Raw genomic sequence first — 144179 nt, 5'->3', positions numbered from 1 at the left:
GCACCGTGGAGGAGACCATCCAGCTGGTGGAGGGCCGAACAGCAGTGCGTCTGGTAACCTGAATTTTTTTTTCTTCTCCTCTCTCGTCTCTGTCACTCCTCATCCTTCCATCTCCTTTTCTCTCACCTCATCTGTCCTACCCCCAGGTTCCCGCAGGTCCCCTTGAGCGGTCCCCCGACGAGTGGGGCGGGTAGGATGGTAGGGAAATAGCATTAATAATAAGTGGCGCTAAACTGGATCCAGCAACTCATCACTAAACATGCCATTGGTGATCACAAAATATTGTGCATTGCCTGGTTGTGGAAGAACACAGTTGCTTCATAACCTTCCTTCAGATTCAAAGTGTTTGTTTTATTATTCATACCACAGTAAATAAGGCTCTTATAGAAATGTTTATAATATATGTTATCTTGAACAACCCAAATAAAACAAATTAATCTCTTAATTTTAAATGGATAGCAATGTATTTAAACATGTCTGGCAACATGGAAATATTTTTTATGAAGAGTCTATAAAAATGAAATATTTAATTATCTACATTTCACAGTTTTCAGTGTACACTATTTATATAAAACCAGACTGTTAGTACACCATATTTATACAAATGGACTAAATCTATGCATGTATGTGCATTTAAAGAGAAGGCAGCTAATACATTGGGTTTACAAGATTGCTTATCATGTGCCCCTCTAGTAAGATTCTGACTCCCTCTGGTGGACAACATTGTATCACTGACAATCATGTATCTTCACGTTTCAGTTGAAATGGCTGCTAGTTTAGAATTTGCATTATACATTTATTATAGAGTAAATTTACCTTTGGACCTTTGACTCGTAATAAAATATATCCAGGGCACCAAGACACTGTCTATTAAACACATAACACATTGTAATGTCTCTTGTTAGAGTTGGTCTACCATATAAACGTTTGGCTTCATAAAGCTGCCTACATTTATTAATGTACTGTAGGCGGCTACTTGGAGGATATATGAACCACAGGTTTAGTGCATCAAGTTCTTAACAGAACAGAACGCCAGAACACACCAGCAAACATATAGCAAACGCCTTAGCATTAAGAAAAGACCCTCATAGCCAACATGAAGTTGTTCTTTTAAGAAATCTAGTTCATCCAGTTCATCTAGTTCAAAAAATTTGTTTTTGTGAAAAGTGGGGTCATCCCATAGGTGTAATGGTTTTTATACTGTAGAAACTGTATATTCTATGGCCCTACACCAACCCTACCCCTAACCCTAACCCTCACAGGAAACTTTGTGCATTTTTACTTTCACAAAAAAAAAACTCATTCTGTGTGATTTATAAGCGTTTTGAGCAAGAGCACTCACACACGCACACACACACACACACACACACACACACACACACACACACACACGCACACACACACACACACACACACACACACACACACACACACAGGTGTTAGTTATCATTCACTTGACCTCCTTATCACAGCCTGTTGCAGACTTCACATTCCCATTTCCCCTCTCCACACTCGCTTAATAATCTGAGATCATTTGACAGAAGCGAGATCTTTTAATCCTGATAATTTATCTCTGGCTAATTTGGATCTTCAAAATATCTGGATCAAGCTGTCTGAGATTACTCTGTGTTGTATGTTTATAGGGCAGATATATCGATACTCAAAACCATGATCACTAATGGCTGGCGATGAGAAAGCATAAAATAAAATCATATAATTAAGATCCAATTACATTATCCAGCTGTTACAAATACACAATTGAAAGAGAAGACAGCACACTGTTATAATTTCAGACTTTATTGTAGATGTTTTGATAGAACATCACAATTAAACACTTTACAGTTTTACATTTTGATATTTATCTGTTATTTTTCTATTTGGTACCATGTCCTGAAAGATATTGATAACCTCATATGTTATGATTGGGATGTTGATGTTGTTGTTTTGTTGTTGTTTTGTCTTCAAAGTGCAACAGCAAATTTGGTGTTAGAGGTGCTGTTTGCAATTACGGATCTGCATTGACAAATGTGAATAAAAGCCTTCTTTTATTTACATAAAAGACATCTTCATCTGTGTTCTCAAGATGAACAAAAGTCTCGTGGGTTTGGAACAACATGAGGGTGAGTCAATTATGAATTTTCATTTTTAGCAGAACTAGCCCAAGTGAAGTGTGCTCAGCTAGTAGGTGTTTGGTTAGCATTATGGACTGCAGAACATACAGTAGATTTTTGGTTCAAAGTTTACTTTGTAAATGCTATTGAATGCTATTCATAATAATAATTCTTTACATTTATATAGTGCTTTTCTAGACACTCAAAGTGCTTACATCCACCACCAGTGTGCAGCATCCACCTATGCATATTTATTTGCTGATTTAATGCTTTTACAGTAAATTAATTTGATGTTTAAACATTTTTCAAAACACAACATAGACTTCAAGTACTCATCTAATGTGTTGCTGATAGTGGAAAATCACTCTGTATTTTGCATTTACATTTTCAATAAATGTTTTGTTTTGAGGCATTTGTTTACGGTTTCATTACACTATTGCATGTAAAAGTGAAAGTGAAAGTGACGTGACATTCAGCCAAGTATGGTGACCCATACTCAGAATTCGTTCTCTGCATTTAACCCATCTGAAGTGCACACACACAGAGCAGTGAACACACACACACTGTGAACACACACCCAGAGAAGTGGGAAGCCATTTATGCTACAGTTTTCTAGAAAACTGTAGAAATATTGAAATATAAATTGAATGCAACTTAAAAATAAGGATAAAATGGGTAAATGTTACTTTAAAAAATTGTTTGTAAATTAATAATAATAAAAACAGCTGCCGTAACTTAAGTGTGCTAGTTGAAATAATGTAAAGTCTAATAGAACAAACATAAATAAAATGAGCTCAAAATACTAAAAAAGTATACTGACACAAATAGCTGTATATATATATATATATATATATATATATATATATATATATATATATATATATATATATATACACAGTATATATACAGGTGAATCTCAATAAATTAGAATGTCATGGAAAAGTTCATTTATTTCAGTAATTCAACTCAAATTGTGAAACTTGTGTATTAAATAACTTCAATGTATACAGACTGATGTAATCTCTTTCTAGTATATTTGGTTCTTTTAATTGTGATGATTTTGGCTCACATTTAACAAAACCCCACCAATTCACTATCTCAACAAATTACAAACCCGATTCCAAAAAAGTTGGGACATTGTACAAATTGTGAGTAAAAAAGGAATTGAACAATTTACAAATCTCATAAACATATATTTTATTCACAATAGAATATAGATAACATATCAAAAGTTGAAAGTGAGACATTTTGAAATAGCATGCCAAATATTGGCTCATTTTGGATTTCATGAGAGCTACACATTCCAAAAAGTTGAAACAGGTAGCAATAAGAGGCTGGAAAAGTTAAATGTACATATAAGGAACAGCTGGAGGACCAATTTGCAACTTTTTAGGTCAATTGGGAACATGATTGGGTATAAAAAGAGCCTCTCAGAGTGGCAGTGTCTTTCAGAAGTCAAGATGGGCAGAGGATCACCAACTCCCCCAAGGCTGTGCCGAAAAATAGTGGAGCAATATCAGAAAGGAGTTTCTCAGAGAAAAATTGGAAATAGTTTGAACTTATCATCATCTACAGTGCATAATATCATCCAAAGATTCAGAGAACCTGGAACAATCTCTTTGTGAAGGGTCAAGGCCAGAAAACCATACTGGATGCCCGTGATCTTCGGCCCTTAGACAGCACTCTATAAACTCTATAGGTCAAAAAAGAAGCCATATCTAAACACGATCCAGAAGCGCAGGTGTTTTCTCTGGGCCAAGGCTCATTTAAAATTGACTGTGACAAAGTGGAAAACTGTTCTGTGGTCAGACGAATCAAAATTTGAAGTTTTTTTTTTTTTTGAAAACTGGGACCCCATGTCATCCGGACTAAAGAGGACAAGGACAACCCAAATTGTTATCAGCGCTCAGTTCAGAAGCCTGCATCTCTGATGGTATGGGGTTGCATGAGTGTGTGTGGCATGGGCAGCTTACACATCTGGAAAGATGAGCTCCATCAATGCTGAAAGGTATATCCAAGTCCTAGAACAACATATGCTCCCATCCAGACATCGTCTCTTTCAGGGAAGATCTTGCATTTTACAACATGACAATGCCAGACCACATACTGCATCAATTACAACATCATAGCTGTGTAGAAGAAGGATCCGGGTACTGAAATGGCCAGCCTGCAGTCCAGATCTTTCACCCATAGAAAACATTTGGAGCATCATAAAGAAGAAGATGAGACAAAGAAGACCTAAGACAGTTGAGCAACTAGAAGCCTGTATTAGACAAGAATGGGACAACATTCCTATTCCTAAACTTGAGACACTTGTTTCCTCAGTCCCCAGACGTTTGCAGACTGTTAAAAAAAGAAGAGGGGATGTTCCAACTTTTTGGAGATGTGTTGATGCCATGAAATTAAAAATTAACTTATTTTCCCTTAAAATGATCAATTTTCTCGGTTTAAACATTTGATATGTCATCTATGTTGTATTCTGAATAAAATATTGAAATTGAAAACTTCCACATCATTACATTCTGTTTTTATCAACAATTTGTACAGTGTCCCAACTTTTTTGGAATTGGGTTTGTAGAACAAGGAAAAAAACCTTTTTATTGAATTGCTGGCCTTCTGGAATGTATGATAATTTACTGTACATGTACTCTCATGTACAGTAATGGGCTCCTTTTGCTTTAATTACTGCCACAATTTGGCATGGCATGGAGGTGATCAGTTTGTGGCACTGCTGAGGTGGTCTGGAAGCTATGGTTTCTTTGACAGTGCCCTTCAGCTCATCTGCATTGTTTTTTCTCTTGGGGCGGCAGTGGCTCAGTGGTTCATGTAGGTTGTCTACAAACCAGAAGGTTGGTGGTTCGATCCCCGGCTCCACCTGACCAAGTGTCGAGGTGTCCTTGAGCAAGACACCTAACTCCAGCTGCTCCCGACGAGCTGGATGGCGCCTTGAATGGCAGACACCGCAGTCGGTGTATGAATGTTTGTATGAATGAGTGTGTGAATGGGTGAATGTTAGGCAAATTGTGAAGCGCTTTGGATGGCCATGTGGTCTGTTGAAAGCGCTATATAAATGCAGTCCATTTCTCATTTTCCTCTTGACAGTACTCCATAGATTCTCTCTGGGGTTCAGATCTGGTGAGTTTGCTGGCCAGTCAAGCACACTGACATAATGGTCATTTAACCAACTTTGGTGCTTTTGGCAGTGTGGGCAGGTGCCAAATCCTGCTGGACAATAAAGTCAGCATCTTCAAAAAGCTGGTCGGCAGAAGGAAGAATGAAGTGCTCCAAAATATCTTGGTAAACGGGGGCAGTGACCTTGGTTTTCAAAAATCACAATGGACCAACACCAGCAGATGACATTGCACCCCAAATCATCACAGACTGTGGAAACTTAACACATGACTTCAAGCAACTTGGGCTATGAGCTTCTCCACCCTTCCTCCAGACTCTAGAACATTGGTTTACAAATGAAATACAAAACTTACTTTCATCTGAAAAGAGGACTTTGGACCACTGGGCAACAGTCCAGCTCTTCTTCTCCTTAACCCAGGTAAGATGCCTTTGACTTTATCTGTGGTTCAGGAGTGGCTTAAAAAGAGGAATACAACAACTGTAGCTAAATTCCTCGACACGTCTGTGTGTGGTGGCTCTTGATGTCTTGACCCCAGCCTCAGTCCATTCCTTGTGAAGTTCACTCAAGTTCTTGAATCGATTTTCGTGACAATTATAATAAGGCTGTGGATCTCTCAGTTGGTTGAGCATCTTTTTCTTCCACACTTTTTCCTTCCACTCAACTTTCTGTTAACATGCTTGGATCATGCCTGATGTTCAGTGTACCATGGGTCACATCTCCCAATATTTTTGCTTTCACGAAACACATACGCAGAGTAGACAGGGATCTTCCAGGTCGTGCTGTACAAAGTTGCATAAAGATAAATTTATATATATATATATATATATATATACATACACACACACACACACACACCCTACACTAACCCTAACCCTCACAGGAAACTTTTGTGCATTTTTAGTTTCTCAAAAAAACTCATTCTGGATGATTTATAAGCATTTTGAAAAATGGGGACATTGGTTATGTCCTCATAAGTTACCCTCTCCTTGTAATACCTGTGTCATACCCATGTCATTATACAGAGTTGTGTCCTGATATGTCACAAAAACATGTCCCCCCCCCCCCCCCCCGCACACACACACACACACACACACACAAAGACCTTCACAATGTTAATTTAACGTATAGAAATATATAAGATTATCATGCAGTATGAATGATTTCAGATAATATTTCAATTATTTCAGCCAGCAATATACTGTATAGGCTTAAAAACTAAATGTTTTATGAAAAGCGCTATATATTTTAATTTTCATTTCAAATATTGTAAAACATTACATATTGAATGCATTTATATTTGGAATTAAGTTGGCTTGAGAAATCTTTAAACTTCTGCTGTCTACTGCCAGAGCAAAGCTTAAAAACTTCCAGATAAAACCAGCCTAAGCTGATTGGTTGCTTTGGCTGGTCTCCCAAGCTGGTTTAAAAGTGTGTTTGGCCACTGTTTTAACAGGTCAAACTGGTCTTAGCGGTTTTTGTTTTTTACTGAATCAACTGGATTCATATAGAAACGTTAACAACCTGCTAGTAACTTGTTAATCAGGCTAGCAACATGCTAATTACATGCTAGTCACTTGTAAGTCATTCTAGGAACATGCTAGTATCTTACTAATCATGTTAACAACATGCTAGATATATGTAAATAACATTCCAGTCACTTTGATAATCACGATGGCAACATGCTACCACTTGCTAATAATGCTAAAAATCACATGCTAACCATGCTAACAACATGCTAGTCACTTACGAATAATGTTAACAACATGCTAGTCACTTGCTAATATTAACAACATGTCAGTTACTTTATAATCATGCAAACAACATGCTTGTAACTTACTAATCATGTTAGCAACATGCTAGAAACAAACAACATGCTAGACATTTGCTAATCATGCTAGCAACATGCTAGTCACTTGTTAATAATGTTAAAAACATAGTCACTCGCTAATAATACTGTCACGTGGAGGTTAGGATGAACTCAGGCGCAGACAGGGTGCACTACACACAGGGTATATTTATTGAAAAACCCACGAGGGGGAAAACAACGAATAGGGCAAAGACTAACAACTTAACAAGACTAAGCAAACAATAAACAAAAGACTCTTCACACAGGAACTCTTACTACAGACAAACAATCACAGGTTAAACAACGTCTCTTAAAAGTGTAACAATGAACCGCACAGGACAAGTGAACACAAGGGGACAGAAATAGGGAGACTAATCATAACATAACAGGTGACACAGGTAAAGCAATAATGACAAAACTAGGATAACAAGGGGGGCGGGGCAAGGAAACGAGACAACACAAGCACATGGCTCAAAGACAAGGCCATGTGCTTGTACACAAAACACGGGCCTGTCATGATCCTGCCTCAAGACTAGAGGAAAACCAAGGACACGAGTGCAGAATCATGACAAATACTAACAACATATAGTGAGATGCTAGTCACTTGTTAGCAACATGCTAGAAATGTGTTATTTACATGCTAGTGAATAAAAAATACTAACGAAATTTATGGAATTAAAAGTCAAGTTCAAGTATTCTCCAGCATCTCCTGGTCTCCCCTCGTGTGACGCTGTTTCAGATCAGGATAACTTACCATCGCCCCGCAGAGCTCCCAGACACCACCAACCTCGGCTGGAACCCCTCTGTTGAAGAGGTAAGTGAGGACCCAAATGCGGTTCAACAGAAAATAGAGTCTTTAATGTAAATTAAAATGTTCTTCTGAGAGAATAAGGCAAATAAGCAACCCGCAGAGATGGCAATAAAAAACAAAACCGAAAAATCAGCAGAACTTGAAAAAGGTCTCTTTGGCAGTGACTGGGGCTGTTGATATAGCGGCAACTGGCCGTGGGTCTCTCAGAGGGGACGCGGGTAACGGGCAGACCGTGTGGGATGGTACTCTCTCGGCATCAGGCAAACTGGACAGGATACAAAGGTGGGGGTAATAAACAGAGTTACCAGGCAGGTCTCAACAGGACAAAACAGGACTTAAACGGACTCTGACAGGGTAGTAGTCTGCTTATTGCGAGAAAAGCTCGAATGAGAATCTGAAAAAGGATGCAGCAAAAGCAGAGAAAGACATAGTCACAGAAGATGAGAAACAGCTGGGAAACGAGAAAGGCAAAGTGAAAGTAGCCTATAAGACCAGAAGAGGGAGACAGAGTAAAAGGAAACAGGAACATGACAAGACAAGACATAACACCCTCAGCAGGCAGTTCCCGGGCCCAGTCAGCCAGACATTAATATGGCAAGCCACTCAAACATAAACTATTCAGCAAATTCATATGAGATTGTACAAGCAAACTTGTTTAAAATTCAGTCACATTCACTCCTATTGCAGTCTTTGGCCCCTGCCTCATCTCTCGTGCAGATTGTGCCCACTGTAAGTATTCAGAGTGTTTATATAATATGGGTTACATTAAGTCCATTGCTTTCTTTTATTAGTCTTTACAAATTGTCGCCGTCTCTTCCCGTTCTAACAGTACATGATATCTGTCCACATCTCACAGTCTGCCTTTCTTTGTATGTAGATTTTTTATTGAACACACTTGTCTAAGCAGCAAGAGTCTGGAAATGCTAGTTTAATATGTCATGTGACACATCAGACATCAGTTAATTTGGCCAAACCAGTTTGGTTAAGATCAGTTAAGTCTGTTCACACCAAGAACAATAACTATAGTAACTATTTTAGCATCCACACCTTAAACAATGAAGTATGTTAATTAATAATGTACTGCTGTGGTTATGTTGTCTACTATTTGTTGTCAATGTTTTAATAGTTCATCATAGTTAAGTAGATGGAAGGGCAGTAAAACATACACAGATCTATTCTCATCATTTACAGCAAACTGTGCTGAGTCACATATTTGTTTAGATTGTCTTTTCAAAAACTTGCCATCATATTAGTTGCAAATCATTGTTATCTTAGAATAAAGACCCTCAAAAATCAGTGTCCATTTGGAATGAGCTGAATTTATTTAATTAGATCAAGAGAAAGAACTCTTCATTGTACACAAGGCCAATGTGTCATTCTGTAAGACAAGGTAGAGACAGTGTGCAGTTTATGGTGCAAAAGCCATATAATTCATGCAGACCTTAATACAAAAGACCTCATTTGTGAATCTCTGTGTCAACAAATGTCTCATCTTTGTGCTAAACCCTAACATAAACATTGCTTATAATACAGTATATGATTCACGTTGATCTTTCCTTGCTTCATCAGACTCAGTTGTGCATGAAGTCCATGCAGTCTCTTCTAATGCAGCTTTCAGCCCACCCTTTGTCTGAGTCATTAATATTACTTAATGTTCAAGGATTAATTAGTTATATGTATTGTTTACAAAATGTGCCTCTGGTTTCACAGAAAAGACTTAAACCTAGTTCCAGACTAAAATGTAAGTCTGAGCAGATTCAAATTAAATAAACTTGCACTGAGTGATCTTAAAATATAACAGTGCTTTTGTTTTGTTTCAAAATGTTTTTCTAAGGCACATTTATAAATGACCAAAATGAGCAAAATGACATAAGTTTTAATAAATGAATAACATGTTACATTTTGTTTTAGAAATTGATTTTTTTTTTTCATAATTTGTAGTATTTGTTAATTTTCCAATGTCAAGAGTTTGTAATTAGCAACTAATTTAAGCATGTGAGTAATATGGATTAATTGCTCCAACATGCTGCATAAGGATTTTGAAGGGGAGTGGCCCAAATATATCCATCTGTTACAAATGTACAATTAAGAGAAGACAGCACACTCTGTTATAATTTCAGACTTTATTGTTGATGTTTTGATAGAACATCACAATTAAACATTTTACAGTTTTACATTTTTATATTTACCTGTTCCTATTTGTTACCAAATATCCTGTAAAATATTGATAACCTCACCTCTTATGATTGGGATGTCATTTTCTTTCAATGTCATTTGTCTACAAAGTGCAACAACAAATTTGGTGTTAGAGCTTCTTATTTGCAATAACGTATCTGCATTGACAAATGTTTATATGTAAATAAAACCATAAGTTAGATCTGTTCATCAATCATCATTTAAAGTGATCCTCTCTTGAGAAAATGTAAGTTTAAACCTCTCAATTCATATGGACTCGTTTTATGATCTATTTAGGAATTTTCTGAAATGTCAAAGAGGTAGTTGCATAAACTGTCATAGGACAGAACAAAATATTTCTTCACTTTACAATGTAAATGTGCAACAATGCTAAATACAGAGTGCATGGCCACCATCAGCAACACTTTAGATGAGTACTTGAAGTCTATGTTGTGTTTTGAAAAGTTGTTTAAATATCAAATTCAGTTAAATTAAAAACATTAAATCAGCAAATATTCAAATGTATATGCAAAGAAAGAAGGCGTAACTTTCTTGAGATTGGAACCACGATTGTTACTCAGCTTTTAATCAAAAGTGGGGGAGTTCCAACCTAACATTTACATTTACATAGTCTGGTGCTTCTGACTCACAGCCTGTAAGTAACGTTTCATTTTATTATTTAAAGAACCTGCTACTTACTATTAAAACGCAAGTGTAGAGTACTTTGTGTTTCTCCGATCACAAATGCAGACATGGTCTTATGTTTAAGCGGAATAATGCAACACAACACAAAAGACAGTATAAGTCATTATAATCAGTAATTATTTCCCCACTGGATGCAACAAATGCATCGTTTGAAATGGATTCTAATGTTTTGTGTCTTCGTGGGGACGCGATATCATATTATGGTAAGGGGCGTAAAATTTTCATCACACGCTTGAGGTATTTGGCCAATCACAAAGCATTGGAATGCTGGCACACCTTGCTTTTTCAGACCAATGAGCTTTGGAAAAATTTACCTATTTAAGAAAGGCGTGGCTTAGAGGACATAAAATAATGTAAAATATGTGGAAAATAATGTTGTTGTTGTTGTTGTTGTTTTATATATACTTTAAACCATGTAAACACATTGCAATACACCAAATACACATACAGATGTTCTTTTTAGTACCATCATATGATCCCTTTAAGATAGTATTGTATTGACTGCAGGACAAACTGTACAATTTAGTTTCAAAGATTATTTTGTTTACTTTGTAATTGCTATTGAATGCTATTCATGATTATTTGCTGATTTAATGTTTTTAACGTGACTGATTTTGATATTTAAACACTTTTCAAAAAACAATATAGACTTCAAGTACTCATCTCAAAGTGTAGCTGATGGTGGTCATGCGCTCTGTATTTTGCATTGTTGCACATTTGCATTGTAAAGTGAAGAAATATTTAGTTTTGAGGCACTTGTTTATGGTTTCATAACCCTATTGCATGTAGAAAAAAAAATAGAAATATTGAATTCAATTTTAAAATGAATAGAAGTAACTTATGTGGCTTATAAGGAGAAACTGGTAAATATTACTGTAAGAAAGCTTAAAAATATAGTTTGTAAAGTGAAAAAAACAAACAGCTGTTATTAGTTAAGTGTGCAAGTTGAAAAATTTTTTATTCTAATAGAATAAACTAAAATAAAATGAGTTCAAAATAGTCAAGAAGCTGATACAAAAAGTTGCCTCAATTTTATTGAGTAAAATGAACATAACATGTTTACAGTGCTTTTTTGTTTATTGACTAGTAACAAGCATTAGAATCACCTGACATTTCAAATAATATCCTTTTTTTAAGCCTGTCTAAAAATAAGCCTTTTTTTTTCAGAAGTCAGAAGGAATAGGATAGTAGATAAACATGAACATTAGACCAAGATCATTGGTGTCTGATATATTAGCTGCAATGAAACTGGATTAGGTGCCGTTTTTTAGTTACACGGAGAGTCGATTTTGGCTTGTTTAGGTGGCTTTGGTACGCTTGGAAAAACTTCAAAATTTTGTATTTGGTAAAAACCATTGAGCTTGTCCTGAAGCTCTTTTATTTTTAATTCCTGCACTTTTCCGTTGTTGTCCGGTCCATAATAGCCCTTCCCTATGTACTGATTGTTCTTCAGACAGCAGGTGGCTCTCCAGTAATACTTTGACACATAGACTCTATTATTCAGTTTAGGTGCATTCATGTCAGGAACTACACCAGTCACCACATAGGCCTTAACACAGGATTTCAGGTCTTCAGTTACAGATCTCTCATGTCCCAGCCATGCGTTCTTATTGAAAGTTGAATCCTGTGGAGCCGCGTTGGTCAGTGTGGATGTGGCCAGCATTGAATGACGATTGTTGGTGTGGAGCACAGGATAGAGGTGACCTTTGTTATATTTTTTGTTGTTCTTATAATCATCATTAACAGCCTGATTAGGGCCAATATTGTCATCACTGCCTTGAGGACCCATACATGGCTCAGAATCTCCATCCAGCTAAAGGTAATGAGAAGCAAAAACAACTAAATACATCAGACTAAAAAAAAAAGTTATTTAAAATATCTTTTAAGATGAATTATGTAACTTCTGTGTCTTTAGCAGCTTCGGTCATAATTGCAAAAGTATCTACTCAAGTAATGACTTTTCAAACTTGTTTCTCAAACATTACCCCCATTTGACAACAGCCACATAAACAGATTGTCCAAAAAACGATTTTAGGAATCAACCTATGAATGGATTAATTACAATTTATCCACATTAATCACTGCAATATGAGTGTTTTAATGGATCCACCTTTAACGTTCTTCCTGTGATATGAACTAATACAGTATTTACCTGAGGTTCAATGTACCATAGGTCTTGTCTCATAACATTTGGGCTGGCAAACACATATGCAGAGTAGACAGGGATCTTCCAGGTTGTGCTGTACAAAGTTGCATACATATATTTTTTCTGAGGTTTCTTATTTTCCTCAACCCAAACACACTGACAGATGGGCTTGACTGAGACGCTCGCTGGTGGTGTGAAGTCAGGAGGTGCGTTGTTCAAAAAGAACTCATTGCATTTACTAAAATTATTATCTACAACTTCACTCAAAGTGAAGAAGCACACAGAAAAAAGTAAGAGAAGAAAAACAAGATGTCTCATGGTGAATCTCTGAAATTTGCTGTTTGCCTGAGGACAGAAGAGAGTTTGCAGACAGGAGGTTAAAGCTGTGTGCATGTGACTGACTGCAGGTACTGAACGTTAGCTGTTTAAGTAGCCAAAGATTATCTATCAACAATACTGTACACTTTAAAACCTAACAAGTTAGAGTAACTCAAACCATTTGAGTAAACCAATTCCCTTGGCTTTAAACCATGAACACCTGCTGTTAACAAACAGAATCACTGAAGAAAAGAAAAAATACTGTTGTGTTTGATATACCAAACAGGACCAAGAAATCCTAAAAATCACATCCCACCTAGAATTTTTTTGTATGTTCTAGGAATGTTTTCAGTGGTTTTATTTAACTTCCCAGAATGTTCTACTAAAAGTTAGGATAACATTCTCTAAAAATGTCTATTGATAACATTGTTAGAGCATTATCCTCTAACATTCTAATAAAGATTCCCATCACACTAGATGTGGACTGACATTGCTCAGAAGTCAGATGTTGGTTGAAAAATAAAAACCCAAACTCTGATTGGTGTCAAACTCTAGCAAAAATAACTCCAAAAACAGTATTACCAACTTCACTTATTATTGAGATTGATAAACAAGACTGACTTTATTTCTGTCATTAATGTAAAAAAAATATATATATATATATTTTTGAGATTAACAGAGGTGTTGAAGGTTTATTGAAAATAATAGTTTAGTTTGACATCACCATTATGGTGATCAGTACTTAGGCAGTATGAGTCTTTTCAGTGTAACTGTTCACTTAACTGCTGTAACTAAAAAAACAGTTAGAGAAAAAAAGTCATCTGGTAATGTTGGTTACTTGCTGATGTTGACAATGTTCTCATGTAATCTCATGCTGTTGACCAATTGAGTCACATTAATAAATAATATGTAGCTAACAGCATACATTAGATTGAGTGAAAACAGTTAACCAGACTACATATGTGATGATGTATTAATCATCAGCAAGCAACCAGCATCATCATCAAACCACGTTCTCTTGCTGTTTTTGCCATAATAAACATTACAGCAGTCAAAGAACAACACTGAGTGTCAAGTGTCAAATTGCACATCTAAAGCCAACACTTACCACCATTATGGTGACATCAAATCAAACTATTCTTTTTAAACAGACATCAACATCTAAACCTCTGCTTAAATCTTAATTAGAATGTTAGGGGATAATGTTCTAATAATGTTATTAATAAACATTTAAAAAATGTTTTTAGGGAACATTATACTATATTTTGGGAGAACGTTCTGGGAACAAAAATAAAACTACCCGCTAAAAACATTTTTAGAGCAATCATGGTTCTAGCTGGGATGTTTCTCACAAGCAGTTGATATGTCCTTACCTCTTGAATTAAGAAGATATAGTGAGATGTTTCCAGATTCCTTCCCCGGTGTCCGTACTCACTCAGCTAGACCTGGGTTACTTTGGGGCATCGACAGAAGTTTTTAGTGATATTACAATATGAAAAATGATCATATTTAATGATTTGTCTAAAATAAGTTTATCCCATCACTATAGGAAATGGTTTAACTTTATCAAAAACAATAACTCATAAGTAATAAAATAAAAAAGATACCAACAGTGGGGTCTTCACCTTGAATTGTGGCGTGAATGTGTTCCAAACATAGCATTTTATAGTCAAGCATAAAATGTGCATTAAGGGAGTAAGTCTCCACCTTTCCTACTTCCATATTTTTAATGTACAGTGAACACACACACACACACACACATGCATTTCTGTGTTGCTATGGTTACCTAAGTCAAAGTGCGTCACCTTTGTCACAGTTTAACAAGCTCCTGGTATCATAATTTTAAATAGAATAATTGCAGCATCTTTTCAAAAAAGCAAGCTAATCTATCTCTGCTTTAATCTAAACAATTACAACATCTTAAGGGCGTAGGCCAAGCTATTTAACAGTTTTTCAACTACATAGTAACACTTCTTGAGATAAGGTTAACAAATAATATGATGGTTAAAAAGAAGTTCCATCCCGCGACAGTATTTGTTGCAAAATGCTTCTCCTTGCAGAACCGTCCCTGCAAACAAGCCTTTACAGGCCCACTTAGGGCCGCCAGCGCAGGGCCCCGGGAAATTGCTCAATGGCAAAATGTTGGCCCTTTAGCACTGGCCCAGCACATTTGTTACAGCAACATTTTGCAGATATCATTAAGAGAGGATTGTTGTTGAGTTTCATAAACTGAATCATGCTATTTGTGTGAGTCTACATGATCCCATCCAAATAATTTCTTCACAACGACTTGAAAATGTTCCAAATATTAAAGCAGGACAAAAAACGTCATGCAGTGGTATTCTAGGACTACTATAATTTGAAATATTTAAATCTAAGTAATGTTTTCAGAGATCAAACTCCAGGTGAGATCAAGAAATCAGTGCTTTATGTGATAACTGACAGCTTGTTTTTTGTGTGTTTTTTTTTTTTTTCTTGCAAACTTTTGCTATAACAAATGTGCTATTAAAACACACAGTTAAAACAGCCAGGAAAAAGAAAAAAAAACCTAGGCTAAAACATAAAGGGTCAGGAACCCAATTAAAGCATGCACTTACTGCCATACTGGTGACTTAAAACTTTATTGTTTTCAGTAAAACACTGCTAAGGCTTCCTGGAGGCTAAGTGAGCGCTGCCCGTGCAGGGCTATTGCTAAGGGGCCAATATTTTGCCAATGAGCAAATTCTCAGGGGCCCTGCCCTGGCACCCCTAAATGGGCCCATAAAGAGCCAGTGAAGGCTTGTTTGCTTGGCGTTGTACATCATACATACACATACGTGACCGTTTTAACTTGAGCAACACCTGTTTGCAACCCTAACAGGATGTAAATATTGAAATGGCTTCTAAAACTGTTCAGATGTTAGCTCAGAGGTCTGTAATCTCATAGCTTTAAAATAATTTGCTAAAGACTATAACACCAAATTAAAATTAGTCAAATAAATCATTTCCTTTAGCATTCTCATTATTTTCTTATTCAGAACTTCCTGTTTCCCAAGGAACTGAATTATTTTCCTTGTTCTAAAAATTATCCCCTGAAGATCCGGCCAATGTTCTGTCATGCTTCTCTAGGTGTCATTCTTTCCTCTTTTGTTTTTGTTTTACTTTGCAGCTACAGTCCTTCTGAATACCTTGGACAAGAATATCATCAAAATAATTTTATAGTAATAATTTTATAATTTTCCCAATTGAGAATTGATCAGGGGAGGGAATTTTCATATTTATTGGATCATCTGATCCTACAGCACAAGACCCTTCAGCAACAGCCTTATATGAAATCAACTGAAATGAAATAGGTGAAATCTCTCAAGATCTGCTTAAAAATATCCCACAAACAGCATCACCAGCTCCAAGTATTAATAACCAGACTGACTTTATTTCTCACACATGTATATAGAAGGCCTTATTGAGAATTAATTAAGGTTTAGATGTTGATTTATTGTTTCATTTGAAGTAACCAAGTTAGAGATCAGTGTTTGCTTTAGTTGGGATCTTGACCTTTGACTTTCATTTATTTACCCTTTTTTTTTTATACAGATGCTAGGACACATTTCTCAATACTTAGGTCACTTTTGCAAAACTCTTCTCACAGTTCTCCTAACCAACTTTCAGCTTGACAAAGCAGTTCATTTCACATTCAAAATGCACTACAACTACCGAAACACTTTCTTCAGGTCTCAAATACACAAAAACAAACACTAGCAAAGGTTGACAGCCGACAAACACACTTTGTCACCCACAAAACAATGACCTAAAACACACTAACAACATGTAGCATTATACAATGTTTTCTTGTGTAAAACAAGGACACATCTCTGTTCACTGCAATATATGTTACTGGAATGAATCAGACATGATGCAGAATTCATCAATATTTTATGTAGCTTATTTATTTTAATTTTTATGCACTGAGTAATTCCAAAATACAATAATTTGTATACACCCCATCCACTGATAGTGATACAATAGTAATGCTAATCTACTAATTGTCCAATCGCTTTTATAGCATTTAATTTTAAGATTTAAAATATATTTCATTCAAATATTACTGTAGAAATTTAGCAAATTGCTGTCTTATCCAGTTATTGTTTTGAACATAAGTTTAACAGTTTTGAAAACAGTATGTAAGCATGTGCAAATTGGCCTGTACGTACAAAGAGTTTTGTCAGTTGTTGTGTCTGAGTGAGAAAAGAATTCATGAAAGAATTCATGAGAGATGTAGTAATTGAATGCATTTTGTACCAAAGCAATGATAATTGATCCTCAGTTTAGCCCAAATAGACTTCTGTTGTGCTCACTGTGTGAAGAGTTTTGCAAAAGTGACCTAAGTATTGAGAAATGTGTCCTAGCATCTGTAAAACTGTAATCTCTGGCTGTTGTAATCATGTTTTCCTGAAACGTACGTGTGTTTCTGCTTGTCTCTCTGTCTGCGTGAGTGTCTGTGTGCCTGTCCTTAGCTTATTAGGAATTTAATCTCTGAGAAAATCTAATGTGTATATATAAGCTATTCATGCTGCAATGCATGCTGGGTACTAGCATAATACAAAACTCATTCATGGCTCCCAGCATACTGTATAGCTCCCATTGCTCTATGAATAAATTATTCAGATGAATTGTCTATTTTCTTTTATTCTTACTATTTGCTTTTATGTTTGCAGTTTTTTATGACTTTATTTGCTTGTTTTGTGATGTTCAGAGGTTTATCTGAATGTTTTGTTCATTTTTTTACTATTGTCGATGTTTATATCCTGATTATTGATGTCTGCATGAGTCTGATTGCTATTGCAGATTAATATGTATATGTAAAACCATTGGCTCCAATCACTTTTACTAAAGTCCATACACTCGAGAATACAACATTAATCTTATTTGGAGGTTAAACTATGAATGAGATCAGTTCACTAACTGATGATGGATATCATCAATACATAACAACCAACTCCTGATCACATGTTCTCTGTGCTTTTGTGTTTTATCTAGTGGTGGGCCGATATCAGCGTTAACGTGAGATCACTACTGCTCAATCCGCACTTAATCACATAATTACTTGACTGCAATGTATATCCTCTTTTAAATTAATTTCAGTGTACTCATAAATATTAGTTTTACAACATAAAATGTTGTAATCAGTTATTTCAAATGGTTTGCGTTGTCCTAACTCATTGGGTCTGAAAGACATAAAACCATAAAAGTAAAAGAAAAAGACCATAAAAGTATAAAGGAGGAGTGCTAAAGGTCTCTCTTTGTCTCTCTGAGATATACATATATATATTATATATAATTGTAATATACATGTCTCTCATTTATATTTACATATATAATGTCAACATATATTGGCATATGCACATAACATATATACAATATAAGCATATAATATATATGTTCATATGCACACACAAAAAAAAAAAATCTTATATGACACATATGTTAATTTATAGTCTCAAAATATATAAGATTAACATTCAGTATAAATTATAGGCCAACAATATATACTGTACAGGGTTAAAAACAAAAGAGAAGCACTATACTGTATGTTTTAATTAATTATAAATTAATTTAATTACAAATATTGTAAATATTACACTATTCAAAGTGTTAGAGGAATACGATTAATAATATTCAATAAGAATACAGATTTAAACAGAATAATCAGGTGTTTAGATAAGTTATCTTATAAATGTTCAATAATAATTGGTATTCTAACATAAATTTGAGTTCACAGGGCTCACATAATTTCTAAATCCCTGGTAGCCCTTCTTGCAGGCATTCTTCAGATTTTGGTAGCCCCGAAAATGAATTTAACTAGCCCGCATAAAATATAGATTTTTCGAGAGTCGAGAGAGTAGGGGTGCAACAGATGACAAATATCATGGTTCAGATTATATTACATTATCATATTACATTTTGAGTCACAGATCGGATAATTTTTCAGATGAGGAAAAAAAAAAATGTTCTTTATTATTTAAGTAACAATTTATGACTCATATTTTCATTTTTATCAAAACTAGATTTAAGACAGGTCTAGCGATTTTGCGAGCCCTGGGTCATAAGAAAATGGAGTCAGATTAGAGTTTAATTTAAATGAAGTTACACGTAGGAAGCCTTCATGCACCATTGGATACCTTCCTCAGGCCAAGAAAGACCAAACGAAAGCCTGTCAAACTCTTGTCAAACCCGTATTGTTTGTGGAGAGGGATGAATTTGGTGATCTTAGGCATTTACAGAGAAGATCAAAAGCTGCAAAGGCAAACACCTCCACCGTACATCAGTGCTGGTCTGAACACCTGGACTCAACTTTACATCAGTTACATTTTGCAAAGCATTTGATGTTTCGTAAACGTTGATTTCCACACTTCACGGCCCCATCAGGAAAACCCTCAACAAAGTGTGCAGTTATATGCACATAAACTGACAGTCACCACTTATAAGCTACTACTAAATATTGTAGAAACGTAATTTTCTGTAAAGTTGCTTTGTAATGATTTGTATCGTAAAATCGCTATACAAACAAACTTGAATTATTTCAAAGTAGTAATAATTCATAGAATTTACCAAGTCAGCAAATTCATATGATATTGTACAAGCAAACTCAGTCACTTTCAATGAACAAACAATGAAGTTATGTTTATTAATAATATGCTGCTGTGGTTATGTTGTCTACTATTTGTTGTCAATGTTTTAATATGTCTAAATGTTTGAAGGCAAGTTTCACAGTTTCAGGTTGCACATAGACTTAAACCTAGTCCCAGATGTAAATCTGAGCTGTTTCAACTGAACTAAACTTGCACTGATTGATCTTAAAATATAAGTTCCTTTGTTTTGTCTCGATGCACACCAGTAATGTTTTTGTGTGTTTGTTGGTTTGTTTTTATATTCAAGAGAAAAAATAAATGATATGTTAAAACCATATTATATTAGCTGATGAAGCAACCCAAATGCATGCATGATAAAATGTCTCGATCACCACAGAATCACATCCAGTTTCCTGCTCATCATCATCATCATCATCATCAGAGCTCTCCTGGTTTTCTTCCTCTTGCATGCTCGTCCATGTCCCTCTCATAATCGTCATCTTCCATGTCATAAACAATTTGCAATCATTATCCAGCACCTTACAGTACAACTGATGAACAAAAGACATGTGACCAATTCAGATCATTTCCCTTTATTGTCACAAATACCATGAACGCACGTGTACAGGTGTGGACTTATTTTGAGAAAATCTCTGCATGCCAGTATAGATGACAAGTACTGAATTTATATGCAACTCTTATACAGTATTATTAACCACATACACATTGTATTGAGGGACTCAATACAGGTAGATAATAATATATGGTGCACAATTACACTACAGAGAGCATGAAATGAAAACAATAAGCACTATAATCATCACATGCATGCACCTTTGCAGTGCAGTACGGTGTGAAGTAGTGTAACTAAGGTCAAGGCACAGAGTGACAGTTACACGAATGTCTCTTACCTCACTAAAGGCTGAAATCTGGTTGGTTAGCTTAACCTCTGTCTCCCTCTGATGGATATACATATGATGATGAAACATAGAAAGAATTCATAACTGATCCAAAACCTGGTTCAATGTACAGTACCAGGCGTCATATCTCCCAATATTTTTGCTTTTGTGAAACATATACACGGAGTAGACAGGGATCTTCCAGGTTGTGCTGTACAAAGATGCATACATACTGTATATTGTTTCAGTTTTCTTATTTTCCTCAACCCAAAGACACTGACAGATGGACTTGACTGAGACGCTTGCTGGTGGTGTGAAGACAGGGGGTGCATTGTTCATAAAGAACTCCTTGCATTTATTAAAATTATTATCTACAACTTCACTGAAGAAAGTAACAGAAGAAAACTTAATTACTTTTTTATTTGCTTTTTCAGAATTGTTAGACATTGCAATAGTGGTGTAACAGATTAAATACTGACACTGAAAGGAGAAATTTTACATTGAGTTGAATGGCCATTTGAAATCATTTTCATTAGTGATGCACCTAAACTACAGTAATTTCTAGGTTTAGTTTTATTTAGACAAAAAACAATAGTGAAATCAAGAATTCCGTTTGTAATTTGTAAATTTGTTGAACCGATTAAAAAGCTCTGCAGAGTCTCAATGTTCACTGAGTACAGTAGAAACGATTTGATTCAAGATTACGAGACATAATTATTTCTGATGGATTATTTGGCTAAACACACAGAAACCACTGATATCAATGTATGCATCTCAAATGAAGGTAGTTACTGCATGTTTAAACGGGGTTTGGGAATAGGTTTTAATATAATTACTAATAATTTTCTCATGTTTGTTTCCTCTAGGAAAATGGAATACAAACAGCAGCTTGTCTCAAATAAACTATGATATTATACTATGATGTATCACACACGAACTTCCTATGGATATCTGAAGATGAACTTTTACAACATTCATAAAATGACCATACGATACATTGAGTCTATAATAAACCAAAACATAAAAACTGATGTTTTGGGAATTTCAGTTATTGCCTATTAATAACTGTCCAGTTAATTATTCAGTTGTTTAAATTATGATGTATTTAAGTTATTATTGCATTTAATAAACATATTCATTTTACATTTGAAAACATATAAGATTAACATGTAAGTTTTTATAGAGTTACATATAGGCCCGTTGTCACGATCATCAGCTGGAGTGCCCATGAACTCCAATAGAGGGCACTCCACTCAGGACTCTGGCTTTCTCGTATTTCCATTTCCAATTCCATTTCCCATAATCCTGTGATTAGGGCTAATAACCATCAGGTGTTCCCGATTACCACTCCCCTATATAAACTGTGTTTGGACTCTCAATAATTGCGATGTCCTGTTTATTTCTGTCTGGCATTTCCGAGTGTTTGTTCCTTCCGTGTTTGATCTTGGATTGTTTATACTGACTGTGATTCTCTGCTGCCTGCCCCGACCTCTGCATGTTTCTGTTTTCCATTTTGGATATCCCTTGACATACCAGACCCTGTCCTTTGATCATTGCCTATTTGACCATTCTGATAATTAACCACTGCATATGGATCCGAACGGCTATGACTCCATGTTACAGAAGACTTTGCCAAACCAGGATCCAGCAGACTTAAGGAATACATGAAGGTCAGTCATGAATCCAGCAGCACAACTTATGTGTCTACATCAAGGAGATCGGCCCATCGAGGACAATGTGATGGACTTTGTTGAACTGGCTCATTTAACATCTATGGACGAGATGTGCCACATGATATTTTTCGGAGGAGGCCTAGCTGAACCGCTGCATTCGATTATGCCACTTCACGATCCAAACTGGACAGTGGAGATTTACATAGATCTGCCACTTCAGCTAAGTGGCTCTGCTTTTACTGTTGGTGTTGTGGATAAGCGCCACTGCACAAGATGGCCGCCAGCACCACTGCACAAGAAGACAGACAATCCGACAGTCCAGAATGAAATAGCAGCCACAGGTTCAAGTCAAGTCAGTTCCCCGTTGATCTTCCCGAGTCAAGTCAAGTCCCCGCTGATCTTTCAGAGTCAGGTCAGGTCCCCATTGATATTCGCGAGTAAGGTCAGGTCCCCGTTGATCTTCCAGTGTCAAGTCAAGTAACCGTTGATCTTCGTGAAAAAAGTCAAGTCAACATTTATCTTCATGAACAAAATCAAGTCACCGTGAATCTTCATGAACAAAGTCAAGTCACAGTTGATCTTCATAAGCCCAGTCAAATCACTACCGATCTTCCAGATCCTCATCACGTCTCAGCTGAGCTTCCACAGCCTCGTCACATCCTGTCTGTTGCACCCAGCAATGTTCTCTCAGTCTGTTGTGTTGCTGTCAAGGAGACTGTTACTGCTGTGGAACCTCCAGAGGTGGCAGCAACTGCTGCAGATCCTTCAGAGGTGTCAGTAGTATCCATCCATGAACTCTCTTCCTACCCTGTCATGGCCAGGGAGGCTATCCACCAACTCACTGTCTGTCCTGTCACAGCCACAGAGGCCATCCATGAGCTCCCCGCCTATCACGTCATGGCCATGGAGGCTGCCTATGAACTCTCGTTCTGTCCTGTCATGGCAATCCCCTTTATAAACAGTGTTTGGACTCTCAATAAGTGCAAAGTCTTGTTTAGTTCTGTCTGGCATTTCCGAGGGTTTTCCCTGTGTTTGTTCCTTCCGTGTTTGATCTTGGATTGTTTATACTGACTGTTATTATCTGCTGCCTGCCCGACCTCTGCTTGTTTCGGTTTTCTATTTTGGATATCCCTTGACATACCTGACGCTGTCCTTTGATCATTGCCTATTTGACCATTCTGATAATAAACCACTGCATATAGATCCGAACATCTCTGACTCCATGCTACACCAGTAATAAGCACTTATTGTTCTTGGAAAACAACATGTATGAGTTATTATTTCAAATATTATGCTATTATTTGTTCTGTGTTAGATTGAGTTATTTGAATTGTGGAACTCAGCAATTATAAATTATGCAAGTTTCAATATTTGCTTTCTGTGGTGAGAAACTGGTGATTGCCGTCTACAAGGAAGTGAAACTTTGCATGCATTCTTGATTACACACACACACACATACACAAATGTAATATAAAGATGAAGATTCTTAATAGTTGACAATTGTCCCCTCGCTTCTTGTTGCATTTGTGTTGGAACAAAAATACAAGGAAAACATTGTTTATTTATTTTTTAATTTTACTGTTATTTGAGAACTTTCGTTGAGCATCATTTATTCTGCTCTAAAAGTCAATAAAAATATCAAAATAGCTGTTACAAGGCTTTGCTATTGCTTAACAAACACCGCACACATTCTCATTATATGTGTGTCACTGGCAGAGAAACATCTGCAGTGATCCTCAAAATGTTTCTCACATCCTCCAGACGCAATGACAGAACAGCTCAGTTTGTGATGATGTGAACGTGGACAGACTGATGAGCTCTTAATGTCACACACATGAGTGTATGACGGTGAAGTGATGTCTGAGATGGAGGTAAGAATTTACTCATCATCATCATCATCATCATCATGGTTGTAGTCAGTTTCTCCATCAGTGTTGATTCTTCCAGACATCACGTGTTCGATCCATGTGTCAAGCTCGTCAGCGGTCGGCATGTCCTCTTCATCATCCATCTCCATCCACACACTGTCAGCCTGAGAATCACACACACAAGACCAAGCCCAGACAGTTAAGAAGACAGATTTTACACATTCATAGGAATTAGCTACCAAACTGCAAAAATAGTTACGAATTGCCATGAAATTATGTTGGACAAACACACTTAGAAAAATCAGAGACATCAACAATCTCCATCCAGCAGAAAATACATGCTGATGAAGTAGATGATGATGCTAGAGAGGCAGATTTTAAAATAAGGCAAAATTACTTCACTCAAGACTTGACTTGGACTTGAATTGAATTTGACTTGACAATTACTATATAACAACTGTAATTCTAAATTATCTCTTAAATCAATATTTTATTTTATTTTATTTTTCTGGCAAAAATGCACATATGCATGAATTCCAGAGGAAGCAAAAACATCATGAGTCTCCAAACAACACACAGCGGTGAATGAATCCAGAGTTTTGAACGAATAGGTTCAGAGATTCATTGTCCCATTCTTGATCACATTCAATTACTTCATTCCTGAATGAATCACCATTTTGAACAAATCAGCTGGATGAATGAATTAATGACTCACTCATTATGACATTGATTTGCCAACAAGTTTTTAACCATAATGGGAAAGTTATTTTGTTTTAACTGTTCACTAAAAGGGGACACAAACATAATAGCAAAAATGCCACTGGAACCTTTATTTCCAAAACTGTAGACTGTGAGTTGCACTTGTATGATCATTGGCATTAGAGACAAATGATATGCTCACATCCTCAACATCCACCACACCGATCTGAGGAGACGAGAGGTCGATGCCGAAGGTCTTCTCCCAGTACGGCACCATCTGAGGGGACACAGAGAGGTCAAAGGTCAAACCTCGCTTCACATAGTCTAAGTGTTGTCTGGTACAGTATGTCATTGTGAGATGTTGCATTTGTAAATGAGCATCCACTTATCATTCTTAACAATAAAGAGTTGACAAAAAAGTGGAAATAGTCCATATAAGCAAAAAGCTATTTGAAAGTTTATTACAGCAACATATTTTTTAATATGAATTATTTATTAATTTTTTAAAATTTATTTTAAGAAATGATGCTACTCAAAAAAATCAATTAAGATAAATATCTTTTCCGGTTGTCATAATCCAATTTTCTTGGATGTTTTCAGGGCTGATACTCCGTACATACTCATTCAACTCATTCAGTAGTCAGTTATCTCCTGTAGATGACAGCAGAGTCAAACAGACATGATCCTAATGTTGAAGCACTTGCTGAGCATACATTGTGTTGTGTATGTCATTCAATTAATTTGAGAAATTGTGAAAATATATATCCACTGTATAAATGGTAGCATAGATGAAAAATGGCATTCAAAATCTAGCTCTGTTCAGATTCTACAGGAAGAAAAGAAGGCATCTTATTTAAGGAAACACTGTTAGAGGTTCATCATTCAAAATCATGTTCTTGGAGTAATCAAAGCTGGGTTTCATGGATACAGTATTACCGTGGTTTGTCATACCAGTGGGAAGTCATCGGGATCGATCCAGATGATGCTTAAGTCTGGGTCTTCTGTGTTTTCTGCAGCCACTTCCTTCAGGATCTCCAGGAACTCATAACCGTCTGATAAAAGTCAACATTCAGTCACTTGGGAGTCACGGGAAAAATCGCTACATGAAACCCCTCAGAGACTCTCAAACTGAGATCAGTGTTTACCAGGGTCAGACTCCTCAGCGAAGGCCACGATGTGCTGTCTGTTAATATGATCTTCCTGAAACAGACACCAATCACAGAGCTAGTAACAGTCATCACAATTACACAGATGTTACTCAAATTGTGAAACTCATTATTAAATAAATTCATTGCACACAGACTGAAGTAATCTACGTCTTTGGTTCTTTTAATTGTGAAGATTGTTGCTCACATTGAACAAAAACCTCGCTATCTCAACAAATTAGAATACTTCATAAAACCAATAAAAATAATAATAATAATCATAATAATAATAATAAAAGAGTTAATTAAAGTGAATTGTTGGCCTTCTGGAATGTACTACTGTATGACTTTGGGCTGGAACTTGGTGTGTTGTGGTAATTTTTCATAGTTCCAGAACTTTCGGGGGCGGGATTTGGGTGTTAAACGTGCTGATTGGTTGAGTTCACGCAGCTTTGTGATTTCAACCATCATTTTTTCAGACTTTCAAAATATTACTGTTATTGTGACATGAAATGTCATTTTTTAAAGAATTTCCGGTGAGAACGTAGTTGTTTAAAACTCTTTGGTCTGTATTCAATTCATCTATATGTTAAAATTAAAATATAAAGAGGCAATTGATATAATATTTTGTTTCATTGTAATGACTGAATACATACACATTTCCCTGAACTAAGTACATTTCTAAAGCTATTAATAATTTTAAATAAAAATAAGGAGGCAGTGGTATTTGATATCCTATTTCGTTTTATTGTAAATATACAGAGAGGAGAATTGCAGTAGCCAACTGACTGAAGTTATCAGGAACGCTGCTTTTTGCATTATCACCGGATTTGCATTGTCGCGGACATCACACGCAAGGTCAGAACTACCGAGGATGCACGTCCAAAATGTGCAAACTTTGTATTGAGAAACACGCGCAGATCTACATCAACAGACTATTTGCCTAATCTTCCCTGTACTTTAAACTGCGGTGGAAACGCAGAAAGCAACAGGTCTGGGGGAAAAATTTTTCCTGTTACAGCTGTTCCGTGTAATTTCAGTGGAAACACAGAATTGTTTCTCATTTTCCTCTTGACAATAACCCATAGATTCTCTCAACACCATGGTCATTTAACCAACTTTTGGTGCTTTTGGCACTGTGGGTAGGTGCCAAATCCTGCTGGACAATGAAATGGTCCATGGAGAATGGGTGGCATTGGACCCCAAATCATCAAAGACTGTGGAAACTTAACACTGGACTTCAAGCAACTTTCTGTTGAGTGGAACAGTCAGCTTATTGGCAATAAATGTTTGTGATTTAAGCTCCTTGTGAAGGGTGTCAATAGCCCCTTTCACACTACAAGTCGGATATTTCCGGAACATTGACGGGTCGCCTTCTGTGTGAAAGCAACCACGTCCCGGAATTGATTATCAAATAGGGTCGCGCGACTCTTTTACCGGCTGTTTTGAAGGAAGATCAACGTTCGCAACGAGCACACACGTGCAAACTGTGATGAAGCAGAGATCAGTTAGTTCCTCAGTTTCTGCGCTGACGCTGAGATCGTTTGCTTGCTTCAGTGAAAGTATAATGTGCCTAGCGTTGTCGACTCGTACATTACACGTCACGCGCTGATGTCACGTGTCGTTACGGGATCTTCAAGGGTTGTGTGTGAAAGCACGCACATATACCGGGTCATCACTGGCAGTGTGAAAGTGCAAAATCTAGCGACCAGGGAACAATTGCAGGAACACTTTACCCCTGTATTTGCCGGAATGGCAGTGTGAAAGGGGCTAATGATTGTCAGACCATTTTGTTGTTGACACAACATTACCCTTTTGACAACACTACTTAATAATGGTGAGAAAATACACATCGTTTTGTAAAATACTACTACTACTACTACTAGTACTACTACTACTACTACTACTACTAATAATAATAATAATTTAATAAAAAATGCCCTTAATGTTATGTATATATGCCAGTATAAGTATAATGCCAGTATAAGGTCAAACCTTGCTGAGAATGATTCATGATGCACAAGAGATTGACTTTGGCTTACCCAGATCTCATACATGCTGTGAGGCTCCAGTTTTCTCAGAGTCGATCTGAAATAAGTGAAAACAAAGATGCAGATTTTACTCAAGCATCCTCCTGAGAGGACTTGTGAGGAAACGTTGTGATTCGATATGGTATTCTCTCTCTCTCTGTGTGTGCACATGTCCTGCGAGTCTGTGAGGAGCATTTGAGCGCGGAGCATGTGGAGTTACTGAGTGAGTTTCTAACTTTTCCTTTCATTGCAATTTTTTTTTTTTTATTCCTAATATTGTTGTAAGTTAGAAGAGAAGATTTTTGTCAGCTTAGCTGATAAAGATAGGCTTCAATTCTGATATTTTTTCTAATTTGTCGGCTCGGCACGCATGCTAGTGCATGCCGGCAGATGAGTCCATTTCCATTGAGAAAGTTTTGGTTGCTATTGGTCGAGAAATAGGTGCAGAAAACATACTGTCAGCTTCAAGAATGAATAAAGCAATTGTAGTATTTCTGAAGTGAATCGAAATGTTTAGTCAGTTGGTGCAGTGTGGTTAGACTTTTCAAGACACGTTTGTTCCAGTCTTACTTTTGTCTAATCTTTCAAAAAGAGATGATATCAAACGTACCTCCATTTATTTCTGATAAAGCACATGAGTCTATTTTAGCTAGTTATGGAAAATTGGCTGGGCCGATTAAAATGATTCTTCTGGGACTAAATACCCCAGAGTTGAAGCATGTCATGTCTTTCATCCATCAGGTTCTGATGATATTAAGTCCCAAATTTGAAACGTTTGACGTGTCTGTTAAATTGACAGTGTTTGGTAGGGACTATACAATCTTTATCAGTACTGAGACCATGAAATGCTTTGTTTGCGGAAAGCATGGCCACATTAAAGCAGGCTGTCCAGCGGTTAAAGAGACTCAACGCTCAAGAAATGGTTTAGAATCTAAACCAGTGCAAGATTTAAATGTTGTGGAGAATAATGATTTAGATAAACAGACTACAGAATGTGTTGCAGCTGATGTGAATGTGGAAATGTCCATGTCTACTGAAATTGGAGAACAGCTGCTTCAGGGTGATAGTATTGAGATTACAGATGTGACAGTTCCTGACGCTAGACAGAGTGGAACGAATGATCCTGAAAAGACTATTGAGGGGTTAGAACAAGACTGGCCTAAATTGAGTGATGTCTTGGATGAGGTGCAGGCATCAAGCAGTAATATGTTTCAAAATGATTGCTGATCTGTGGGTTGAAAAGCCAACATCTCAGGTTGTTGACAGTGATTTGGATACTGAGTGTTCAGATTTAATAACTGATGAATTGGATGAATTAAGTTTCCAGGAAGTATGATTATGAAGTTATGTGTCTGTTTTCTCCCGAGCGTCTTATCAGTATGTGTGCTGTCTGCGCTGATCGTCATGTACAAACACGTCATTAAAATGAAGTGTAACTCCGTGAATACTCACCGAAGAGACATGAGAGAGATATCTATAGAAAGCTTGACATGTCTACTTTAAAACTAAACAAGTGCAGCCGAAAACAGATATTCTGTGATAAAGTAATCCATATGAAAACAAGGCGATGTCTGTTTTTCATGTCTCCCTTCGTTATATCTAATGTGACCACGCCCCCCCGCTGAACGCACTATTCATATTCAAACTGAAGCGCACGGCTTGAATACACACACACAGAAGAAAAAGCAGCGAGACTGTTCAAGTTTTTTATTTTACTGTTTGCTTCACGATGAGAGGAATAAGACATAATTCACCCCAAACAGATGCTAACACATAGTTTACCGTGGAGGTGTGTGCGGAACAACCAATCAAAACTGACTATGTTAGTTGACCAATCAGAACACAGTATGCTACCGAAAGGTGGGGTTTAAGGAAACTGAATCTTTTGAACAGCTTCGCGCGAACCGTTTGGGGATCTCTGAGAAATGAGGTCATTTTAAAATGATATTTTGACAAAATGACAATGTTTTTTAACCTTGGATGTATTTAAACCTAATGTACAGGACTTATAAACAGTGATAGGAAGCTTAGAATTTTCATCTTACTGGCTCTTTAAATGATTACATGTACATCTTCCACAGTTGTCTAAAGAAGAAAAAATGGAATTGGAGTGATTCTTGACTTTTTCTGAGGCTTCAAGTGCTGTGCAAGGGTTGAACAGTGGCAAATCTTCGGGTGTGGATGGCCTCTCTGCTGCGTTTTTTAAAAGCTTTTGGGATGTGATTGGATATGATCTGTATGATGTTTTTTTTTGGAGTCCTTTAACTAAGGTGTTGACATTAATCCCCAAGAAAGGAGATCTTGGACTCTTGAAGAATTGGCGTCCTGTGTCATTGCTGTGTACTGTTTTTAAAATACTGTCACAAGCTATAACTAATAGGTTGAAGAAATGTATGGGAACCATATTTCATGAAGATCAGTAAGACTGTATCCCTAAATGGACAATTTTCGACAACTTATTTTGTTAAGAGACATTATTGCAGTTGCAAAAAAAACCCATCAAATTGATACTGGACTCTTATCTTTAGATCAAGAAAAAGCTTTTGACAGTGTGGATCACTCATGTTTACTAAAGACCCTGAAGGCCTTTGGCTTTGGACCGCATTAAACTGCTTTATAGCGAAACATCCAGTATGCTTAAGATTAATGGTTGTTTAACTTGAAATTTTGCAGTAACAAGAGGAATACGACAAGGATACCCCCTTTCTGGACTGTTATATTCAGTTTCCATTGAGCCTTTGTTGTCATATTTGACGAAACGACTGTATGGGTTTTGTATTCCTGTTTTACCAAAACTCCCACCTGTAAAACTCACAGCTTATGCCGATGATATCCCTGTCTTTATGAGGAACATATTGATGATATGGCTGCTTTGACTTCTAGTTTGAAAACTTTTCAAAAAGCCACATCTGTTAGAAGTAATTGGGATAAGTGTACAACCCTTTTGAATTTGGATCCTCCCCAACTTCCACAACAACGTGAGTCGATTAAAGATGGTTTTAAAGTTCTTGGGGTGTATTTAGGTTCTGATACTTATATGAAAATTAATCGGGAAGGGTTAGTTGACAAGACTGTAGGGAAACTACAGAAGTGGAGATGGATCCTCCCAAAATTATAATTTAGAGGGAGATGTTTAATCATTAATAAGTTGGCAGCCTCAATGTTGTGGCACAGATTTACAGTGTTAAATCCCCCTGAAGAGTTATTGATTGTTATTCAAAAATCCTTCGTTAATTTCTTTTGAGGTGGTTATCATTGGCTTCCTCTTGGAGTTTTATATTTCCCAGTTATAGAAGGAGGTCAAGGACTTATAAATCTGGAGGCAATGGTTAAGACAATGAGGTTTCAGACATTGCAAAGGCTATTGTATTGTTCAGATAAGATACCCTGGATTGTATTAGGTTTGTCTGTTTTACAAAGTATCGGGGGAATCAGATTAGCTAAGCAATTGTTCTCAATTGAAAAAATAATTTGTATCAAAAGTAAGGGGTGCTTCTTCTAAATTTTATGTATCTGTATTTTTCCAGATCTTAGAGTTAACATAATTTTAGATTTGGATGAAGATCTAAATAATATTTTACAGAAAGGATTTGAATATGTTTTTTTGCACAATACTGATAAAAAAATATATTGTATTACAGGTCCTTTTTAAAAAATTTGCATATTGTGAAAAAGTTAATTATTTTCCATAATGTAATGATAAAAATTAAACTTTAATATATTTTAGATTCATTGCACACCAACTGAAATATTTCAGGTCTTATTGTTTTAATACTGATGATTTTGGCATACAGCTCATGAAAACCCCAAATTCCTATCTCAAAAAATTAGCATATTTCATCTGACCAATAAAAGTTCACCTGTCGTGCTCCTCGATGAAGCTGACGATGTCATCCTCCGTGCAGGGTTTTCCAGGGATGGTGACGGGTTTGATCATGAAGGGCTCATAAAAATTCACTTCATTCATATTCAGGTTTAATTTATTAGCGATCTGGAAACATTCAGACATAAGCAAGACCAGACACAATGAATAAAGAGATCATTAAAGGCTTCTAGTCATTTCAAATCACACACTAAATCTATGTTTTTTATACCTAATCACATATTTTATGTGTAAAGAGTTAGTGTTGTGTGCACTCTGACACATAGCGTAAAACACTGATTCAAGACAAGAGCTTATATATATATTCAATATATAAAATTAAAAACATGCATGTGTGTGCATTTATACGTATATACATAATATGCAGTACACATACTTTTATTATTTAAACTAAAACTTATTTTAGATGCAGTTAATCACGATTAATCATTTGACGTTATTCCAAAAGTAATAAGTGGTAGTTAAATTAATTAGATTTTTGCTTGCTTTAAAAGGCTTTTATTTTTTTTTTTTTTTTATTTTTTTTATCATGATTCAAGTATTTCATGTTTCTTTGTGAATGAATGAATGAATGAATGAATCTACCTTTGGCTCAAATGTGGTAAAGAACTTGATGAAGGGATGAAACTCTTCAGCTGCATCATCGTACTCAATGAAGTCTGAGAAATCACATTATTGGCATGATGGAAGCTGCTTGAAGCAAGTATATGAGTGATCAGAATTAATTAAAGGAGTTTAGGTGTAACGGCATACTAACATGAAGATTTGTGGCTCTTGAAGTAGCCCATGAGTTTGATGTCCTCCTGGATGTGATGGAAGCCTTTGAGCTCTCTGTCATTACTGATGATCTCCACAGGCTCCTCGATCACCTGACAGAAGAAGAAGCGCTCAGTCAGTAATCAATGACCTTTAGATGATGATGATCACTCACGTCATAGAGGAACTCCAGCAGCGTGTCGGCCGCCAGCTCTCCATCGTACTCGATGATCTCGTCATCTGCAAAGATGTAGATGCTGTCCACCTCCAGCAGACCTGATAAAACCGAACATTTCAGAGCTGTTTGTATAGATCAGAAGATTAAAAACAGATATCAACACTTGCACAACATGATTAACCCAAGAAGGATTTCCCTGGAACAACAAATTTGAAATCCCAACTCTACTCTTAACATCAGAAGACAATGTTTTATTGATAAGAATGTTGTTTTATTAACACAAAATACTGATCAAAAACACTTTTGCATGAGTAAGGTACTCATGCAAATGACACCAAATCAATAATCACTCAACAATCATGTTGAACAAATGTTTATTTCCAGTATTTTACAAGGTTTCAGAAAACTTGTTTGAATTGCTTCTTGGTAACACTTTACAAAAAGGTCACATTAAGTAACACTAGTTAATGAATTATCTAACACTGAGTAAGATTTGTTGAAGCATTTATTCATCTTTGTGAACGTTAGTTAATACAAATACAGCTGTTCATAGCTCGTCTAGTTTATGTCAGCTAAGGTCCATTAAATACTATTAACAAATGCAACTATTGATTAAATAGTGTATTAGTAAATGTTGTAAGTAATTTTGGCCTTTTTAGAGCTGGCGTGCATGCTTGTATTACATGGAAAAGAGCGGCATGAACATTCTACTAAATATCTATTTTAATTTATTAATTTATTGTTGTTGTTTCATGGAAGAAAGAAAAGCATACAGGTTTGGAACAACTGAATAAATGATTGAATAAATGATGATGAATCAGTGAACTGTTGTAAGCATGAGGCTAATAGATTATAAGTGGACACACTGTTCATTATAATAATAACCAAAATATAATTGGTCTATATTTTACAAGAAAATACATGAACAATTTCAGTTGTTATGCTTTCACAGTTTCACATTTAATTAAACGTGCTACTTCTTGTTTGTTTATAAATATTTATGATTTACCAAATGTTAAAATTATTTCAGAGTAAATCCAACACCAAATGTTTTTCAGTTTATAGGCGATGAAGTAACACAAGACAGTGTAAGGAAATACAATGTGAGAAAAAAATGAGTTTTATCTTATACAAAGCATTCAATGTCATTTGCTCTTCGCCAGCAGTGTATACTTCAACAGACTGATGGCTATAGAAAATGAAGGCAAAAATTGTATTACATGCAGAAAACAGAAGATAATGGATCTCAGATGCATTCATATTACCCAGCTTCTTAGCAACAGCTCGGTCTTTCTTTGAGTCCACCAGGCCGAATCCAATGTCCTCGTCTTCAAGATCATCGAGCACCTGCGCAGCAAGCTGCAGGAATAAGAAAGAGTTTATTGTACTGTATGAAGCCTAAATCACAGTCTGTCAGAGCTAAACAAACAGCGCATCAATGCAGAGCCTTCAGTCCTTTATTAACTGTGTTGGACCATTCAGTAAAACAGCCATAATGCAGCCATAAAACACACGACCCAATGAGGCAAAGATGCTTCTCTCTCACACTATTTAGCCAAACGAGACATGAGGCAATCGAAGCAAACGGCAGAAGTGCCGCCTCTGCACTTTCTAAATCTGTGTGAAATAGGAGCTGAAGATAGACAAGAGATCTGACTAATGCAGGCTCTGATCGGGCTCGTCAAAGTCTGACCATATGGACACAGGTGCTAATGTATGATCACACTGCCGCTTGGGTCAACCGCATGCATAAACATACAGACACACCAATGCACAAGGACATCAACAACATATGCATGTGACCAATCTACACATGCCTTCGTATAGTTTCACACGTCATATACACACGTGTATGAAATGACAGCATACAGTATGCAAACATCATAGCAACATTCAACACATTAAATACACGAAGAAGACCATCATACATAGCTATTTACCTTAACGTTTCAATTGCATTAAAACGTCCTTCCTTTAGATACTTAGATTCCACTTTACCAAAACATGTCACCCCTTATAGACCTGCTTTATAACTTTGGGGAACCATCACATAGCACAGCTTCTCACGCCCTCACTTGTACATAAGTGAACAGTTCACCCCAAAATGAACACTGTTTGTTTGTTTAAAACCCGTATCACATTTGTGTGTAATACATGCTCTTTTCTATATAATTGTCACAAATCATGCTTCTGTGACTCTCTCTCCGATCACCACTGGAGGGATCCCTCTCCTTAGGACTAACATTCATTGACTTCATTTCCTATGATTCCTGTGCCTGGGGCTGATTACTGATCACTTAGCTCCCCTATTTAAACTGCTTACGGACTCTTAAACATGGCTAAATATTGTATTGTGTATGACCCTGGACTGTTTGATATGGTGTGATGCTCTCATGCCTGTCCTTGTGACCATACTGTTGCATTCTCCTCACTATTCCCTGTCTGCCGCCTGCCTCGACCCTCGCTCTGTAACAGTTTGCTCTTCTGGATTGTTTCTGTTGTTAGTGACGCCGGTGATTGATTATTGACTGTTTTAACTTTATCTGCACGCCTCTGACCCTTCATTACAATGATAGACTGACCCTTGTGAAAAAGAAGTGTGCTCAGTTGTATTTTATGTTTGCTTTTTAGTGCACGTCCAATTTTTTTATATATATTTTAAACAACTGTACTTGCAGATAAAATAAAATCGGTTAAAATAAAAGGTGATTTAAAAAGAGACTTTAATGACTGAACACTTAAAGGGTTAGTTCACCAAAAAATAAAAATTATGTAATTAATAACTCACCCTCATGTTTTTCCAACCCGTAAGACCTCCATTCATCTTCGGGACACAGTTTAAGATATTTTAGATTTAGTCCGAGAGCTCTCAGTCATTCGATGTAACCGGATCTTCTTGAACCAGTTCACCAAATCGAACTGAATCATTTTAAATGGTTCGCGTCCCCAATACGCATTAATCCACAAATGACTTAAGCTGTTAACTTTTTTAATGTGGCTGACACTCCCTCTGAGCTCAAACAAACCAATATCCCGGAGTAATGCATGCACTCAAACAGTACACTAACTGAACTGCTGTGAAGAGAGAACTGAAGATGAACACCGAGCTGAGCCAGATAACGAACAAAACATTGACTCGTTCATGAGTCAACAACCGATTGCATTGGTTTTCGGATCACCAGTAGTTCTTTTGAACAGTTTGACTCAATAAACCGGTTGAAGAAAACGGTTCACTGGTTCTTTTGCGCACAACGTAATGGCATCATTGGTGATGATTAACCTTGATTCAAGCCCTCGGTTTACCCGCGCTCATAACACTAGCACAGAATCAGTTCAGAATCAATCACCAAAAGAATCAGTTCAGTTCAGACGCTCTGTGTGTCGGTCTGCTTCACGCTGATTCACACGTGCGCAGTATCATCAGCTCCTCGTTTCACCAATCGGACGCGTCCGACAGAAACGGTTCTTGACTCAAGAACGATTTGGTGAACTGGTTCAAGAAGATCCGTTTACATCAAATGATTCGTTCGCGAACCGGATATCACAAACTGCTGTGTTGTTTTGAACTCTCTCACAACAGACACGGAAGAGAAGAAAATGTTGAATAAAGTTGTAGTTTTTGCTATTTTTTGACCAAAATGTATTTTCGATGATTCAAAATATTCTAACTGACCCTCTGATGTCACATGGACTACTTTGATGATGTTTTTCTTACCTTTCTGGACATGGACAGCAGACCGAACACACAGCTTCAATGGAGGGACTGAGAGCTCTCGGACTAAATCTAAAATATCTTAAACTGTGTTCTGAAGATGAACGGAGGTCTCACGGGTTTGGAACGACATGAGGGTGAGTTATTAATGACATAATTTAGATTTTTCTGTGAACTAACGCTTTAATACACTTAAGTACACTTATAAAAGTGAACTTTGAAGAAGTGCACTTTAATAGTCAAATAAAAAGTTTTATTTTAAAATACATTTTAAATCATTGTTTCACGTCTTTTGCCACGTTTTAAAGAAGAACACTTATGATATGTTGACTACACATTTGACTACATATATGTTGACACCATACTAGAGCATGTGTAAAGTACTTGATTATAATTATATATTTAATATTACATTAAAATATACAGTTAATATATTTTAAATGCACAAAATTATAACTTCATTACTAATATGTTTAAATACATGACATACATGTTTCAAGTGAAACTGCATTAAGGTCTACTCAACTGAAAGTACATTAAAGTCACATTTCACTGCTCATGAAGTAAAGCTCTGCTCCTCTTCAGGGTGAGCGTCACATTTAAGAACAGGCCACTAAGTGGACAGATGTGTTAATGGCAGCGGCTGGTCACTCATTGTCTCGGTCTCACAGGAATTACTATCCTGTGGAAACTCACTGTGACAGCTCTCACAGGCCACATCCAACACGTCTGAAGAAGCATCATTCATTCTCTCCATGGCTCTTACAGACTGCTCACATGTCATAAAATGGCTTTAGGTTGGACTTAGGTTGGACTGAATAGCATAAGGATGCTGTTCAGATGTTTTGGATGAAGATTTAGTCGTAAGCCAGACTTGAGAAACAGAAGAAGAGAGAGAGAACAGCACAAAACACAAGTCATTCAGAAGAGGCTCTGAACATACCTTGTACGTCAGGGAGGCGGGGCTTGTGAGCAACTGCAGAGAAACGTCAGGGGACGAGATTTTGTTGTTGTTGTTGTTTTAAGCATAAAGAATGAAATAGTATTTGGTACCACTTTAGAATAGGGAACACTTATTCACTATTAACTATGGCTTTTCCCTAAAAAAAAAAAAAAAAAAAAAAAAAAAAAACTCCTAATTTGCTGCTTGTTAATAGTTAGTAAGGTAGTTGTTCACTGTAGGTATTGAGTAAGATTACGGCTGTAATAAGGCATTAATATGTGCTTAATTACTATTAATTCTAGTAATATCCATGCTTAGAGCAACTAGTTAATGGGCACTCAAATAAATTTTTACCATATTTTCTTGTATAAATGCATTCAATTCACCTTTTATGTACATTTAACAGTGTAACTCGCCATCAACTTTTATTTATTTTTTTTATTTTTTTCACATTTCACATAAATCATGATCATACAGTTGCAAATTATCATTTAATAAATGATTATTTTGTGCAGATCCTTGCACAGCACTATGTAATGAGCTCAAAACACTCTTAGCATAGTGAATGATCTGTAAGCGAATACATATAGATTATATAAGCGGCTCGATATGTTTGGCTTTTCTGACATAATCTCGCTCAGAAGAACAGCATTGCATCTGTGAGTCCCGTCAAATATGAGACTTGTAAAAGCAAGATAACATGACATGGTGCTTCAGCACAGTCACGATGGAGTCACAGAAGACTACCAGTCATATTTAAGAATGGTGGGACATTATGTTTAATGTTTAACCTCTTAGCATCACTCAACGGAAGATTAATTTCCAAATCAAAATACGTGCAACAACCACCGTAACAAAACGCTGCCAGATTCACGTTCATCTGTTTGGATAAAACTGAAAAAGATATAATGATCCCAAATGGAGAAAAATCCAAATCTAAAGGTAAATTAATTGGTAAAACCACTCAACATTTTTGTTAGATCCTTATAACTAACTTGTTTTTTAGTAAATGAAGGTTGTTGTGTACTTGTATCAGCAGATTGTTCGTTGCTTGTGAGAAGGTGACAGCTGAAATGACTCAGCTATGATTCATATCTGACAGCATGTGTTCAGACAGAGACAGACGCTTAGAAACGGAGAGAAAAAGGCTATTTCTCGATTTACTGATTTAACACCAAAAATGTATTTTGACATAATCATGGATGTTTTCCGTGAAAGGACTGAAAAGTCCAGTTAAAATGACTGTGTTTTAGATGAGAAACTGAATTGCCCTGAAGGACTCATTTCCCATCCAACATGTTTTATTCCTCTTATTCGTAATGTTTTCATGATTTCCAGTGAAATCCTTCCATTCAGATTTGAACTGCACTTCTGCATCCTGTTTGTGTCCTCAATTGAAATTCAGTTCAATTTCAAGAACTAAAGTGGATCTAAAAAGCACTCACTTGAAACTGATACATTCAGTGTTGGTTCGCTTAGCATTCACACTCTCATTGTTCACACTGGATCTAAAGATATGAACAAAACACACAAGTATTGGACAGCTTTTACGGCAGAGCAAGCAAACCAGAGTTGAGTTTAATCAAACCGAAGAGAACGTGCTGAGTGTAAACCTGTCATTAATTGTCTGCCGAGAGCTAAAGTGAGCAGCTGCTGTCTGTCACTTCTTCTGTTGCGAGGCATGTCCAGTCCCTGAGGAGGAGTCTGATGAGCCAGTGCATGCTGTGTTGGATTGTGCTGGTGCTTCAGTGAGGGACATCACCTCACCTCTGACTCACTAAACGACAGCGTCTGTTTCTGTGCCCTCCACACACACAGTACACTCATCCAGAGAGAGGACAGTGTGTGCATCTTCTGAGGCTCTGAGCTCGCTGTTGAACGGCCGTAAGAATGAGTGATGATAGACGTCAAAGAGAGACACAAAAAAAGAGTAATGCTTTTAATCTGATGGACCCAACATTTAAGTGAGTGTTGGTTGTTTGAAGACGCTTGGGAAATATGAAACGGCTATGAGCAAGACACAGTACAATCATATAAAGGCACCAAGACAATATCTAATGAAACTCGAACCGTCAGAACTCAATCATCTTCATGTTCATATTCTCCTCTGCCAATCACCAATGCACATGTTAACATTATTACCACATTATCATGCCAGGTGGTCCTATTCCCCTTAATGAAATTTTACCATGAATTTACTGTAGTACAAGAATAATAACCATGGGTCCCTTCCAAAGCGGTCGCTGAGAGGAATCATGGTTACATGCAGAAACTGAGACATTTTCTGGCATATTAATTACCATAACCACAGTTTTACTACAGTGGTAAATCAGAGGACTTTACTAAATAACTAACTAACTAACTAGCTAAATAGAGAAATACATGAATAAATAAAATATTTCATAATGAATATAACAATAATAGAGACAAAAATGGGAACAAATAAATAAATAATATAAAATAATGTATTTGTTAAAATGAAATTAGATTATACATCCAAATGAACGTGAGAGACGTAAAAGATTAGTGCAGTGCAATTGGTCAAAAATAATAAAATATTTTTGACTATTTGCATCACAGGTATGGATATTTTTTGAACTTGTGATATTGAGTTTATATTTCTAAGTTTGGACTTTATTTTTTAATAATTCAGAGTTTACATCTTACAATTAATAGCTCACAATTGTTTGTTTCCTTTAGTTTGAGATATTTTTCAAATGAGAATCATGAGCATGTGATATATCTTTATTCCATTGAATCTGATTTTGCAATTGCCTAAATACACTGTGCATCAAGAAACTCTGTTACAGATCAAGCATTCACATTCACATGTGTGCGGTCAGCTGACATGTCAATTCTTCACCGTAAGCTGCACTGACATTTAAAGGGTTAGTTCACCCAAATTACTCACCCTTAACACATCCTAGATGTATATTACTATCTTATTTCAAAAGAATCCAGTTGGAGTTATATTATAAATTTTCTTTGTTCTTCCAAGCTGTTTGATGCCAGTCAGCGAGTGTCACAGTGCATTGGTCCGAAATAAGTTAAGCAAGAAGCGCCCATCCATGAAAAAAAGGTGATCAAAGTCCTCCTGTAGTGACTCAATGCATTTTGTAAGAAAAATATCTGTATTCAAAATGTAATAATCACTTTAATCTAGCTTGCACCAACAGTTGTAAACGTAAACAGCTGCGGATGTATGAGGTCAGCGTTGAGCTGGCGAGTCTTGAGAAAACCAACGTTTGTTTACAGGATCAAAAGAAGCAAAGTTTCCTTACTTTAATAAAGGAAAACCAGTCTCCTTTTGGCTCTTTATCAAAATCTGCCAACGTTCTCCTTTACAAATTCCTCATTGTGTACTTCTAATTAGTGATCGTTGTTTTGTTTTGATCTCTCCGCTGCGTTTCCACCTGTGTCTCTTCTGAGCGGCGCATGCACAAAGCTGCTTCCGTGTACAAGATTAAAGTGATTATTGCATTTTAAGTATGGTTATTTATTTTTTTACAAAAATGCATCGATTCGCTACAGCAGGACTTTGTTCACCCCCCAGAGCTGTGTGAGATAATATTTGTTTTTTAAAAAAAAAAATTTTTTAAACTTATTTTGGACTGATGCACTGTAACACCCCCTGAGTGGCAATAAACAGCTTGAAAGATTGAAGACATTTTTTTAAGAATATAACTCTGTCTGGATTCGTCTGAAAGAAGAAAGTCACATACACATAAGATGACTTGAGCGTGAGTAATTTATGTGTGAACTAACCCTTTGATAGCATCTGTGGATGGCAGTGGATGTCAGATTTTCATCAATGGTTGCGAGCTGCACGTGCTCTTATGAGTGTGATTCAGCTGTAATATGAACTCTCCACTGCAATGATGAGAAAGATAATGAAGCATGTGAAGCTGAATGCTCATTCAGAAAGCCTCGATGGAGTCGAGATACATCCAGTTTGTCTGGTTTATAGCTGTGTGACTGTGAACAGGAAATACACTAGCGGGAGAGAGCACGAGGTTAAGAGAAAATCTATGACATAACTGACACGGGAATTATGTAATTGTCCTGACTGCAGCTAATTTCTTTAAAAATATAGTCTTAAAGATACAGCATCGTATACTGTGCTCTTGTTTTATTAAACATATTTGTATTCTGCCAGTCATTTCAAAACTGGGATTCAATGGTTTTTCCATATATTCATTTACCTTTATTATTTAAATATATTTAATTTCTTGCATTAAACATTTTAAATTTAATTCATCATGACTGCATCTGATGAAAAATTCAAAAGTCATTTCAGAGTCCTTCATAAACACTGAGATGATGGTCTACTGTATATTGAATATCATTAAAATCTGCACAATGTTAAGACAATATTGCTTCTCTACCCATGAATGTGCCAAAACCACATCAGATGAGGAATGAAACAGCCATGAGTCTCTATGAGATATAACAGCAAAAAGCTTGGTTTGTGTCTGGGAAATAGCCTGTGGGGTGAGCCTGTGTTTCCGCATTAATAACTCATATGTGCCGTGAAGCACACAAAGATCATTATGTAAGACTCCACCGGGCGGCCATGAAAAATTCACACTGCTAGTCTATATATGTGAAGCACAAGAGAACAACACGACGGGTTCAGACCATGAATGATGGATGATTTTTGAAGTTCAGGGATAAAGTATGCAACCTAGGATTTACCCGGACTTCTGCATAAGTCTGTTCAGATCTAGACCAACTGCATCACTACAACAGATGAACACAGTCCGTTAAAACAAATAACAAGCAAGCCATGATGCTTCCTTATGTCTTTATTGGCCAGCAGTCTTGCTGATTGATGACCGTTTGTAATGTGAGTCCAGCTCTAGCGGTCACTGAAATAACTGTGGTTTGGCTGAACTTCTCTGCATTAACTCAGTGATACAAACCAGTCACTGATTACTCTGCTCTGCTAACGTTGTTTTCTTACACGAATAAGAGATACAGCATGAATACATCCCACCGTTATACACAGAGCAGGTTAATAATTAATAATCACACACTTTTGAACAGTCCTGAAGATTTCATAATGAAGTTTATGGGTTTTGTCTGTTTTGTGTTGTGTTGTTACTCCATGATATTCATCAGAGTGTTGTGTGCTGTGCTGAATATTTCAAACGCTCTCAATGTGCCGCACCATTTTGTTGATTATGTAACGAGCAACAAGTTTTGTTATTGGCAGACTCAAATAAAGTCTGACTAAGATGATAAATAATGCATTTGTGAAACAGAACACAGTGTTGTTCTGGGCTTCATATAAAAAGAAACCATAACACACACACACACACACAGTTTGACTTGAAATGAAATGAACACTGTATTTTGCAGTGAGTTTATTAGCAGCACTGTCAATGGCCAGATCCACTGGATGACACACGTTCAGCTTGAACTCAAACAAAGTGAGTGAGGACACGAAGAAAGATCTGAAACTTTCAAAGACAGAACGGGCAACAGAAGGACAGAGCGGATGAATATGAGAACATTGGTCATACACGCTAAAATTAGTTTTAATGAAGAATGAAAGGAAAAAAGATAATGAGTCATAATGAGTTAAAGGAATTAATAGAGTAAAATGTAGCCAATTAACAACCACCAGATAATGAATGTGATAATTAACACACCAGATGGGAACAATGAACTCAAGAAAACAGGCAAAAACTAGGTCACAACAGAAACTCAAAACACACAGACGAGTCGATCTATAATTACGGTACGTGTCATGTCCATAGACTCTATTATCAATTTTTCACTTCAAACTATGATCACTTTTATATCAGGGGACATTTCTAATTCATTTAATACAGAAATCTACCAGATATCCCACTTTTATCTTGCGATAAATGGCATGTTCTTTACTTGAATTAGCTGTTTTCACGATATCTGATTTGGTAAATGTGAGGTTTTGCTCTTCAGATTAGCGATAAAAATGTGTCTGTATATATTAGTATAAATGTTTATCCAAAATAATAAATTATGAGAAAATTTAAGAAATGGATTAAATCAACCATTTTGGGTATGTCCAAAATCAGTGTCAGCTGTGTTACTCCCTATAAACCCCCCTATAAATCAGTAATGGTTTGTTCCAAAAGTCACATGTCCAACATTGCCATGATGGAGGCAAATTTGAAGTTTTACTGTATTGGGGGGGGGGGGGTCCGATAACCAGTCAGTATCTGGTATGACTACCATTTGCCTCACGCGGTGCAACACATCTTCACACAGAGTTGATCAGGTTGTTACTTGTGGCCTGTGCGAGGTTGGTCACTCCTCTTCAATGGCTGTGTGAAGTTGTTGGATATTGGCAGGAACTGGAACACGCTGTAGTATATGCTGATCCAGAGCATCACAAACATGCTCAGTGGGTGACCAGTGTGTATGCTGGCCATGCAGGAACTGGGATGTTTTCAGCTTCAAGGAATTCTGTACAGATCCTTGCAACATGGGGCCATCTATTATCATGCTGCAACATGAGGTGATGGTCGTGGATGAATGACACAACAATGGGCCTCTGGATCTCGTCACGGTATCTCTGTATATTTAAAAAGCCATCAAAAAAATGCACCAATGTACGTTGTCCATAACATACACCTGCCCATAATATAACCCCACTTCCAAAGTGCCAGATGTCATCGAATGTGAGCATTTGCCCACTCAGGTTGGTTACGACGACGAACTGCCATCAGGTCGAGACCCTGATGAGGACGACGAGCATGCAATTTGCTATCAGATTGTTGCAGCATCTGTCCGGGTGGCTGTCTCAGACGATCTTGGAGGTGAAGATGCTGGATGTGGAGGTCCTGGGCTGCTGTGGTCACACGTGGTCTGTAGTTGGATGTACTGCCAAATTCTCTGAAATGCCTTTGGTGACAGCTTATGGTAGAGAAATGAACATTCAGTTCATGGACAACAGCTTTGGTGGACATTCCTGCAGTCAGGATGCCAACTACATGCTCCCTCAAAACTTGAGACATCTGTGGTATTGTGCTGTGTGATAAAACTGCACAATTTAGAGTGGCCTTTTATTGTAGCCAGCCTAAGGCACACATGTGCAATAATCATGCTGTCTAAACAGCATCTTGATATGCCACACCTGTGAGGTGGACGGATTATCTCGGCAAAGGAGAAGTGCTCACAAACACAGATTTAGACAGATTTGTGAACAATATTTGAGAGAAATAAGCCTTTTGTGTTCATAGAAAAAGTCTTATATCTTTGAGTTTAGCTCATGAAAAATGTGGGGAAAAACTAAAATGTTGCCTTTATAATTTTGTTCAGTGTAAATTCCTAATGATAGTTAAGTTCTGCTGTATATACTAACAAGCATTTATGACAAACTGAAATATACTTTAATGCAATTTCTTTTGAAACTGGCATTTAAATGAATTTTAAAAGTGCTTAAGTTTGTTAAGAAACACAATCAGTTGTGTTCTCTCTTGCTCTGCTCACTGCTTATTTCATGAGATAAAGAATGTGTAATGTAATGTAAGGCTGTAATGTCATGGAAATTAATGTGAATGATTGCATTTTGAATGCTTTACTGTGACTGATTTAGCTTACTAGTTTTCGCCATTCTGTCCGGGCAGAGTGAAGAGGAGAGACTTGTGTCCAAAAAAATCATTTCACTTTGCATTTCTGCAGAATAAAATATCCTGAGACCTCCTTCATCAGCACTGTCTTCATCGAGTGAGAACACAACCAGATTAAACCTGCTACACATACAGTAAATACTTTTAAGATTTGAAGTACACTGCAAGTGTTTTTTCAGTACATTTAAAGGGCACCTCATTTTCACAAGGGAAAACATGTTGAAAGATCGGTTCATAGGTTTCTGGAGCCACAACACTGTGAGGTAGGCATTTTAATAAAGTTGCATAACCACGGGACAGTTACTCAGGGTCAAAACCTTGTCGTTTTTCTTTTAAGTGCATCTGGAAAGTCAGATGAGGAAAGCTCTCGCCATCACTTTCACATCTTTTGGCATCTCTTAACGTGGCAGTCATAAGAAACATCCAGAAATCACGACACTGATGCCTCTTCAGTGATGGAGCATTGGCAGGGAGTTTCCGTGAGGACTCAGATGGCATTCTGGGAACCATGACAGAGCTGTGATCGCTTAAGAGAGTAAACACGCAGCGTTTTCAGATCAGGAATAACACACAATGAAGCTGTCTCACTGTAAGCTACAAGCAGGGCCGTAGCTGGGGTTTGCAGGGCCCGGTGCAGGTTGTACAGGGGGCCCTGTTTGAAATTATATGTTCATTATATTTGTTTATTTGTGCTATTTGCACAATGTTTAATTAATGTAAAATAGCACTGCATAGTCTTCAGTGTAGGAAGTCGTGGCCTAACGGTTAAAGTGTTGGACTTGCAATCCAAGGGTTGTGAGTTTGAGTCTTGGGCTGGCAGGAATTGTAGGTGGGGGGGAGCGAATGTACAGCACTCTCAAAAATTATATCTGGTGTCTGAATAATTGTTGGTTTGACTGTGTGTAACGGAGGCCAGCGAGTAGTGCTGTGAAGGTAAACCTCACTCCCCAATCTCAAGAGACGCACTATCGTCAGACACTAGTGGCTGTAGTCATTTAGCCTCCTTGTTAGTGCGTCCGCCTCCCATGCTGGAGACTCAGGTTTGAGACACGCTCGGAACAAGAACGAGGTGTGGCGGCGAGGACCTGGGAGAGAGGGGTTACATTGGTGCCATGACCCGGATGGGAGTGAGTTTTAGGGGGGTGAGTGTAACGGAGGCCAGCGAGTAGTGCTTTGTAGGTAAACCTAACTCCCCAATCTCAAGAGACGCACTATCGACAGACACAAAATTAGGCACTTTAAGAGACAATGAATGGATCCATTATAATGACATACATCCAATTTATTTCTCCACTGTTTACTTTACCTTTACTTAAGACATAACCAACAGTTTTTTTTTCGAACGTCCTTTCCAAGATGGGTATTTTGACATATTTTGTATGTATTTGTCGGTACAAGAGCAAAAAGAGGCAAATTCTGTGTTCAAGCGTTTTGAGCCACTTCTCTCTGCGTGTGCCCTGAACACCAGAACACCGTCGGTGCTGAATTGTATGGTGCCTGTAAGGTGACTTGTTCAATTTACTTAGTTTTGTCATGGCCACGGCATGACTCATGGGAACGTGATAATATGTCGTGGCCACTAGATGTCATGTTAAGGGAATGACACGTTTTTTTCTCGTGGCCATGAGTTTAATGCGTAAACAAACCTGCATGACCATAGCAACCTGGGATTATCAGAGATGGATTCATTCATATTTTATTTTGAATTATGAAATTATTTTGTTATTTATAATTACAAATTTTACATTTTATTATTAAATTATTATATTAACCATATGCTTTGGCTACCAGGCTATATTGCATGCGATCGTCAGCATTCAAATGAAGTTTATCATAATTTTTTTTTACATAAAGTAATAAAATATAAAAACTTTTTTAATCCATCCTACAGTCTTGTAAGTGCATTAACTGATAGTCTTTCCCCCATAATATGTGTACATTATTATTATTATTATTATTATTATTATTATTATTATTATTACTATTTTTATTACTATAATTATTATTATTATTATTAGCCTATTAAAATGATAGGTAAAAAGTCGCTTTGGATAAAAGTATCTGCTAAATGCATACATTTAATATTGGATATATTTTTAATTTGTTTATATATATATATATATCTAAAAAAAATAAAAAAAAAAAATAAAAAAGGAACAAGTCACCTTAAGGGGAACGTAGAATTAGGCTCTTTGTCGTTATGAAATATGGTATCAACTTAAACTAAAGTCTTTATTTAATGATGATTATTCTAAAGGAATCAGCATATTCAGGTCCATGTTGTTATGTTATATGATTTAGCATGTATTCACCACATCTCTGTGTACTTTTTATCCAGAAACAACAACAACAAAAACAACAAAAAATAACATAAGTTCGGCTTGATATTACCACTGAGGAAAACTAGCACAGCAGTTGCTAGCATTTAGAATTTCTGTCAAGAATGTCTGTTACAAAGTAGCAAATGCTGCATATTGATTTTACCTTCTTTAACTTTTGTAAGTTTTGTAACTTTAACTATTGCTAAATTGATTCATTTTATGTTCATGTAATGTTGAAACCTATGGGTTTGCTTTATTTTCTTGAGATATATTATATCAGTTAATCTAGATGTATCAACATATTTTATTATATTAACAGCCCTAGTTTCTGGTAATATCATTTTTGATAAAGTTTCATCTCAAAATTTCCAAAAATTCTAAATGTAATTTGTCAAAGCCAGTATGAGAGCTTCTCGGATACTGATGTGCAAGAGGGATGGGAGACCATGGAAATTACAATGGCTGAAAAATGCTGATGCACGTGAAATAAATGACAGAAAGTGAGTCAGAAAACCACTCAAGCCTTAATAGATTCTTTTTTTTTTTTCACTGTGTGCACAACAGTTCCTGTTTACTCACAGACAGACTAACAGCAGCTCAGCTGAGCATCAACCATCAACACAGAGACGATTCAAAATAATGTTTTTTACTGGACTCAATGGTTCCTTTAACATCCATAGACCCTTTCTATTGCACAAAAGACTGTTTATAATGGAAAAAGGATCAGTAGATTATTAAAATGTTCTTAACACTAAAAAATGAATCACTGAAAAGTTATTTGGGGAAACAAAAATTGTTCTTCTATGGAATCACAATAACCTTTACTGTATTTTCAAGAGTGCACACAATACTTGGGAAGAAACTAACCCATATGACAACTAACATGTTAGGATAATAATATTTCATAAAACCACAAATGGCAGAGCTTTGCCATCATTTCAAGACTGCTCCGAAACCCTACCTCAACCCCATTCCCGCAGACATCCGATGGTCCACTAAAGGTCATTTGGACCTTTCCTCTCATCATTTCCCACGCACCTCCAAAGCAAGTTCCTCCACTTCGAACTGCTCTCTGGACATGCTGTCCTCGCCAACAGGCTTGTGGTAGTAGATGACCATGGCATCATATCTCTTCATCACAGACTTGTAGTTATTGATGGTCAGTTGATGGATACGGTCCTTCCCATCATATTCGGGGAACTCCAGGCCCTTCTCGCTCCAGCACAGATAACCAAAAGTTAACAGAACCCCCAAAAGCACCCAACCCCACTTCATGTCACTGTTAAGCTTCACTTGAAAAGGTTTACAATTTGTTTTATTTTTAATTTGTTCCTAGCTAAAGCCAAAATTTTAGGAACAAGATACAATTTGTGTGCGCACCACCCAGAGAAGAGCAGGACTCGCTCGCTACGCTCCCCTTTAAAAAGACACACAAGTTGATGCCTGGTGGGGGTTGGAGGGTTGGGATGACGCTCCGGACACGGGTATGTTATGACCCATGGACTGAGTCCAGAACAGTCAGGCACTAGAAATGACAGTTTTTACCTGACGGAAGCAACAGAAGCGAAGCGCTCGACATGCATTGAGTGCTTTCATTTAAACACAGGTATTTCGGTGGGCGACAGGATTACATTGCCATATAAAGTTTTGCAGGGCTTTGACCCTTGCTAAAAATAAATTCTTGTTTGATGGCGTCCATGCCATACTGTACGTTATTCCACTGCGTGGTCACAGCTGAAGTGAAGTGTCCAGTTTCACCCTGATTCTGTTGGCCAAGGCAAACTCTCCCAAAGCCTTGCGCTCTACACGGAGACATGACTCCACTGAGGGACGAACGGTCGAACAAAGCCAGACAATGCTAATTATTTGAGGTCATAGGTTAGACTCCCAGGGAGAACACATAAGCCTTCTGCTGAAAATATACATGAATCCACTGTAAGTGTCTGCCAGTTTGACACAGCCGATGATGATGATGTAATGCGTGTTTATTTTAATTACACACACACACATACACACACAGAGAGAGAGAGAGAGAGAGAGAGAGAGAGAGATGATACATGATGCCCCATACATCTAAACTTTATGACAGCACCCTCGTGTGGCAGGGTCTTTAATTACACATGTACATTTATCCATTGGTCAATCAATTTTATCCAAAGCCACTTGGACTCATTCACATATAGATTACTGGAAACACAAAGAGGGCCATTTTTGTGATCTGATTTATACCACAGTAATTGCACTACATATCATATCATTTTGTTCGTGATTGGTTTTGTTATAGGTTTGCTTACTTGAGATATAGACATGCCCAGTGGGGACGTTTGTAAATCCTCTCATAGTACATAAACAGCACTGTGTGTATTAATAAAGAATATATGTGATAGTGAAATAGAAAATATACAATATTCTACAGATTTTGCATGCTTCACCCATCACCCATCCACCAGTGTGTATCACACGCCCAAGATCAGGCAAATCTGTGCACAGAGCAACAGAGGAAGAGTCTACCGCACTAATAAACATGTAAACATCAGAAAACCCTTCATTTAGACACTTCATTCAAATCTGACTTACAAGACACTGATTTCCATCTGCTGCAGATCAGACCGTGTGTGTTAGGTAAAGTCACAAATGTTCATAAAGATACAAAAGGCCAGCATTGCCTCTATTCATACTCTGCCAAAAATATTTTTTTTGTGGTGAATCTTGTTGCTTGGCAACTCCAAACATGACAGTCTGTTCGCTGAAGCTGGTGTTTGGTGTTTGGTTGCTACTGCTGTTGGTCATTGGTTTGAATCTCTTTGGTTGTTTGAGGTGAGGGTCATCCAAAGGATCAAAAGTAGTAGGAGCGGACAATCACGTGATCCAGCTGACCTTTCTGCATTCATAGATAAGTGTAAAAACAAAGCAAAGATACACAAGACTATCCCTTACCATATTCTCTGAATAACTGTTTTAGATCTAATCTTTGTTTTCCAGAAAGTAGACTCAGGCCCGTCCACACGGAGACGGAGCTTTCCCCAATCCGATCTTTTTTTTCCTCGTCTCAAGAAATATCCGCGTCCGCACGAAACCGCATAATGATGTAGTATACATGCCAGACCAGTATGTGGCGCTGTAATTCTGCCACAGAGATACACTAAAAACAGAGAAGAAGACTTGGACTATGCTCGTAAACCTTGCGCGTGGTACACAAGCGAACATGGAACAATACATTTATTAATCAGTGTTAATGTTAGTTTATAAAAAGACAATCGTTCAGTGTTTGATCATGTTTTTTGTTGATGTGACGTGACGTAGAGCTGTCTGACTAGGGGGGAGACGTGGGCTGATGACTTCATCGTTTCAGAAAATATACGGATTAGCCGTCCAGATGAAAACACAAAGACGACGTTTTCAAATTTATCCAACCCTGGGACCCGGTTTAAAAAAAAAATAGCGGTTTCACCTTATGAAAACGCCGGATCCATGTGGATGAAACGCCTATCCGATAAAAAATGTGTGCGTATTCACAGAAACGCGTCTCCGTGTGGACGGGGCCTGAGAGATTGAACACACAGAGACTGTGTCTGAAATCACACCCTACACCCTCATTCACTATTCCCTACAGTTTACTAGAGTCCAGACAGACTGAAAGAACACAAACTAAATTCAGAGACTGGCACAACAAGCACAATCACTGAAGGAAAGCAAGAAATGAAACTACAACTGACTTCAGCCACAGCTTGTGATGAAATGAACTGAAATAAAACAGCAGAGGAGGATTACACAACTCCACAAACAGTTACCATCTTCACTCATTACTAACCAGTTTGACTTTACTTCTGTCAAATATCCACAAACATTCTTTGAGATTTAACAGACGTCTTGTGTTGAAAATGTTTTGTGATCAGCAGTTGTGTTAGTTGGGCTCTTGACCCTTGACTCTGTAATGGTAGTTTTTCTCTGCGGATATATTTCTGTTTGTAAAAAAAAAAAAAAAAAAAAAAAAAAAAAAAAATTTGTTATTACGAGAAAAAGCCGGGAACAATGTGATGTTGTCTTAATTGCTATTGGCTATTGGTGATGATGTAATGATTTGATTTCAATTAGTTTACTTATATGGGTCAATTACTTTCGTATTGTTTATGACATTGGTATGAGTCTAAAAGTCAGATTGACATACTAAAATGAACACAATAAAAATGTATACACAATAACTTTAAAACTACAGCATGCTTAAAGTCACACATCAACAATCGCACCTATTAATACAAATAAAAATAGTGTTATAATGCATTGCTTAAAGTAAACGTTTTCAAGTAAGGCGAGACTTAAACACACACAGACAAGTTCAGCTTATGAATCTCAACATGGGTGACAATGAAAATAACATTTCACTGTGTAATGCATGTACTGGCACGCAGAAATGTTTATTGTCACCCATGTTGAGATTAGGCTGAATGTTTATGTCTGTGTGTGTTTGTGTCCTGCTGTAGTTCAGTACTCTTATATGTGTGCATATTGTGCTCAGAAATGCCTCACAATAGCAGTGGTATTTAGTGATGTCTTAGTAACATTGTGCACACACTTAATAAATGATTCAAAATTAATGAATTTGGTAACAACAAAGACAATTGTTTCTGATCATCAGTACATTATGTTTTGTTTGCTATAAAACACAACATTTAATACGCACAGCTAACTAAAACAATCAAAACGAAACTATGTTTTAAAAGTCCAGGTCCGAGAACTCAACTACAGTGAACACCAGTCACTATCATGGTGGCTTCAAATAAAAGTGCATCACCTAAAGTCTCTATACGAGCTTTTGTGACAGAAATAAAGTTGAACTGGTTAGTAATAAGTTAAATAATATTATAATAAGTGAAGCTGGTGATGCTGGTTGTGGAGTTGATTAATCTTCCTCTTCTGAGATCTTGATAAACTGAATGTGTTTTATTTTCAGTTGATTTAATATTTGGCTTTGGCCGTAAGATTTGATTCTCTGCTCTTGTGTCTCTTTGCTGTGAGGATTTTGCTGTGGAATTAAAGGGGTTAAAATAATAATATTAATAATAACAATAATACAAATTGTGAAATGTATTTTTAACAGAAATATATTAAATTAATTTACAATTGCTGTAAAAATAAAATAAAAAGCTACCAGAGCTGGTCGGATGGACAGCTCTTCTCTGGTGTTGCACTGTTTGTTGCTTTATTTAAAGGCAGTGCATGTGATTAATGATGCAGTGTAATTTTTATTTCAATCACATATGAAGGTGTGTTGCTGTTGTCTACAAGAACCTTGAGTTGAATTGTGGCTATTAATGGCTTTTTGTAAATCATTAGGTTTTCCTTCATGGACTTAAGTAAAGTAGTTCCCAACACCAATATGCTCGCATTACTCAAACATTGTCAATACTAGTTTATAAACAAATGCCAATTTAAGTGCAGTCAGTTTCTGCAAATAAAATGAGTTAACTCAAATAGTTGCATATTAACATTGTATCAGTTAATGATCTACGGTTTTCACTGTAAATTTAAATAGTTCTGTAAAGCCTAAAATGTTGCAACCGTATTTTTTCACGGTAAAACCACAGCTGCTGGTATTTTACTCTAAATTTACTGGACCTTTTTTTTTTTTACACAGTATGTGATATTAAAAACAACAGAAACTAATTTTTGGTTCAAATACAGTTGACTCTGAGTCAGTTTTACTGATTTATTTATTTACCAGCAGCTATTACAAATAATATCACAAGCGTAGTTTGGAGAGCAGAAAGCTCAAAACTGATTAAAATGCAAGAGCTCTGAATGAGATGAACATACAACCATCACCGGGACGGAAAACATCTGCCCTCACAAGCAGCCCTCTTTGCTCCTGAAGTCTCTGAAGATTGGGAGGGGAACAGTGGTTTGACACGAGCAGAGAGCAGAGTTAATTAACCACAGTCTGCCAATAACACTGAGAAGCACCGGGAATAACACCACCTTCATGTTGGAATGATCACAGTTAGAAAACGAAAGGCATTGAATGTCAAGTCAGGTTACATTGTTCTCAAGGTTTTTATTTATTTTTTTTGGTCATTTACATGAGATATGAAACATCATAAAGCTGTGCTAGAGACAGCTTTTTCAGATTTTAATTTTATCCCTGTATAATTATTTAGTGAAAAAAAAAAAAAAAAAAACAATGGCATGATTACATTATCATGCAAATCAAGAATGAATCTGAGAATAATGCAAATGCTTGACACAATTCTTGTATCCCAACCAAAAGCGTACGTGTGCATTCAGGATATACTTCACTCTAGTAATAAAAACAAGGTTTTTCATTCTGCACTGAGGATTCATTATAGAGAGAAAAGTACTTGCTAAAGTGAAAGATTTTTGTGTAGGATGGCTATGGATATTGTGGCTTAGTTTTTTTTCAACTCGAATCTAATTCAGCACTTCTGCGACATAATTCGACTTGACGTATTGAAAATCTTTCACAGAGAAGCGAGAGAGCGAGAGCTAGAGAGGTATGGCGTAAAATGACTCTGCATTTTCTTTGTATCTCTGTTGACTCACCCCCATTCACACACACACGCACACACACACACACACACACACACACACAGCTCCTTTCAGCGATATCACAGGATGGATCCAGCGGAACGGATCTTTCCAGAACATCAGATGACACACAAGCATGTGCACAAATAGGCCACAAAACAACTCTTAAAGAAATGGAAGATGTTTTTTTTATACATTGTTACATATTGAGTTAAGCTTTAACTCTGTATTATTGTAGATAAATATTAGATACATTCAACTTTCACAACAAAACTAGTTTTTATGGGTTATATGAGGTCTTCAAAGTAAGTTGAGTTCATACAGTCAACACTAAAAAGTGCACAATAATCTGATTACATGAAAGTACACAATTCCACATATGAATGGATATCAATGTGTTATGACATATTAATTGTTCAAAAAGTCCAAAGCTCTGAAAAACTAGAATCCTCATTATTAAGGGAGAGATTTTTAAATGAGCTACTTTTCATTCTAAGGTTATTTTATTTTGTGTTTTGTGTTTTTAATGCTCTTAATGCGACGCATTTGTGGAAACAACCTAACAAACCGACAAAGTCCAACAGCTTGTGTCCCACCTCCCGTCTCTTCCTTCCCTCTTTCTCTCTCTCCACTTTCTCTTTGTCACTGTGTTTCCTCAAGGTTTTTTTAGAAGTTCTTCTGTGAGTCTCTTTCTTCTCTGTTCTGGGAATGAGAGTCTGTCTTGTGACAGGGAGAGAGAACTTCCCCATTACAGCGTTTCCTGAGGCGCACGCTGCTTTGATGTGTGGGATGTCAGGGTCTCGCTCTCATTTGCATGGACGTGCTGTTTTGTCTCTGCGCTTGCATGTATTTTTGCATGTTCACGGCAAGCCTGAGGCTGGACTGAAGCAAACTGTGCATGCATATATGCCCTGTGGCTGTGATAATTCATTAACAGATAAGTCAGCACATGACGAGCATATGACAAGACAACTATTGTGCAAATGAGGAGCAGACTATCAGACAGAAATATCATCTGTGCATCCAGAATCCAGTTGGCTTCTCGCTGAATGGCGGGCGCACGTGTGTAAACTGGGTCACGACTGCACGGGTCTGCCACCGTCAGCACTGCGTCTAAATCCTCTTCACTGCGCACACAAATCCCTCTCAAAGAGCAAATTAAAAGCCATCTTTGTGTTGATGCTAAACTGATACCAGTCAACTTCACTCTCACAGGCAAGAATTTGCATTTCCAATGCACCAATGATATTTCCATACAAATCTAATATAATATGCAAATATTACAATAGGAATTGCCTGATGCAGTGCACTGTGATGAAGTGGCCCACGGCTCCCTCTCTGCTTTTTATTTTAATAAAGACATGCAATCACATCCCTTATTAAACTCTGCCAAGCTGTCATACTCTCTGCTCTTTGGATTTGCGATGCATTAAACATTCATGAATGTACAGTCGATACCTGATCTGTATTTTGTGGTAGATTTATAGTCTCTAGAGAGCCGTGCGGTTTAATTATGAACATAAAACACCGCAAGCTGTTTATATGTGGAGGGAAAACTATTCAATAGATAGATAGATAGATAGATAGATAGATAGATAGATAGATAGATAGATAGATAGATAGATAGATGGATAGATAGATAGATAGATAGATAGATAGATAGATAGATAGATAGATAGAGCTCTTTTGCTGCCCCCTGTGGTCAGATGCAGCACTGCAGGGCGCAGACATTCCTCTCCTTCCCAAATGTAAACCACTGGAATTCTCTTTACATTCGTTGACAAATACTCGTCATATTATAATTATTTTAAATGTAAGTATGAAGGCTTAGAGTATGGTGTGATTTAACAGAGAGCGAGAGAGAGAGAGAGAGAGAGAGAGAGAGAGAGAGAGAGAGAGAGAGAGGAAGGGAGGATGAGGATGTGGGATTGTGTTGAATAAAGGAGGAGGGATTATCTGACCGGATAGCAAAGTGACATCAGGCCCCAAAAATGTGTGTGTGTGTGTGTGTGTGTGTGTGTGTGTGTGAGAGAGAGAGGCTGCAGAATCAGATTCAGAGAGCGTGTGACTGGGAGAGAGAGAGAGAAAGAGAGAGAGAGGGAGGGTGAGAGAGAGAGAGAGAGAGAGAGAGGGAGGAGGGGGTTATAGGGAGGAAAAGGCGTTTCCGTCCTCACACCGGCGAGACTCTCAGTGTTCAGCACCGCACTGACTTCATCAACTCTTGACGCTTTCGACGCTGATGTTTTGACCGATCTGTGTTTGTGGTGAACTGGACTTTGTATTTGCTTGACCAAAGCGTACAGCGGGTCATCCATCACCAACACCGGGAGCATCATCTTCATCATCTTCATCATCATCATCGCTGGATCAGCGGCGCGCGGAGTAAGTCCCTCATATACACACTAAAACATCTGGAGCGCGCATTACAGTCTACAATACTATCTATCTATCTATCTATCTATCTATCTATCTATCTATCTATCTATCTATCTATCTATCTATCTATCTATCTATCTATCTATCTATCTATCTATCTGTTGTTTTGGTTTCGGTTCATCAGTCCGGGGTTTGGTGGAATGTGCGCCGTATTAAAATATTTCTTGAATTATAGCCGGGACGGAATCTGAACGCCTTTGGTATTGTTTTACGTCACAGAAGCACCAGTGTTTATTTAATGACTGGATTCCCAGTTTCAGATTTTTTTTTTTTTTTTACTAAAACTGTGCAGTGTGTCTCGGTAAGGGCTCGTTTTTCCTGCATTGTTTTTCTGTTAATTCAACCATAGGAGTTGCATAATGTAAGTGATACGAAATGTAGGCAATGCATGAAATTCCTCTCCACCAGAGCAACCTCACACACAAACCTCTTCCTGTTGGACTGTAGCGCTTCCCTCTTCCTCTCACAGCCCTCTTTTCTTTTAACCTCTCGCCTGAACAAAGTTAAACCAGATCCAAGCGTGCAGTGGGATGAGCAGATTCAGACCCTGGCAGTCAGACAGGTGTGTGTGTGTGTGTGTGTGTGTGTGTGTGTGTGCACCTGGCGGATGGTTTCTGCTCTTCTCTCTCATATATTGATTGGTGTTTTTCCTGTGGTAAGGGAAGGACGCAGCTCAGCAGAAACACCTCTCTCTGTGTCCTTGTGTGTAAAGAGTGTTTCAGGCTGGCATTGTTTTCTGGCCAAGAACGGAGCTGGGAACCGTGTTTATCAGAAACTTTAGACCATTAACAAGCCAAACCCTCAGCACACTGCTTTCTTCCTGTCCTGACAGACTTCACAAAAGACTCAAAGAATCAAATTACAAGCCAAACATTAAAATGGCAGATCATCTAAAGCAGCGGTTCTCAGCTGTTCGGTCGTGATGTGAGTTGCATGTTTTCTGGGAGAAATATAAAATAATAATGATAATAATTTGAATGCAAATAGTGAAATCTAACTACCCATGCACTCTTAAAACAGCAAGATCCTTCTCAAGATTTACAATTTTGAACTCTATACTTCATACATGGTTTTTGGTGCACATTCATCTCTTTGGGAAAATCTAAACCATTGGTGTTTCTTTATATGCAGCGGTTTTGTAATCGGTGTAACATTTCTAATCTTCGCCGCTGTCTCTGGGTGTTTGCTGCTTTTCCTTGATATCTGACAGGAGCGCCTGAGGCGTCTGCTCTTCTCCTCACTATCCTGACTATTACACTCACGTTTTTAAAAGGCTGTCATTGCTGCAAGGTTTGGTCACCTAACTCTGGACACGTTGGAGTAATGCTGTACGACATGGGACGGAAACAGAGCGTTTGATGAGGACAAGTCTCTGTTACATAAGGTCCATTTGGGGTTTCAGGTTTGGTGTGTGTGTGTGTGTGTGTGTGTGTTTGGCCCTCTCTGGTACAGTGAATCTTACTCGTGCAGTTCAGTCATCTCCTGATGATATAATGACCGTGCAATTTTACATCCGCTCCGGTCTCACTCACAAGGTCGAGCTGAATCTCTCTGTGTGGATGCTTTTTGTTTTAAACGGACTGGTGAAGAACAAGCTTTCTTTCAGTCGCTCTTCATAGTGTTTGGATGGGATCAGTTTAATATGAGGAGCTGGTTGGTTAGCTCTTTATTCAGACACACATTACTGGTGAGCATGAGTTTCTAAACAGGAAAAGTCAGGACATGCCAAATATCTTTGTCAGTGTCAAATGCACAGTGGAAAATTATAATATGCACTTCATAACTTCTCAGAGGGACTGTTGCATATATCTTCTATGTATATATTTTGTGGAGCGCTATTTATATAAAAGATGAAACATGTAGTTGTCATCGACATTGTGACATTATTATTGTGAGTTATTATGCCAAATAAAAGATTTCAAATGAATGGCACATTAGTATTAAGCTAGTGCATGTTATTTGTTACATTAGAGAGAAAGAAATAATTGTGTTCTTTTCTGGTCGGTTTATGTGATTCATGTAATGGGCCTCCTAATTATCCTCTTTTGTCATATTTAATATTTCCTGCATTATATAGCAGATAAATACAATGCCGACAATATAATTCAGCCATTTATATAAAAGAGAAACATCACAAGTTGTTTCAGAGCAGCTGGAGTAATACAGAAGCTAAAAGTGCAGAAAAGTGGAAGAGAAGGACAAGAAAAGTGTTGTTTTATATTGTGCAGAAGTAGTTTGTTGAAGGCTGTGATGGTCTGAGCAGGTTCGGCGGAGGTTGAACGCTCGTTTTACTGAGGGACAGAGAGAGTGAAGGGTCTGGAAAACAGCTGTGAAACATTAGAGATGTCTGCAGTAACAATCATTTTCAGACTTGTGTCCTGAGATCCATGTGAACCGTGTGTTTTGCTAACGTATGAGATATATTAATTCAGAATATTATTTAAGAAGTTGCTTTGATGCAAACGGATCAGAGGATTATAAACAAAACTCTGTGGACTAACAGCTGCTGAGCGGCCAAGCAATCTGCCCTCTGCGGTTTCTCTCTCTCTCACACACACACGCACTGAGACACTCACAGGTACACACACACACACACACACACACACACACACACTGAGACACTCACAGGTTCACACACACACACTGAGACACTCACAGGTACACACACACACACACACACACACACACACTGAGACACTCACAGGTACACACACACCCACACACACACACACACACACTGAGACACTCACAGGTACACACACACACACACACACACACACACACACTGAGACACTCACAGGTACACACACACACACACACACACACACACACACACACTGAGACACTCACAGGTACACACACACACACACACACACACACTGAGACACTCACAGGTACACACACACACACACACACACACTGAGACACTCACAGGTACACACACACACACAGCACCTCTCATAATTCACTCCATCTTCAGCCAAATGAAATGTTTCGCTGGGGATAATTGGATTTGATAAGACCTGATTCACTTTAGACTTCTGCTCTCAAATTGTGGTGTTGCTGAGAGCATCTGCCAAGACCCAGTGTGTGTGTGTGCGTGTGTGTGTGTGTGTGTGTTTTGAGCAATGGTGGGTGTTGCAGTAGGAGTTATTAAGGCAACATGATGCACCGCCCGCTGTTTTATTTGGAAACAAATAAAAATATAAGCGTCTATTTATCAGCTTAGAGAGTAGAGTGAGCTGATTCTGTTCTGTTGATCTGTTTACAGCACAATCTTTCCAGTTAATAATTTACAGAATACTGAAGTGATCTTTCCATTAATTTGTTTACAGAATATCATAAAGTGATCTTTCATTTGTTCGTTCATGAAATGCGGCGCACAGATATTTCTATTGTTTCATGGAACAGAGTTTTCTGGTGTTTTTCTCGGCCAGTTCTGCTGATGATTTTTATTTTTAGCCATCTTTTAGAAAAGAGCGTGAAAAGCGTGAGAGCTTCAGGTCACAAAACCTTTTGAAATCACTCTGACGTCAGATTGAGCTAATTGTCTCCCAAATTCATTAGATGCTGGAAATTGTTACAGGACTATTATTAAAAAAGTACTTAGTGTATATATATATATATATATATATATATATATATATACGAAAATCTTTTTTTGAGGTTGACATGAATGAAAGCATTTATTTATGTGATCTGTCCATTTATGCTTTGATCAAATGGCCTGATGATACTGTGGTAGTGTTAGCTTTCATTTTAACTACACGGCTGCTGTGATTGGCTGAAGTGGATGATGGTTGTCATGGCAACGACTTTCCTGTACCCCGATGATGTCATGTTCTGATGATGTGCGGATGAATTGATCTTTAGTCTGAAGATTGTGACTGTCCCTAAAGCTACTGATCCAAAAATATCACCTTTTGTTGATTTATCACATTATTCCATGACAGCATAAAGGCAGGAACCAGGGATGCAAAAATGCATCAAAATAATTTTTAATCCTACCAAAATAATCTAATTGTAAATGATGGTAAGAGTATTCAGAATGCATTTACTCTCTTAATAGAAACAAAAAGCCTTTAAATGATGGACAGTGACCAAAATAAACACACAGAGATTATGAATGACACACTCATATTGTGTGCATGTGTGTGGCACTGTTAGTGTTTATAGGCCCATGCGTAATGACGGTCTCTGTCCTGACACACACTCGCTGTGATGTCTAAGCTATAAAGCAGCATGACATCTGAGCCTCTGATATCTCAGCATGAACCCTGAGGTGTGTGAAACCATCAGCCTACAAACCATCTGACTGAACGGCACACCACTCCCACGCAAACTACATTACCCACAATCCCCAAGAGTGGAGCTGAGTCACAGAGAGCCATCAGGACACGCAGTAGTGTCCTCTACGGGATCTGGCCTGCGCTCATTCAGATTTACATGATTACGCTCAAACACATGAACAGTTGGAGTCGCATCATGCATGTTATTAATTATTCTGCTGGCTTGAGATGTACTGTTCTGTAATTTAAACGTATTATTTTCATTATTAATAATATTATTATTGTTCTGAGACAAAAAAAAAAAAAAATCCAACTCAAACTTCACTTAGAGCTTTGAAATTGAAACATGTTACATTATTTGTTAGCAACATGTTACAAAATGTTAAGTATGCTATAAACATGCCAGTGATGTGTTCGAATATGCTAACAACCTGTTATATCATGTTAGCAACATAGTTAAATATTCTAAATATAAAAAAATACATGCTAGCAGCTTGCTAAAATGTGGTAGAGACATGCTAGAAACATGCTGGTGATGTGTTTAAACATGTTAAATTCTGCTAGCAATGTGCCAAAACGTGCTAGTGGCATGCTAAAATGTGGTAGAGACATGCTAGCAACTTGCTAATTATGTGCAAAAAAACATAACATAATGTTAAATCAGGATAGCAGTGTATTAAAATGTTAGCAATATGTAACTAAGATGCTTGCCACATGCTTGTGATTTGTTAAATAATGCTAGCAATGTACTAAAACATATGCTATCACAATTCAACCAACATAAATTGATCTATCTATCCTATGCTCCTATGAAATAACAGAGAAAATACTGTCAAGTTCAACAGTATGATTAATAAATATTAATGGTCACGCTTAACAATTAGATATAATTTGTTAACATTATTGTATTAAAGATACAGTTTTTAAGATATTTGCAGTAAAATATATAGCTAGTTACATGTAACGGCGTTACGTAATTTAATTAAAAAATAAATGTAACTAATCAGTTACAGTTACTAAGAAAAAAATGAGTAATTCAATTACAGTTACTTATGAAATTTTTAAAGATTACAAAGGGGATTACCTATGAATATTTCACACATCCACATACAGATTTAAATGATTTCTTCTGAGACACACGGCCCTATAATTTCCGCGATGCAGAAAAATAGTCTGGTTCATAGAATCCAGTCATAAAAACGGGATTGCTATTGCCTAACGCGGACAGAATATGCCACATTTTGGACAAATAAATCAAACGTAGGTCAGTACACTTGAATCAAAGCATGGACTAGTGTCTGTGAATATTAAGCTGCAAAAGACATTATGAATCCTGTACTTATCAAAGTAATTATTGCTTTGAATATCACGGTTATCATCAATACAGGTATCTATCTATCTATCTATCTATCTATCTATCTATCTATCTATCTATCTATCTATCTATCTATCTATCTATCTATCTATCCCACCTTCCTCCCTCCCTCCCTCCCTCCCTCCATCCATTAATCCATCCATCCACCAATCCCTCCCTCTATTCATCCCTCCATCCATCCATCCCCCCTTCCTCCCTCCCTCCTTCGATCCATCCATCCATCCATCAACCAATCCCTTCCTCCCTCCATCCATCCATCCATCCTTCCATCCATCCATCCATCAACCAATCCCTCCCTCCATCCATCCATCCATCCATCCATCCATCCATCCATCCATCGTTTTTAACTATTTTACATTTCACACTAGGCTTTTCCAAGCCAACATCAAGGTTTGTTCACAGACTTTATTAAAGAGTTGTAACATTTATCACACATAAATATCAAACCAACACACAAAAAAGGTAAATGATCTACATTTAACTTAGTTAGACAGTAGTGCATTGCTTTATATCTTTATGTAATATTAAATTAAATAATAATTTAGCTTTGCCTTTAGGAATCAAATGCCTTTTAACAAATTAAGTTAAAACAAATTAAGAAAAGTTATTGTAGAAACTAAATTAATATCTTAGTCATATTACTTTAAGTCTCATGAGGCATGAGCAAATATTGTTGTGTGCAGCCAGGGTTTGGCAAAAATATGGATTTGAAGGTTTTTTTGTTTTTTTTTGTTTTTGCCCAATGCCTTACATCACTGTTTGCAGTGTGTGTACTGCAGTGACTCTCGCTGTGTATGAGTGTAACTCTGTGGGCCGTGGGTAGGTGTGATTGGCTGGAGATACGGTATGGATCATCAGATGAAATGCAGCAGCTTCCTAATGAGGAAAAAAAAAATCAATCATAAAATTGACTTATGTATGTGTGTGGGAGTGTGTGTGTGTGTGTGTACAGTAAAAAAGAAAAACTGAAACAGCCTCCAAAATATCTGCTGCCAGGATGGAGGAGGGACAGAGAGACAAAGAGATTGAGAAATGAACAGAAGATGAAGGTCCAGACTGGAGAAACAGCGGAGACGAGAGAAAAAGACTGAGGAAATCTGCCTTTAAAGTTTCAACAATTATGGCTGTTCTGAATTAAATACTTAGCTAGTATTGAAATCCAAAAAGAGCCATTGTATTTTGTTATCAATGTGCACTGCAGTGGTTTGACCTCCACCCTCAGTAACGCTCGACTGCCATTTTAACCTGAAATCAGAAACTGTAAATGAAACACCTCAGTCTTTGGATTATTTGTGTCTCTCATTAACACCTGTGTTTAAAAGTGTCAGAACACAAGCGCTGTACCTGATAAAACTGTCTCGATCTCACTTCCTAGTCAGCTTGTCAATCCAACAAATGTGTTTTAGAGCGTTTTATATCATCATCATCATCATCATCATCACACATGCACTTTTTACTTTATATTATATGCAATTTTTTTAAATATAATTTTTTAAAGATTTTAAGTACACTACAAGTGCACATTCAGTACAATTGAGCACACTCCATTTTCACAATGTTTGTTTCAACAACTATGTGTTAAAGGATTAGTTCACACAAAAGGGAAAATAAACCCATGATTTACTCACCCTCAAGGCATACTAGGTGCATGACTTTCTACTTTCAGATGAATCAAATCCAAGTTATATTAAAAAACGTCTTGGCTCTTCCAAGTAGAGGTCTACAATTCAATAATTCCCGAACCCCAAGAGACCCGTAAATGTGCTAAACTGAACTGACCTGGACCTGTCTATTTTTTTGAAAGTTGGGCCTAAGCCCATGCAGTACATACCAGATTCATTATAATAACGAGTCATAAACACATCCACAGCTGAAAATCCCAGTTTAGTTAGGAAGGCAAGGGTCCACTGAACGAAATAGAGCACATTTAGTCCAATGAAGCAATAACATTGTGATATGGATGATAATTATATTTTTTCTTTATTTTTTTATTTTTCAACATTTTTCATATATGTTATATGTTTTATGTGCCTGTATCTGCATGATTACCTTCTGTTTGAGCACAAATCAGCACACTATTACTGTATGATCACAGCCATCAATGTGAACGTTGTGTATATGAATAGAGTGTGATCATTGACTTTATGGCGCATTTGTATGATTACCATCTCTATACCTGGCCATCAGCACATCAACACATGATAATTGACTATATGAGCAGAAATCATTGTAAATGCTGCATTTATAGCAATCGCAGGATGTACTGTATATATTAGCATACATAATTAAATCTTTTTTATTTCTCTTATTTATTTTTATCACTCAAATTATTCTTATTGTATTTTTCTAGTGCTCAAAAAAATCTCTTATATGATGAAGTTTCTGTCTAGTGTTTTATAATAAAAATAAATAAATAAATAAAAACTATGCAGTGGTATTGTTTAATGACTAAAATAGTGACTCTTCAATACAGTTGGTAAATATTTGTTTATATGGGAGGGGGGATAGACAAAGTATCATAAAAATGGTTGCAGGAATAATTTTTCATGGTATCTTCTTCAGATTTGAAATATAAACTAATAAAAATGAGACATGTGACTTTCAATGCGTTACTTTTCTAGTCTGCTCCAGGACTGATTTCATGTACTTTTATATCAGTGTGGTACGATATTTTTCAAGGCACTTCAGTGTCTATAACTTTTTATATTTTTTAGCTTTATCAACTATGGCCCAAAGGTTTTTCTTTCCAAATACACCGAAATTATGTGTGTAAGACACTGAAGTAAGCAACTGTTACAATTTTAATTTAGGTTGGGCACTTTCAGCTGTGAGTCCGATAATGGGGGGTATGGTTAACAGATTAAAACCTTATAACCCATAATATGCTTTCTTACATGATCACATCGATTCACTTCCAGGACATTTTTTTTTTTTTAATTATAACTCGGATTGTATTCGTCTGAAAGAAGAAAGTCATATACATCTAGCATGCCTTGAGGGTGAGTAAATCATGGGCTAATTTTCCAGTTTGGGTGAACAATGCCTTTACAGATGCCATGGTCCATTTTTGTCAGACCCTGGTCTGTCGTGTTTCTTGTAAACAAACTAGCAAACACAGATATTGAACTACATAGCTGTCCACACTAGTTAGTTGTCAGACTTCTTGTTGACCGTGTTAGCCTGTCAATCCATCTGTGAAAGTGATGTTTTGTTGACGTGTCTGTTTGAGGTGATCTGTTCACTGTCTCCACTGAGATGTAAATGTGCTGTTGTTCAGTCTCTTTCTGACCCACATACAGAAGGCAGGAAGAGGGATGAGCGAGACAGATGTGAGAAGATCTTCACTCTCACCAGCACTCACACCTTCACTCGCTCTCATTTCTTTCTTTGTCTTTTGATCTCTTTCTCTCTCCCGCACACACACACACACACTCCGAGTGTGAGCGACTCTCTTGCTCTCCCTGAGGTGCTGTGATATTTTCAGCGTTAATGAACTAAAAGCTTTCTCCTCGAATATGCCGCATCGCTTTCTGTGTCACATGGACAGAAATGACTCGATGAATTCAAGCCATTTATACTTTACAAAATATCACAAAACATCGGTAATGACATTCATTAAACAGCCACAGCTAGGGATAATACGGTAAGTTTATTTAATTCAGCTTTCCTTATAAAACCAGATGCCACAGTTTAGGTTTCTGGAAAGCACGGAGACATCTGTTCAGTGAGTCATCAGCTCTGAATGAAAGCAGGACCTGACATTACGCTGGAGATGACTGATCTGAACCAGCTCTTTCTCAAGGCAAGGCGACTGATGTTTGCTTATACAAAACTCACTGGTATCATTCAGCAGGACTGTATCTTTTGCTCAGTGAATTAAGTGTGCTTAAATGTAGTGACTGTGCACTTTAATATATATATGTATGTATGTATTATATATATACAATAATGTTGTGTATATATATATATATATATATATATATATATATATATATATATATATATATATATATATATATACAATAATGAAATAATAATGAAATAAAAGGCCGCTTAAGTGACTTAAAGAGCGACACTTTTATGACTTTGTAACACACTTAAGTAGACTTTTTAAAAGGTGCATGACATCAAATAACATTTTTGACTTTTTAATCAGTTTGTTTATTTAATGTGTTTATAAATTTGTACATTTATTTTGATGTGTTGACTAACATGTAAAGCACTTGATTATCACTTTAACTCTGGTGTGTTATTCACTAAAGTTACTGCATTTTAAATTTTCTAAATTGCAACACAATCATGACTAATGTGAAATTACAAACATTTCTAAATACTTGTCACACAATTTTCAATATAAATGACAGTAAGGTATATTTTAGTTTATAATAAGCTTGTCAGCACATTCAATAATACTTCAATAGACGTTATTATGAAATTGCATAAAAATATGGACTTAAGTCCTATACTTAAGTGGGTAAAAATTGCAAGTTCAGTTAATCAGTGAATTGTATTTAATTGAAACTTTAGTACATTTTATTTATTTGTAATTAATATGTTATCAAGTGTCTCATCTTTGGTATTCCAAGCCCCCCAGTGTCTACAACGACGTAACTCACTGATTAACCACCATAGTTCGATGCATTGATGTTGAAATGAACTAGCTAGTTACGACTGTTTCCCAAACACGGTCGCATCGCTGTCTTTTGAACCACATTAGCTCAACAACATTGGCCCATTGTTAATGACGTCACATGCATGTGGTGGAGGAATAACTTCTGCTATTTAACCCATTAGACATCTCTAAGATGCTGCTGTGTTGAACATGGCACCTGATGATTAGTTTACTATGTTTTGTTCCCTGTCATTTGCTTTATTTGATGTTTGATTCATCGTGGGTTGCCTCTTATGTCATACTCCGGGGTTCGCTTAAGTATTTGTGCACATGCGCACTCTTCAAAAACTGCGCTTTTAGAGCACACTCAAACATACACAGATTAAAATATAGTTATAGTTAGACATAATGTAATATATAGATTGCACTGAATGTTAACTTGCTTACTGTGCCAAAGAGCATATCTATTTAAGCCAATATCCCTTGCTATCAGGAAACTATGCTTCTAAACACAGGTGGAGAGCTGTAGTTCCTACCACGTGAGTTTGCGACGCTGTTTGCGAATGTTCATTTGAACTATGGTTTCGGGAAACACAAAATCGTTGAACTATTTGGGTAACGACAGAACTTGTGACCGTAGTTGGCTAACACACCCCAGGTTATACGAAAACAACAACAACAAAAAACCTTTGTTAAGAATTACATTTTTTTTTTTTTTTGTCTTTTGTCTGACACAAACACACACACATTTAAACTAACTGATTGTCCTCTTAGAACAGCCTGTCACACACACACAGACTGCTTTTGTCTGCTGTTCTTTAGTGTGTGTGTGTGTGTGTGTGTGTGTGTGTGTGTGTGTGTGTGTGTGTGTGTGTGTGTGTGTGAAACAGAGGAGGTCTATGCACCGAGTGTAAGGATCCCATGTATGTCTGCCCAGTTCCATCACATTTCCAAAAGTGTGTGTGAGTGTGAGTGTGTGTGTGTGTGTTTTGTCTCCTCTTCCCGTGACTAAACTCTAAACACCCCTTCCCCCTCCACATGGCCCCAGTCCACACACACACACACACACACACACACATGCTTTCACTCATCTCACACATTCCCACAGTCTCGATCATGTTGTTTGCAGCTGCCTGTCACGTATCGGCATGGCGACTGCACCTTCAGCCTGTGATGATGTGTTCCTCAAGGACAGAGAGGCGTGTGTGTGTGTGTGTGTGTGTGTGTGTGTGTGTGTGTACGCCACCATCCAAACTTCATTCACCTTCCACATGGCTGATGTCACCATAACAACACTTGCCTTTCAGCCGTGAGACTGTAACCTAGCAACAGGCAGAGTGTAACCCCCCGTGTTTGTGAACATGTGGACTCAGGCTCGTAGAGCGAGAGATGCTCGACCAATCAGAGCGCTTTCATTTCACAATCGCTTGAATGGAATGGAGAGCAAATGGCGTCTCTCTTTCTCAGATGTTTCTCTTCAGAAAAAAAAAAAAAAAAAAAAAAAAAAAAAAAATACACAGGATTTCCACATGTGCAGTTTCAGAGGACAGTGCACAAATCATAATATTATGTTTATTAAAATTAGTAAGCAAGAAATGTAAACTTTTATTCATCAAGAATGCATTCAATTGATCAAAAGTGACATAATTTAAATAAATGCTGTTCTTTTACACTTTATATTCATTGTTGAACTGAAAAAATAGGATATCACACAATAAGAAAAAAAAAAAATATATTGAGCAGCCCAACTGTTTTCAACATTGGTAATCAGAAATGTTTCTTGAGCAGTAAATCATCATATACGCACACACACACGCACACACCACACACACAAACACACGCATGCACACGCACACACCACACACACACACACACACACGCACGCACACACACACACACGCACGCACACACACACACACACACACACACACACACACACACACACGCATGCACACGCACACACAAGTACACACCACACACACACCACACACACGTATAGATATATGAATGAATGCACACACAACTATCAGATTATTATAAATAAATACAAAAATACTCTCATACAAATCCTATTATTTTCTATTATTGCTTGTCTTTTCTGGTAACACACACACATACATGCAGAGATGTGAACGCCCCCCCCCCCCCCCACACACACACACACACTCAGAAATGGAATAAACACAAGCTTTTTCATTCAAAGTCGGAAAAGGTCAATGGGTCACTTCCTGTCAGCATCAAGTTAAACGCTCCGTTAAACAATGAGCAACCAAAATATGTTCTCTCTCTCTCTCTCTCTCTCTCTCTCTCTCTCTCACACACACACACACACACACACACAGAGACTTCAGATTTTGTCTCAATGAGCTTCAACATTCACAGTCACTAGTCCATAGGGGTGTGCCATATGCAGTCCATGATAATACTGATATAATTTATTACATGATAAAGAAAAGTGTCATATCACGATATCAATGATATATCGATGTGATGACGTATGGTGGATACACGTTCCCTAGTGCGCACAACAACATCACCACAAACCCAAGATGTGTTTGCAGCGCAGACTGTTCGGTGTATGACAACAAAGCATCGCGAGATACGAGAAGTATCGTACCTTCATAAAAACAGGCGAGGAGCATATCTCTAGTAAAGTGGTTTGGAGAGAGAGGAGGGGGCGGTGATTTCAACCGGCTGCCTGAGACCAGCGGAAAAAGACGACATGCGCCTCGTCACGAAAGCTTATCAATCGCCCATTGATTTTTTAAGTCTTGTCAATTTAAACATTGAAAACAGTTTAAAGCATTCAAACAGAAGACCTGAAAAAACTCAACGGAAAACTCTTTTTCGCTTTGTAGTTTTAACAAGAAATAATTTATATTTAATTCATACAGTAAAGACTATACCATGCATTTTACATTTGACTATTCAGTTTCTGTACCTGGACACCTACAAACTTGAAAAAATGTAAACATTGTTTATTTTGTATATCTGTGCTATCTGATTATATCAAAAATAATACAATAATTCTATAGAGATTAAATGAAATCAGTGCGACTGGACTCTTTGATTCTCTCAGGTTCACACATGGCTGAAATCACAGGCTTGTTATCAAAGCACTGCATCTCTGCGAGGAGTTTGTTTCATACTGTTAGTTTCCAGAAATCCTGAGTCATGATCCGAACACTCAGATCATCGCTCTGTGTGTGTGTGTGTGTTGAGTCCAGTCCGTGTTTCAGTGTGTGTGTGTGTGTCGTAGTGATGCATTCCAGCGCTCTGTAATGCATGAGGCCAGACCGTAGGCCGAAATGAATGCATTTACTCTCTGCTGAAAGCACGCATGCAGGACACATGCGTTACTCCAGAGGTCAGAGGTCAAACAAGGCAAACGAGCGCTGCAGATGCATGCATTCCCGTGGTGAAGGAAGTGGAGGCGAATTTCCTCCCATCTCGCGCCGCTCTGCTTATTCACTTACACTGTAAAGAGTCTGGTTGTCATGCAGACCCAGCTGCGAGCGGCCAACCGGCCTCACTTCCTGCCATTACCGTGATGTCACTTCCTCGCTGGGCTCGGCAGGGCAGCGGAAAAAACAGCAGAAAGACGGAAACGACTCTTTATGCTTTTCCCCCCTTTCCTCTGCCAACAATCACTATTCCTGCTGTTTACAAGCACAGACACAGATGCGATCTTTGGCTTTACCTGGAAATCTGCACAGATTGGTCTGTCACAATAAAACGTTATTTTGAGGTTTCCTTAATACAGTGTATTTACACATTTAAGTGCTGATTAATATTAATTATCTACATCCATTTATAATAGGGTTTTGTTTAGGGTTAGTTAGAATGCAATTATGCATAATTTACTCTTATAACCATAGAAAGTGCATGTAACAAGGACACTGGGAAATAAAGCGTTGTCAAAAAAATTAAATAAAAAATGCATGGATGAATCATTCATAAATAAACACTATACGATAATAATAAAATTTATTTTTCCTTTTTAAATTAATTTTAATATATACAGTTGTTAAAATCAATGTAAATATTAAATAAATAAAAAAACTATTAAATCATTCAAATTTGTAATAATTCATGACACCCATGCAAATTTAATTAGTTACTTTCTTAATTTAATTTCCTTTTAAAATAAACAAACAAATAAATGATTGAATGAATAAAACAATAAATTAATATAATTTAATAAATACACAGAATTAGAAATTAAAAATTTAACCGTATATAGCATCCAACCAGCACTAATAAACTGGATTGAATGCAGATACCTTATCAGTGCAAAAAAATATCATATTGTTGCAAGTGTAATTTAAAAGTGGAAAACCAAGGATGATATTTTAGATCATTGGAGTGATTTTTTTTTTTGCTTCAAATCCCATAGAATTTCTTTTTTTTTTTTTTTTTTTTTTTTTGCGGGTTCAGGAACGACATGGGTTTGTTTGAGTAAAAAATGACAGAAGATTTGATTGTGGGTGAATTATCCCTTTAAGACAGTTAGATATTCCTCTATGCTGTGTGTCTGTGTGTGTGTGTGTGCGTGCATGTGAATATGCCTGATTTAGAGGTGTGTGTGTGTTTTGTGTAGAAATGAGTGCCTTAATAAGCACTTTTTCACCTAAATAAGACCCGTCTTCCAGCGGCTTCAGGAGCACAGCAGATGGCTGATGGAGGGAGAAGAACACAATTAAAATCCTGCTCCGGTTCAAACATCTTTGACTATCTCTCCTCTTGCTTCCCATCTCTGTTTAACTCTTCCTCTTCAGCTGGATGGAGCTGTTTCTGGGAAAACATCACGCTCGCTTATAAACATGTCAATACACACACGCAAACACACACACACACACACACACACACACACACACACACACACACACACACACACACACACAAATACAGACACACTCACACACAAATAAATACACTGTATGCACACACACACAAACACAACACTGAACAAAGCTTCTGACTGAGAGATGCGAGGAATGAGCAAAAGAACCGGCAAAACGGAACAGGCGAGATTGCGTGAGAGAAGAGAACCAATCCGAGCCTGACTTATTGAGACGTGAAGCGAAGGTTTTCAGTTTTTAAATGAGCTCCCGGGAACACGGCATTCGAAGAGGTGATGTCTAAAAGAGCGACAAAATGTCCACAGCTCACTTCACGTTTGACAACAAACAAAACAAAACAAAGCGTAAAGCACGCGGAGCGCTCATTCGTGGCAAGAACACAACCAATTTGAAAAGACATTTACAGACGAGCCACCCGGACATTTTCTCAAATGTAATTTCACAACGATGTTCTTTTTGTTTATTGAGCTAAGCAAAACTGGAAGACTGCAGTGCGTAGATGTTGTAGTATTAAATATTACGAACTGAAAAGTACTGTAAAATAGCCCCTTCTTCAAATTAGATGAGAGCACAATACTAATACGTAATATCATGATAAATACATTTGATTAATACTAATGTTTAGTGTATTTTATAATGTTCTACTTGTTGACAATATCACAAATATTTCTATATTAGTCATGTGAAACATGAATGTTCACATCCTATCATTATACATACAGACAAATGAATACCTTATAAAATCTTGTTACTTTTTTTATCCACCCAACTTATTAAATATTTACTTTAAATGTATGCACTTATTGTTCAGCTCAGCTGTAAGCTTTAAGGTCCTGGACCTAACTTTATTTTTCTTTTATTGATGGTCAATTGGCAGCTAGTTATTGTTTACATCATGACAGTGTTTGTTGCTGCATAAAAGCTTTTGAATCGAAATAAAGACACAGTTGTGTTGAAATAAAGTTGAATTTGTGTTTTATATATTTTGGTTAAGTTTGTTTCCTATACCAGCTGTAAAAAATTGTCTAGTAAATCTGTTATTGATTTTAGTCCTATTTTAGTCGACTAAAATACCCAGCAATTTTAGTCGACTAAAATAAGACTAAAATTAAAACAAATCAGATGACTAAAACTTGACTAAAACTAAAAAGAATTATAGTCAAAAGACTAAGCTAAAACTAAATTAAAATTTTGTGTCAAAATTAACACTGCATTATGTGTATCTGAAGATACCGCCTGTCTGTTAAAAGCAGTGACTGTCTGAGAGTAACACAGTGCTTTAACTGCATTAGTTTCCACTATCATTAAACATCACCCTTTCAACCTTCCCACTAATGTCAGAGAAACTGCAGACGCTGTGCTCATATCCAACAATCAAACACATTTACAGCATACTGTAAAGCCAGACGCATCATTTCGTTTTTTTATTTTATTTCTGTGGGTTGGTTTGGTGTCCAGCTTGTTTCGGGGTTTGGTGACAGATGTCTTTCTCTTGGTCTGGAGTTGTACGGATCTGATGCTCTGGGTTTGTTCGTCTGTAGACTCTGTAGTTTTAATGAATGTCTCTCTGGACCGGATGAGTTGCTGAAAGCCTCCTCAAAGCTTCGTCTCGTGCCAGTGTGATGTTTTGTGATAAAAGGAGAGATAATTGCCCGTTCTGAAGCACCTCCAGAAATGTATGACTGTTTTGTTGTGTATTGAATGAAATGAGGGATACTCTTTCTCAGTTTCTGTGTTCAATCACCGCCTGCCTGCCCTTACTCTGAAACTAAATCAGCTGGAGCTGATTCTAGACAAGTTTGCTGACTGAATGTGTGTTAAAATGCCAGATTGATTGTTGATTGACACAGCTTTTAAAATATAACAGACAGGAACTATTTACAGTGCTTAGTGTTACTTTTATTATCCATTGACTTAGTTGTTACCCTAACCCCAACCCTAAAATAACCTTTTATTTTAGTACACTGCCGACAAAATCAAGAGTTGTGTTGAAAATCTAAAACCTACCTTGCTACTTTGAAAACTGCCTCCTCCAAATCTCATTCACATTGTTCCAGACCCTAGATGTGTCAAACTGAATTAACCTGGGCTGTTATGCATGGTTCTTCTCTCTGTATCCCCTGGGTCTCTTCTGACCCCCTGCTGGAGGCTGGTGTAACTGCAGCGCTGTATTGAGGTCAGCAGCAGATCAGTGTGCTTTATGGACTGCAGCAGATAAACAGCAGTGTGAAATCTGTATAAGTGTGTGTGTGTGGGATGTCTTTGTATGTGTCCCACTCTTTCTATTTCTTCCCTCACACACACAGTATTCTAGCAGTGATGAATGTTGAATGTTTGCTCTGTTAAACCGGCTGCCGCAGCACAAATAATGTATTGTAAAATCACAGAGGCATCCATCTTGGCTCTGGATCCTGCACAGTTTCCTCAGACCTCTGTCCTCGTGTGGGCTGGGACTGCCGAAGAGTTGGGACTGATTTGTTTGCCATGGAGCGTGGAGCTCGCGGTGTATCATGCCACATCTCTGTGTTTTGGGATTTATTTGAGATGTGAATTGAACATGAGGTCTTGATTGAGTTAATGCTTAAAACGCAAACAAATATCTGTTAATAGGGGAAATTAAACTAGTTTTGTTTTTGAATTTAGTAGATTTTTATATATATATATATATATATATAAGTTGCATATAGTCTTCAGGTGTTTCAAGTTCACATAAGATGAAGATTATAGAAGTAATCAAATAAACAAATTAAAATAAAATAAAATAAAAATTGCTGAAAAAACTCAAAAGGTACACAAACCTCAAAAACTTAAGACACATGCATGTGAGTCTACCCATATAAATGATTGTAGCCTTTTTTAAAACATTTTAAATACATGTTTAGGGTTTCCTGATATTACTCAACCTTTTAATATGTTTGTGTTCTTATATTTTCATTCTGTCTTCTTTTATTTATTTTCCCACCCCAGAGGATGTCTGAATACAGCTCGCTGTTGAGTGATCTGTCTGAGAACATCACTAATGAAGACCTGGAGCAGCTGAAGTCGGCCTGTAAAGACGACATCCCCGAAGACCAGAGCAACGCCATCACCTGCTCCAAAGACTGGTTCAGTTACCTGGAGAAGAATGACAAACTGGCACAAGGTGAGGAAGACGCTGGACCGATTCAGTCAACACAAAGTAATCAAGTGTTAAGTCCCAATCCAATTTCTATTTTATACCCCTCCTCCTACACCTTCCCCTTGTCCCTTGAGAGTGTCTAGGGTTAGGGGTGAAATATTCCCCTAAGGGTTGGGACAGCTCTACTATATCGTCACACATTATCATATGTTGTTTAGCTCCTACAATACACACATACGTGTGTGCTGGAGTGCATTAGAGACTTTAATTACCGTTCTTTATTAATGCACGGCTTACTGATACACACACATCAGATCTTGTGCAGCTCACACATCCAGGAGCAAAGAAACTTGTCAACGCTGCCCACTATTTTTGTTAATAACAGTTTAAATACTGAATTGCTACATTATATTTTCCAGCAACGAAAGGATAATATCGCTGTTTTTAAGTAAACTCACTCTAAAAAAGAGTAACGCACAGACGTGCCTACACGCAACTTTCATCTCTCTCTCTCTCTCTCTCTCTCTCTCTGTTGAATTGGCAATATTTGAGAAAAGGGTTTAGCGATTAACCTGCTTACTGTACAAACGAATTTGCATTTCTAGTACAACCCTTTTCCTTAAGTATGCAAACCTTTTTGACGGTGGAGGAATTGATCGAAGGCTGCGGCTGTTTTCATATGAGATTTTAAGGGGACTGAGTCGATCACAAATTTGTGTACAGTTTATTCAACTGATTGCAAAATGTCATGGGGGCTGTGTAATATACTATAGCCCCCCTAAAAATGGCCTAGGAACGCCATGCTCTCTGGCTCACACATATTGTTTGTATAAATATTTAAAATATTGAAACATCCTGTTATAGGTCACGAGAAAAGAAAGAACCAATGATGTTCTTGTTGAACACAACAAGATGTAGCAAAATCACACATATTACAGAAATAATACACTTTACAAGAATATACTTAGAGTAAGTGTAAACTTAATATACAGTTTTTGGACACTTAGCTACTGTATATGTCAACTGCATTGAAGAATTTATATTAAATACAATATATGGTAAACATTAGAGTGTTCTAACGCACTACAGTAGGACTTAAGTTCATATTTTTATGCAATTTCATAATAACTTGTATTGCATTTGAAATATAGTTTAATATAATGTACTGACAAGCAAATAAAATTTACTTTAATGTCATTTCTAGTAAAAAGTGTAATGTATTTAAATATATTTGTAATGATGAAGTTGATGAAGCATTTACATATAATAACTATAAATGTAACACTGGATTACACTAGATTTCAAATCTTAATCAAGTACTTTAGATGTATTTAAACAGTGATTTACAATGTACTTTAAGGTAAAACTTAATTTGTCTTTATTACACAGTAACTTTTTAAAAGTGTACTTGAGTGTGTTTAGAAAAATAGTAATGAAATTGTCTCTTTTTAAGTGATCTTTTATTTCATTTCGTATTATATTATCTGCAAGTACACTTTAAAGATTAGAAGTGCACTAAAAGTGTGCATTCGATACAGTTAAGCACACTTTGTCAAAAGGGGGTTTTGAGGCACTGCATTAGAATATGGTTAAACATTTTATATTCCAAGAGCTCATTGGATGTGTTTGGAACAGCATGAGGACAGACTTTTCCGTTCATTTACTTGACAGTTGAGTTTATTGCACAAGTATGTTATCTAATATATAAGACGTTTCTGTGATTGTCTTGCACAGATAACCTGTACTACATAGAGCACATCTTTGAGATCTCGCGGCGGCCGGACCTCTTGACTCGAGTCATCGAGTACCGCACGACTGTGCTGAAGATCTCCGAAGACGACGAGATCGACACCAAACTCACACGCATCCCCTCGGCCAAGAAATACAAGGGTACAAATGAGTTCAGTCTCTGTGTCCTTTATTGAAATAGTGTCATGTGTAACAGGGTTGTCCTTATGTCTCTCCTCGCTGTCGTAGATATCATTCGCCAGCCGTCAGAAGATGAGATTATCAAACTGGCTCCTCCCCCTAAAAAAGCATGAGGTCAAAGTTCATGACCTCTGCTCCTCCTCCCGGCACATCATCTTGCCCATCATCGTCACCAAGCCCCGCCCACTCCTCCTCATCCCACAGAACAGAAGCCAAGCAGCCAATCAGATCAAGATGCTTTAAAGCCACGCCCACGCCACGGAACGCACGGAAAACTGAACGAAAGACAAAGAAATGGACAAAAAATACTTGCAGATCAGATCATCAGGTTATGTATGGAATGAAAAACTAAATCTGTGTCTCCTGACGCCTGTGTGGAAGTGTGTACGTGCAAGAGAGAGCGTATTCTCGCCCTTGATGGGATCAGAAGTTGGTCAGAGCAGTGCAAAAAGGAGTTTGCAGTTAATGTGGTGACTAGTGTCTAATAGAGAAACTGGTTTAGCCACTGATCGCTGTTCCTTTAGACATAGTTATCTCCTGGTTAGTATTGTGGGTAGAATCCAGGTCGGTACATTCCCTTTAAAACATGACCCACATCAACATTTAAAAGTGTTACAGAGAATCCATCTCTGAATTTGTGAGATTGCCACTTAGAAAGCCAATATTTGCCTTCTTTAGAAATTATATGCATTATTGCAGGGTATGCAGTTGCCTAGCAGAGAACTGATATTGCTGTTTATATTTCTGTATGTCACATTTCTAGGAATTATAGTTTATTAAATGATCAGTTATATAATAATAATCATTGTTTCGTATCACACTAAAGCAGCATATATATGGAGTCTGTTAAACTAGCGTGGGAGACAAAATTAGACATTTATCTTCTATTATTAAATGTATAACGGGCCTAAAAACACTGTCTATGGATGATTAGAACACAAAAAACCCCAAAACAACAACAAACAAAAAACAATATGTGTTAAGTATAGTTTTAGCTCCATTCTGCAATATTTGCATTATGAAATAGAAGGTATTTATTTCATTTTTATCTTTAAATTACTTAATTTGACTATGTCTGCTGTGAATTGTTGATTCAGACGCCTCAGTATGCCATCATGTGAAACATTAGGATGATATCACATATACTGATAGCGAGGAAGAAACAGCTGCGACTAAAACAGGGATATTTATGCCACAGATGTTGTTACAAAATTAAATAAATATATATAAATTAAATCACTGCAGCACTCGATATGTGGCCAAAAGTCTACGGATCACATTGTGTATCCAAACAGCACATCTATTTGTATCTATATTTCATCCTAACACAGCATATTACGATTGTCCTGTGTTTACAAATATTAATATCATGATTGTGATTGTGATATTCCTTCGCCTTTTATTCGCACCATCTGCTGAAAGACTGTTTAAACACGACTCTAAATTCGCTTGATCACTGTGTGCTTGGCCCCTGCAGACTGTTGTTTTCACGCGATGGAGCCGGAGCGGTTATCGAGGACATGCCATGCGTGTTTTTACGCGTCTGTATTTCCACCCACGCATGAGGCCCGCATGCAGCGTTCAGTTACAGGCTGTTTCTCCTACTCTCTATTAATCTGCTGTGCGATTTTGTTAAAATTGTGGCAAACGAGCTGTAAAACCTCAACAAAACCTTTCACTGAATCTGGAACTGTGTAGCTTGTGGTTTCTGGTCGTGAACAATCTTGGCCTTTAAACTTGAACATAAGTTACTCTAGATTTCTGAGGACTTTAAAGAACCATGTCCTGTCAAGGTTTAGATCGGTGAATTGATCAAGTTTATCTCTTTCGCAGCCGCCCAAAAACAACAGCTCTGTTATCATTTACTTACCCTGTATGTTCGATCCAAACCTATGCTTTGCTTGCTCACAAAATATGTTTTGTAGAATGTGCTAGACGCTCCTTTCCATACAGTGAAAGTGAATGCAGACGTCAAAAAGTGTGTCTATAACTCTCAAATCTATAGAAGCTTATTTCTGCCATGGATTTAAATATTAAAACCTATTAAAATATTTTAAAGTTAATTGTGACTTTTTTTATCGCACACTTGCACCTGTTCTGAGTTTATGTCTCTCAGTTCTGATTTTGCAATTTTTGCAATTCTAAGGAAAAAAAAATTAATTTGAGAAAGAAAAATAAACGTGTTTTAGGGCGTGGCAGAAAACAAACCAGATTTATGAGTTAATAACTTGAAATTGCAAGATACATTCTCAAATTTGCGAGAATAACGTTGGAATAATAAGATCGAAAAGTCACAATTAAATTTTTTATATATTTATTCGGTGGCACAAACAAGCTTCCATACAAATCTAATTTGCATTTCTGCATATTTATTGTGGTGCATCTCATCGGATGTGCGCGGTTAAATAGCATTTAGTATCACTGATGTCAAACTTGGCATCTTGCCGCTTAATTTTCTTTAAATGTACGTCAATGTGAAACAGAGTTGAGTTTATTACTTTCAGTGTATAAAGACTTATTTTCTGGTCTGTGTCATCTTTCGTATGATATCAGAGGACTAAAAAATCATGACAGGCTCTCGATCCTCTTTCATTGTATGCAAAACCTCTCCTCTTTCAGTCCCAGAAATAATAAAACAAACGTGAGAGCGAGTAAATGACAGAATGTTAATTTTTTTTGTCATTTCTCAAACGACGCATCACAAACGATTCCTTCGAAAAACAGATTGTACATTGTGCTATTTATTGTGTCGTTATGTTGTTGTTGTTGTAGATGTGCTGATGTTTCTCGGTTGTGTACAGATATCCTCTTGTGGGTTTTGCGGTGTGTGTGACATTGTAAGTCTTTCCGAACACAAGGCCAAACGCTCATCGCTTTTGAATCGCTTTGTTTCTCTCTTAGTTTAATAGTAGTTGGTTGGTTTAGTTCGTTTGCATCCTCAGTCCCGACTGAATTCTCTGTGATACCTGACTCTAGTTCAGCTCTCTTTAGGCTTATGCTAGTTTTACCAACCAGATGTAGAAACGTATAACTTCCCCAGACCAGCAACCAAGGGCTTCAGATGTGCTCATGTCATTCACGGTGGTTTTCATCGCACACTCGATTAGATGTTGTTCTGTCGATCTTGTGTTGTGTGCATGTCTATGATCGGTAGATTCGTGTCTATCAAGGACCTCTGTTCAGCACTGTGCTTTGCACTCGAGATCAGTTTACCAGGTGTATTTCTAAAACACAGCGCCTCCACTGGAAGAAATCGGAAAAGCCATAGTAACATTGCTTGCCCTTTTCCATGTTTCCTTTTTCGAAGGATTGAATTTCCTGTTGCAGCAGGAAATGATGCAGAGCTCGACTGATTAAGGATGATTTAGTTTAGACTCTAGTGTAATGCCACTTCCTTTCCTCTATGCAGAGATTATTGGGCACTGTGCACAAGCGTCTCCTCTTGACACGTTTGCAACATTGTTAAAAACCACTACACGCAAGTATTACGATGTGTTCGGCCAAACGAAGCCATAGACGCATAATCATGTATTTTTATTGTCAAATCGGATGTCAATCGGAGTATTAAAACATATCAGCCTTGATAATGCTGCAAAAGCTTCTGCTGATGCTGAAGATTTGTCGCTATTGGCGTAACAGAATCACATCTCGAGGTGTTTTATCCTACGTTTAGTTACACTGAAACCAGCCAAACTAAAAATGAACACACACACACGAAATCTCCACTTCAGAATAGACATAAGAAAAGAAATGCAGAAAGAAAACGAAGCATACTTTAGGATTGTGAAGCACATTTAAACCTGGATATTGTAAAACACACAAAATACCTCTGGGTTTTTATGACTGTTTTTGTTCTTCGCTTCATACTGATAACACTGGGGGAAGGATGTGCTCATTTGTCAATAGGCTTTATTTTCTTTTGCATAATCTGATTTTCTCTCCTTTTTTACATTTAGTTCTTAAGTTGTACATACACATATATTGTGGATTTATAAAAGTGTTTATTATTAATTAATTTATTAAATGCATCTGTATCTTGTTTTGGTGTACTGTGTACTAACTGGTCAAGCGGTAGGTGTTCATTCATCAGTGTAAGTGTAAGTGTGATGCTCAGATCAGATCAGCTCTGTTGGGTTCATCGTAGCGCTCAAGATCCTTTTCTGTACTCTTCTGTTTTGATAACTTTACAGTATAATTTACATGTATTTTCATCAAAACTGTCTTTTTTTTTTGGTATTTTTACTGTCGTGTTGTTCCAAATGCTTGTTCTGTTTCTTAGAAATGCTTCGCAGCACATGACTGTTTTGAGCGTGTTGTTGTCATGTTGTGAGATGTTGGTATGAGAGGCCACTGGCTGTAAATGCAAGAAAACCTTTAAGGATCATTCATTAAACACACGTTAGAAGTTCTCCGTCAGAGTGTGAGACGGAGAAACGTGGAATCGGTTTGCGTAGAGATTGAAACACTCGTCGTCGGCTGATGTGGTGTGATGCTGTTACTGAGATTGTGAAGAGAGAGGTTTCGACGATGGTGGAATACAGTACGGTTCGTAGTGGATCAATGTATACTTAGATCACAGAAAGTGAATATGGTAAAATAACTGCACGGTGAATCTCAGGAAGAAATGAGAAGATTTCCAAATCTAACCTATTTCATTTGCCCCAAGTTTGATGAAATTTAAATATTTTGATTGTTATTTAGTAAAAATCATGGACTCTTATTATCAATAATTGATATATTAGTAATAATAATAGTTTTTTTAGGGTGAAGTAATGACTTATTCTTCACCCTTCTTTTGTGAGATTCACCAGCACTTGCTTCATCTTGCAGTGCAAGTTTACAACAAATTTGAGAACATTTTTATTTCTAGACTTCACATTCCCAAACCATTCGGATGGAAATATAGAGATGTTGTAGAGAATGTAGAGTAACTGATGATAAACGTTTTAGACAAGTTGATGTTACTGAAGAAATGGAAAGGCGTATACAGAGACTTATCATATATGGATGATTTAATGCACATTCGTAGCACGAAAATACATTAGACTCTAAGATATAAAGCACTTGCTAAATGATTGTGTTAGAGCTGCTGGAGCTACACGTTTACACTGAGGACTAAAGCATGCTCTCATGTCATGACAAAGTGCCAGCTCCATTTGTGTTTGTGCAGAAGCTTAAAACAGAGACTTATTAAGACTGAATTATTCATAACTCTGGTGATAAGTATAGTTTAAGAGAGTTATCCCCCTCTACGTTCTGCTGTGTGCAGTGTTTGGGCTGGAGATACAGTGCTGTGATGAAGTCGAGTAGAAAATAGATACTGAAGTGGTCGGTCTTAGACTCTGATGAAGGACTTCTTTGTTTTTTTTTCATTTTTTGTTCATTGCATATTTATTTATTGATGTGTCGTAAGACATTTTTGGCTTGAACCGTTTTGCAGATCGCTGATGTTCTCGTTGATTGGACTGATGTTTGAGTCTCATTAAATGTTAAACCTCTTTGGGCAGATTACTGTTAGCATTTCTTCAGTAATTATTTTTGCTTTCTTTCTTTCTTTCTTGTTTCAGCAACAATGTGATGGACACTCAGTATGAAGTTATGTTCGTTAAATATATGTGGCTTCTCTCTTATAGATTGAACTGAAATGATGCCGTTTTGTCATTGTGCTTCAATAAATATATAAATATTATATTCTATATTAAAATATATTTGCTAACCTACAGATCTGTGTGAGTCTGTTCTTTGCCTCGCTCTCACATGAAGTTCACAATGAAATGACGTGATGATATAAGATGTAACACTTTTTTACGATAATACTATATTTCTTTGGGCTTGAAAATAATAATTATAATAATAATAAATTGCAATCTACCAAGGTTGCACTCTTTACTCTCAGCCTATAATTCAATAAATCATTATGCAGCAGGGATTAGATATTATTAAATGCTATTCTGCAGGTTTTGGTGAACGTGGCCTATGAAGGACATTTCTTCAGTTTTTTGCTGTGTGTGTGAAAAAAGCTCTGTGTTTGAGCTCAGGCTTTCACAGCTTCTGGTTTCATACTGCCCTCATGTGGACAGAAATAAAAGAGAAGGCCTTGGAGAATTTGCATGGACCTTTGACCCTTTAAAGTCAGCTGTGTACTTTGAACAGGTTTGACCGGTTGAGTTTTCATTTGACTTTCAGTTTGTAAAATCTAGTTTCCTCTGACGAAGACACTTGAGGATCGAGCAAAGTCTGAGCCAGTAAAGTAAGTTATTCATGAATGTTTTGTATTTTACATTGAAGCATTGTTTTGTATCTGGATTTGTAATATTGTTGACAGCTTTGTGTCTCACACCAGTCTGAAGTATTTGACAAACCCGGCCGAATCCTGATGAAAAGATGGCAAAACCTGCAAGTGAGTGTACAATAACATCAGCATGAAACTGAACAGGAAATATCCCTGTGTTTACTCTTTTAGTAGATGATCTGCAGTCCTTTAAATGACAGATCAGCACACAAACTCGCATTCACAAAAAACACACTGAGGTTTGTTAACCGCTGAGTAGCTAAGCCTTGCTTTTTTTTTACTGGAATGAAATTGTATGTGGACCACAGTAAAATTTGAATAAAACTAATAATAATAAAACATCACTGTCTTATTGTTTACTGTCCCCTTTAAAATTGTTTTGATTGGAATGAAGACTTTTACATGTTTTTCTGCTTCTATTTTTGTGCAGCTCTCAAAAGCTGTAAAGAATTGGAGCAACTTCTTAATGGATATACAGAACAAATAGAGAAGCTGTGTCGTCTTTACGACGTACAGCCAAAAAGGTAACAGCCAATGATTTCTGTTGTGTCTGAATTTCACTGTTATTTGCCAACCCTCCATCTCTGTGAAGGTTTTGATCTTTCTTTTGCTTAAATCAAGAAACAAAGACCAGAAGAAGAGAATAAAGGCTGCAGCAAAAGAACTCAGAGAGCTTCTCGTGGAAACTGAAGATCGGTCGTTTGATGTCTCATCTATACTCGGTATTATAGAATCAGGAACAGAAATGATAAAGAAAACAATCGGAGAACTAGAAATTGATTCTGATGTTGTCCAGCCATGCCGTGTCAGCAGTAAGTCTCCCGGATTTCAATACTAATCTAAATTCATTCAGAAAATGGCACACAAGCACCATGTTTAATGAACAGTGGCTTAAATGGCAGCAACTGTGAAAGTGATTTTATAACATCTTGGTGTTTTAGGTATGCACCGAGTTCTGGGTGACACTCAAAAGAAAATGATTTCATCTGGTAAGTTAAGCAGCTTTGATGTTTGGTGAAAATAATCAACCCTGAAAACCCTAAAAACATTACATTATTGAGCAAGTTCAGGAGTGTCAAACATACGGGTCGAGGCCAAATACGGCCCACAAAAGTGATTTGAATGATAATATAAAATATCAAATAAAACAATATTATTAAAATTTGAAGTTGCTCATTTACTTGACTCGCTGGTTATGCCTCTGGATTTACATGAGCATTATAAAGCTGTTCCAAAATTTTGAGTAGCATTTTAAAAGATGACGGATGCATTGTAACCACTGATATCAGCTAGGATTGAGTCAGAGAGGGTTTCACACATGCTTGCATCAGCATTCAAGATGGCGTCCTCCTCCAGATAAACTGCACTCGAAAGCTGTCACTGGGGCTGTATCTTTTCTAAAGGCACATCTTTGTACATAAACAGTCCATATTGATACCAACATATCAGTAACAAAAATGTACTTATATAAGTAACTACTTACTTTAGTGCCCAACACTGTGGTGTACACCAGTTTGAATTACCTATGACACATATATGATAGCAATATCACACAGGCAAGAGTGCTGTTTTCATATCAACACAATTGTTGTCTTATTGTTTCACCAACAGAAATTATTTTAACAAACCCTGAGTTGATCATCTGTACTTCTACACGTGTTTTGTTATCGAATAAATCTGTTTTTCAACAAATCATTTGAGTAACTGTATTGTTAATATTAATATTAATGAACACGTGAACAATAATTGTGAACATGTTAATGTTTAGCAAAAGGTAATTTAAGGGCCAAACAAGGAGACATTTTATGGTAATTTTCCTTCGACATAAAATAAGTTGACACCCCTGATCCAGATGCATTTGATTTTTAACTTGATCTTGTTTTCTTCTTCTTCCAGGTGCAATAAAGCATAATCATAAAATGATGAGATTTATGAAAGATCTCAAAACAAAACAAAAACCATTTCCGGCAATCCAGGAACTGTTCCAGGAGGAGACGTCTTATAAATTAAGAACTGCTTATAACAAAATGGGAATTGATACAAAAGGTAGGTTTTTGGCCAGGGGCCTGTACCATGATGGTAGCTGAACAAATTCAGAGTTACAGGATTAGTTTTGAGTTGACAAAACCAAGCCTCTCCAATCTGACTTTGTTGGTACCACGATGCTGTTCATCAACTTTCTTTGTCAATTCAGGCTTTGATCCTGAGTTTGTGGAGCGCGTGCACATGAATGTGTGACATCACTGGCCAACAGCCAATCACGAGCCTTGCAACACAAAGCAAGTTTGATTTACTCAGCGAGATTGAAAACTAAAGATTAAAGGTTTTGCTAAAGGTTGAGAGATTGAAGAATATGACAAATTTAAATGTCTTATGAAAAATTAAGGAGGACTAATAAAATAAATGATCTTGCTCCATCAGTGTAGTCACAAGTGGAACTTGTTAACTTAGTTCATACATTTGAAAATATATAGTGATAGAGACTTGAACATGTAAGGTTTTTTTTTAATTTTAAAATAGTTTAATCTTTTGATACTACAGCTTATTTATATTACATGATCTGTATACATTAATATTTATTTAAAATAATTTATAATAACTGTTAAACTAAAATTGCTTGTGTGTAAGAGTTAAATAATAATATGAATCACTATAATTATATAAATCATAAAATGACTCAGTTATTATCATTAAAGCCAGACTTCTATTTTATTTATTTTTTTAAGCATAAGTGACCTTTAATTTGAAGCAAGGTAAACTGGAGTGACTTTGTGTCAGACATGTGTCACTTCTCTCACATCTGATTGGTTCACCTTCAGTCTGAGATCTTGAATCCAGAACATAACCTGACTCATGCAGCGTAAGATAAGATGGCAATAAACACAGATTAAAGCCGAGCTACTTTCATAGTACCTAAAACCCAGGGTTGGCAGAAACTAAGCTGAAACATAGCTGGCTAGCCACCTAATCCAGCTTCATGGTACAGGCCCCAGATTTTATCTAAATAATAATAATAATAATAATAATAATAATAATAATAATAATAATAATAATAATAATAATAATAATAATAAATTAAAGAAAAAAAAATGGAAATACGGCGATGCTACTTGAAAACTATAGTTCCCTTTCGAGGGAACTTCGAACTGCGTCCTCTTAGGGGTCGCTTTGGGGAACACCGCGTTGTGACCCGTGTCTGAAGCATACTTTGAAAAAACAGCAACGCGTTGGCCGGCGACAGCCTCTGACATCACTACCGGTGCGACTATAAATAAGCGACCGGAGAGCAAGTCATTTATCTTCTTCATCTTCATTGTCTTTTTTTATTGAAAAACGACCACGGTAAGAACAATCTTTCTTTGTTAATCATGGCATCCACTAGCAAGGCGTTTAAACAGTGCGTGCATCCGTGTACTTATTACGTATTATTTGACACCTGATGACACACACAGTCTTTGCGTCTCTTGTTTGGGCGAAGAGCACGCGCACAATGTCGTTGAGGGGCGATCTGCGTGCATTGTGAGCGTTTTCCTATGAAAAAGCTCCGCTCTCATTTGTCTTTCTTTTTGAGGAAAGAGGGACGTCCATCTGTTTCCCGCGGCTCAGGACCAGCTGCTGTTGAGGCACGGAGGAGAATGAGCTTGTGGGGATCACAGGTGGATCAAGTTGAGGAGTTTAGAGAGGGACTTTCCCTTTCATGCTTTTCGGCGGCAGACGAGTGTGAACTTCAGGAGGAAGACGTGTTGTCATTAACCCTTTCTGATACTGAGGTTAGTGCTCAGCTGGGTTCTACCCAGGAAGAGCAGGAGATGTCTGAGGATGGCGAAGAAGCTGAGGCTGAGCCTTCTCAATCCTCCTGCCCTGCGTATGTGGAGCTGTTAGAGGTTATGGATCGTGCCACAACAAAGTTAGACTTAGCAAAATAACGCGCGAGGTCGCCTTGATGAGCGTTATTTATCTGACCATAGCCCTCCAGCCCAGGTGAGCCTTCCATTCTTGCCTGATTTACATGCAGAAGTCGAATGGAAGAGGCCGTTTTCTTCACGCATTCATCGGTTTCAGCATACGAGTTATGCTAACATCGAGGGCATGCGCGAAAATGGCTATGAGAAGATGCCCCCTGTAGAAGAGACACTGGCTAGCTATCTCTCTGTGGGGGAAACATCCTCTCTTAAATCTCCCTCTTTGCCATCTAAGCCCCTCCAGGATACATCCCGCTTAAATGGCAGAGCATATGCAGCAGCAGGTCCCGAAAAACATAGGGGTCCTGGCCCGTCTCGTTCTGAGGATCAAAGACGGGCACAGAAGGCTAGTGTCGCGGCTCGCGCTCCTCCCCCACTGTGGACAGGGGCAAGAGGACTCGTGTAAAAAATAAACTGGCTATGCAGCTTAGGCCTTTGGCTGTAAGAGATAATGTCACAGACAGCCGTCTAAACGTCCCAGGGGTAACTCCCATGGAAATGGTAGACTTGGTTCTTAGTGTTCGCCACGATTCTGGCCTGCACTCCTCTCAGCATGGCGAGGGTATACTGTTCCCCAAAGCGACCCCTAAGAGGACGCAGTGTCTCGTTCCCTACTCAGGGAACTATGGTTAAATACGTAACCTGAGACAGTTCCCTAAACTGCAAAATGCACATCTCTTTAATTAGGTAAACTCATAACAAGATTGTGCTATATATCATTCTGAGAGGATAAAAATACAACAATTAAAAATCAAGAATCTCAACTATGTTAAATCAATATATCATTTAAAAATGTGTCTCTTTTTACAGATAATGAATAAATTATATTATTATTATTATTATTATTATTATTATTATTATTAATACCTTCAATAAAAAATTACGAGACTGATTTTTATTATTTGCTGACTGGTTTTGTTTGTTAATCTTTAATCAGGTTGTGAGTCATGTGCATTAGAGGTGAGTAAACCTGTCACAATCCATGTTTCCCTGTCTATTGTCTATTTACTGTAGCTTGTTGTCTCCATTATTAGTATTATGTATCATGGATACAATTAATTTCTTCCTCCCTGCTAAACGTTGCTCAATATAAGTTGTTAAAGAGATCAGAATTCTAGAAAAATATGAATATTTGTATTTTTGTATTTATTTATTTATTTTTTGGCAAAAAAAAAAAAAAAGTTTCAAAATTATATTGAAATTAAGTATTTTCTTTACTTCAGTGACTTTTAATTCATTAATTCAGTTTATTCGTTTTTCTTAATTGAGTTAATTTCTGCCCCTCTCAGGATGATTCTGAGTGGGAAGTTAAAACACCTTCAGAGGTCACAGCTGAAGCAAATATCAAGTACAGGTAGAGAGATAAATCTTTAAGAAATAATACATACTTGTAACATTGCATATACACTCACCTGAAGGATTATTAGAAACACCTGTTCAATTTCAAATTAATGCAATTATCTAATCAACCAATCACATGGCAGTTGCTTCAGTGCATTTAGGGGTGTGTTCCTGGTCAAGACAATCTCCTGAACTCCAAACTGAATGTCAGAATGGGAAAGAAAGGTGATTTAAGCAATTTTGAGCGTGGCATGGTTGTTGGAGCCAGTGGCGGCTCCAGACAATTTTGATTGGGGGGGGCAATGGGGGGTCCTGGTCTTTTCAAGGGGGGTCTCATGAAAACCAACAAAAAATACAGTGGACATGGCTAATAACTGCATATTACTGCTACTAAACAACAAAAACACCTTTGCAATGTAAACAAATGACAGGCTACATTTGTTATTCATATCCTTCACACTGCACTTTCATGTCAGGTATATTATGCATTTTTATTGACATTGATATTTTTACATTTATTTCCAGATAGATATTATTGAGTTTACAGGCTAAAGTGGTCTTGCTGTTGTAAACACTGTTGCAATTGTAGAAAAAATATTTGCATCACATTTAAAATATAATTATATTTTAATTCATTTCTGAATTGTTTTTATTTCTATAGCCTAATGATAATTCAGAGAATGAGAAAATCAGAATAAGCCTTACCAGTGCTGTGATAATTATTTTTACGTGTTAAAAATAAATAAGTACTGTAATATAATAAAAGTTTATTCAAATAACATAAAAAAGACCAGACCCCTCGATGTCTGTGAAACTTTTCTCCCTCAAACAGCACACTAGCATTACTTCTACACTACAGGCTACACACAGCAATATTAACAACGTATCTCCATGTTCTCACATCACATCGTTCTTGTTAAATAATAATAAGTAAATAAACATCAAAATCACTTCGCTGAGAATAAAACACCACTTACCAGCTGCCACGATGTTGAAAATATCCTCTATCAATTAAAAAATGCCCGTGCAGCATGAGGGATCTTCCCGGTTGGATGAGGTCGTAGTCAGGTGAACGGTCATCATGTTGGTCATTTTATTTACGGCTAAATTATTATTAATAAATTGTACTAATATTATGATTGGGCGTGGGCAGGCATTCACAAATGTTTATGTTATTACAAAAAAAAAATGAAATTTTGCTTTGACAAAAGGGCACTTAAGGGGCAAAGGAGCAGGTGCTCAAGTGAACCGGTTCTTTCGGACAATTCGATCAAATAAACCAGTTGAAAAAAAATGGTTCACCGGTTCTTTTGCGCTCGATGTAATGCCGTCATTGGCGATGATTGTCCTTCATTCAAGCCTTTGGTTTACCCGCGCTTATAACATTAGCAAAGAATCAGAATCAATCACCAAAAGAATCAGTTCGGTTCAGATGCGCTCTGTGTCAGTCTGCTTCACGCTGAATCACGCATGCGCAGTTATCATCAGCTCATCGGTTCTCGAATCGGACGCGTCCGACAGAAACGGTTCTCGGTTCAGTGTATGAATAAATATCGAAATAATTATTTATTATTGTTCTGCGTAGTTTGAAGAGAAACATTTTTGGATCTTTATCCCGAATATATATATTTTTAATCAGGAAGAGGCTGGGGGGTCAAATGGGGGGTCAAGGCATTTTTTGGCAGGGTCTTGAGACCCCCCAAGACCCCCCCTGGCGCCGCCGGTGGTTGGAGCCAGACGGGCCGGTCTGAGTATTTCACAATCTGCTCAGTTACTGGGATTTTCACACACAACCATTTCTAGGGTTTACAAAGAATGGTGTGAAAGGGAAAAACATCCAGTATGCAGCAGTCATGTGGGTGAAAATGCCTTTTTGATGCTAGAGGTCAGAGGAGAATAGGCCGACTGATTCAAGCTGATAGAAGAGCAACTTTGACTGAAATAAACACTCGTACAATTTGAACTAGCTCATCAAAATTGGACAGTTGAAGACTGGAAAAATTTTGCCTGGTCTGATGAAATCTGTCTCGATTTCTTTTAAGAAATTCAGATGGTAGAGTCAGAATTTGGCGTGAACAGAATGAGAACATGGATCCATCATGCCTTGTTACCACTGTGCAGGCTGCTGGTGGTGGTGTAATGGTGTGGGGGATGTTTTCTTGCCACACTTTATGTCCCTTAGTGCCAATTGGGCATCGTTTAAATGCCATGGCCTACCTGAGCATTGTTTCTGACCATGTCCATCCCGTTATGACCACCATGTACCATCCTCTGATGGCTACTTCCAGCAGGATAATGCACCATGTCACAAAGCTTGAATCATTTCAAACTGGTTTCTTGAACATGACGATGAGTTCACTTTACTAAAATGGCCCCCACAGTCACAAGATCTCAACCCAAGAGAGCATCTTTGGGATGTGGTGGAACGGGAGCTTCGTGCCCTGGATGTTGATGCGATCCTATCAATACGGGCCAACATTTCTAAAGAATGCTTTCAGCACCTTGTTGAATCAATGCCACGCAGAATTAAGGCAGTTCTGAAGGTGAAAGGGGTCAAACACAGTATTAGTGTGCTGTTCCTAATAACCCTTTAGGTGAGTGTATATATATATAATAATATAACATCTCCTGAGAGCATCTTTATCAGTGCTATATTTGTGTTTTTCAGTGTCAGCACCTCTGCAGGGCAGTATGAATGTTCAGAGACTGGCCTCCGCTGGCGATCTGACACCGATGTCCGTTTGGAGTATCGGTTTGTTGACTGGGAATCAATGCATGAAGATATCATGAAGAACTACAAGCCATGTGGACCTTTGATGGACATCACTGTAACCTCTGGCTCTCTGGAGGAAATTCATCTACCTCACTTCATCTGTGTAGGTATGTTTGTGTAAGGCATATCTCACTCCAGATCCAATCATTTCAACATTTGTGTGAACATTTCAAGCCAAAACTGAGCTCTTGTTCTTGAAGACTTAAACCAGCTTTGCTGTGCACAGATTCTGGATCTTCCTCAGATGATGCAGTGAAAGCTCTTCATGTAAACGGCAGCGAAGCTTCATTGAAGAGATGTGAACTAACCAGATCCCATGCCAAGCTCCTCAATCCCACATTCTCACTCTTGGGAATTATTGCACATTTGTATCAGTACCTCACCATGAAATTTCACTGTGTAACTTTGATTTATCGCAACAGAACATCTCCCCTCAGCCTTCACGTGTACCTGATTTTAAATGATGAAAAACTTAAGAAGGTAAACTCTAATCTAATCTAATTCATTCATATGGACAACATGAGTAGATTTATCATTTTGCAACACTACCTCCATAAGGACATGTTTGACAGATAATCATGTCTATCACTGTTAGGATGTGAAGGAGAAAGAGAAAAAGAATACGGAGATTGTAAAACCAACACCAAATGAAGCCCTTAAAATAGACAAATTTTACACACTGAAGACATCTTGTGACTCCAAAATCAACCCTCAGGTACTTTGTGTGTGTGTGTGTGTGTGTGTGTGTGTGTTTAGTTAAAATAATGACTTACATGCTGCCACTTTCTAAAATGTTTACATTTGCATTTTTTTGCCAGGATTTAAAACTGACACCATGCAAGGCCAACTTCTTTGATTTATACATTCAAGATGGAAAGAAACCAATTGAACTCTATATAGAAGACAAAGAAGACAAAAAAATATGGGAAGTTAATATAGAATCAGGTAAACAACTTATATTAACATGCAAAACCCTCTGCAGATCAGATATTTATATTTTAACTTTTATATTCATTTATTTTTCTGTATTCTTTCAGATGAATTCAGCATAAACAGTGCAGTCTGTAAGTGGCAGTTCAATTTCATTATTCATACAGATCTTCACATGCTATAAATATAAATACACATATACATGCTATATACAAAAAAAAAAAAAAAAAAAAAAATCTGTAGTTAGATTAATATATAATATAGTAATAATTGAATTATTTTTGGCCTCATTTCAGTTGACTGCAGTTAGACGACCTCCTCATAGAGTATGTGACAATGAACATTTAATTCAGTGGCCAGTAAATGTCCTGTAATATTCTGTAAATGTATTAATATTATTGTGCATTTAGCCACTAATATAAATATCATTAAGTTTTACAATACTTATGTGAGAAAACATTTTTTCCTGAGAGGGAACAAGAATCCCCTCTGACTGATTGCGTCTTGTTTCATGTATAAAATCAGTCCAATGGCACTTTGTGTAGCATGTGACACTGTGACCAGGAAGCTATAGCATAACTGGACCAAATAATGTCAGCGTCTGATTGGCCGAATAAGTTTATCACAAGCTCGCTGGAAGTATGGTACTTTCTTGCGTAATTCTGAAAGCCTGGACAATGAATTTAATTGAACACTTTTTTTAATCTTTACGCAGGTCATCGGCCAGCAGAAACTGCACAGAAAAGGGAACGCTGCAAAAACTGTAAAGGTAAATATAATTTATGAAAATGTATAAAGTTGTTTCTATGCAGATTCTTCATTAAGTATAATGTTCAGTGGCTTTTCATGAAGGCACCAGTTTGTTCATCTATTCAGGTGCTGAGTTTGTGGAGAAGCACAGGGCAGAGTTGATCAGAAAGGTATCTCTGGTGGCACCGATTGCAGACGACATGAAAGATCTGATTGGTGATGAAAAATACCAAATCATCTTAAAATCAGGAACACCGCAAGAGAGAATGAGAAAGCTTCTGGGCTTCCTCACAACAACTAAACTGAAAGAGAAACTTTACCAAAGTCTTTTAAAACATGAGCGCTTCCTTGTTGAAGAGTTGCAGCATTGTGAGTAGATGCTCCTTATCTGTCAGTACAATGAATTCAAGATGCAGGGCCTTATGAAATTTTTTTTTTCCGAATTCCATTTTCATTTTTCCTGGATTCATTTATTTATTTATTTTTGATTCCTTTTTTAATAGTTAAATTAAAGTTTATTAAACAAAAAGTCAAATTGATTAAAACCGTGAAATATATACATTTCAACATCAATTTAATAAAATAAACATTTTTATTGTTACCGAATTATGTTTTTGCATGTCTGATTATTTGAATGCATAAAACAACTTAATTTATTCTTTTTCTTTTTTTTTTTTCTTAAAGTATAGCTTCATGATTTTTCTTCTGTGTTGTGTATTTAATTATTTCTGGTTCTCAAATGAAGGCATAAAACATTCATTTAATTTATTGCAAACTTAATGGGATATACAGTTCTGATGAGTTGTTTTCTGATTAATTGATTTTTTACACTGTATTTTTTTTTTTCTTTTTTTTTTAGAATAAAACCTATATGAATACATAAACAAAAAGACTTTAACTTTGGAGAGATTTTGGATGGATTAGGAAGTCAGATAGTTCGAGGATTACCCACTATACCAAAATATCTTCATTTACATTTGTGCCTTTAGCAAACACTTTTACCCAAAGCGACTTACAATGCATTTAAGCTATAATTTTTTTATTTATTTTTCTATCAGTATGTTTGAATAACATGACACATTTGAATAATATATATCTGGTTGTGGTTTCCGTAATGTGCTTATGCCATTAAAAATAAATAAATAAATAAATAAAAAAATAAAAAGATTTTTCCTGATTCCAGGAAAAGTTGGGACACTGTAAAAATTGTTAGTAAAAAAAAAAAAAAAAAGATTGGAATAATTTACAAATCTCATAAACTTATATTATATTCACAATAAAATATATATCAAATATCAAATGTTGAAAATGAGACATTTTTAAATGTCATGCCAAATATTGGCTCATTTTGGATTTCATGAGAGCTACACATTCCAAAAAAATTTGAGACCTGTAGCAATAAGAAGCCGGACAAGTTAAATATACATATAAGGATCAGCTGGAGGACCAATTTGCAACTTATTAGGTCAATTGGCAAAATTATTGGTTATAAAAAGAGCCTCTCAGAGTGTCAGTGTCTTTCAGAAGTCAAGATGTGCAGAGGATCACCAATTCCCCCAATGCTACGGTGAAAAATAGTGGAGCAATATCAGAAAGGAGTTTCTCATAGAAAACCATACTGGATGCCCAACCATATCTCACGGTGGATTCGTACTAATTCGCACAAATTAACCAAGTGGCTAAATCGTACGATATCGTACGAGCTGGGTCGTATGAATTCGTACGATTTGTTCATTGCATTTATTAAAAGCCCATCAAGACGAATTTGTACTAATTTGCACTATTTAATGTATTGGTTAAATCGTACTATATCGTACGATTTGTTTTTCATGTTCAATTAGCGTTTCCCAGTCTCACGGCAGTTCGTGATTTGGTCACGTAATTTAATCTATTGATTCGTGGCAGGGACACGTTTATTTACTTATTTTCGTGATTGCAGCACATTTTTTTTTTTTTTAACTAATGCATTTCAATTGGATGCATCTTTCGTGCAACAGCATGATACTTTCTGATTAATTAACGTTAATTTATTAATTTTAACCTTTTTTAAAAAATCGGAGCTTAATTTACTGTAACAATACTGAACAACATACTGTATTGCTGGTGACAAAAACACATATTCAGACTTTTTAAGGCCTACAGATCTTTATTTTTTTTATTTTTATTTTTTTACTTTAGACTCTAAAGTTAAACGGTTATTGTAAAGGCTGATTAAAACTGCAATAGCCTATACTGTCGTTGATGAGCCGCTTATCGCTGTCAGATTCTGTGATTCTGCGTTGGACTGTGGCTAATGGGCTTAGAATGAGCCCCGCTCGGCCCGATTTCTGGCTTACTGTAATATTTCACCTGTAAAAGACCGAAATAATATAATTAAAATAAAGACATGAATGAATACAATGATAACATCTAAATACATGTTGATAGATGTAGCGTTATAGTTTTAAAAATATCAATAAACAGCAGAGCAACCCAGCTTCGAAATAATAACCGAAAAAGACCTAAATAATAATAATAAATAATTAATATACAGCGCAGCCACTCCCACCACGCGCATCACGCGCTGTGCATCCATCCATACTCCCAAAAGCGTCAAACACTGAAGCACGGTCAAGCGCCTCTAGCGTCACTGACATGAGATGTTTATCACTATGAAATCACGTACGAGAAGTCTCATTCAGCACACATCGTGATACTTGCCATCAGTTTACAAGAGCCGCAGGTTGCACGTGACACATTAAACTAGCATTTCTACTCGTGGAGATCACGTATAGTGGGAACATGTACTGATGGGGCTTATTTCCCCGGTCTTAATAATGCCAAAGCGCAGCGTCCTACACAAACAGTAAACCTCTCCAATACTGCTCCGGAGCACTATACAATGCTTAGTGTATCCCATCATGCATCATGTTTTGGAATTAATCGTGAGACTTTTTGCAGAGATCTCACAAGAGGTCACGCAAACCTTTCCAATGTATGTGAAATATTAATAATAATAATTAGATATTGAGAATAATTTGGTAGTAAAACAAAGTGTTGCACGTTTTCTTGGTGCACCGAAAAGTATATTAATTTTGTACATCATTTGTAACTTCTTTTTATCACTTAATTAGAAGCACCACAAATTAAAATGTCATCTTTAAAAGGGACTATTGAAAAGACATTTAGAAGTTTATTTTAAAATGCAAAGTTGAAATGAACTTTGTCATGTTAAGATCGACACACATTGTGATCTTCATGCTCACTTGGGCCAAATATAGGAAATGTGCAAAAGATGGCAAGTGTGGGTATTTGGACCGTACAACAGTTTAAGAAACAACAAATGCTGTGCAAATGATAACAGAAAAAAAAAATAAAAAATATAAAAATACGTGCTGCAATCACGAAAATAACAAAATAAACATGTCCCTGCTACAAATCCATAGATTAAATTACATGACCAAATCACGAACTGCCGTGAGACTGGGACACGCTAATTTAACGTGAAAAACAAATCGTACGATATAGTACGATTTAACCAATACATTAAAAATTGTGAATTAGTACAAATTCGTCTTGATGGGCTTTTATTAAATGCAATGAACAAATCGTACGAATTCATACGACCCAGCTCGTACGATATCGTACGATTTAGCCACTTGGTTAATTCGTACGAATTAGTACGAATCCGCCGTAAGATAGGGTTGGATGCCCATGATCTGCAGGCCCTTAGACGACACTGCATCACATACAGGAATGCTACTGTAATTGAAATCACAACATGAACACATTGTTGTGAACACAATCCACAGTGCTATTCGCCTTTGCAGGCTTAAAATGTATAGGTCAAAAAAGAAGCCATATCTAAACTTGATCCAAAAACGCAGCCATTTTCTCGGGGCCAAGGCTCATTTAAAATGTACTGTGGCAAATTGGAAAACTGTTCTGAATCAAAATGTGAAGTTATTTTTGGAAAACTGGAATGCTGTGTCATCCAAACCAAAGAGGACAAGGACAACCCAAGTTGTTATCAGCGCTCAGTTCAGAAGCTGCATCTCTGATGGTATGGGGTTGCATGAGTGTGTGTGGCATGGGCAGCTTACACATCTGGAAAGACACCATCAATGCTGAAAGGTTTATCCAAGTTCTAGAACAACATATGCTCCCATCCAGCGTCGTCTCTTTCAGGGAACACCTTGCATTTTACAACATGACAATGCCAGACCACATACTGCATCAATTACATCAAGTGTTATTAAATATGTATAATAGACCATTTTAATGCTGCCTTGTTATAGTTTATTTTGTCTTTTTTTCTGTACTTATTTACTTATAGGACTTTTTAAGGACTTCTTATAGGACCTTTGTGACTTCTGGACTTATTTTATCTTTGTACAGATAAATAAATAATACAATTAATAATAAATAAATAAACTAATTTTAATAATAATAATAATAATACATAATTTAAATATACTGGCTTTCATGTCAGTATGGTTGTCTAAAGACGCAGGAAATACAAATAAACCGAAAGCTACAGATATCATATCAAACAATGAATCAGTGCTTCTGAATTCCCCCGTGAATAAACTATTATAACGAAATCATATCTACTTATACGTTAAATATTACAAGGGACATGAGGCAGTTTAAAGGTTACGGTTTATAATAAATTAACTTTATATTTATGCACTTACACTTAGCTGTACACGCATAAATGCATACCACTTATTGTTGAGACACGTACTAGTTTTATTTACTTAGACAAACTATTTAACTACGCAACACAGTGAGTGGTTAACACTTACACACCGTGTAACGCATACAACTTAGACCCAGACAAAACGCCTTCCAAATGTGAAAGCACTGTTAGTGTTATTTCCTCTGTATTGTACTACGGTATGTTCCAATGGAAACAATCTCATTGAGAGTGATGTAGGTGGCTCTTAAAAGAGCCTTTGGGGTGTGACGCGGCTGACGCAGCGGCGGGTTTAAGCGCGCTCTCCGCGGATGCGGCGGGCCAGCTGGATGTCTTTGGGCATGATGGTGACTCTCTTGGCGTGGATGGCGCACAGGTTGGTGTCCTCGAACAGACCGACCAGGTAAGCCTCGCTGGACTCCTGCAGGGCCATGACAGCGGAGCTCTGGAAGCGCAGGTCCGTCTTGAAATCCTGAGCGATCTCTCGCACCAGACGCTGGAAAGGCAGTTTGCGGATCAGCAGCTCGGTGGACTTCTGATAGCGGCGGATCTCTCGGAGAGCCACGGTCCCGGGCCTGTAACGGTGGGGCTTCTTGACGCCGCCGGTGGCTGGGGCGCTCTTCCGGGCGGCTTTAGTAGCGAGCTGCTTCCTCGGGGCTTTACCACCGGTGGATTTACGAGCGGTCTGCTTGGTTCTTGCCATCGCTGAGATATACTTCTCTTTCTGAGTAAGTAGAAATGCCGCTCTATGTTACACGCTTGGTTTTAAAGCCGTGTACAGCCACAGCTTCTGGCGTCATAAAAGTGCAGAGACCTGTGATTGGCTGATGTGTGACATCTGAGCATGACTGCTAGCCAATGACTGCACACCTCCTGTCTTCAAACGCGGCTGTTAGTTTCCCGCTCAAAATGCTTTGTTGTATTTAGCACTTTATGCATCAAACAAACACACTACACAAGTTTCATACTAACATCGTTTTATATAATCCTTATGAAATATTATATACATTGGTTTAACTGGTCAAAATGGTTATGATAGAATAAGCATCCAGTTGTTGACTATATATGTAATTATTCACGTTCATGTTAATTAATATATATATATATATATATATATATATATATATATATATATATTTTTTTTTTGGATAAAAACTTTAGTATGTAGATGTATATTCGTGTTTATATATGCTTTGTCGCTTAAAACATAAAGCAATAGAAAATCGCTCTCTGAAAGATAAAATGGGTGGCTCTTAAAAGAGCCTTTGTTTCAGAAACAGAGCGGACTCGGTTTACTTGGCTTTGGCGGGTTTCTCGGTCTTCTTGGGCAGCAGCACGGCCTGGATGTTGGGCAGCACGCCGCCCTGAGCGATGGTCACTCGACCCAGGAGTTTGTTGAGCTCCTCGTCATTGCGCACCGCCAGCTGCAGGTGACGGGGAATGATGCGGGTCTTCTTGTTGTCTCTCGCGGCGTTTCCAGCCAACTCCAGGATCTCAGCGGTCAGATACTCGAGCACAGCCGCCAGATAGACGGGAGCTCCGGCACCGACGCGCTCGGCGTAGTTTCCTTTACGGAGAAGTCTGTGAACACGACCGACGGGGAACTGCAGCCCTGCTCTGGAGGAGCGAGTCTTGGCCTTCGCTCTCGCTTTGCCGCCGGTTTTGCCTCTTCCACTCATTGTCGATAGTAAGGTATTTCTACGTTAGTAATACACAAAGAATGAATATGTGAGCCACGCTCTGCTGTATTTAAAAGAGCGTGCGAGTCGCTCATTGGTTTAGAGTTTGTAAGATTTCAAACCAATCACTGAACTTCCCTCCAACGGCTACTACACACCAACCGCCGAGGCCACGCCTTTGGAAAATGACTAAGTTCCACTTTATGTCGTCTTTTTTTTATTTTCTTTAAAGGTGTACATGCGGGAAGTGCAGTTTGATGCCAACCGAGGCGGAAAAAGTTTGCTGCCAAGAAATAGAACCGGTTATACTTATGTCTTGCAATGCATCATAATGTGTAAAGTTTTCTTTTTTATAAGACTTAATATGATAGCATACAATTAGCTTACTAAGTGCACTTTAGCAATGTCTTCTTAAAATATTTTATACATTATTCCTTCACCTTCGTTTATAAACTTTTGGGATCCTTATATAACATTTTAGGCATTATCCAACAAGTGTAGTGCTGTAATAGGATGCAATTACATGCATGCATAGTCCCTATGATATCTCATCATATATTTCAAATTGCAATTAATGAGAATATAAACTACATAGCTGACATAATTTATGATTTTTTTTTTTAAAGGTAAGGAGAGGGTTGACTCAGGTGCCAACCTCTCTACAGTGTATGACAGAACATCCAGGACCGGATGCAAACTGCCTAAATGTCTATACACTTCAGAACATAAATAACATTTACAGAGCTGACTATGGCCCACTTAGAAGGAGAAGAGAGGAGGAGTAATTATGAAAACAGATCTCAGATTTTATCATTATGTAATAATACAGATATAAAAACAATAAACTTTGTAAATTGTGTTTATTTATCTAGGAAGGTGTGCATTGTAATAAAATAAATTTAAATATCAATAATTGGAAAAATGTATTTTCAGGGTCAAAAATATAGCATACAAATGAAAAAAAAGTATGTGTTGAACATAATACAAAATGCTACATTACTGACTACGTAACAATTCCACCACGCTGCCAGACGTTTCAGGTCTCTCGCCTATCGTAGTTTAGTCAGCTGGTGCTGGGGTCCTTCCATCATGTGTTGTCCTCCGGATTCGGCAAGAGTTCCCTGATGCTGGTGGGAACTATGTTGGCTACCGGCCACCACTGGACTGAACCTAGACACGCGTCTAGCAATGAGATCCTCCTTTGGCGGCCTGTCAAACTGTTCTGATGGGGAATCTGGAATGGGTACTTTTCGTAGTTCCTCAGCATAATAGGCAGGGTCTTCAAACACCTCTACAAACACCAGTCTCATCAGATCTTTGACGTATCCTGCCATATATATATATATATATATATATATATAAAAAAAAAAAAACTTTTATTTATTATTTGTTTGTTGTACTATTTCTAAACACTTGACACTTTTTGGAAGTACTGTTATATTTTATTTTAATATATATATATATATATATATATATATATATATATATATATATATATATATATATATATATATATATATATATATATATATATACAGTATTGTTCAAAATAATAGCAGTACAATGTGACTAACCAGAATAATCAAGGTTTTTCGTATATTTTTTTATTGCTACGTGGCAAACAAGTTACCAGTAGGTTCAGTAGATTGTCAGAAAACAAACAAGACCCAGCATTCATGATATGCACGCTCTTAAGGCTGTGCAATTGGGCAATTAGTTGAATTAGTTGAAAGGGGTGTGTTCAAAAAAATAGCAGTGTGGCATTCAATCACTGAGGTCATCAATTTTGTGAAGAAACATGTGTGAATCAGGTGGCCCCTATTTAAGGATGAAGCCAACACTTGTTGAACATGCATTTGAAAGCTGAGGAAAATGGGTCGTTCAAGACATTGTTCAGAAGAACAGCGTACTTTGATTAAAAAGTTGATTAGAGAGGGGAAAACCTGTAAAGAGGTGCAAAAAATGATAGGCTGTTCAGCTAAAATGATCTCCAATGCCTTAAAATGGAGAGCAAAACCAGAGAGACGTGGAAGAAAACGGAAGACAACCATCAAAATGGATAGAAGAATAACCAGAATGGCAAAGGCTCAGCCAATGATCACCTCCAGGATGATCAAAGACAGTCTGGAGTTACCTGTAAGTACTGTGACAGTTAGAAGACGTCTGTGCGAAGCTAATCTATTTTCAAGAATCCCCCGCAAAGTCCCTCTGTTAAAAAAAAAGGCATGTGCAGAAGAGGTTACAATTTGCCAAAGAACACATCAACTGGCCTAAAGAGAAATGGAGGAACATTTTGTGGACTGATGAGAGTAAAATTGTTCTTTTTGGGTCCAAGGGCCACAGGCAGTTTGTGAGACGACCCCCAAACTCTGAATTCAAGCCACAGTACACAGTGAAGACAGTGAAGCATGGAGGTGCAAGCATCATGATATGGGCATGTTTCTCCTACTATGGTGTTGGGCCTATTTATCGCATACCAGGGATCATGGATCAGTTTGCATATGTTAAAATACTTGAAGAGGTCATGTTGCCCTATGCTGAAGAGGACATGCCCTTGAAATGGTTGTTTCAACAAGACAATGACCCAAAACACACTAGTAAACGGGCAAAGTCTTGGTTCCAAACCAACAAAATTAATGTTATGGAGTGGCCAGCCCAATCTCCAGACCTTAATCCAATTGAGAACTTGTGGGGTGATATCAAAAATGCTGTTTCTGAAGCAAAACCAAGAAATGTGAATGAATTGTGGAATGTTGTTAAAGAATCATGGAGTGGAATAACAGCTGAGAGGTGCCACAAGTTGGTTGACTCCATGCCACACAGATGTCAAGCAGTTTTAAAAAACTGTGGTCATACAACTAAATATTAGTTTAGTGATTCACAGGATTGCTAAATCCCAGAAAAAAAAATGTTTGTACAAAATAGTTTTGAGTTTGTACAGTCAAAGGTAGACACTGCTATTTTTTTGAACACACCCCTTTCAACTAATTGCCCAATTGCACAGCCTTAAGAGCGTGCATATCATGAATGCTGGGTCTTGTTTGTTTTCTGACAATCTACTGAACCTACTGGTAACTTGTTTGCCACGTAGCAATAAAAAATATACTAAAAACCTTGATTATTCTGGTTAGTCACATTGTACTGCTATTATTTTGAACAATACTGTATATATATATATATATAAAAGAGGTGTAAAGTTTTAAAATTTGACAATCATATTAAGTACATCTGCAAAAAGGTCAAACCTAATATAAACTGTTTTCGCTTTATAAGGAGGGATTTGTCTCGTCAAACTGCAAAACTATACATGCACGCAATGATATTCTCACATCTATCATACTGCGTTACATCATGGGCACAAGCATCCCCATCCAAATTTACAAACAGACAATAAAAATTATGGACCGGAAACCTATGAGATGGCATCATTGTGATGTCTTAAGAAAGCATCAGCTTTTATGCTTTGACAGTTTTATTGATTTTAATTATATTAAATTGGTTTATAAATGCTTAAATAATCATGTTTCTCCACTGTTTTCTAAATTAGTCTGTAGGCGTCAAAGCTCTCACAGGACGAGCACACGAGCCGCTGTCGAAGGCGACTGCCTAGTCCCAAAGTGCAAGACCTCTTTTGGTCAGTCTGCTTTCTCTGTAATGGGGCCAAAACTCTGGAATGCTTTACCCACCAATTTAAAACTAGAGACTGATGGCAATGCTTTTAACAGAGGTCTGAAACAATGGCTAAAAACTAAACAACAGTGCTCGCATGTATAACCTACAACTAAGATACTCTCTGATTCTCATGTTTTGCTATATTTTTATTTATTTATTTTTGGTATTGTTGTTATTCCTTTGTTATTAGTCTTGTTATTGTATTTTCTTCCTAAAAGCATCTCATGGACAAGTGTTGAAAATTAGCATTCATGCTATAACACTAAAACCAATGCAAATGGTTCGTCCAATGTAATTGTATGTCCATGCCAAACAAAGATATAAATAAATTAAAAAAAAATAACGATATGCGTATTCGTATTGAACCGTTCGGTACGAGGCTTTCGGTTCGGTACGCGGTACGCATTATTGGACTAATTAATTATATAAAAAAAAAAAAAAAAAGTGAAATATAATGATATGCGTTCAATAAGGTAGCCCAATAACCCAAACGACGTAACAGGCAACGCCCCTGACACCCCCGAAGAAGAAAAAAACAGCAACTTATATGTTTATGTTAGGCTACTCAGTCAGGCGCTCGCTCAATCAGTACGCGCTGAGTGAGCGAGCAGTTCATGCACGGTACGCGGTGGCCAATGCGTTTAACAGACCAGAAATAGAAGATCCTCCAATAACCAACAGGTCTGGTGTTTGGGTGCACTTTGGATTCACTGTAAGCTATAATGGTGATGGCAAGAGAGTGGTGGATAAAAAAAACAACGGTCGCATCTGCTACATGACAATAGGGTACACCAGCGGGAATACTTGAAACATGTCAACTCATTTACGTCGACATCACCTTTTTGTGTCAGTATCTGGGAAAAGATGAAAAAAAAAGGAGAAACATACAAGCAACAAACTATCCCCGCAGCATTTAGGCAAACATTTCCAACGGATTCAAACAGGGCAAAAGACATCACCGCAGCGATCGGTAGGTTTCATTTCTTAATAGCCGCGGATATGAGACCTTACTACTTACCATTCATTCTATCATCACCATTATAGCTTACAGCGAATCCAAAGTGCACCCAAACACCAGACCTGTTGGTTATTGGAGGATCTTCTATTTCTGGTCTGTTAAATGCATTAGACATTTTGCAATGAGCCTTCAGCGCGTGCTGAGTGAGCAAGCGCATTAGGGGCCGTTCACATATTGCGCCTAAAAATGCATGGAAAACGCTAGGCGCATCTTTCTCCTCCGTTCCAAAGCGCTCGGGCAGAAGCGCTCATGAGGCGTCTGTCTTTGCTAAGCAACAATGACGTGCTCTCTCCATGAGACGCGGAAATTTCAGCAAAGGATAAATGGATTTGCAGCACTAAAAATCGCTTGCGGTAGGCTAGCTCTGCTACTAAATTTATTTCAAAATTGCAATCCATATACAACTATGATCAGCTGTTCCTTCATCTTGGCTGAGCTTTCAACGTTGTTACGGGAAAGGATGAAGCTGATTGGTTAGTTCTTGTCACATGACCCGCGGTGCGCTTGCGGCATTCTGAAGAGTTGAGATGTTTTTACATTTTGCTTTATCTAAAACGTACCGAACCGAACCGTGACATCAGTGTATCGTATCGAACTGAACCGTGAATTTTGTGAACCGTTTCCCCTAATATATATATATATAAAAAGTTTTATGAACAAACCAAAAGTAGGCTCTGTCTTCACAATTGGTTGCCCCTTCTTAGATTCTGGATACATTATTCGATAGACAGCATTGCCTTCCAAGTTCATTGCCTGTTCATGATCAGCATTCTCGTTAAAATGCATTGCCGCAAGATACAGTCTAGAAAGATAAAAGTGAAAATTAAGTTAAAAAAAAAAAAAAATGTACTAACAAGCACATGTACACGGTTGAAAATAAGGTGATATATATGTATTAATTTTTTTTGTCTTGACAACACTGGGTGATGTAAAGTATTAGAACAATTATTACCTGCATAGCATTCCAATAAAAGGAAAAACAACATTCTTGGGGACGAATCTCCGAATGACACGGTGGAACGCCTCAAGAGCTGAAGTTTGATGTTGGTGGCTCAGCTTTTCCACATCGCGGAGAACTCTCTTGTTCATGAGCAGCTTCTCCACTTTATACAGGACCATGGTACCTATTAGAATAGAAATGGAGAAATGATAAACATACTCACATTTATACCCATAGTAGGTTTATTTTTGAAATTACAGTCACAAACCTGGTTTTAACCATTTACTAGGGTCTCTGGTCACTCTGTCTGCATGAGCGCACTTGGGGAATACTGGATCTTCATGAATGTGGACATTCTGAATGTGATTTAATAAACTCTTCCACTTAGCAACTTTCTCTGGTCCTTCTGTGGAAGACATGGCTGACCAGTAGATGTGATTTTTTATAGCCACCAACCAGTTTCGCAGCACTTGGCAGTCTTTGTTTCTTGACAATTTTTCTAATTTTTTAGATAGCCCTGGAAATACAAGAAGTCAAACAGAGAAATGAAAATCATAAGCTAACTAGAACAAAATTAATAGCTTGAAATGAATGTCAAAAAGGTCCAATAATTGGTAAAATAATTCAAATAAATTTCTAGAGTAATATAAAAGGAATTTTGACTTCCATTTACCCTTCTGGAGGTGCCAAACATCATAGTACTGTTGGATCTCTCTCTCCCGCAGATATTTCTGCACCTTGGTGTGGCGATCAGTCACAATGTAATCTACTTGTAACTGGTTGGACTCTAGATGATCCAGACCTCTTCTGAGTCCTTCCTTCTCCATGTGTGCACTGCCTCCAACTTCATTGCTCTTAAAATCAAAATCATCTTAACAAATGCAAATGCAAAAAAAAAAAAAAAAAAAAAACATGAGGCATTACTAAATACTGCAAGAGAAATTTACCTGTATTAGTTGAATGTCCAGAATTTTATTGCTGTCAGGATGCAATAAAGTATAGCTGCCATATTTGGCAGAATGTCCTAAATATAGAAAACATTTGTAAGTTAATACAATACTCTGCCTAACCAAAAAATTTTAAATTTACATTAGTATGATTACAAAGTATTGCCAACATATAATAGATATTACTTTAAAAATGACCTGGAGAATCCGCACGCATATCGCCACTCAGTGCAATTTTGCCCAACGGTTGTAGTGACTGGAACACGGCCTGCTGATCCATCTTCCACTTGTGAAATACGGCTGGTTCAAGAAACATCCGAGCATGCGTTCTGAATGATCTGAAGGGGTGAATTTGTAGATTCATAGCTCTGCAAATCTGGCAACAGGAGAAATGGAATTATGGGTTGTTTCCTTTGTGAATTCTAAAAAAACAATAGGAGAAATGGAATTATGGGTTGTTTCCTTTGTGAATTCTAAAAAAAAACAATAGGAGAAACGGAATTATGGGTTGTTTCCTTTGTGAATTCTAAAAAAACAATAGGAGAAACGGAATTATGGGTTGTTTCCTTTGTGAATTCTAAAAAAAAAACAATAGGAGAAACGGAATTATGGGTTGATTCCTTTGTGAATTCTAAAAAAAAAAAATAGGAGAAACGGAATTATGGGTTGATTCCTTTGTGAATTCTAAAAAAACAATAGGAGAAACAGAATTATGGGTTGTTTCCTTTATGAATTCTAAAAAAACAATAGGAGAAACGGAATTATGGGTTGTTTCCTTTGTGAATTCTAAAAAACAATAGGAGAAACGAAATTATGGGTTGTTTCCTTTGTGAATTCTAAAAAAACAATAGGAGAAACAGAATTATGGGTTGTTTCCTTTGTGAATTCTAAAAAAACAATAGGAGAAACAGAATTATGGGTTGTTTCCTTTGTGAATTCTAAAAAAAAACAATAGGAGAAACGGAATTATGGGTTGTTTCCTTTGTGAATTCTAAAAAAAAAATAGGAGAAACGGAATTATGGGTTGATTCCTTTATGAATTCTAAAAAAACAATAGAAGAAACATAATTATGGGTTGTTTCCTTTGTGAATTCTAAAAAACAATAGGACAAAATGGAATTATGGGTTGTTTCCTTTGTGAATTCTAAAAAACAATAGGACAAAATGGAATTATGGGTTGTTTCCTTTGTGAATTCTAAAAAAAAAACAATAGGAGAAACGGAATTATGGGTTGTTTCCTTTGTGAATTCTAAAAAACAATAGGACAAAATGGAATTATGGGTTGTTTCCTTTGTGAATTCTAAAAAAAAAAAAAAAAAACAATAGGAGAAACGGAATTATGGGTTGATTCCTTTGTGAATTCTAAAAAACAATGTGCACATAATGATCCTAAAATACCTTATGCATTTGAATAAATGATCCACCGGTGAAATACACTGCTGCTGACATTTGCAGGTTTCCAACTGGGGTGCTTCCTTTCATGGGCTGGCTCTGCCATTTTTTGGTATATTGACAGTGTTCGCAGACCTGACAGAATGACACAAATGTCCCAAGCCGACGTCGCTGCACATTGCATTCATTCGTGCAAAAAGGACATGTTTTAAAAAGCTCTCTGAGACAGCTTTCAAAAACAATGTACTTTGCATCGGTGTAATCACGAGAGATGTCCATCCCACTAGAAGTAATGGCAAAGTATGGAATATCAATGATAAATTAAAAACAAACTTAATGACTAACAATGTACATTTGAACAACATTACCTTGTTTTAGAAAGCTCTGCAACAGGGTCACCAGCCTCATATGAGGAATCTCGAGTTTGTTGAATTTCTGATAAATGTGTTGGAATCTCTTCCTCATCCAGCAATTCTGTCTTCGGCCTTTTAACTGGTGTTGGACCGAGTCCAGATGTTGATGCTGTTGATATTGCTGTCTCAGTACTCACACTTGTAAAGGAAACTGTTGCATGTGTGCCTGACAGAGTAAAACCTTCATATATAAAGCAGTGCCTTTAAAATGATCTATAAGGTAAAGGTAGTAAGAACCGTTTCACATTATATACATACCTTTGCTCCGTACATGTCCTGTCTGTGTGGCAGCAGATGGAAGAATAGTACACTGAATTCCTACAGACTGCATTAGTGGTTTGGCTTTCACATCAGCAGACACAGTTGTTTTATGTTCTCTTTGACATTCAGTGTGCTTGACAGAAGGAAAGCCCTGGCTGGTAGGAACACATGTAGATGTGCTCTATAAATAAAGAATTGAATAAATAAACAAATAATTAATTAAATTCCAAATGTGGTTCTTTACTGGCAACATGACTTTCAGAATAATCACCTCGCCAAACTACAATCAAATAGTAATTCCATGCAGAACAAGGATCTGAACAATACTAAGGGCTCGTTCATACAGAATGAGTTTTTGCTTAGAAAAACGTGAGATGGGCAGTGAAAAGGGGGAAAACACAAGGTCTCGAGAGTTTTTTTAAAAGTAGAAAATATTTTAATTTGAGCGCAGTGTTTTTAGAAAGCCATGTCATGCGCTACTTTTACAACATTTTTGTGTGTTTACTCGTGGTTTATGAGGACATTAATTGATTTATGGATTATTGTATGTGACTTATCAGTGCACAAGCGGAACCGTTTTGCACATCAGACTAATATTTTTATAGATGAACTATGGAATAGTAGCGCATTTCAATGAAGAAGCGTGCTTTGTGATTTATTATTAAATAATGCATTTATTTTTCATTGACTTTTTTCACACGCATTGTGTATTGTTGTTTGGAGTGGTTTAACAATAAACAAACAGAAACCTACTGTGGCCAGCTAAACAAATGTATTTAAATACACACACACACACACACACACACACACACACACACCATACATCGCATGTTGTTTACTTGATGTGCTTACGCGCTGATAGCTAAGTTAACAACACAGAGATATGTGAAGCAGTTTTACTCACCGCATGCGGTTCCAACACACGATCGTGACCCTTTTTCGTCGGGACTGCATCATCCTTAAGAAATAAACGCTTTGCAAATCCGGCATCAAACTGGGCCTTGTTTGTAAAACAAGCATCTTCAAAATGCAGGGAACAAACAAAAACACTTGCACACCTCCTCCGTTGATGCTCATTAAAAATAAACTGCAACCACTGGTTCCTTAATGCTGTTTCTTTAGGTAATATGTGCAGGGTTGCCTTGCCCTGGCAACCAAAAGCACACTTCTTGGGAGACATTTCGCTCTCGTTCTGGTCAGTGAATGTATCTGCTCTGCTCTTATGGGCACGTGCGCGCTCTTCCGGGAGAAGTGCCCTTTAGGACCCATATAAGGAAATTCCACACCATCTAACGTCACATAGACGCATCCTCGACAAACCGGAAACCATGTTTAGCATGGGAATTCCAACTCTTTAACAGTGTAAAAATCTCAGTATGCATGAAATAGCATTTCACCCGCCCTTTAACGAATTTAACCGCATAATAGAAGGCTTTGTACAAAATGTAAACCGCAACATACGTTGAATACATGAAGAAATGTTGGTCTCTGTCTTTCAGAATTCTCACCTTGAGTTTATGATCGATTTTAAGTAACTCTATGGTGTTAATATGTATCTGCTTATTGTCACAAAGTATATATACAAAATGTAAATAAAAATAGCTGGAAACGAAACCAGAAAGTAAGTCGAGTGTGGGGTAACGGTCAAACATGGAGCTGTAGGCGGGGCTATTATTTCTCCGCCTGTGATTGGCCCTCGTTACCCTCGTGATAGTTCAAGTTGTCCAATTAAATACTTCATGGGTTTGACCAATGAAAACACGCCATCAGAAGCTCCTGTCCCTCTGGTAATTAGCATCATTGTCTCGTGAGGTTTTGATCTCCAGCAGCATCATGCCTGAACCAGCGAAGTCCGCGCCGAAGAAAGGCTCCAAGAAGGCCGTCACTAAGAGCGCCGCGAAAGGAGGAAAGAAGCGTAGAAAGTCCAGGAAGGAGAGCTACGCCATCTACGTGTACAAAGTGCTGAAGCAGGTTCATCCTGACACCGGGATCTCTTCGAAGGCGATGGGCATCATGAACTCTTTCGTCAACGACATCTTCGAGCGCATCGCCGGTGAGTCGTCTCGTCTCGCTCACTACAACAAGCGCTCCACCATCACTTCCCGAGAGATCCAGACCGCCGTGCGTCTGCTGCTGCCCGGGGAGCTGGCCAAACACGCCGTGTCCGAGGGCACCAAGGCCGTCACCAAGTACACCAGCTCCAAGTAGAGCTCCGCTGCAGCTCCACACACAAAGGCTCTTTTAAGAGCCACCTACTTTCTCTGTTAAAAGCGCGATTGATGGTTTTTGATTGTTGTGTGTCTCCTGGTTTGAAGGGGCGATTTAGCCTATATCTAGGTATAATATCTAGATATAGTATCGGTGTTATGAGTTCTCAAAATCTGTGTGCGTGTATATACGGGGAGGAGAAACAAAGCAAAGCAGTAACAAAATAATATACTCCCTAACTATTCGTACCTTTTCTGGGAGTTGATCTGTTGCAAATAAAACCAAGTGAGTTGTAATATGGCCCACTGATCTGGGCTTTACGGTGGTGTGGCCAGTTGTGATGGGCATTTTGGCTATTTTTTGTGAGCTGGCTTGTTTGATTCCGCTTATTGAAAAGAGCCAGCTCTTTTGGCTCACAAATGGCTCATATATATATATATATATATATATATATATATATATATATATATATATATATATATATATATATATATATAATCGACTATGATGGGTGTAAAACAATTCTAATTAAATTATTAAATGAAATCATACTCACAATGTCTCACAATTTCTACAAAAATGCATTGATTTGTTATAAAAAAATACTATATAACGTATTTAAATTACAACTTTTGAATGTATATAAACAACAACATAACAAAACAAATACAATCTGAACAAAATAATTGAACTCATATTACAGTTTTTTTTTTTTTTTTTTTTTTTTTTTTTCTATTGCTAAATAACAGTGAGCTCAACTGGAGCTCCATGTGCACATCTCTAACTATAATCTTCAGTACCAACAGTCACCTGAGCTAAACAGTTCACATCACCTGCAAAACTCATTCCAAGCAACACAACTTTTAACACATGGCTCAACACAGGCTCGGTGCAGCCAAACACCACACATGACCCTTGCTGAGATAACACACAAGTCACTCAAAACACACAGAGAGGAGAAACACACACACGACCCTCACTGAGATAACACACACAAGTCACTCAAAACACATCGAGAGGAGAAACACCACACGCGACCCTCGCTGAGATAACACACACCGTCACTCAGAACACACAGAGAGGAGAAACACCACACACGACCCTCACTGAGACAACACACACCGTCACTCGGAACACACCGAGAGGAGAAACACCACACACGACCCTCGCTGAGATAACACACACCGTCACCCAGAACACACCGAGAGGAGAAACACCACACACGACCCTCGCTGAGATAACACACACCGTCACCCAGAACACACCGAGGGGAGAAACACCACACACGACCCTCGCTGAGATAACACACACCGTCACTCAGAACACACCGAGAGGAGAAACACCACACGCGACCCTCACCGAGATTACACACACGTCACTCAGAACACACCGAGAGGAGAAACACCACACACGACCCTCGCTGAGATAACACACACCGTCACCCAGAACACACCGAGAGGAGAAACACCACACACGACCCTCGCTGAGATAACACACACCGTCACCCAGAACACACCGAGAGGAGAAACACCACACACGACCCTCGCTGAGATAACACACACCGTCACTCGGAACACACCGAGAGGAGAAACACCACACATGACCCTCGCTGAGATAACACACACCGTCACCCGGAACACACCGAGAGGAGAAACACCACACACGACCCTCAGTGAGATAACACACACCGTCACTCGGAACACACCGAGAGGAGAAACACCACACACGACCCTCGCTGAGATAACACACACCGTCACCCGGAACACACCGAGAGGAGAAACACCACACACGACCCTCAGTGAGATAACACACACCGTCACCCAGAACACACCGAGAGGAGAAACACCACACACGACCCTCGCTGAGATAACACACACCGTCACCCGGAACACACCGAGAGGAGAAACACCACACACGACCCTCAGTGAGATAACACACATCGTCACCCAGAACACACCGAGAGGAGAAACACCACACACGACCCTCGCTGAGATAACACACACCGTCACCCGGAACACACCGAGAGGAGAAACACCACACACGACCCTCGCTGAGATAACACACACCGTCACTCGGAACACACCGAGAGGAGAAACACCACACACGACCCTCACTGAGATAACACACATCGTCACCCAGAACACACCGAGAGGAGAAACACCACACACGACCCTCGCTGAGATAACACACACCGTCACCCGGAACACACCGAGAGGAGAAACACCACACACGACCCTCAGTGTGTTAACACACACCGTCACTCGGAACACACAGAGAGGAGAAACACCACACACAACCCTCACTGAGATAACACACACCGTCACCCAGAACACACCGATAGGGGAAACACCACACACAACCCTCACTGAGATAACACACACCGTCACCCAGAACACACCGAGAGGAGAAACACCACACACGACCCTCACTGAGATAACACACACCGTCACCCGGAACACACCGAGAGGAGAAACACCACACATGACCCTCGCTGAGATAACACACACCGTCACTCGGAACACACCGAGAGGAGAAACACCACACACGACCCTCGCTGAGATAACACACACCGTCACTCGGAACACACCGAGAGGAGAAACACCACACACGACCCTCGCTGAGATAACACACACCGTCACTCGGAACACACCGAGAGGAGAAACACCACACACGACCCTCGCTGAGATAACACACACCGTCACTCGGAACACACCGAGAGGAGAAACACCACACACGACCCTCGCTGAGATAACACACACCGTCACTCGGAACACACCGAGAGGAGAAACACCACACACAACCCTCACTGAGATAACACACACCGTCACCCAGAACACACCGAGGGGAGAAACACCACACACAACCCTCACCGAGATAACACACACCGTCACTCGGAACACACCGAGAGGAGAAACACCACACACGACCCTCACTGAGACAACACACACCGTCACTCGGAACACACCGAGAGGAGAAACACCACACACGACCCTCGCTGAGATAACACACACCGTCACTCAGAACACACCGAGAGGAGAAACACCACACACGACCCTCGCTGAGATAACACACACCGTCACTCAGAACACACCGAGAGGAGAAACACCACACACGACCCTCGCTGAGATAACACACACCGTCACTCGGAACACACACAGAGAGGAAAAACACCACACACGACCCTCGCTGAGATAACACACACCGTCACTCGGAACACACCGAGAGGAGAAACACCACACACGACCCTCGCTGAGATAACACACACCGTCACTCAGAACACACCGAGAGGAGAAACACCACACACGACCCTCGCTGAGATAACACACACCGTCACTCAGAACACACAGAGTGGAGAAACACCACACACGACCCTCACTGAGATAACACACACCGTCACCCGGAACACACCGAGAGGAGAAACACCACACATGACCCTCGCTGAGATAACACACACACCGTCACCCAGAACACACCGAGAGGAGAAACACCACACATGACCCTCGCTGAGATAACACACACCGTCACTCAGAACACACCGAGAGGAGAAACACCACACACGACCCTCACTGAGATAACACGATGGATGAAACTGAATTATGAGAACAGATTTTACAATTATTAGGGTGTTCGTTACTAACTTTATTCAGCTCCAATCCTAGCCTAATCTGTTAGTTATCTGATAACAAACCTTAAATCTACTCATTTAATGAGTGATTATCTACTAGAAGGTTTTAATTTGCAATTTATTGTTATTAAGATGTACTGATATTGATACTGATATTCAATCTTATTATTTAAACGTCTTACCTGTTAAAAGTGCGTCGCAAACGGTTTGTTCTGCTGCATCTCCACGGCGCAGCATCGGTTTGCTGCTACTTCCGGGAACTATTGAGAGGCTCCACAAGCCGCCATTGCTGTAAAAAAAGCGTTCCATTGGAGTCAATGGAGTTGTCCCAACTCTCACTCTATATGGCTCTGGTTGGAACCAGCTTCCAGAAGAGATCAGATCCAACAGTAGCCACATTCAAATCTAAACACAACTATTTAGCTGTCACTCTGCATGAGCTGAATGAGCATAACACCAAACATAAACAGTTGAGAGTAAATATGGCTGCTGTTTGGAAATTGATGAGAATATTCATGTGAAGTTTGAAGTACACAAGAAATGTGTTCATAAAGCGCTAATGTTATACATTTAGAGTAAAACATAGTATAAAGTAATACCTTTACTTTCCCTAGTATTGTAGTGTAGGGATAGTGGGTTACACAAGTTTGTACAGTTCATTGTTTTGTACACGTATTGCACACAACTGGCTTTAGAGCTTTATATCTACAGGTGCTTCTCAATAACTTAGAATGTTGTGGAAAAGTTCATTTATTTCAGTAATCAATTTACATCACATTACTTTCAAACCATGTATTTATGTCTGAAACAAAAACATGATGTGGCTATGCATAGTTCAAGAAGGCCAATTCACACAAAATATAATTCCACAAAAGGTTAAAATAAGGCACAACTCACACTGAACGTTCAGACGGGACCAACAGCGAGAGACACTTTATTGGCTTTTGTCACAACACTTTGTTCCCCATGTCAGCATTTGTTGCCATTGGGTTTTGGTTGACCTGTGCTTGTTTTTTTTCTTGTCAACTGAACATATTTGTTGGGTTAGAGATTGTCTGAAAAGTGACATGATAAAATCTGATGTCTGCGTTGGTCTGGATCTGCTGGTGCAGTGTGAGTTGACCTATAAAGAATTAAACATATAAGAAAATAAACCATCACAGAAGATTACTTTCCTTTGTTTGTTTGTAGGCCTAAAAATGATTTCTATTTCATACATAACTTATTGTTTGTGATCTGACTCTGTAAGCCGGATGAGTACTTTAGTGTGTTTTAGCAGTAAAGTACAGATCCGGTTTATAGATGTAAAGATCATTACAACAGCATGAATGTGAATGTGAGATTCACTTTAATAAGACCACAAAAGATGACGTTTCAGATCTTCTGTCATTTATAAAAAAAAAAAAAAAAAAAAAAAAAAACATGAACACATGATGTAGGACAATTTAAATATATATGGGAAGCATAATACATGTTTACTTTAAAGCCTAATGGTTATCATAAGCGCATATCCTTGCAATAGGGCTTCGGCGTTGTGACGTCATTACTAGGCGTGGCCACCACGTTGCATGCTTCCTTTACTGCCACTCGGACTACTGCGCAGTGTTTAGACATACTCCCTCTCATCCGTGTGTCTTAATTTGATGAATTAAAAATCTATTTTAACCATTTTCAACCGTTGCTGTTTTGTGGGGTGTAATAGCGCAACACATAATAGCCATGGGGAAAATAAAATGAGAATGGATTAACTTTACACCGCTTTCCTGCTTGGAGGCGCGACTTCGGAAACCATAACATCTGAATATTAATTTATATAGCTTAAGTCAACATTGAAAATAAGGGAAATTTCTCGAGTTACTCATCCAAAATACGGAAAATTTCCACATTCATCTTTTTGTTGCTATCCCTCTACTGACAGCAAAAATTCGTACAATAAAACTGCTGCATTAACTAACGTTAAGCGATTTGTGAAGCTAGGTCTAACGTGACTGTAGTTACAGATTGGTGTGAAATCGTGCTCTCACAACAACCACGCTATCTTAAAAAGCCCAACATCACGCTAAGGTTTGCTTTCAAGTAATCAAAACTATGCTTTGAAAACATCTGTTTCGCTGGAAGGACAAGGAGTAGCAACAGGACAACAACACAGAGACTTGACAGGTCTGATGGAGGGCTAACGGGATATTTTACAGGAAAATACTAAAACGGGAAGACAGCGGGAAAACAGCTCAAATTTGTGAGAACCCCGGAAAAACGGGAGGGTGGAAAGCTACTAACTACACTTTTGAAACTTATTGTTAAAAGTCCATGTGTGAATGATTGTTAGCACTAACGGTTACTAAACTAGCAGCTAGGTAACGTTAGAGCGCAGCTTACCGGATTACTGTATACTGTTTTGCCGCTGTTCCGTTTCTATGATTTGCAGCTCCTGAACCCATCCATTTGTGAACTGTACATGAGACTTGACTTGTAGCTTCGGAACTATTCTGAAGTGTAGGCGCTCACAAAACAAACAAGGTAGCCGAAGATATCTGTGGGGAAGTCGTGGCCTAATGATTAGAGGGTTGGACTCCCAATCGAAGGGTTGTGGGTTCTAGTCTCGGGCCGGACGAAATTGTGGGTGGGGGGAGTGCATGAACAGCTCTCTCTCCACCTTCAATACCACGACTTAGGTGCCCTTGTGCAAGGCATCGAACCCCCAACTGCTCCCCGGGCGCCGCAGCATAAATGGCTGCCCACTGCTCCGGGTGTGTGCTCCGGGTGTGTGCTCACAGTGTGTGTGTGTGTGTGTGTGTGTGTGTGTGTGTGTTGGACAAATTCTGAGTATGGGTAACCATACTTGAAAGTGAATGTCACTTCACTTTCACTTAATGCAAACGTGCGGCAAAAAGTCTCCACTATTTGTTGGGAATTTCATATGTATCCAAACCGTTAATAGAGCCGATTTTGTCCACATACCGGTCCCTGGCATCCCTATTTAGCGTATCCCTATAAATCCCACAACCTTTTCACGATTTTGACATCTTTTTTTTCTTTCTACCAACTCTGCTCTTCTCGTTCAACTGGCTGTATGTTTACATTCGCGAAGCTGGCAACATGGCCGCCACGTCCCAGAATGCAACTTGGCGCCCAAGCCCTATTAGTTTTTTCTTTCTTTCTTGACTTATACTGGGTACACACCAAAATATATTTTACATCATATAAAGACTTTCAAAATGTGATAGACAACAAACATGAGGGTAAATAATCCTACATTTAAACCGTTTTGCTCCTATAGTGTGCGGTGTGCCATGATGTGAAAAAGAGCACACCACACACGAACACATTTTCAACCAGAGTCTCGACTGTGAACACAGGACATCTTGCAAAATCTCGCGAGACTTCAGAATAAGCATGTCGGATAATATGAAGGAAGAAATTGCAATTATCTTTTGGTGTGAACCCAGCATTAGTCAAACTATCACAACCAGCCCATCTTAGCAGAAATCCTCAGACTAAACTAGACTCTTCAGGGTTTTGTGGTGTTTGACTTCTGAGATCCTGTCTGCAGACCAGCACACACAGGAGAGGATCTGAAATCAACCTCACACTCACCAAGAAGATAGGAATATGCCAAAGAGGAATATTTGGTAAAGACTGAGTAAAGTAAAGGTAGAAATAAAATGCAATAAAGGGCAGATAAAACACCAGCAGAGTTAATATGAAAATTACTAAAATGTGGCGATCTGGTTTCCTGGATGAGTGAGGATCATCAGAACATGAAGCTCTACAAGATATTATCCATGTGATCAATGATGCAATCAACACAAGTACATAAATAAAGTATTTATACATAAAAGGTAAAACAATATGGAAAAAAAAGATCAAGAGAAACACAAGTATGTATAAAAATATCAAACACGGTGAAGAGAAAAGACAAGCTGTATACAGAGGATATTTCACTGAGAGAATTCCCTCTAGCGCCACCATCTGGTTCAAGAGGAGACCACAGACTCTTGATGCCCACCATAAAGCCCCAAAAAACCAAATTGGCCAACCCTTACAGGAGGGGATCTCATCAAATATAAGTTTAATCAGTATGTAGGGACTCAAGAAAAGCTCAATAAAGTCAGTGAGGAGGAGGAGGATGATGAAGACTGAAATCCGGTGTCCGTTCTTTCTGTGATGAATCAGATCACTGACAGACCAAACAAGAGCTGGTAGACCTGCACACACACTAATGATGGTGAAGATGGACAATCTGATCCTTATCTCCAGCAGTTCAGCTTCCAGGTTACATCTAAATGGATAGTTCTCCATATTCATGTCTCTCTTTGAACTCTTTACAATGTCCTGCTGAAAATAGTTAAGCGTATAAATAAGAAATATTGGTATTTGTGGTCAGTAAATGCTGAGCAATTGTCAGAAGATTACAACAACAAAAGATTTCAGGCAGTATGTAACACTTCTCATCCAGGGCCTTGTTATTTCCAAGCCGGACTACTTCCATCATGCACAATCAAACCTCAACGGATGATTCAAAATGCTGCAGCACAATGAACACAGGAGAGCAAATGTCACATTTCTATTTATCCTTCTGCTAACTTAAAGTCTAAAACTAAAGTCTTAAACCAAAACTAAAAATCTAAATTTGAAACTTAATGTCCAAGTCGAAAATTAATTTGGTATTTAGGATTGAGCATTTTGTATTTAGGATTGGGCATTTGGGGATTTAGGATTGGGAATTTGGTATTTAGGATTGGGCATTTAATCATTTAGCCATTTAGGGTTGAGGATTTGGCATTTGGGGATTGAGGATTGAGGAGTGTATGCAAATTAGGAGGCGTGGCCCAAATACTGGAGGCTGGGTTTGAAATGGCTGGTGCGCAGAGGCACCTTATGGACAGCAGAGGGAGCTCCCAGTGTTAAGGAGCACACTGTAATCAAAGTAATATAATTGTAATGTAATTCTGTTTCTGTAATGAAACAGAGCGAGTGAGCGGCTTGAGCGAGGACTGTGTGATAACTTCAACTTAATGACAGCTTTGTAACATTTGTGGCCTCAAACACAAAGTCACCAGTGAAAGGAGGGCTATCAGTCTGATGACGAGAAAGCAGCAGACAGTGCAGTAGGTAAGATGCTAACATTAGCTAGTAGTTATATAAGCTGATATTGCTTACATGCTTTAGGAGGGTATTATTATATTGGGACATGCTGTTTTGTTTTTAAAACTGTGGTTAACCCCTCTGACATTAGTAGATACACCCCTTTCACATTGCCACTAGATGGTCTTGTTTCCGTTTTTTTTTTTTTTTTTTTTTTTTTGCTAATATAGCCTATATATTTTTTTTTTTTTCATTCGGCAAAAAGGTGAAAAAGGTACACAATGCAACAGCTGCATATAATTGTTTTATAGGCTAATAGATAGTGTACAGAATAAACAAAACATATGCACACAACTTTTTAGCTCACGAAACTGGAGGTTTCGATTTTTTCTTGACTGATACACACATTCACACACCAAAATTTCAGAAGCGTGCGCGTCGGCATTTCGCAGCGGCAAACGCTTTGATTGCGTCCTCGAGTTTAACTTGTACTTCGGAGATCATTTTTTATCAGTTTAAGCTTTGAGAAACTGCGTTCTCCAGAGCTCACAGTGACAGGGAGAGTGAGAAGCACTAAATGCTACAAAAACATTTGGAAAAATTAATTCCATCCCTTTTTCACAGATGAATTTAAGCGCATCCAGTGTTTTAGATCCAGCAACCAGGCGTCTGCCCAAAGCAGTCAGCTCTTCAAACTATTCATGCCCATCAACATCCCGCGAGTCTCCATAGCCCCTTTCACACTGCCATTCCGGCAAATACAGGGTTAAAGTGTTCCTGCAATTGTTCCCGGGTCGCTAGATTTTGCACTTTCACACTGCCAGTGATGACCCGGTATATGTGCGTGCTTTCACACACAACCCTTGAAGATCCCGTAACGACACGTGACATCAGCGCGTGACGTGTAATGTACGAGTCGGCAACGCTAGGCACGTTATACTTTCACTGAAGCAAGCAAACGATCTCGGCGTCAGCGCGGAAAGTGAGGAACTAACTGATCTCTGCTTCATCACAGTTTGCAGATATATCTTCGTCGCGAACGTTGATCTTCCTTCAAAACAGCCGGTAAAAGAGTCGCGCGATAGCGCGCGTCATCACTTTGACACAGAATTAGATCTGGCTTTTGTTCACACAGCGCTCGTCCCGGGTCGAACCCCGCAATGTTACTAGGTCCCCGACCCGGGTTCAATTCGATAATCAATCCCGGGATGTGGTTGCTTTCACACAGTAGGCGACCTGGCAATGTTCCGGAAATATTGCGGGTCCAACGTGCAGTGAAAGGGGCTCATCGTCAGGGCCTTTTCCAGTCCTAGCAATCCTGAAGAACTATTGTATTCTCCTTTTCTTTGAGAGATGCGATGTCATATAAAATTCCAAATACGCTCCCATTGTCTCTAAGCAGCGAAAAGCACTGTATGACCAGATAATTGTATTCGTTTTGACATTCTTGAATATACATTAAAGTATTTTGCATGCATGTAGATACTGATAGGGTGCTGCCGGGCGGGATTTTTTATTCTAAAAAAATTGTGTTGACATAGCGATAATTGCAACCTAATGTGAAACAAACAAATTAATTAATAATTATCTCTCTGTCTCTCTCTCTTTCTCTCTCGCTGCCGCCCTAGGTGGCTGCTAGTTCACCTATAGGCACGCTCCGGGAGGAAAGCCATGGGCTCTGCACCCTTCCTGCTTCCTCTCTTATGAGTCTACATCCCCTTAAGTGAATAGGCGCTTTGTGGTACCATCAAAGAAAGCCACAAAATCACTCTCAAGAAAATTTTCCGTACACTGTTCCTTGCTAATGCGATGATCTTTCAAACCCTATCTGGAGCCTAATCCCTGGCAATCAAGAAAGAGCTGGAAACTCATCTCTCATACTTTGTATTATTAGCACTCCTTATGTTTATAACCTCTTTAATAGGATTTGCCTGCAACACCTCAGAGTCATCGGTCTGAGAACAATCATGCATACTAGTCTGTATTCCATCAGTTCATATTTAATGACTTTAAGTGGAAAAAATGAATATTAATAATCATGTCTTACCTAGATATACGTATTGAGTATATTTCCAAAGTGTTGAGCTCTTGCCACAGGAGTGTTTCCAATTCTGTCTCTCACTCTGTCTGTGAGTCTTGCTCTTTATTATTAATATTTTTTTATTTATTTATTTATTTTTTTTACTGCTTGTTTCTGGTTGCAGGTTTATCTGATAGTTTGATCTCAGCTCTTGTATCTAAGATCTAACTGTGGTTTCAGAAAGAGGCATGAATAATCTTTATTTAAAACATGTTTTAAATATTGTATACTGTAAGTAGCACCTCTATGTAATGCAGATTTGTACAACTTATAGTTCCCTTTCAAGGGAACCCCGAACTGCATCCTCTAGGGGTTGCTATGGGGAACATCTTATTGTGACCCTTGTCTGAAGCATACATTGAAAACACACCAACGAGTTGGCCGCCGACAGCCCCTGACATCACTACCGGTGCGACTTTGGATAAACAGGTGCTGGGAGAACACCACAGTTAACCCCGAAGAGCCCACGTCACATTTCCACACTTGTCTACAGGACATCCACGGGCTCTGCACCCTTCCTGCATCCTCTCTTATGAGTCTACATCCCCTTCAGTGAATTGGTGCTTGTGGTACCATCGAAGAGAGACACAAAATCACTCTCAAGAATATTTTCGTACACTGTTCCTTGTAGGGCTGTAACGATATGCGATATGAAATCGAAATCGCAATACGCAGGTCCACGAACCTGTATCGCGATGTGAGAAGGCAGAATCGCGACACACCCCTCCTAGAGTTATCCTTCCTGTCCAGATCCAATGCTACCACATTTTTTTAATTACCATAAGTATTATTTGAAGTTAACATTATAAAATACATTTGAAGGAGTCGATTAATGCGGATACTCGTTATGAGTCATTTTTCTCCTGATAACCCCGAAAAGAACTTAAATTACACTTTCAGTTTTAATCGTACAGATAAGAGCAATACATCAATTGAGTCTGTAAAGGGTCTTCTTTTTTTTTGGATACAGACATAACAACAGAACTTTGTGCACTTATAAAATAAAGATAACAAACAAGGTGCGCTGTCTGCAGCCTTTGTCTGCGCTGATGTACAAACACGTCAATAAAATGAACTGTAACTCCGTGAAATCTCAACGAAGAGACATGAGATATTTATATATATATATATATATATATATATATATATATATATATATATATATATATATATATAGAAAGCCTGAAATGTCTGTTTTAAACTAAACAGGTGCTGCCGAACAGATATTCTGTGATAAAGTAATCCATATGAAAACAACGCAATGTCTGTTTTTCATGTCTCCGCTCATTATATCTAATGTGACCACGCCCCCGCGCTGAACGCGCTATTCAGATTCAAACTGAAGCGCGGCTTGAATACACACACACAGAAGAAAAAGCAGCGAAACTGTTCTTCAAGTTTTTATTTTATTTTACTGTTTGCTTCGCGATGAGAGCAATAAGACATAATGAACCCCGAAAAGATGTGATGTGGTTGAGGATTTGAGAAATGGATTTCCTCAGAAAAAAAAGAATGAAGTCCTCTATTCAACAGAGATAATAAACATGAGTAAGTCTCTTTATATTTATTTATATACTTGTTCTAGTTTTCACATAACGTGTAAACATTTTACTAGTTAGACTTTCCAAACTATAATTCCTGACTAAATGTATAATTAGGTGAAATATTTTTAAGTTTCAATAACAATAAGCAATACTGTATCATTCAAAAGCTTGATGTTAATAATATAAATGTAACAAATAAATGTAACTGTAACGAATGTAACAAAAAATGGTGTTCTTTTAATTTATCACCCCTAAAAAACCTGAAAAATATTCTCAGCTCTTTTCAACATCAATAATAATAATAATAATAATAATAATAATAATAATAATGATAATTATGATAATAATAAGAATGTAAGGGTTACATTCTTTCTTGTAACTCCTCCCTCAGTGTCACAGCTGAATGAGAGGCTCATTATGCAGCTCATTATGCAGCTCATTATTCAGCTCATTATGCGGCCTTTGTCTTCTCAGGTGTAAATCATAATGATATTCATGATAGTTAACGCTTACTCGCATATGACTTTTACCAACAAAAATGTAAATCAATATATTGTTTTCTGTGAGTGAGTAAACAAGATGATTTTCACATAATTTAGAAAGAAAAATTCTAGACTACAAGCTCCAGTTCTCAAAAATCCCGAGAACCATTGTTCTTTATGTGTTTTTTTTTTTGTTGTTGTTGTTTTTTTTTTGCTTTATTCAAGTGTTTTAACATTTTTAGTTTTTCACTAACCATGCATAACATTTTTTTTATTCTCAAAAACACAATCATGTACATACATGCTGCTCACATAATATTATAGCCCAGTTTGTGCTGATTACAGTAAGATTAGACTTTAGCCATTTAGGTATTTATAAGAAATAAAAAAATATCAGGGCATTACAAAACTTCTCCAGGCCCCAAAAATACCCTTAGACTCTAGAGGGTTAATAATTTTTTTTTTTTTTTTTTTTCCTCAAAATATCTTTTGAATTATTTTGTCAACCACCCCCCCCCATATCGAGGTTTGTATCGTACCGTGGGTCAAAAATCGTGATACGAACCGAATCGTGGGTTTGGTGTATCGTTACAGCCCTAGTTCCTTGCTAATGCAATGATCTTTCAAACCCTATCTGGAGCCTAATCCCTGGCAATCAAGAAAGAGCTGGAAACTCATCTCTCATACTCCGTATTATTAGCACTCCTTATGTTTATAACCTCTTTAATAGGATTTGCCTGCAACACATCAGAGTCATCACTCTGAGAACAATCATGCATTCTTGTCTGTATTCCATGTTAGTTCATATTTAATGACTTTAAGAGAAAAAATATTAAAAATAACTAGATAGTAAAGTTTGTTTTCAAACTTTAAGTTGGCTTGAAAAAGCCTGGCCAGAAAGTTAGAAAAATGTAGAAAGTTTGAAAAGCTTAAAAAGTTTTAAAAATGTAAAAGTTTGAAAAGTTAAGAAGTTTAAAAAAGAAAGTGATTAACATATTACTAGCATTATAAGCAAGTGACTACCATGTCGTTAGCATGATTAGCAAAGTTGTTAACATGTTTCTAGCATGTTGAGAGCATGATTTTAGCATGATTAGCATTTTGCTAGCATGTTTCTAGCATGTGACTAGCATGTTTCTAGCATGATCAGCATGTTGCTAGCATGTCGCTAACATTTTGCTAGCATGATTAACATGTTGCTAGCATGTTTGTAGCATGATTAGCATGTTGCTAACATGTTTCTAGCATGATTAGCATGTGGCTAGCATGTTGTTAGCATGTTTCGAGCATGATTAGCATGTTGCTAGTATGTCGCTAACATTTTGCTAGCATGATTAGCATGTTGCTAGCATGTTTGTAGCATGATTATCATGTTGTTAACATTTTAGTAGCATGATTAGCATGTGGCTAGCATGTCTCTAGCATGATTTTCATGTTGCTAGCATTTTATTAACATGATTAGCAAGTGACTAGCATGTCGTTAGCATGTTTGTAGCATGATTAGCATTTTGCTAGCATTTTGCTAGCATGATTAGCATGTTGCTAGCATTCCACTAGCATGTTTGTAGAATGATTAGCATGTTGTTAACATTTCGCTAGCATTTTGTTAGCATGATTAGCATGTTGCTAATATGTTTGTAGCATGATTAGCATGTTGCTAGCATGTCGCTAGCATGTTTGTAGCATTATTAGCATTTTGCTAACATGTTTCTAGTATGATTAGCATGTTGCTAGCATGTTGCTAGCATTTTTGTAGCATGATTAGCATGTTGTTAGCATGTAACTAACATTTTGCTAGCATGATTAGCATGTTGCTAGCATGTTTCTAGCATGATTAGCATGTTGCTAGCATGTTTCTAGCATGATTAGCATGTGGCTAGCATGTTGTTAGCATGTTTCTAGCATGATTAGCATTTTGCTAGCATGTTGCTAACATTTTGCTAGCATGATTAGCATGTTGCTAGCATGTTTGTAGCATGATTAGCATGTTGCTAACATGTTTCTAGCATGATTAGCATGTGGCTAGCATGTCTCTAGCATGTTGTTAGCATGTTTCTAGCATGAATAGCATGTTGCTAGCATGTCGCTAACATTTTGCTAGCATGATTAGCATGTTGCTAGCATGTTTGTAGCATGATTAGCATGTTGTTAACATTTTAGTAGCATGATTAGCATGTGGCTAGCATGTCTCTAGCATGTTGTTAGCATGTTTCTAGCATGATTAGCATGTTGCTAGCATGTCGCTAACATTTTGCTAGCATGATTAGCATGTTGCTAGCATGTTTGTAGCATGATTAGCATGTTGCTAACATGTTTCTAGCATGATTAGCATGTGGCTAGCATGTCTCTAGCATGTCTCTAGCATGTTGTTAGCATGTTTCTAGCATGATTAGCATTTTGCTAGCATGTCGCTAACATTTTGCTAGCATGATTAGCATGTTGCTAGCATGATTGTAGCATGATTAGCATGTTGTTAACATTTTAGTAGCATGATTAGCATGTGGCTAACATGTCTCTAGCATGATTTTCATGTTGCTAGCATTTTATTAACATGATTAGCAAGTGACTAGCATGTCGTTAGCATGTTTGTAGCATGATTAGCATGTTGCTAGTATGTCTCTAGCATGTTTTTAGAATGATTAGTATACAACTAGCATGTTGCTAGCATGATTAAAATGTGACTAGCATGTGGCTAGCATGGCTAGCAAGTGACTAACATGTTTCTATGCTAATCCAGGTAAAACCAATTGATTCAGTTAGAAACCAGCTAAGACCAGCGTGACAGTGGCCAAAACTACTTTAAAACATGTTAGAAGTATGTTTCTAGTCTGATTAGCAAGTTACTAGCATGTTATTAACATGTTTCTATGATAATCTAGTTAAAACCAGTTGATTCAGTAAAGAAAACCACCTAAAACCAGCTAAGACCAGCTAAAGCCAGCTTGACAGTGGCCAAAACCACTTTAAACCATGTTAGAAGTATGTTTCTAGTCTGATTATCAAGTTACTAACATGTTGTTAACATGTTTCTATGATAATCTAGCTAAAACCAGTTGATTCAGTAAAGGAAACCACCTAAAACCAGCTAAGACCAGCTAAAGCCAGCTTGACAGTGGCCAAAACCACTTTAAACCATGTTAGAAGTATGTTTCTAGACTGATTAGCAAATTACTAACATGTTGTTAATATGTTTTTATGATAATCTAGCTAAAACCAGTTGATTCATTAAAGAAAACCACCTTAAACCAGCTAAGACCAGCTAAAGCCAGCTTGACAGTGGCCAAAACCACTTTAAACCATGTTAGAAGTATGTTTCTAGTCTGATTAGCAAGTTACTAACATGGTATTAACATGTTTCTATGATAATCTAGCTAAAACCAGTTGATTCAGTAAAGAAAACCACCTAAAACCAGCTAAGACCAGCTAAGGCCAGCGTGACAGTGGCCAAAACCACTTTAAAACTTGTTAGAAGTATGTTTCTAGTCTGATTAGTGAGTAACTAGCATGTTGTTAGCATGTTTCTATGCGAATCTGGCAAAAACCAGCTAAAAACAGTGGATTCAGTAAAAACCAGCTAAAACCCAGCTAAGACCAGTGTGAGAGTGGTCAAAACCACTTAAAAACCAGTTTGGGAGACTAGCCAAAACAACTGATCAGCTTAGGCTGGTTTTAGCTGTATTCTCAGTAGAGAGTTTTTAAGGTTTGCCCTGGTAGTAGACAGCTTAAATATATTATAAGCCTTATTTTTCAAAAGTTTGTACCCCCGCAATGAAAGTCTATGGGATTTAAGGTGGTTTTGGTAGTCTGGTTTACGAAAACCATAAGCAGAATCAGTTAGAAAAGATATAGCAACCCGAGTCAGACCAGTCTGAAGGTCTGACCCGAGTTTGGTGGTTCTAGCTTGAAAGCTCTAGGAGGAGATAGTGTTTAAAATTTGGCTCAGAAGAATAATAATAATAACTAGAATTAAAAGTTAGTGAACTAACTTTGATGTTGGCTTGGCCATCTTGGCCATGGGGCAAAAGAGCCACAGTACTTGTGTGCACAACATTCTTGAGTTGCCCTGCTGCAAAAAAATAAAAAAAATAATACCATAAAAAATACACCTGCAACAGTCTTTTTCCATGGTCCCTTTGTTTTCTTTTTTAATAAAAAGCCTGGGCTATGATAACAGCTACGACAGGGTTGTCTAGCTGGATTTGAAATAAGTCATGCCTATTTTTCTCGTGTATGTATTTCACAGTCCTGTCACCGTCGCGTTGTGGGCAACGACACACTCTGAAACAATGCATTTTAAATCAAGGAGATCAAAAGGGGTCCAAGCACAATGGTGTGTATAAATGATGCAGTTACACAATGGACATGTATCTTTTCAAGTAAATTATGAGTTCTTTTGTGAGTACTATTATATGCACAACATGAAAATAGATAACTATCAGTGTCCTTTCTTCACTTTTTCAGTAATGTGTGATAACTTGATAAAAATATTGGCAATACTATTAAAATATGTTAAAATTTAATGATATCTAGGAGATGATGTTCAAGTCTTTGAACAGATGAGGTGTGCTATATTTTTTCTAACTTATTGGACTTACGGTTTTAATAAAAATAAATAATAAAAATCATAAAAATCCCTTAGACTTTAATTGTCAGGATGTTCAGATGAGCCAAGCTCCAAATCCCATTAGACTCAAACTTTGCTTCTATTAACTATTTCTAATCAATTTAAACTCATTCAAACTCGTGTAATATTTCAAATTTATTTATGTGCATAAATAAAACATTTATAAATATTCATTATAATTTTTTATAAACTTCAATAAGGCCCAATATAGTAATAATGCTAAAACTATAATCTCCTAAATACCATTCAATTTGACTCTATTTTCACGTTGTGCATATAATAGTACTCACAGAAGGAATCATAATTTACTTGAAAATAGGATATTTATGTATTTATTTGCAAGAACTCCTTTGTCTCTAAATATATCTTGAAGTATTTAGTATTTATCCTGTGGCGCCATCGTGTGGACAACATACTGAAAGCAGCTGGTGAATGCAATCTCTTTTAATATTCAATCCAGCATCAATACCTATTTTCGATTTATTTCTCAATAGTTTATGTTCATGTGTTTTCGCTTATATTAGCCAAGTTATTATGAATTTTTAAATAATCGTGTACTTGATTTGTCCGATCTACCGATGAAATGCCTTAGTCACTGTCCTTTGAAGCTGGAGAGATGGACTTTTTTTTCTTCCAGTATTCATAAGCTGTATCGCTCTGATATTTCATTTTGCACACATACACAGCTAAAAAACACCTGAATTCTGCTCTTCTTGTGTTCTAATGGGTGGATTGTGTGAGACATAATTTATTAATGAGATCTGACCCGATAATAATAACATATGTTGGTTTAGCTTGTCAGTGTGAATGAAATGTGTATTTATTTGTCCGATCTCGCCCCAAAACACGGCTGGCATGTGACTTTTTTTCCCTTCACAATGTCAAATATTGCGTTTTGCACACATACACGGCACAAAAACCCCTGGATTTTGCTCTCGTTGTGTTCTAAAGGGTGGATTGTGTGCATTCTGAATATATATTTTATTTTAAGATGCTCTTAAAAATATATATAAATGACTTTACCACAGGGAACTACACTAACTTTTTCCACTGGTGGCTCTTATCAGTCACCACTTTTTCAGTTACTGGCACAAAACATAATTTGGTCGCCCAAATTATTTATAGTAATTACTGGATAAAAATGAACAATAATGAAACTGTATTGCATACAGATGTGCTTTTTGTTTTACTTGCCATCTTTTAAACCACATGCCTTGTTCTATTTCTTACAGTAGACACAGTGCATTGCTCTGTCTTGTAGCTGGGGTTAGAGTTGTACAGAAAGAAAGTATACTTGTAAAGAAAGAAACACCTAAGCAAAACATGGTCAGGTCCCTAATTATTATTATTTTTTAAATCAATTTCACTGGTAGCCTACAGTATAAAGCATTTTTGGGTATAATATTTCACAGATTTCACACACTATTTTTCCATACTCACTTACATAAATGAACTAGTGGCCTGCACCCACTAGTAAAACAATTCTATCTGATTTTTGGATTGACTTTGGATAAATTCTTGTACTACAAGGTAATTCAGTCAAGAGCAGTGATTGATTTACTTTCATTTTCATACATTAAAGACACTGGAGCAGAGCTAGTCAATTAGACGCGGTCGCCTTAAGAGACAAACGCATCCATTATAATGATACACATCCGATTTTTTTGCAACTCTTTACTTTGACTTAAGACATAAACACATAATCTTTCGAACACACTTTCCAACACGGGTATTTCGACATATTTTGTATGTATTTGTTGTCGGTACAAAAGCAAGAAGAGTTTGAGACGCGTCTCTGCTTGCTCCCTGAACACCAGAACACCGCGCTGCTGAATTGAGCTCTTTTGTTTTTCCGCTCTTTTTTTCTGTTTATTTAAACTGCGATTCGTATTTGTTCGTTCAGGTGCAGGAGGACGTGAACGTCCTGAACGAGAGCTCAGTTCAGTGTTGCTGTTCGCGAGACGCGGCTCTCTCTCGCACCGAACACAGCGCGAGCCACCAGCTGCTCAGTTCAGCTTTCCCGCAGCGCGGGGCTGAAGCCAACTCGATGTGTTGAATGCTCGGAGCATGTTATAAAACGTATTCGTAAAATACACATTTCTGTTTTAATAAATGCTCATATTAAATCATAGCATAACACATAAGTAGGTACAAAAATAATCAGTGATGCAAATGCTGATGCATTTTTGCAATGATGCAAAAAAAACATTTTTGTCGCAGAGTAGCTCCCTGCTTTACCATGTTATGCAACGCTGAGCATCGCAGACTTTCAGTCTGACAGAGAAATCTCACAAGCACATATAAACACTCATTTTCATCTGTATAATATATTCTTCTAATTGTTTTGTGCCGTTTCGCTGCAGTGTTTTAATGTGAAAGGCTGTAATTTCTCTGTGGACTTCAAGTGTTCAGAGAAATACATCGCTAGCTCGCGGACATTTGGCTGCCGCGAATATATCATGTTATTACTTTAAACAGTTCAGAAACATCTGAATTTAGCTCTTGGTGTGCTCTAACGTGTGGATTGCGTGCAATCGCCGTTTTAAAAGGTCTTAAATAAGAATAAATTCGCTCGTTGTGAGCTCTAAGAGACAATGCCTCCAGCAGCTGACCAGCCGTGATTCTTCTCTCGTCTGACTAGTCTCTGCCCAGAAATAAATTATTAATGAGCCCTGACCCCTGTAATCAGATATGTTGGTTTAGCTTGTCAGTTTGAGGGAAATTGTATTATTTACTTGTATTTTTAACCAATGTAAAAGTGAAAGTAAACAAAACTCCGGGTATTGCAACCAGTAGGGGCGCGATTTTTCTCAGACAATGGAAGTCTATGGGTAATGAGTTTTTACATTTAAAAATTAAAAAAAAAAAAACTTTAAGTCTGATCATTCTGAAAAGATATAGCAACCTGCACCGCTCTATCCCGCAGGTGTCTGCCGAGTTTGGGGCTTGTGGCTTTAAAGCCCTAGGAGGAGTAGCGTTTAGAATTTCTGTGTCAGAAAAATAATAATAAGAAAAAGAAGAAGTTTAAATAGCATAACAGTATGTTGGCTTGTTGCCAAGCCAACATAACTAGATAAAAAAGTTCGTCAAGACAAACTTTAAGTTGGCTTGAGAAAGCCTGACCAGAAAGTCTGAAAAAGTTAGAAAAGTTAGAAAAGTTAGAAAAGTTTGAAAAGATTGAGAAATGTAAGAAGTTTAAAAAGTTTTAAGTTTGATGGTATTCAGTCTGAGATAGATAAGATAGATAAGATAGATAGATAGATAGATAGATAGATAGATAGATAGATAGACACATTCAGAAGATAGATAGATAGATCTAGGGTCCCCAGGAGTGGTTGCTAAGGTGTTGCTATGCGGTTGCTAGGGTACCCTGAGTGGTTGCTAAGGTGTTGCTATGCGGTTGCTATGGTATCTGGGATGGTTGCTAGGGTGTTGCTATGCGGTTGCTAGGGTACCATGAGTGGTTGCTAAGGTGTTGTTATGCGGTTGCTAAGGTATCTGGGATGGTTGCTAGGGTGTTGCTATGCGGTTGCTAGGGTACCCTGAGTGGTTGCTAAGGTGTTGCTATGCGGTTGCTAGGTTATCTGGGATGGTTGCTAGGGTGTTGCTATGCGGTTGCTAGGGTACCCGGGGTGGTTGCTAGGGTGTTGCTATGCGGTTGCTAGGGTACCCGGTGTGGTTGCTAAGGTGTTGCCATGCGGTTGCTAGGGTACCCGGGATGGTTGCTAGGCTGTTGCTATGCGGTTGCTAGGGTACCCTGGGTGGTTGCTAAGGTGTTGCTATGCGGTTGCTAGGGTGCCCTGAGTGGTTGCTAAGGTGTTGCTATGCGGTTGCTAGGGTATCTGGGATGGTTGCTAGGGTGTTGCTATGCGGTTGCTAGGGTACCCTGAGTGGTTGCTAAGGTGTTGCTATGCGGTTGCTAGGTTACCTGGGATGGTTGCTAGGGTGTTGCTATGTGGTTGCTAGGGTACCCTGAGTGGTTGCTAAGGTGTTGCTATGCGGTTGCTAGGTTACCTGGGATGGTTGCTAGGGTGTTGCTATGTGGTTGCTAGGGTACCCTGAGTGGTTGCTAAGGTGTTGCTATGTGGTTGCTAGGGTACCCGGGGTGGTTTCTAGGTTGGTTTGTATAGTTGCTAGAGTGTTGCTATGAAGATAGATAGATAGATAGATAGATAGATAGATAGATAGATAGATAGATAGATAGATAGATAGATAGATAGATAGATTAGAAACAGACAGATTATAGATAGATAGATAGATAGATAGATAGATAGATAGATAGATAGATAGATAGATAGATTAGAAACAGACAGATTATAGATAGATAGATAGATAGATAGATTAGAAACAGACAGATTATAGATAGATAGATAGATAGATAGATAGATAGATAGATAGATAGATAGATAGATAGATAGATTAGAAACAGTCAGATTATAGATAGATAGATAGATAGATAGATAGATAGATAGATAGATAGATAGATAGATAGATAGATTAGAAACAGACAGATTATAGATAGATAGATAGATAGATAGATAGATAGATAGATAGATAGATAGATAGATAGATAGAATAGATAGATTAGAAACAGACAGATTATAGATAGATAGATAGATAGAATAGATAGATTAGAAACAGACAGATTATAGATAGATAGATAGATAGATAGATAGAATAGATAGATTAGAAACAGACAGATTATAGATAGATAGATAGTTTAGAAACAGACATATTATAGATAGATAGATAGATAGATAGATAGATAGATAGATAGATAGATAGATAGATAGATAGATAGATAGATTAGAAACAGACAGATTATAGATAGATAGATAGATAGATAGATAGATTAGAAACAGACAGATTTTAGATAGATAGATAGATAGATAGATAGATAGTTTAGAAACAGACAGATTATAGATAGATAGATAGATTAGAAACAGACAGATTATAGATAGAAAGATAGATAGATAGATAGATTAGAAATAGATAGATAGATAGATAGATAGATAGATAGATAGATAGATAGATAGATAGATAGATAGATAGATAGATAGATAAATATATATGACATGATAGATTAGTTTGAATGAGTTTGAATGGGTTAGTAATAGTACATACAATATATACATAGTACATAGACTATGAGTTTAATGGGCTTCAGTGTGTTTAGATTTGAATTTTTGACAGTTGGAGTTTGACGGAATGTTCAGTTGAGCAGAGGCTTTTCAATGCAAGTCTATGGGAGTTTTTATGATTTTTAATCTTCAGTTTTATGAAAAGTATAAGTCCGATCAGTCTAAAAAGATATAGCAACTAACTTCAGATCAGTCTGAAGAGCTGGGCTGAGTTTGGAGTTTGTAGAGTTAAAGCTCTAGGAGGAGTAGCAGTCAAGAGTTTTAGTCTCAGAAGAATAATAATAATAATAATAACTAGAATTAAAAGTTAGTGAACTAACTTTGATGTTGGCTTGGCCATCTTGGCCATGGAGCAAAAGAGCCAAAGTACTTGTGTGCCCAACATTGAGTTGCCCCGCTGCAAAATTAATACACATAATAATGCCATAAAAAAATACACCTGCAACAGTCTTTTTCCGTGCTCCCTTGCTGTTTTCTTTTTTTAATAAAAAGCCTGGGCTATGATAACAGCTATGACAGGGTTGTCTAGCTGGATGTGAAATAAGTCATGCCTATTTTTCTCGTGTATGTATTTCACAGTCCTGCCACCGTTGCGTTGTGGGCAACGACACACAAGATTACTGAAACAATGCATTTTAAATCAAGGAGATCATAAGGGATCCAAGCACAATGGTTTGTATAGATGATGCAGTTACACACTGTTTAAAATTGTTTAATTTGTACTGTATGTTAATTCTATTTATTTATTTGTGCTATTTACATAATGTTTACTTTTTTAAGTTTGTTTTTGTTAATGTAAAATAGCACTGCATAGTCTTCACTGTAAGATAAAATACACAATCAAACCAAAATGTATTCAGACACCTTCAACATTTCTCACATAATCACAGTTTATTTGCTGTAGTTTAGAAACTGGTAATAATATATGACAATAACTCAGAACAAATTCATCTTGATAATTTTGGATAACTTTGATAAAAAGATATGTAATGGAATCAACCAAAACTTCAGACTGTCAGTATGACAATATTTACACAACTATCAATACTTTGTTGAACAGTTACCAAGCAAGAAATGCTTAATTTGGTTCAGTCTGTGGTGTGAAAAGGTTGCATTAACAATTAAAGAAAGAAACACTTAAGCAAAACATGGGCAGGTCCTTAATTATTATTTTTTTAAAATCAATTTCACTGGTAGCCTACTGTATGAAGAATTAGTGGGTATAATATTTCACAGATCACTATTTTGCCATACTCACTTACATAAATGAACTAGTGGCCTGCACCCACTAGTAAAACAATTCTATCTTATTTTTGGATTGACTTTGGATAAATTCTTGTACTACAAGGTAATTCAGTCAAGAGCAGTGAGTGATTTACTTTCATTTTCATACATTAAAGACTCTGACAGCAGAGCTAGTAAATTAGGCGCGGTCCCTTTAAGAGACAAACGCATCCATTATGATGATACACATCCGATTTTTTTTTGTGCAAATCTTTACTTTCACTTAAGACATAACCACATACTTATTCGAACACACTTTCCAACACGGGTATTTCGACATATTTTGTATGTATTTGTTGTCGGTACAAAAGCAAGAAGACTTTGAGACGCGTCTCTGCTTGCTCCCTGAACAACACCGCGCTGCTGAATTGAGCTCTTTTGCTTTTCGCTCTTTTTTCTGTTTATTTAAACTGCGATTTGAATTTGTTCGTTCAGGTCCAGGAGGAAGTGAACGTCCTGAACGACAGCTCTGTTCAGTGTTGCTGTCCCTGTCCGCGATACGCGCGGCTCTCTCTCGTGCACACGCGCCATCAGCTGCTCAGTTCAGTTTCCCGCAGCGCGGGGCTGAAGCCAACTTGATGTGTTGAATGCTCGGAGCACGTTATAAAACGTATTCTTAAAATACACATTTCTGTTTTAATAAATGGTCATATTAAATCATAGCATAACACATAAGTAGGTACAAAAATAATCAGTGATGCATGCGACCCTTTTGGTCTCAGTGTAGCTCCCTGCTTCACCATGTTATGCAACGCTGAGCAATTGCTGCGACGTTAAGCCTGACAGAGAAATCTCACAAGCACATATAAACACTCATTTTCATATGTGTAATATATTCTTCTAATTGTTTTGTGCCGTTTCGCTGCAGTGTTTTAATGTGAAAGGCTGTAAATGTGTACTTCAAGTGTTCAGAGGAATACATCCCGAGCTCATCTGTGACGTTCAGCATGATGATTCAGTTAGAAACCAGCTAAGACCAGCGTGACAGTGGCCAAAACTACTTTAAAACCATATAATATATTATTCTAATTGTTTTGTGCCGTTTCGCTGCAGTGTTTTAATGCGAAAGGCTGTAAATTCTCTGTGGACTTCAAGTGTTCAGAGAAATACATCGCCAGCTCGCGGACATTTGGCTGCCGCGAATATATCATGTTATTACTTTAAACAGTTCAGAAACATCTGAATTTAGCTCTTGGTGTGTTCTAACGTGTGGATTGCGTGCAATCGCCGATATAATTTAATTATAAAAGGTCTTAAATAAGAATAAATTCGCTCGTTGTGAGCTCCGTGGAGACAGCCTGAGCTGAGCAGCCGTGATTCTTCTCTCGTCTTTCTGACTTCTCTCTGCCCAGACATCAAGTATTCATAAGCTGTATCACGCTGTCAAATTATATTTCATTTTGCCCACATAAACAGTTAAAAAACACCTGAATTCTGCTATTGTTGTGTTATTAGTTATTATTGATATTAGTGCAATTCGCTGTGATATTATTTTTGGAAGCGCTTAAAAAATGCTGATGACGCGCTCATTTCTCTCTCGTCTTTCTCGCTGTTCTTTGGCCAGAGACATAATTTATAAATGAGATCTGACCCGGTAATAATAACATATGTTGGTTTAGCTTGTCAGTGTGAATGAAATGTGTAGCCTATTTATTTGTCCGATCTCGCCCCGAAACGCGGCTGTCATGTGGACTTCAAGTGTTCAGAGAAATACATCGAGCTCGCGGACATTTGGCTGCCGCGAATATATCATGTTATTACTTTAAACAGTTCAGAAACATCTGAATTTAGCTCTTGGTGTGTTCTAACGTGTGGATTGCGTGCAATCGCCGTTTTAAAAGGTCTTAAATAAGAATGAATTCGCTCGTTGTGAGCTCCGTGGAGACAGCCTGAGATGAGCAGCCCTGATTCTTCTCTCGACTGCTCTCTGCCCATAAATCAATTATTAATGAGCCCTAACCCCTGTAATAATCAGATATGTTGGTTTAGCTTGTCAGTTTGAGGGAAATTGTATTATTTACTTGGTATTTTTAACCGGTTTAAAAGTGAAACAAAACCCGACTCCTCCCTTTAATCTCGGTTATTGCAACTAGGGGCGCAATTTTTCTCAGACAATGTAAGTCTATGGGTAATGTATTTTGACATTTAAAAATTAATAAAAAAAAAACTTTAAGTCTGATCAGTCTGAAAAGATATAGCAACCAGCACCGCTCTATCCCGCAGGTGTCTGCCGAGTTTGGGGCTTGTGGCTTTAAAGCCCTAGGAGGAGTAGCGTTTAGAATTTCTGTCAGAAAAATAATAATAAGAAAAAGAGGAAAAAGAAGAAGTTTAAATAGCATAACAGTATGTTGGCTTGTTGCCAAGCCAACATAATAAGAAGTTTAAATACAATATCAGTAAGTTGGCTCTCTCAAGCCAACTTAATAATAAGATTAAATAGTAGATCAGTAAGTTGGCTTTTTCAAGCCAACTTAATAACAAGCATGTTTTCCCTTAATGTACATATTGAGGAGATTTATACAGCGCCGTGCTTGTGCCATTGGAGTGTTTCCAATTCTGTCTCTCACTCTGTCTGTGTGTCTTGCTCTTTATTATTATTATTATTTTACTGCTTGTTTCTGGTTGCATGTTTATCTGATAGTTTGATCTCAGCTCTTGTATCTAAGCTCTAACTGTGGTTTCAGTAAGAAGCATGCGTTTTTTTTTTTTTTTTTACATGTTTTAAACATTGTATACTTTAGGCAGCACCTCTATACAGATTATACAATTTATAGTTCCCTTTCAAGGGAACTTCAGAACTTCCTCTAGGGGTCGCTATGGGGAACACCTCGTCGTGACTCGTGTCTGAAGCATACATTGAAAACACACCAACGAGTTGCCCGGCGACAGCCTCTGATGTCACTAGCGATGCGACTATAAACAGGCACCGGGAGAACACGTCATTCTCTGTTTTGTCTTCACTGACTGTTCTGTTTGATGCTTGCATCTGAACAAACTGATAAGAGCGATCTTTCTCTGTCTATCATGGTGACTACTAGCAAAGCATATAGACAGTGTGTGTATCCGTGTCTGCGTTATTTGACACCCAATGACACACACACAATCTTTGCGTCATTTGTTTGGGTGAATGTATTTGAAGTGGTAATCTCTGTGCATTGTGAGTGTTTTTCAATGAAAAAGCTCCGCTCTCGTTTGTCTTTCTTTTCAAGGAAAGAGAATTTCGAGGATAATGAGCTAGTGGGGAACACAGGTGGATCTGGCTGAGGACTTTAAAGACGGACTTTCCCTTTCGCGCTCATCAGCAGCAGATGAGAAAGAGCCCTGGGAGGATGGTGTTATATGTTTAATATATATTTATAGTTTATTGCTCTGCTGGGTTCTACCCAGGAAGAGCATGAGATGTCCTAGAATGGCGAAACAGTTGAAGCTGAGCCTTCTCAATCCTCTTGCTCTGCGTATGTAGAGCTGTACATTTTGTCTGGTCAAAGGAGAACTGACCCCCAACTGAGCCTTGTTTCTCCCAAGGTTTTTTTCTCCATTCTGTCACCGATGGAGTTTCGGTTCCTTGCCGCTGTCGCCTCTGGCTTGCTTAGTTGGGGTCACTTCATCTACAGCGATATCGTTGACTTGATTGCAAATAAATGCACAGACACTATTTAACTGAACAGAGATGACATCACTGAATTCAGTGATGAACTGCCTTTAACTATCATTTTGCATTATTGACACACTGTTCTCCTAATGAATGTTGTTCAGTTGCTTTGACGCAATATATTTTGTTTAAAACGCTATATAAATAAAGGTGACTTTGACTTTGACTGTTGGAGGTTATGGATAGCTCCACGGCAAAGTTGGACTTGCCATGGAAGCACATTAGCAAGGTAAAGCCGCAAGTTCGGCTCGCCCAGCGTTATTTCTCTGACCATAGCCCTCCAGCTCAGGTGAGCCTTCCATTTCAGCCTGATCTCCATGCAGAGATCAATAAGGAATGGAAGAGGCCGTTTTCTTCTTGCAGACATTGGTTTTAGCACAAGAGTTATGCCAGCATTGAGGTGATTCGCAAAAGCAGCTATGAGAGGATGCCCCCTGTAAAAGAGCTATCTTTCTGTGGGAGAGACATTCTCTCTTAAATCTCGCTCCTTGGCATCTAAGCCCCTTCAGGATACATCTCACTTAAATGGCAAGGCATACGCAGCAGCAGGTCCTGCTGTGGCTTCATTGCACATGATGGCAGTGCTTCAAGCATGTCAGATTGATCTGCTAAGAGACCTGGGTAAAGGCGAGGGACCTTTTCCTGGACAGGTTGCTGAGCTGTGCTGCACCACAGAGATTTCTACAAAGTTGTGCTCTTGCCACAGAAGTGTTTCCAATTCTCACTCTGGCTGTGTGTCTTGCTATGTATTAATATACATACACATTAATATACATACACATATATATATATATATATATATATATATATATATATATATATATATATATATATATATATATATATATATATATACTGCTTGTACTGCTTGTTTCTGGTTGCAGATTTATCTGATAGTTTGATCTAAGCTCTTGTATCTAAGATCTCACCGTGGTTTCAGTAAGAGGCATGAATAATGCTTATTTGAATCATGTTTTAAATATTGCATACTGTATGTAGCACCTCTATGTAATGCAGATTTGTGCAAATTATAGTTCCCTTTCAAGGGAACTTTGAACTGTGTCCTCTAAGGGTCGCGATGGGGAACACCTTGTTGTGACTTGTGTCTGAAGCATACATTGAAAAAACACCAACGGGTTGGCCGGTGACAGCCTCTAACGTCACTACCGGCGCGACTATGGATAAATAGGTGCCGATAGAACACGTCATTCTCTTCTTTGTCTTCACCGTCTTTTCTGTTTGAAGCGTCCATCTGAACGAACTGGCAAGAGCAATCTTTTTCTGTCTATCATGCTGACTACTATCAAAGCATTTAGACAGTGTATTTGAGGTTGTAATCTCTGTGCATTGTGATTGTTTTTCAATGAAAAAGCTTTCTTTTTGAGGAAAGAGGGGCAGCCATCTGCTTTCTGCAGTTCAGGGCCCGCCGCTGCTGACGCATGGAGGAGAATTAGCTTGTGGGGATCAGAGGTGGATCTGGCTGAGGAGTATAAAGAGGGACTTTCCCTTTCGTGCTCATCGGCGGCAGACGAGAAAGAGCATTGGGAGGATGGTGTTATTGTCACAGTGTCTGGGTTGTGTTCCCTGGGGTTCCACTAGATGTCCTCCCTTCTCAAGGTGTCTGTCACCATATCACTTCCTGTTCCCTTATTTGGTCACCTTCCTCCTTGTTGTGTAATTGATTGTTCCCCATCTGTCTCCTGTTCCCTCATTATCCTTCCGTGTATTTATTCCCTGTCTTTCTGAGTCTGTGGACGGAGTCCTTGTTTAATGTCTGAGTATTATTCATATCCGTCAATTCTTGCCTTGCCTTGCCTTGTGTTCGTGTCTTGTTTATGTTGTTTGGATCTTCTGGTTTTGACCCTGCCTGGATTGTTTACCCGTTTGGATTACCCTTAATAAATGACTTACCTGCAATTGGTTCCAGTACACCGATCGTGACAGAAGGACTCCGTCAACGTAGGAAGCAGCGGTATGTCGTTTTTCCATTCCCCAGCCAAGATGGCGGAGAAGCGAGCCAAGTATCTTAGGTTAACCGCCCTCCGCCAAGAGGGCAATGAAGTGGGCTACCAGCCAAGCGCCACAGCCCAAGATGGCCGCCAGCCCAGCGCCAATGACCAGATTGGCCACCGGTTCAGCGCCACAGCCCAAGATGGCCGTCAGCCTAGCGCCACAGCACAAAATGGCCGTCAGTCCAGTGCCACAGCACAAGATGGCCACTAACCCAGCACCACAGCCCAAGATGGCCGTCAGCCTAGCGCCACAGCACAAAATGGCCGTCAGTCCAGCGCCACAGCACAAGATGGCCGCCAGCCTAGCGCCACAGCACAAGATGGCTGCCAGCCCAGCGCCACAGCTCAAGATGGCCGCCAGCCTATCGCCACAGCACAAGATGATTGTCAGCCCAGCGCCACAGCATAAGATGGCCGCTAACCCAGCGCCAATGCCCAAATTGGCCGCCAGTCCAGCGCCACAGTACAAGATGGTCGCCAGCCCAGCACCACAGCACAAGATGGCCGTCTTTCCAGAGTAATGGCCCAAGATGGCTGCTTGCCCAGCGCCACTGCACAGGATGACAGTTACAGCTCCAAAGTCAGGGCTTGTCACCGTTGACCCTCCAGAGTCAGGTCAAATCACCGTTGACCTTTCAGATTCAAGTCAAGTCACCGGTGATCTTCAAGGACTGAGTCAAATCACCGGTGATCTTCAAGGACAGAGTCAAGTCACGGGTGATCTTCAGGAACAAATACAAGTCACCAATGGTCCTCATGTACAAGTGCAAGTCACTGATGGTCTTCATGAACAAATGCCAGTCACCAAAAATCTTCTCGAGCAGAGTCAGGACAGCACCGATCTTCTGGAGTCCAGTAAAGACACCAGGGGATTACCAGAGTTTCGTAGTCCCGTTGGTCTGGCCACACAGAGGTCTGCTCTGCGTTGGGGGGCTTTCTTCCTGACCACATGGCTGTGGTGGTCTTCTGCTTCGTTTTGGGGGGCTCTCGACCTGACCACACAGTTGTGGTGGTCTTCCGCTCTGCCCTGGAGGGCTCTGGCTTCGACCACATGGCTGTGGTCGTCTTCTGCTCTGCCCTTGGGGGCTTCCGTCCTGACCACACGGCTGTGGTTGTCTTCTGCTCCGCCCTGGTGGGCGCCACATGATGTCCTTCATGGACTTCTGTTTTGTGTTCTTGGTTTCGGTTTTGTTTCTGTCTGTTCCCCTCAGTTAGTCTGGCCTTCCGTCCCTCCCCCAGTACACCGATCGTGACAGTTATATCTTTAACACTTTCTGATTCTGAGGTTAGTGCTCTGCTGGGTTCTACCCAGGAAGAGCAGGAAATGTCCGAGGATGGCGAAGAAGCTGAGGCTCAGCATTCTCAATCCTCCTACCCTGCGCATGCTGTTTGGAGTTTATGGATCGCGCCACGGCAAAGTTGGACTTGCCATGGAAGCACATTAGCAAGGTGACGCCGCGAGGTCGGCTCGACGAGTGTTATCTTTCTGACCATAGCCTTCCAGCTCAGATGAGCCTTCCATTTCTGCCTGATCTCCATGCAGAGATCGAAAGTAATGGAAGAGGCTTTTTCATTCTCGCATCCATTGGTTTCAGCTTAAAAGTTAGGCCAATGTGAAAAAGCTCTACCTCCTTTAGTGGACTTTGCTATCCTAGGAACTACCAAAAGTCCAGCGTTTTGTGACCTTAGGGTGAGTGATGGGTTGTAGCGTGGTAGAAGGCTAGTTAGGTATGCAGGAGCTAAACCATTTAGGGCCTTATAGGTAAGTAATGATAATTTGTAACTGATACAGAACTTAATAGGTAGCCAGTGCAGAGACTGTAAAATTGGGGTAATATGATCATATTTTCTTTACCTATCTAAACAGGGTGTTGCTACTAGGGATCTGTTGAGACAGATCAAGGAACAAAACAAAGGAAATGAGAAGAAGAACTGGACTGTTGCCCAGTAGTCGAAAGTCCTCTTTTCAGATGAGAGCAAGTTTTGTATTTCATTTGGAAACCAAGCTCCTTGAGTCTGGAGGAAGGGTTGAGAAGCTCATAGCCCAAGTTGCTTGAAGTCCAGTCTTTAGTTTACAAAGTCTGTGATATTCTGGGGTTCAATGTCATCTGCTGGTGTTGGTCCATTGTGCTTTTAAAAAATCAAAGTCACTGCACATTTACTATGATATTTTGGAGCACTTTATGCTTCCTTCTGCTTACCAGCTGAAGATGCTGATTCAGTTTTCCAGTAGGATCTGGCACCTGTCCACACTGCCAAAAACACCAAAAGTTGGTTAAATGACCATGGTGATGGTGTGCTTGACTGGCAAGCAAACTCACCAGACCTGAACCCCAGAGAGAATCTATAGCCGTGTTTCCACCACAGGAACTTTACCCAGGAACTAGGGCCTGGTACTCGGTGTGTTTCCACCACAGGAACCAGGAACGCGATCAGCGGGAGCTCAGTCCTCATGTATCCACCGAGAGCAGCCTCACCTCGGCTAGACCTTCTGATATGTGCCACTGGCTTTGATGTCTCTTTAGTGATTAAATATAACATATAATTATTTTTGGGTAAATCTAACAGGTTACTTTTGGTCTGTATTCAATTTATCTATATGTTGAAAATAAAAAAAGGCAAATTTATATGATATTTAGTTTAATTGTAATGATTGTATATACACGTTTCCCTGAACTAAGTACATTTCTGCAGCTGTTATTATGTGTAAATGAAAACGAAAAGAGGCAGTGGTATTTGATATCCTGTTTTATCCTGTTTTGCAGTAGCCATGGTCAGCTGACTGAAGTTATGAAGTACGCTGCTTATTGGAGATTTATCGGATTTGCGTCGACGTCGGACATCACACTCCCGAGTCGAATGCACAAAGTCTGCACTACCGAGGGTGCACCAAAATCAGTGTATACTTTGTATTGAGAAACGCACGCAGACCTACATCACGAGTCTATTTGCCTAATCTTCCCGGTGCTTTACACCGTGGTGGAAACGCAGAAAGCAACAGGTCTGGGAGGAAAAAGTTCCTGGTACAAATGTTCCGGGTAATTTCTGTGGAAACGCAGCATGTGAGAAATGAAAAACAAGAGACCAAAAAATGCAGATGAGCTGAAGGCCACTGTCAAAGAAACCTGTGCTTCCAGACCACCTCAGCAGTGCCACAAACTGATCACCTCCATGCCACGACGAATTTAGGCAGTAATTAAAGCAAAAAGAGCCCCTACCAAGTATTGAGTACATGTACAATAAATTAATGTACTTATGCCAACATTTATTTTTTTTATTTTTTTATTGGTCTTATGAAATATTCTAATTTGTTGAGATAGTGAATTGGTGGGTTTTTGTTAAATCTTACATCAGTTTTTGTGAAGATATGTGCATTCCTACCAGGACTTAGTTAACCTATAGCAATGACAAACCATGGTTCACTCCAAAGCTTAGACACAAAGTTAAAAAAAGTTTAAAAAAGTGTTTTTAATCTAGATTTAAAGCGAGAAAGTGTGTCTGAACCCCGAACATTATCAGAAAGGCTATTCCAGAGTTTGGGAGCCATATGCGAAAAAGCTCCACCCCCTTTAGTGGACTTTGCAAGTCCAGCGTTTTGTGACCTTAGGGAGCGTGGTGGATTTTAGCTTGGTATAAGGCTAGTTAGGTAAGCAGCGAACCGTGCCACCCCTATAACCTCAATAATCAATCAATTACAGGCCTAAAACAATCATGCCCGAGCAGACAGATATTAGTACATCTCATCACACCGGCACCCGCGTCTAAATCAGTTGTATGGTCTGGTTTTCAGTCTAAAACAGTTGCGTCAAGTATAAATGTCTGGTCTGTTTTGGGAGGTGCGCACACAGTCAGTGGAGGCTCGCGATCGATGGGTAGGTGACTCCGGACGTAGGGCTTTGGTGTAGCGTTAGCTCTAGTGAGAAGTGACGGACACTGAAGCAGAGGAGAGAGCAAAACGAGTGAATCCTGAATTAGAAGTACAAAACAAGGCTTTTAAAAAAAGATGCAAAAGGGTCAGAGTGATCTCATATATTTATTCTGTAGGATTTTCAAAGAAATAACGTTTGGTGTTCCTCAGAAGACAGAAGGTCATACAAGTTTGGAACCACATGAGGATAAATACATGACATAATGTTCAGTTTTGGCTGAACTATTGCTGAATTGCAATTGATACTTGTCTTTGACATTTCACCTGATAATAGTTTTGATAAATGTATTTGAAAATATACCGTTTTATTATTTTTATTGTTTTTCTATTTTACAAGGAAAGGTGTGTGATGATGCAAACAGGAGTGGATATATTGCTTGGCTGAAAACTGCTGAGAAAAGCATCGTGTGTTAAAAAAAAAGAAGTCTAGAGAAGAGAAAAAGCCTATTTTCTCCAGGAAGGTTCAAACACCATGACAGACTTTAATTAGCTTTAACATGTATTCTGCATTCATGGTAATGAATGAAATGCTGTTGTTTAACCTGATAAATGTCAGCATTATACATTTTATGACATTAAGAGTAAATATTAACCAAATAAGAGTGTATTTGTGTCTTTGCAATGATATGAATTGAAAGATTGAAAGTGAAGACATTTTGGTGCAGGGGAAAATATTACAATGTTTCAATAAAATAATTAAACGTAAACATTTGTTTTGTGGTT

General features: G+C 38.0%; 8 protein-coding genes across 11 annotated transcripts; 3 read left to right on the top strand and 5 right to left on the bottom strand.

Moving 5' to 3' along the window:
* Positions 1–11762: 11762 nt before the first annotated feature.
* wu:fd46g04 (endonuclease domain-containing 1 protein) lies at positions 11763–14890 on the bottom strand. The gene is made up of 4 exons (XM_052600774.1): positions 14871–14890; positions 14619–14698; positions 12934–13272; positions 11763–12594 (listed from the first exon to the last, which is right to left on the bottom strand). Exons 3-4 carry the CDS (start codon positions 13243–13245, stop codon positions 12049–12051), a joined length of 858 nt encoding a protein of 285 aa, XP_052456734.1. The 5' UTR covers positions 13246–13272; positions 14619–14698; positions 14871–14890; the 3' UTR covers positions 11763–12048.
* A 9087-nt stretch (positions 14891–23977) lies between these two features.
* Positions 23978–48984, bottom strand: LOC128016403 (calsequestrin-1-like). Of its 2 annotated transcripts, XM_052600871.1 has the most exons (12): positions 48618–48984; positions 37640–37672; positions 34250–34343; positions 32982–33082; positions 32808–32919; positions 32636–32709; positions 32028–32158; positions 28180–28225; positions 26138–26192; positions 25944–26044; positions 25195–25269; positions 23978–24457 (listed from the first exon to the last, which is right to left on the bottom strand). In XM_052600871.1, the coding sequence occupies exons 1-12, from the start codon at positions 48852–48854 to the stop codon at positions 24305–24307; spliced, it is 1212 nt and encodes a 403-aa protein (XP_052456831.1). In that variant the 5' UTR covers positions 48855–48984; the 3' UTR covers positions 23978–24304. The 2 variants fall into 2 exon arrangements, with proteins under 2 accessions (XP_052456831.1, XP_052456832.1); XM_052600872.1 differs by lacking the exon at positions 37640–37672.
* A 7265-nt stretch (positions 48985–56249) lies between these two features.
* On the top strand, positions 56250–82463 carry LOC128017629 (astrocytic phosphoprotein PEA-15-like). The gene is made up of 4 exons (XM_052603074.1): positions 56250–56504; positions 74664–74838; positions 76549–76704; positions 76792–82463. The coding sequence occupies exons 2-4, from the start codon at positions 74667–74669 to the stop codon at positions 76854–76856; spliced, it is 393 nt and encodes a 130-aa protein (XP_052459034.1). The 5' UTR covers positions 56250–56504; positions 74664–74666; the 3' UTR covers positions 76857–82463.
* Positions 82464–82678: 215 nt separating this feature from the next.
* On the top strand, positions 82679–93624 carry LOC128017586 (NACHT, LRR and PYD domains-containing protein 1 homolog). 2 transcript variants are annotated; one of them, XM_052603029.1, is made up of 15 exons: positions 82679–82993; positions 83087–83143; positions 83466–83559; positions 83657–83847; positions 83977–84024; positions 84932–85081; positions 87935–87957; positions 88287–88351; positions 91007–91218; positions 91338–91591; positions 91707–91826; positions 91930–92056; positions 92149–92175; positions 92757–92810; positions 92918–93624. In XM_052603029.1, the coding sequence occupies exons 2-15, from the start codon at positions 83128–83130 to the stop codon at positions 93166–93168; spliced, it is 1632 nt and encodes a 543-aa protein (XP_052458989.1). In that variant the 5' UTR covers positions 82679–82993; positions 83087–83127; the 3' UTR covers positions 93169–93624. The 2 variants fall into 2 exon arrangements, with proteins under 2 accessions (XP_052458989.1, XP_052458990.1); XM_052603030.1 differs by having other exon boundaries at positions 83069–83143.
* Positions 93625–97709: 4085 nt separating this feature from the next.
* LOC128017618 (histone H3-like) lies at positions 97710–98223 on the bottom strand. Its single transcript, XM_052603063.1, has one exon. It carries the CDS (start codon positions 98170–98172, stop codon positions 97762–97764), a length of 411 nt encoding a protein of 136 aa, XP_052459023.1. The 5' UTR covers positions 98173–98223; the 3' UTR covers positions 97710–97761.
* Positions 98224–98717: 494 nt separating this feature from the next.
* LOC128017630 (histone H2A-like) lies at positions 98718–99180 on the bottom strand. The gene has a single exon (XM_052603075.1). The coding sequence runs from the start codon at positions 99146–99148 to the stop codon at positions 98762–98764; it is 387 nt and encodes a 128-aa protein (XP_052459035.1). The 5' UTR covers positions 99149–99180; the 3' UTR covers positions 98718–98761.
* An 811-nt stretch (positions 99181–99991) lies between these two features.
* LOC128017581 (uncharacterized) lies at positions 99992–109403 on the bottom strand. Of its 2 annotated transcripts, none has more exons than XM_052603024.1 (11): positions 108696–109403; positions 107789–107972; positions 107486–107711; positions 107124–107400; positions 105924–106101; positions 105726–105802; positions 105452–105632; positions 105047–105295; positions 104791–104962; positions 104501–104640; positions 99992–100475 (listed from the first exon to the last, which is right to left on the bottom strand). In XM_052603024.1, exons 1-11 carry the CDS (start codon positions 108969–108971, stop codon positions 100198–100200), a joined length of 2238 nt encoding a protein of 745 aa, XP_052458984.1. In that variant the 5' UTR covers positions 108972–109403; the 3' UTR covers positions 99992–100197. The 2 variants fall into 2 exon arrangements, with proteins under 2 accessions (XP_052458984.1, XP_052458985.1); XM_052603025.1 differs by having other exon boundaries at positions 107486–107696; positions 108696–109401.
* Positions 109404–109609: 206 nt separating this feature from the next.
* Positions 109610–110428, top strand: LOC128017653 (histone H2B-like). Its single transcript, XM_052603097.1, has one exon. It carries the CDS (start codon positions 109625–109627, stop codon positions 109997–109999), a length of 375 nt encoding a protein of 124 aa, XP_052459057.1. The 5' UTR covers positions 109610–109624; the 3' UTR covers positions 110000–110428.
* Positions 110429–144179: the final 33751 nt, after the last annotated feature.

This window comes from Carassius gibelio, chromosome A7, assembly GCF_023724105.1.
Source record: "Carassius gibelio isolate Cgi1373 ecotype wild population from Czech Republic chromosome A7, carGib1.2-hapl.c, whole genome shotgun sequence".
NCBI lineage: Eukaryota > Metazoa > Chordata > Actinopteri > Cypriniformes > Cyprinidae > Carassius > Carassius gibelio.
Note: the sequence above shows the minus strand (reverse complement) of the source record. Positions and strands in the feature narration are given on the sequence as shown.

Coding starts and splice junctions, on each gene's coding strand:
- wu:fd46g04 (XM_052600774.1), bottom strand. CDS start 13,245: ATGAGACATCTTGTTTTTCTTCTCTTACTTTTTTCTGTGTGCTTCTTC. Junction 12,595..12,933: donor TATGGTACATTGAACCTCAG/GTAAATACTGTA, acceptor CATTACCTTTAG/CTGGATGGAGATTCTGAGCC.
- LOC128016403 (XM_052600871.1), bottom strand. CDS start 48,854: ATGAAGTGGGGTTGGGTGCTTTTGGGGGTTCTGTTAACTTTTGGTTAT. Junction 37,673..48,617: donor TGGAGGAACTTGCTTTGGAG/GTGCGTGGGAAA, acceptor GTTTCTCTGCAG/TTGCTCACAAGCCCCGCCTC. Junction 33,083..34,249: donor AGCTGTTGCTAAGAAGCTGG/GTAATATGAATG, acceptor CGGTTTTATCAG/GTCTGCTGGAGGTGGACAGC.
- LOC128017629 (XM_052603074.1), top strand. CDS start 74,667: ATGTCTGAATACAGCTCGCTGTTGAGTGATCTGTCTGAGAACATCACT. Junction 74,839..76,548: donor GAATGACAAACTGGCACAAG/GTGAGGAAGACG, acceptor TGTCTTGCACAG/ATAACCTGTACTACATAGAG. Junction 76,705..76,791: donor CTCGGCCAAGAAATACAAGG/GTACAAATGAGT, acceptor TCGCTGTCGTAG/ATATCATTCGCCAGCCGTCA.
- LOC128017586 (XM_052603029.1), top strand. Junction 84,025..84,931: donor AAAGAAAATGATTTCATCTG/GTAAGTTAAGCA, acceptor TTCTTCTTCCAG/GTGCAATAAAGCATAATCAT. Junction 92,811..92,917: donor ACGCTGCAAAAACTGTAAAG/GTAAATATAATT, acceptor TCATCTATTCAG/GTGCTGAGTTTGTGGAGAAG.
- LOC128017618 (XM_052603063.1), bottom strand. CDS start 98,172: ATGGCAAGAACCAAGCAGACCGCTCGTAAATCCACCGGTGGTAAAGCC.
- LOC128017630 (XM_052603075.1), bottom strand. CDS start 99,148: ATGAGTGGAAGAGGCAAAACCGGCGGCAAAGCGAGAGCGAAGGCCAAG.
- LOC128017581 (XM_052603024.1), bottom strand. CDS start 108,971: ATGTCTCCCAAGAAGTGTGCTTTTGGTTGCCAGGGCAAGGCAACCCTG. Junction 107,712..107,788: donor AGGACATGTACGGAGCAAAG/GTATGTATATAA, acceptor TTATATATGAAG/GTTTTACTCTGTCAGGCACA. Junction 105,296..105,451: donor TGTTTGGCACCTCCAGAAGG/GTAAATGGAAGT, acceptor TTGTATTTCCAG/GGCTATCTAAAAAATTAGAA.
- LOC128017653 (XM_052603097.1), top strand. CDS start 109,625: ATGCCTGAACCAGCGAAGTCCGCGCCGAAGAAAGGCTCCAAGAAGGCC.